General features: G+C 42.4%; 5 protein-coding genes and 1 long non-coding RNA gene across 13 annotated transcripts; 3 read left to right on the top strand and 3 right to left on the bottom strand.

Moving 5' to 3' along the window:
- Positions 1-8,073: 8,073 nt before the first annotated feature.
- Positions 8,074-15,266, bottom strand: LOC109903871 (akirin-2-like). The gene is made up of 5 exons (XM_020500866.2): positions 13,305-15,266; positions 9,233-9,367; positions 8,946-9,095; positions 8,786-8,857; positions 8,074-8,642 (listed from the first exon to the last, which is right to left on the bottom strand). Exons 1-5 carry the CDS (start codon positions 13,471-13,473, stop codon positions 8,632-8,634), a joined length of 537 nt encoding a protein of 178 aa, XP_020356455.1. The 5' UTR covers positions 13,474-15,266; the 3' UTR covers positions 8,074-8,631.
- Positions 15,267-15,356: 90 nt separating this feature from the next.
- On the bottom strand, positions 15,357-18,254 carry LOC109903254 (cannabinoid receptor type 1A-like). Its single transcript, XM_020499898.2, has one exon. It carries the CDS (start codon positions 17,110-17,112, stop codon positions 15,697-15,699), a length of 1,416 nt encoding a protein of 471 aa, XP_020355487.1. The 5' UTR covers positions 17,113-18,254; the 3' UTR covers positions 15,357-15,696.
- A 27,158-nt stretch (positions 18,255-45,412) lies between these two features.
- LOC109903868 (peptidase M20 domain-containing protein 2) lies at positions 45,413-50,472 on the top strand. Its single transcript, XM_020500864.2, has 7 exons — positions 45,413-45,925; positions 46,104-46,252; positions 46,359-46,501; positions 48,196-48,350; positions 48,455-48,581; positions 48,676-48,783; positions 49,029-50,472. The coding sequence occupies exons 1-7, from the start codon at positions 45,491-45,493 to the stop codon at positions 49,205-49,207; spliced, it is 1,296 nt and encodes a 431-aa protein (XP_020356453.1). The 5' UTR covers positions 45,413-45,490; the 3' UTR covers positions 49,208-50,472.
- LOC109903870 (gamma-aminobutyric acid receptor subunit rho-1) lies at positions 49,474-64,580 on the bottom strand. 4 transcript variants are annotated; one of them, XM_020500865.2, is made up of 10 exons: positions 64,176-64,580; positions 57,907-57,960; positions 57,588-57,694; positions 54,112-54,179; positions 53,496-53,719; positions 52,554-52,636; positions 52,298-52,438; positions 51,974-52,126; positions 51,539-51,735; positions 49,474-51,216 (listed from the first exon to the last, which is right to left on the bottom strand). In XM_020500865.2, exons 1-10 carry the CDS (start codon positions 64,289-64,291, stop codon positions 50,899-50,901), a joined length of 1,461 nt encoding a protein of 486 aa, XP_020356454.2. In that variant the 5' UTR covers positions 64,292-64,580; the 3' UTR covers positions 49,474-50,898. The 4 variants fall into 4 exon arrangements, with proteins under 4 accessions (XP_020356454.2, XP_031644253.1, XP_031644252.1 ...); XM_031788393.1 differs by having other exon boundaries at positions 49,480-51,216; positions 51,638-51,735; positions 64,176-64,545; XM_031788392.1 differs by having other exon boundaries at positions 50,537-51,216; positions 51,638-51,735; positions 51,928-52,126; positions 64,176-64,545.
- Positions 64,581-71,054: 6,474 nt separating this feature from the next.
- tonsl (tonsoku-like, DNA repair protein) lies at positions 71,055-97,704 on the top strand. 2 transcript variants are annotated; one of them, XM_020500863.2, is made up of 28 exons: positions 71,055-71,433; positions 71,616-71,711; positions 72,738-72,880; positions 73,187-73,370; positions 75,132-75,261; positions 75,681-75,852; positions 76,221-76,335; positions 76,517-76,665; positions 76,927-77,079; positions 77,254-77,379; positions 77,612-77,810; positions 78,003-78,049; positions 78,190-78,279; positions 78,366-78,438; positions 81,985-82,148; positions 82,273-82,396; positions 83,264-83,505; positions 83,695-84,169; positions 84,374-84,558; positions 84,991-85,085; positions 85,565-85,721; positions 88,457-88,535; positions 88,846-89,153; positions 91,146-91,317; positions 91,578-91,753; positions 96,801-96,874; positions 97,024-97,157; positions 97,243-97,704. In XM_020500863.2, exons 1-28 carry the CDS (start codon positions 71,409-71,411, stop codon positions 97,440-97,442), a joined length of 4,287 nt encoding a protein of 1,428 aa, XP_020356452.1. In that variant the 5' UTR covers positions 71,055-71,408; the 3' UTR covers positions 97,443-97,704. The 2 variants fall into 2 exon arrangements, with proteins under 2 accessions (XP_020356452.1, XP_031644255.1); XM_031788395.1 differs by having other exon boundaries at positions 71,063-71,433; positions 72,738-72,827; positions 72,935-73,370.
- Positions 97,705-101,644: 3,940 nt separating this feature from the next.
- LOC109903866 (uncharacterized) lies at positions 101,645-107,565 on the top strand. 4 transcript variants are annotated; one of them, XR_004202791.1, is made up of 4 exons: positions 101,645-101,813; positions 106,679-106,797; positions 107,039-107,164; positions 107,301-107,565. It is a non-coding gene; the product is annotated as an uncharacterized LOC109903866 (long non-coding RNA). The 4 variants fall into 4 exon arrangements; XR_002257088.2 differs by having other exon boundaries at positions 106,679-106,777; positions 106,867-107,164; XR_004202789.1 differs by having other exon boundaries at positions 106,679-107,164.
- Positions 107,566-121,896: the final 14,331 nt, after the last annotated feature.

The raw sequence follows: 121,896 nt of genomic DNA on the forward strand, positions 1-121,896 counted from the left end.
GAGACTGAGTGCTTGTGTGTCAGTGGATGTTGAAGAGGAGGAAGAGCCTAAGCAGCACAGTACCAATGTTAACCAGAAGAGGGTGCACTGCTCCCTTGGCACCCTCTGTGACTGGTACATTACTTTTTTCCCCACCTTTATTTAACCAGGTAGGCCAGTTGAAAACAAGTTCTCATTTACAACTGCGAACTGGCCAAGATCAAGCAAAACAGTGCGACACAAACAACAACACAGAGTTACACATGGAATAAACAAACATACAGTCAATAACACAATAGAAAAGTCTATATACAGTGTGTGCAAATGAGGTAAGATTAGGGAGGTAAGGCAATAAATAGGCCGTAGTGGTGAAGTAATTGCAATTTAGCAATTAAACTCTGGAGTGATAGATGTGCAGAAGATGAATGTGCAAGTAGTGATACTGGGGTGCAAAGTAGCAAAAATAAATAACAGTATGGGGATGAGGTAGTTGGATGGGCTATTTACAGATGAGCTATGTACAGGTGCAATGATCTGTAAGCTGCTCTGACAGCTGATGTTTAAAGTTACTGAGGGAGATTTGAGTCTCCAGCTTCAGTGATTTTTGCAGTTCGTTCCAGTTATTGGCAGCGGAGAACTGGAAGGGAAGGCGGGCAATGGAGGAATTGGCTTTTGGGGGTGACCAGTGAAATATACCTTCTGGAGCACACGCTACGGGTGGGTGCTGCTATGGTGACCAGTGAGCTGAGATAAGGCGGTGCTTTACCTAGCAAAAACGTATAAATGACCTGGAGCCAGTGGGTTTGGCAATGAATATGAAGCGAGGGCCAGCCAACGAGAGCATACAGGTCTCAGTGGTGGGTAGTATATGGGGCTTTGGTGACAAAATGGATTGCCCTGTGATAGACTGCATCCAGTTTGCTGTAAATTACATTGCCGAAGTCCAGGATCAGTAGGATAGTCAGTTTTACGAGGGTATGTTTGGCAGCATGAGTGAAGGATGCTTTGTTGCGAAATAGGAAGCTGATTCTAGATTTAATTTTGGATTGGAGATGCTTAATGTGAGTCTGGAAGGAGAGTTTACAGTCTAACCAGACACCTAGGTATTTGTAGTTGTCCACATATTCTAAGTCAGCCTGGTGAACCAGGCGAGGCAGTCATTTGAGAAACCAAGGCTGTTGTGTGTCTGCCGATAAGAATGTGGTGATTGACAGAGTCAAAAGCATCGGCCAGGTCGATGAATACGGCTGCACAGTATTGTCTTTTATCGATGGCGGTTATGATATTATTTAGGACCTTGAGTGTGGCTGAGGTGCACCCATGACCAGCTCGGAAGACAGATTGCGTAGTGGAGAAGGTACAGTGGGATTCAAAATGGTCGGTGATCTGTTTTGTTAACTTGGCTTTCGAAGACCTTCGAAAGGCAGGTTAGGATAGATAGACTGTGACAAAGGTACGAAGCTACTGCACACAATCAAGGACTAATGTAAGGCTTTTATGTAAAACAGTCACATTTGATAAATTTTGACCTTACTGTCTACATTGTGTAAATGCTCATTACAGATCATGAGTCTTATGTGCACAAATAATTAGTTTGGTCCTAATAATTTGTCTGGCACCCCAGGCAAAAAGCGTACTTCTTTTGGCAAAGACATGCAACAGCATCCTCCCATTTTAGTGATCTTCATAGACCTAGAGGCTTTCAACCCTAGAGTGCTGCAAGACTTCATCATCTGCAGGGGGGAGAAAAGCATGATCTAAAGGGAACCTCTGTCTCTGTTAGATTGATTGAATGGGGAAAATGCACTTGTACTTGTGTGAGGGTACTCTAGCATATGTTAAAAATGCCCATGCGTGACATACTATATAATCTCCCCATTCTCTGCGACAGTCGGCACCATTCAACACATGCTACCCCAGTCCATATCCTTTCTGCTGTGCATTGAGCTCTTCCAGTCCCTGACCTGCACCCTGCACCTGACCACTGTCATAGACAAACCAATCAACCTGCACATATCCTCTACTGTATGCTTATTGTTATTGTTGAATGTATGGTTATTTTGACACTTGGTTATTGTTGTCCCTTTGACAATTTTGATTCTCATTTTTATTTTATATTGTAAATATCCAAAATAAGCTTTGGCAATATGTACATTGTTACATCATGCCAATAAAGCAAATTGAATTGAATTGACAAGGTAGTCTGTAGCTACCATGGATCCATCCATTCACTTTGATGTAGTTGTATTGGACACAGTGATCATGCTCCTCTGTGCCCTATTCCTAAACCCAATAGGGTTCTAAAGGTGCAGTTGAATACCAACTAGAGATCAACGCACATTTTCACTCTTGAGCCCCATTGATGACATTATTTTTTTATTTTTGTTTTGTTACACATGTCTTTCTCAAGTTAGAATTCAGACTTTAGTGTGTGTATTGCTTTCCCGTCTGTGTCTCAAGGTGATCCTGACCCCACTGTTTCCTGTTAAGCCCAGTGGCAAGGTGCTGCAGGTGCTGGTCAGAATCTTCCTCCACCACGATTTCTCCGTGCGCAACTTCATCAAAGACCTGCAGGTGAGTACTGACCTCTGATTGTTTGTGTGACTGTTTTAGAACAGTTCAAATGTGTTGAAGTGGAATAACTGACTGACTGAACACACTGTGGACTGCTCTGTATTGTCTTTCAAAGACTAACTTTGAGATGAGGGCTGGATGTATTATTTTGGATTACTCCTGTGAATAGTTACCTTATCTTTTGCATTGCTTGATCTCAGGTTTGTGTGTGTTGACCATGGGGCCCCCTTACCAGTTGGCTCTGCTGGAGCACTTCCACAGCCAGCCTCTGAGCGTGCTGTGCTGTAAGGAGGCGGCGGCCCTGGGCCACGCCACTGAGCTCAGCCACAGGGATGTAGAGAGGATCCAACAGCTGCCATCCTTCACGAGGTGACTGTCTCACACACATATGCACACGCAGGCCCACAAGTCTCCAACACACACACTTCTACCCATATGATGGTTGAGTAACATTATTTAAATGTTGTGTGGTTCGTCTGTTTAAAACTTGTTGTGATGCATGGCACCAACTGTCTCGCCTGTTCCACATAAATCAAATCAAATTTTATTTGTCACATACACATGGTTAGCAGATGTTAATGCGAGTGTAGCGAAATGCTTGTGCTTCTAGTTCCGACAATGCAGTAATAACGAACAAGTAATCTAACTAACAATTCCAAAAAACTACTGTCTTATACACAGTGTAAGGGGATAAAGAATATGTACATAAAGATATATGAATGAGTGATGGTACAGAGCAGCATAGGCAAGATACAGTAGATGATATTGAGTACAGTATAACATATGAGATGAGTATGTAAACAAAGTGGCATAGTTAAAGTGGCTAGTGATACATGTATTACATAAGGATGCAGTCGATGATATAGAGTACAGTATATACGTATGCATATGAGATGAATAATGTAGGGTAAGTAACATTATATAAGGTAGCATTGTTTAAAGTGGCTAGTGATATATTTACATTTCCCATCAATTCCCATTATTAAAGTGGCTGGAGTTGAGTCAGTGTCATTGACAGTGTGTTGGCAGCAGCCACTCAATGTTAGTGGTGGCTGTTTAACAGTCTGATGGCCTTGAAATAGAAGCTGTTTTTCAGTCTCTCGGTCCCAGCTTTGATGCACCTGTACTGAGCTCGCCTTCTGGATGACAGCGGGGTGAACAGGCAGTGGCTCGGGTGGTTGATGTCCTTGATGATCTTTATGGCCTTCCTGTAGAATCGGGTGGTGTAGGTGTCCTGGAGGGCAGGTAGTTTGCCCCCGGTGATGCGTTGTGCAGACCTCACTACCCTCTGGAGAGCCTTACGGTTGAGGGCGGTGCAGTTGCCATACCAGGCGGTGATACAGCGATTGTGCATCTGTAGAAACGTTCACTGTAGAAGTTTGTGAGTGCTTTTGGTGACAAGCCGAATTTCTTCAGCCTCCTGAGGTTGAAGAGGCGCTGCTGCGCCTTCTTCACGATGCTGTCTGTGTGAGTGGACCAATTCAGTTTGTCTGTGATGTGTATGCCGAGCAACTTAAAACTTGCTACCCTCTCCACTACTGTTCCATCGATGTGGATAGGGGGGTGTTCCCTCTGCTGTTTCCTGAAGTCCACAATCATCTCCTTAGTTTTGTTGACGTTGAGTGTGAGGTTATTTTCCTGACACCACACTCCGAGGGCCCTCACCTCCTCCCTGTAGGCCGTCTCGTCGTTGTTGGTAATCAAGCCTACCACTGTTGTGTCGTCCGCAAACTTGATGATTGAGTTGGAGGCGTGCGTGGCCACGCAGTCGTGGGTGAACAGGGAGTACAGGAGAGGGCTCAGAACGCACCCTTGTGGGGCCCCAGTGTTGAGGATCAGCGGGGAGGAGATGTTGTTGCCTACCCTCACCACCTGGGGGCGGCCCGTCAGGAAGTCCAGTACCCAGTTGCACAGGGCGGGGTCAAGACCCAGGGTCTCGAGCTTGATGACGAGCTTGGAGGGTACTATGGTGTTGAATGCCGAGCTGTAGTCGATGAACAGCATTCTCACATAGGTATTCCTCTTGTCCAGATGGGTTAGGGCAGTGTGCAGTGTGGTTGAGATTGCATCGTCTGTGGACCTATTTGGGCGGTAAGCAAATTGGAGTGGGTCTAGGGTGTCAGGTAGGGTGGAGGTGATATGGTCCTTGACTCTAGTCTCTCAAAGCACTTCATGATGACTGATGTGAGTGCTACGGGGCGGTAGTCGTTTAGCTCAGTTACCTTCTTGAAGCATGTGGGAACAGCAGACTGGTATAGGGATTGATTGAATATGTCCTAAACACACCGGCCAGCTGGTCTGCGCATGCTCTGAGGGCGCGGCTGGGGATGCCGTCTGGGCCTGCAGCCTTGCGAGGGTTAACACGTTTAAATGTCTTACTCACCTCGGCTGCAGTGAAGGAGAGACCGCATGTTTTCGTTGCAGGCCGTGTCAGTGGCACTGTATTGTCCTCAAAGCGGGCAAAAAAGTTATTTAGTCTGCCTGGGAGCAAGACATCCTGGTCCGTGACTGGGCTGGATTTCTTCCTGTAGTCCGTGATTGACTGTAGACCCTGCCACATGCCTCTTGTGTCTGAGCCGTTGAATTGAGATTCTACTTTGTCTCTGTACTGGCGCTTAGCTTGTTTGATAGCCTTGCGGAGGGAATAGCTGCACTGTTTGTATTCGGTCATGTTACCAGACACCTTGCCCTGATTAAAAGCAGTGGTTCGCGCTTTCAGTTTCACACGAATGCTGCCATCAATCCACGGTTTCTGGTTAGGGAATGTTTTAATCGTTGCTATGGGAACGACATCTTCAACGCACGTTCTAATGAACTCGCACACCAAATCAGCGTATTCGTCAATGTTGTTATCTGACGCAATACGAAACATCTCCCAGTCCACGTGATGGAAGCAGTCTTGGAGTGTGGAGTCAGCTTGGTCGGACCAGCGTTGGACAGACCTCAGCGTGGGAGCCTCTTGCCTTGATTTTCAGATAAGGGAACTGCACATATCTTGTCTGGAGAAGAATGTGTGGGAGAATGAAGAGCATGTGTCTGCCATGCAGCTGAGGTAATGATTGATTACAAAATCGTTTAACGTCGATATAAAGCACAAACATTGCCTTACGAAACTTATTTCAAAGTTCTATACAAGTTGCCATGTACTCGGTTACCTGCTAAGATAAGAAAGTTCATTTTGTCTGCTCTCCTTTCTTTTGACAACACTCTACGTTTCACCCCAGGATGATAGCCAAAGATGAACTTGTAGCAGCGCTGCAAAAGTGCGCTGAGATCCTAAAACCTGGCAAGAGCAAGAAAATGAGCGCTGCACTGCTCCAACTGGAGGATTTACTTGCCAAAGTTGCCCAGTCGGACAGAAAGTAGCGATGGGGGTTTTGCTTTACCATTTTTATTTGGATCTCTGATGCATTAAAATAGCAGACTTTTTAATTATATTTCTATGGTGGTGAAATGCACTTTTTGATTGCTTCGACCCTATCAGATGTTGCTGGTGCAGCTGGGGAGATCATCTCTTCTCCAAGGAAAGGCCTCCAGAAGAAAACAGACCTGTTCCAACTGCAAAAAGTAACATTTTTTGTAATGGAAAATAAAGACCGATTTTAATACACTTCTAATATGCACAGTAGTGCCCCTACCCGAATCCCAGTATGTGTGCTACTATAGCTCCTCTGCTGTCATGAGACCCCACCTCAACGCCACGCCATCCAGACTGCCCTCAGCAACCCCTACCTTTACTTGAAGGTAAACAACTTACCACTGAGAGGCTTTGTCTCAAAAGTGTCTAGTAAACTCCTTTCCTCATATCCTCTCCCTAATCTGGAAAGACTTGATGGGTGTAAGCAATTTGGTGGACTTACCTTCACCTATTCACAATTATTTCAGTGCAGATGAAGGAAAAGGAAGGAGGTAAGCCAGTCTCTTTAGACAACTGAGTATCAGCCCAAACTTTAAGTGTTAAAGCTACAACAGCAGCTGATACTGATGCTAATGTTGTGTGGTTCAGAATGAAAACCTGCGGACTGAGGACGGGACAATTTCAAATGCTGCTCCTGACATCTGCATTGTGTACAAACTCCATATGGAGTGTGGGAGGCTCATCAACCTGTATCACTGGCAGGAGGTAGGTTTTTATAAAGAATCAAATGAAACACTATTGTTGGTATTCTTTCCTGAACAAGAGCACTTTACATATTGCATTGAGTGAATTTGTATGTATTTGCAGGCTTATGCTACAGTGGTTTCGGCTGCAGAGGGCAAGGATGCTGACTGTGGACTATGGCAAAGTGGATGAACTCAAACGGTATCCTTTAACTGTTGGAAGTTTTAAAATGCTTGCTCGTGATGTATTTTGAATATTGCTTTTCATACCACATGTCCTACTGCAGTCTTTTTCCTTTCCCATAGCCTAGATATACAGTCAGGTCAAATTATTGGCACCCTTGATAAAGTTGAGCAACAAAAGACTGTAGAAAATGAATTCGCACAAATACTGAGTGAGCTATGTTGTATGCAATTTTGAAACATTATTATACTAATACAATTACTCAGAAAAGACAGCCCTCTTGAATTCAAACCACAGGTTGTCAATGGGGTTCAAGTGCGGCGAATGAGATGGCCATTGCAAAACATTGATTTTTGTGGTCAATTAACTATTTCTTTGGACTTCGATGTGCGCTTAGGGTTATTGTCTTGCTGGAAGATTCAGCCTCCTGCCAAAGGCAACCAGGTTTTTTTTTTATTCAGGCTGTTTGAGCTAGTTCCTGGGATTTGTAAAATCCACCAAGCAGAAGTCTGACCATGTGTCATGACTGACCTGGGGAGGCTGCTGATTCACGGTCTCTAAGCTTGTGTTGTATAGTGTGCATGTGTCAATTGTTTTATCATGATTTGCTCCAGTGTATTCTTAAAAGGTGTGGAAAATGCAAACATGTTTACAGTTTACTCCATTAACAAACACACTCAAAGAAGTGTGTATATGCAATATTATAAAACATTTTGTCATCAAGTAGCAGTATCACAAAAATGATAAAAGCAGCCATGTTAACAAGTTTAAGGGGTGCATTCATATGTAATGAACAGATGGGTCTTCATGTAGTGGTTGTAAACAGGTGATGAAACAAGATCATTCTACCACTTGAGGGCTAGATGAAGTGCAACTGGGATGAACATTCAGTCAATACTTACACGGAGGGCCGAGGTGTGTGGGGTTTTGTTTTTTTCCAATTAAGACCTAGACAACCAGGTGAGGGGAATTCCTACTAATTAGTGACCTTAATTCACCGATCAAGTACAAGGGTGGTATAAAATCCTGTAGACACTCGGCCCTCCGTGGAATGAGATTGACAAGTGCCTTTGACTTGGTCACTCCATAGTGGAGGCAGGGAGCTGTGGTAGAACACAAGCGACTGGGTTGACAACCTGATATCATCGGTATATCTACTTGATTATATTATTAGCTATTTACAATTGAAATATCAGTACTTCAGTTAATTAAAGCATTACCCTGTTGTGACGACATGAAACTTAACATTTTATTGTTTGGTTTTTCTACTAAGTACATAGGTTTGAAAGCAAAACAGTCAATGAAATAACATTTTGAAAGCAGAAAAAAATCTAATGAATTGAAGTTAGTCTTTGTAAAGTCCCATACAAAAAGGCTCTGGGGCATTGCAAATTATCTTCTCCAAACCGTACCTTCCACTTGCTAATAGATTGACCAGCAAACCTTTGTCTACATTCCTTTATCATATATACATGTGTAACAAAGGAATAAAACAGTGAATAAAGTCTGGAATGCCAGATGTCTTTATAAAAGTAAGAGAGTGACAACTTATCGATATAGGTACAGCAGGAGAAATGTAGGCCACTGGTAGAGGGGGTCCATATAATTACATTAGGAAGCACCTAGTTGCTTACGTGAGAGAGATTACCACTGACAACGGTTTAGATAAACCTTTGCCCAAAGGAGAAATATGGCACAGTAAGACGTTTCATTAAACCAATCACTTGCAGGGATTTCCAAAGATTTAAACTCTAACTTCCAGCAAGAGAAGGTCGCCTGGCAAAGTCGGTCTCTCAGGAAACATCTGGATAAATGCAGAAAACCAGCCATATTAGCATAATCTTTTAGAGGTTTCCATTCAGGAGTCACAGTTGCCTTCTCACATTCAGCAATGGAATGGTACATGCACTGATAATTACATGTAAAAATGGGCAAAACAATACTCACAGCTTGCAGGTTGCTCTCCAAATCTTCGCATCAACTGGTCATGTGTAAACTTCACAAAAGTGTCATATTGTTCTGTAATAGAAATGTGGGAGAAAAGGGAGGGGTTTACTTTGCCTGTAACTAAAAATCACATGGCGCACTTTCTGAATTGTGTCCACACCTGCCAACTTGGAAGTCATGGTCTCCTCATATTCCTCCCGCACTTTGTCTTCACGCTCATTCAGTAGACGTTCACAAATCATTCCAACCTGTCTAAGAGTAAATAAGGGCTGTTCTTTCTTTGATGGAGAAGAACCTCCAGCAGATGTGCCTGCAGAGGACACAAGTAAAGCAATTCGGTCATTTGCATGTGGGGGGGGGGGGGGGGGGTCTAGTTCCTTTAGTATTGTGGATCTCCTCCACTCACCAGGGTTTAGGCTAATAGTACACTATAAGCTCATAACAAACCTGGCATACTGGATCCACTAAGATGGGGTGGAGACTCTGGCGAGTAGCAACCCTCTGTCTGTTGGTAAACTCCATCTATGTGCTTTCTCTTCTGAATGCGTTTGTACTCCTGCTTGATGTTGTTCAGAATTTGCTCTAGAATAAGATAGAACGTTGGTCAAACAACTTGTCAAATCTAATGGAGGCCTCGCACTGCAGTACAATCCTTATGGCTGACAACATGTTAACAAAGACAGTACAGTATGAAGATATGCAGAAACTGCTTCTCCAATAGAAATCCCTGATCACACTTGTCAGCGATGTCAAGATGATGTTCGCTAGCAAAGCTCATGCGCAGAAATACGTCATCCCGTCACCTTGTTTTAGATCTGCATTCAATAACGACTTTATACCAGTAGATGGTGTAGTATTGGCTTGGGCCTTTGACTTGTGTGAGAATGATAAAGACAGAAGTAAATATGATTTAGGCTAGGCCTATTCCGCTATCTAAATATGCCATGCTGTTGTATTATTTAATCGCCATATAATTGCATAATTTATTTTTATAGCCGCGTGGGGCTACTGTGGTGATCATGTAACCTAATGAATCACACTTTTTCCAGTATTTCGGAGTACGGACTGTAGGCCTTTATTAGGCATTTTGACTATTTTAAAGAATTCCACTCTGTATGTAGGCTTGTTTTAGACATTTGCTTTGCACAACCCCATCACGCAGAGGCTATATCCATGTCAATAAATGAGATGAAACAAAATATTGCTTAAGTCTTGGCTATAACCTGTCCTGAGCGAAATAGCCAAGGGGTCCCAAAGACTGTAGCTTAAACAGATCTGGCAAAAAGAATAGGCTATCAGCCACTGCACGTGCTTCAACTATTTTGTTTAAAAATGATTTAGATGCTATATTTAGAGGCCTGGGAGCTAGGGTCTCTTTTAAAGGGGAGCCCTATAATAAAAACAGGTATAAAACACAAATAGAGTTCTAAAATTATTCCGCAAGACGCCAGTACCCAAAATGATAGGCCTTCAACTTTTAGGCATTGCAATTTAGGCTTTTGTATTTTATTTGGATAGGACTAAATTAAACATTTAATTATTAAAATGATAATACATAGATTTCAATAAATAAATGGATAAGAATGCTCTATTCTTTGGTTTTAGTTCCTATTGCAACAAATTACTGAATGAAGGATGAATTCAATGTTCAAATATGTTGGAATGACGAGTTGCACGCATCATGCATGCTCATCACTTTATTTGGCTAGTAGGCAAATAGGCCTACATTAGGGTGTACCAACTATAGCTGCATGCCTCCAGAAGGGCATCTTCTGAGGCTGAGGGGTGCTTTTCCAAAGTCGCATGGTGCTGCACAAGCTCTTCAACTGGCCAGCAGTATCACGATGGAGGGAATAGCCTATATGGAGACTACTTAAGACCATTGCAACAGAGTTACTGTAAAGTGTGGGAATAAGCTTATGCCAGACTTAGCCTACGTTTAACCTCTCCATTATTCATTTCACAGTCCATATGTTCATGACCTGGTTCATATAAATCATGTCAAATTATTTTACATTCATATTAACCCCTCTTACAGAGTATGCTTTGGCAAGATTGAGTGATATATTATTGTTCTGTATTTCATTATTCCTGGTAGAGACTACTGGTTATGATTGCAGACAGAGCCCAGAGAATGGAATGGTGCAATATTGAATTAGTCATTTTTGATAAGGTGGACATCCTCATCCATGCACGTCACCTCACCCAGAGATATGCCCATGCTTTAGAGATACAACAGTGAAGTTTCCGTACGCTAGGTGTAGGCATAACAGAGCTAGTGCTATCTAGACTTGCGCTGGCAAACAAATCCATTACATTAAGTACCTAATGTGAAGTAAACTTAACTAAAGAGTAATAGAGAATGGACACTTAAACATGCTGGATACCTCTTTCCGGTTTACTTGACTTTAAAAAAAAAAAATATTATGCTGTGTTATGCTTGTTCACGTAGCACTCCTCACAGGCCATTTGTGTGTTTTTTTTTTGTTGGTGATATGAAACTGACAAAACTCAAAAGGTATTATTGTTCGTAAGGATTGCAACAAGATTTGTTCAAGCCTAAAATGTTAGTCCGTAATCATAACATGGTGTTTATATGTTCAGATGACATTTTCCGTTTCACGCATGGCTTTTCTTACGATCCTAACAATTTACATATAGATTTTCTTATGATCTAACAATACCTACGCTCAACCTTTTGGCAGGTCTCTCGCTCCATAGTAGTCTGCTTCGTAATGCGTTCCCGTAAGTATCACGATGTTGCGCCTCTGGGTTTGAAAACACTGATATTTTTTCAAGATACAGTGCATTCGGAAAGTATTCAGACCCCTTGACTTTGCCCATATTTTGTTATGTTACAACCTACACTCTATCACATTTACATAAGTATTCAGACCCTTTACTCAGTACTTTGTTGAAGCACCTTTGGCAGAGATTACAGCCTTGAGTCTTCTTGGGTATGATGCTACAAGCTTGGCACTACTGTATTTAGGGAGTTTCTCCCAAGCTCTGTCAGGTTGGATGTGGAGCATTGCTGCACAGCTATTTTCAGGTCTCTCCAGATATGTTCGATGGGGTCAAGTCCGGGCTTTGGCTGGGCCACTCAAGGGGATTCAGAGACTTGTCCCGAAGCCACTCCTACGTTGTCTTGGCTGTGTGCTTAGGATCGTTGTCCTGTTGGAAGGTGAACCTTCTCTCTAGCCTGAGGTCCTGAGCGCTCTGGAGCAGGTTTTCATTAAGGATCTCTCTGTCCTTTGCTGTGCTCATCTTTGCCTCGATCCTGAATAGTCTTCCTGTCCCTGCCGCAAAAAAATATCCCCACAGCGTAATGCTGCCACCACCATGCTTCACCGTAGGGATGTTGCCAGGTTTCCTCCAGATGTGACGCTTGGCATTTAGGCCAAAACGTTCAATCTTGGTTTCATCAGACCAGAGAATCTTATTTTTAAGGTCAGAGTCCTTTAGCCTTTTGGTAAACTCCAAGCGGGCTGTCATGTGCCTTTTATTGAGGAGTAGCTTCCATCTAGTTACTCTACCATAAAGGCCTGATTGGAGAAGTGCTGCAAAGATGGTTGTTCTTCTGGAAGGTTCTCCTATCTCCACAGAGGAACTCTGGAGCTCTGTCAGAGTGACCATTGGGTTCTTGGTCACCTCCCTGACCAAGGTCCTTCTCCCGCGATTGCTCAGTTTGGCTGGGCGGTCAGCTCTAGGAAGAGTCTTGGTGGTTCCAAAATTCTTCCATTTAAGAATGGAGGCCACTGTGTTCTTGGGGACCTTCAATGCTGCAGACATTTTTTGGTACCCTTCCCCCAGATCTGTGCCTGACACAATCCTGTCTCGGAGATCTACAGACAATTCCTTCGACTTCATAGCTTGGTTTTTGCTCTGACATGCACTGTCATCTGTAGGACCTTATATAGACAGGTGTGTGCCTTTCCAAATCATGTCCAATTAATTGAATTTACCAATCAATTGGTAAATTGATTGTCATTAATGGGGTACTTTGTAGATTGAGAAAAAATATTTAATCAATTTTAGAGTAAGGCTGTAATGTAACAAAATGTGGAAAAAGTCAAGGTGTCGGAATACTTTCTGAATGCACTGTAAACTGCTGCAATAATACAAGTGGCTATTGGCTAACACCTAGAATGATCTTGGAAAAAGAACATGCTACCTTAAAAGGCCCCGTGCCATTAACGTGATTTTCCTGTGTTTTATATTTTCCACACTGAGGTTGAAATAATATTGTGAAAAATGCCCTTCTAGCGTAAGAGCTGTTTTAAAAGACCAATTGAAATTTCAGCTTGTTTTGGTGGAATTGAGTTTTGGCCTGCCAGCAATTTTTCTTTTTGACCATTGTTTTAAATAATCACAGTAAGGTACTTAATTACCCATAAATTATTTGATATTTTGATTAAAAACTGCTGCATTGGACCTTCAACGTGCAGCAAGATTGCCCACTGCCTGGCTTGCTATAGATGTCTGATATGAGTTTGGGTTCATCCGGTATAGTACTTACCAGCTGATAGTCTGGATGACACTTCTCCAAATGGTGACGGCTCCATGCGAAGGTATTTCCGTGGTGATGATGATGGGGACACCGGAATACATCTTCTCCTTTTAGGGGACGTCGGACTCATCAATGGATCAAAATCCATGGTCCTTTTCAGGGTCGCTCCACACGCCATGATTTGAACCTAGGAGGGTCTACAAAGACCGAACGAGGAACGGTGTGGCTAATGCGAAACACAAAAGAAAATGGCTTTCTAACGTTCGTTAGCTAGCTAAGAAAGAGCTTATCCTGATGGCTTTTCAGCTAGCTTTGCAACTTCGACAAGTCCAGGAAGGAGTATTGCTACTGTTAGCTAACTTATCACGCTAGCTAGCTAGCGTTAACCAACCAAATTAAAACAAATTCCCTTCACCTTTCCGGGAAAAGTTACCCCCTCTTATCACTCCGACGCCCGTGTAACGTTGACTTTTGTTTTCAATATCTTATAACGTTATCTGTTTAGATGTCCTTAGCTAGCTAAGTTATACATTCAGACGAAGATATAACTTGCTGCCTAACGTTACCATCTTGAAAGGCAGCGAACGTCAGCTTTTTCTTGTTTTTGACCACCAGAGCCGTCTGTTTCTCGTATTGATGACGTCAAATATTCAATTATGCGCTCATGCCGGGTCGGTTGGGCATGCGCAGATGAGACTGATGATGGCGGTGATTTGGACTGCGGTCCCTGCAATCTGGAATCCATAGGAGGTCCCAACTCTGACATTAGCCGATTGATTATGACATTTAAAATGGTCAAAGAGTGAGATAAGGGTAGGCACGTCTCAAGGATTCCGGATAGCACTAACCTTTTGTAGTGCAGACAAAAGTTGGTCGTTTGTGTGGTTATGGAATTACATAATAAATTACATTTTGCGCTGCTATCCATATACATTAGTTAGTAGCCATATTCATACACATTCTTGTTACTTTAATCTTGAAGATTGGTGTTTTTCCATTAGTCTTTGCCTGTCTCTTTTGCTCTGCAAATGCATGGGCCCGTAATGTGAAATTGCTTGTTTCACTTATAGGTTTTGTGCCTTTTCTGTTAGTTTGACACTTTATATTTATTTGTATCTTGGGTTTAACTTACTTTTTGAGGCAGTACAGTACCTCACAAAACATGGCACGTTATCTCATGTGCCACTGCAACATGGCACATTATCCCATGTGCCACTGCCTACACCTCTTTCTCCTCCAGACTGACAAAAACATATACAACCAAAGCCCGATAAGACTATATCGTGCCTGCCTTATGAGTACTGTGCACACTTGACTTTATTCAGAGGCTTGGAAACTAAACCACATAAAGGTGTTTAATAATTTTGAAATAAATGATTATGATTGTAAATGAAGTATGTGCACATTTTATCCTAGTAGGGACCTCTTAAAAATTCGCATTCCTTTAGTTCTTCACTGATTTAGAGGGCCTCTGCAGATTTTCTTTCATTCGTCATTGTTTTGTCCGTTTTTGGTTGATGATGGAAGCTTTTGGTGTAAGTACAGCTGCAATAAAACACACTGACTATTGTGTTTCAATTGCTGTGATCAGATGAAAACATTCATATACATTGCTTATTACTAAATTAGCTGGTTTGGAATAAGCAACTGCACATAAATACCTTAGATTTTTTCTGTCTCTGTAGTTTCATGAGAGAAGGTCTGTTCTTCACAGTAGCATTGCAGTGCCATCAATCTCATGAGATGCAACAAAAAAAATACATGTGTATTATACTGTATGTGGTTCACAAGCTGCTTTCCTGAATGTTTTTATTTGAAAAATAAATTATGTGTATTCATAGAAAAACACTTAATGCATATGGAGAGATGGAAAGGGGGAAACATATTTAATACTGCACAACATTACATGTCTTTGTGGTTCTTCTTTGGGGGAAATCTGTCTCCGCATAAAATTAAATAATGTGAATCATTGAAAAGATGTACATGGTCTACTCTTGTATTTCATAACATGGTCCTCAATTATGCATTACTCAAAAAATAAGGAAATCAAAACAGTTTCATACAACATGCTTTATGACAAGAACTACAAACCATCACAATGTACTAATTTACAATATAAAGAGCAGCCAATTTCACCTACAAGCACTTTAGAGACAAACCATACAGTCAAAGCATGCCACTAAATACACAACTGTACAGTTTAACAATGATTATCGCCATTATTTCCCAATGAAAATGAATTTCTTCTGAAAGATTGAAATAAAAAGCCACATTCTCTTATCCTATAGCTACATATACTTCAAAGAACTGAATTAGAAGTTGATGTTTAGCAAACTTTCAGTGCAGTGCAAGTTGGGGTAGTGACTACTCTGCATAATTCCTTCAGTCGATTCCTTCACAGTCACATAATGGTAGACGCAGTTGTCTCGGGGGAGACCAAAAGGGTAACTTTGGCCAATTTCACAGTGGTGTTTGCACAGCTAGCCGTGGATTTGTAGGCTGTGGCTGTGCCTTTTACGCTCCTGCTGTGGCAATCGGACTCAGCACTGTTGTCCAGTAGTTGAGAAGTTCCCCTGCATGTCTGGCAGATGTTAAGAAAGGCCCGGCGCAGGTCCTTACTCCTCAGGGCGTAGATGATGGGGTTGACGGTGGAGTTGAGCAGGCAGAGCATGCTGCAGAAGGCAAAAACCGTCTTGATAAAGTTGTTCATCTTCCAGAACAGGTCGTAGACCATGATGGCCAGCACAGGGCCCCAGCAGATGACGAGGACCACAAGAATCAGCACTAAGGTCTTGGCCAGGCGGATGTCCATGCGGGCCTGCTCGGGTCGCATTGTCTGTACCTTGGTGCCATGCGCTGTGTAGACGATGATGCTCTTCTGGGAGTGGCGGCTCATCATGCGCACGGCGTGGTGGTGGGCCTTCCACAGGATGAACATGTAGGCATAGATGATAAACAGCAGCAGCACACTGGTCATCCCTATCCAGAACATCAGGTACTTCACGTCGATGAGTGGGAAAATGTCAGAGCACACTGAGTTCAGTTGCTTACAGTTCCAGCCCAGTAGGGGGAGCACCGCGATGACGATTGAGATAGTCCACATCATGCAGAAGGCGATGACAGCCTTTGTCTTGGTGACAATCCGCTTGTAAGCCATGGGCCTGTGGATGGAGATGTAGCGGTCTATGGCTGTGAGAAAGAGACTGCCCACAGAGGCACTGAAAGAGGCGATGACCCCACCAAGCTTAAAGAGAAACACATTGGGGCTGTCCTTCCGGTGTAGCACATGGAAGTCCAAGAAACTGTACACAAATATGACACTGCCCAGAAGGTCAGCCACAGCCAGGCTTCCTATGAAGTGGTAGGAGGGCCGACAGCGCAGGGTGCTGGAGTGGAGGATCACACACAGTACAATAAGGTTCTCCAGCACTGTGAAGGTTCCCAGGGTGAGTGCCATGATCGCTACTACCAACTGCTGGCTGGGGGTCAGAATCATGAAGCACTCCATGTCCACAGAGTTCTCCCCGCATTGGATAGAATCCCCGCCGTCCACAAAGGTCCCATTGCCAACCAGATCAGAGAAGTTGGTCTGGTAAATGGAGTTGCCATTAAAGATGAGCTCCTCGTCTCTAGCTACTCGAGGGAAGTAGTTTCTAAGTGGGGCAGAGTGAGCCTTCTCTAAATGGAATCCAGTCTTGGCAAAGCCAGACTCTATGGATGGGTCACTGTAGCTCACATCGTTGGAGCCAAGATATTGCAAACCATTAGTTATTGTTCGGAAAGTGGTGTCAGCTATTCCATCCAGAGCAGACTTCATGGCTGTCCAGTTGAAGGTAAATTATGTAACATAAGATGAGTATCTAGAGAAAAAAGTTCCAGACAATTTAGAAATGATCAATACTTTTTATTATTTAGTTTAATTGTGACTCGGGGGATGGCAAACGTGTATGTATTTAACTGTGGGTGATGTGGGTAGGTTGCTGGGTGACATTATTGACATCCCTACTGTATCAGCCAGCTGACTCTCCAGCAGATGTGTCTCAGACAATAGTGAGAGAATTAACAGTCGATGACAAATTAATGAGACCCATATCTAACCTTCTGTGCTGCCCCCAGGATAAAAAAAAACATTGCATTAAGTAGCCTATGTAGGTCAATCTTTCCTTTCAATTAAGGGGTAATTACGTTTCAAAATTATGATTCAATTAATTATGCATCAAGGTAGTTATATTCTCTCAAGACAAGATTGATTTGTTGAATCAATCTATAGAACTGTACATGACTATGTTTTGCTCTCATAGATAAACAGTACATAACCCTTCCATTTGATAATTAATATATCTGTACATTTGGTTAAAAAAATTACAAGAACCTATAGGCCTATTCGACATGTTTGTTTTTCATTAATAAAAAAGTACAGGCTATTGAGAATAATTGTGATAACATTTTCATGCAGATGTTTATAGATAAGCAAACCATTTACTGGTTGTGAATATACAACAATGTGACGATGCCCCTTGTCCCATTCATGAACGAATAAGAAAGACTAACAATAAGTAGGGTTGTAGAGAGGCTGCAGGCAAGTAATTAGACTCACATAAGAATATACACTGTCATAAGGTTATAGCGAAATCAATGAAGTAACACATTTTTGACTATGCATTAATGCAACATTTGATTTTATTAAAACAAAATGTGTTTTTACCTTCACATTCTTTGCACAAATAACTTGCGTCGATCCATATACCAGATTTAATTTATTACCTGAAGACAAGAGAAAGTGTATCCACATATCCACTCTCAGGAATCGTAGCCTATTGATGTCAACAGTTGCTTTTTCAAAGTGTATCAAAAGTAGTTTTTAATTCGAATTTTCGTCATGATGAGCCTCGCATTATTGTTTAGTAAAGCCAAGAGACAGCGATGTGTCTGTCTGAGGAATGGGATTATTATTTATAAGGAAGTGGTCGCTTTGTGCGCTTCTGTGTCACGTGCTCCGAGGTGCCACAACGCCTTGGACCAGTATAGTGCGCTCGCATCGCATCCCAACATCCACGCTCGCTCAATAATGAGACACTCCATCATTTTGATCACCCACCCAACCATTATCGACCAGTGTGGTTGAGGAAAACGAAAGCATGAGTACCATTGTTGTAATTAATGTTAAAACACTAACATTTACTTGGCAAACCACTTTTTATTACTATTGTGTTTAGATTCTCACTTCTACCAACCTAAGAAATTCTGACATCCTCCTTTCTTGGGTAATATGTCTGTATGATGTGTTCTTGTATGTATGCAACCATCACTAATGGTAGAGTGTGCCATTTATTGTGACCGGAAGAAAGGCATGATGTGTTCTATAGCCTGGAAGGAAGAGTGGGTAAATAAAAAATATCCAGCCAAGTGTGATATATTTAACCACATGTAGCAGTGTGTTGAAAAATATATAATATCAGGAGGTGTTAAAATGAGGTTGTGGGTGTGTAGTGGGACAACTGCAGAGAATAGGCTATATGTCTCTGGTAAGTGGGCTATTAGAGTCAGCTGCCCATCATGTGAATTCAGTCTGAGGATTTATTCTTTATTTATTCAGGGAAAAACCAATTGAGACCAGGGTCTCATTCACAAGGGTGCCCTGATCCCAGTAACTAACAATCAAATACAATATGGAAAAAAAACTGCGATCAATACAATGTAAAATAAAAATACAGCACAATCAACATTAAAAAAAAATGGTTACATGTCATCAATCAAAAACTTTAAATTACCTGAGTGGCACCAGAATATTTGGCTGCCTCTGATCTAGTCTCGAAAATCGAACCATAGGCAACAGTGACTAGGGTCTGGTTTCAATAGAAAGCAATAGTAGGCTAATGGCATCTTTTTGTAGGCACAAACTCTGCCACGGCTCGTTGGGAAAAGCCTAAGGGGAAATTCACGTTTTTTTGTTGTTGTATTTTTGTATAAACGCCAAAGATAAGGTATGTGGTAAACATAGGCTTTATACTTTTTCTTTATACGTTTTGTTTCCCTAACCCCAACGAAAATTATCCCTGTAATTCTCCTTTGTTGTTATGACGTGGCAAGCAACCTGGTCTCAATATAAGACGTATAATACTATACCCCCTCGGAGGGCATATGATAAGTTACTTCATCCAATTCGTATGTTATTGTACGACTGTGTAAGATGTATGATACTATACGTCCTATAATTTCTATGATATTGTACTATTCCTTTCATAATGTAACCTAACATTACATCATGGCGCCAGAGAAGATGGCTGAAGTTTTACATGCTCCTAACCAAATGTTTTTTTTGTGTGTTTTTTTTGCGTTGTTTAACTTATATTTGAACTTATTCTGTACATAATGTTGCTGCTACCATCTCTTATGACTGAAAATAACTTCTGGACATCAGAACAGCGATACTCACCACGAACTGGCAGAAGCTTTTTTTTTCTTTAACGAGTCCGACGAGCCCTACGTGAAAGACATACTGCCCGATCCCTGTCATTTGCGTGACGAGAAGACGGAGAAAAAGAGGACAGAGGTCAGGCTGCCTTCTGAGAATTTCGTAGGCGAATAAACCCCCACTGCCTTCCGTTCTACTAGCTAACATGCATTCATTGGAAAATAAAATCAAAGACCTACGAGGAAGATGAAACTACCACCGGGACTTTAAAAACTGCAATATCTTATGCTTCACGGAGTAGTGGCTGAACGACGACATTATCAGCATACAGCTGGCTGGTTATACGCTGTATCGGCAGGATAGAACAGCGGAGTCTGGTAAGACAATGGTGGGCGGACTATGTATATTTGTGAACAACAGCTGGTGTACGATGTCTAAGGAAGTCTCAAGGTTTTGCTCGCCTGAGGTGGTGAATCTCATGATAAGCTGTAGACCCTACTATCTACCAACATAGTTTTCATCTGTATTTTTCGTAGTTGTCAACATACCACCACAGACCGATGCCTGCACTAAGACAACACTCAAAGAGCTGTATTCCGCCATAAGCAAATAGGATAACGCTCATCCAGAGGCGGCGCTCCTAGTGGCCGGGGACATTAATGCAGGGAAACTTAAATCCTTTTTTACCAAATTTCTATCAGCATGTTAAATGTGCAATCGGAGGGAAAAAAACCTCTAGACCACCTTTACTCCACACACAGAGACGCCCTCCATTTGGCAAATCTGACCAGAATTCTATCCTCCGGATTCCTGCTTACAAGCAAAAATCTAAGCAGGAAGCACCAGTGACCCGGTCAATAAAAAAGTGGTCAGATGAAGCAGATGCTAAGGTACAGGACTGTTTTGCTAGCACAGACTGGAATATGCTCCGGGATTCTTCCGATGGCTTTGAGAAGTACACCACATCTGTCATTTTCTTCTTCAATAAGTGCATCGATGACGTCGTCCCCACAGTGACAGTACGTACATACCCCAACCAGAAGCCATGGATTACAGGCAGCACCCGCACTGAGCTAAAGGCTAGAGCTGCCACTTTCAAGGAGCGGGACTCTAACCCGGAAGCCTATAAGAAATTCTGCTATGCCCTCCGACGAACCATCAAACAGGAAAAGTGTCAATACAGGACTAAGCTCGAATCGTACTACCATGACTCCGATGCTCGTCAGATGTGGCAGGGCTTGTGAAATATTACAGACTACAAAGGGAAGCACAGCCGATAGCTGCCCAGTGACACGAGCCTACCAGATGAGCTAAATTACTTCCATGCTCGCTTCGAGGCAAATTAACACTGAAACATGCATGAGAGCACCAGCTGTTCCAGACGACTGTTTGATCACGCTCTCCGCAGCTGATGTAAGACTTTTAAACAGGTCAACATTCACAAGGCCGCAGGGCCAGACTGATTACCAGGACGTGTAATGCGAGCATGCGCTGATCAACTGGCAAGTGTCTTCACTGACATTTTCAACCACTCCCTGTCCGAGTCCGTAATACCAACATGTTTCAAGCAGACCACCATAGTCCCTGTTCCCAAGAACACTAAGGTAATCTGCCTAAATGACTACCGACCCGTAGCACTCACGTCTGTAGCCATGAAGTGATTTGAAAGGCTGGTCATGGATCACATCAACAACCCAGAAACCCTAGACCCTAGACTTATCCCAGAAACCCTAGACTCACTCCAATTTGCATATCGCCCTAACAGATCCACAGATGATGCAATCTCTATTGCACTCCACACTGCCCTTTCCCACCTGGACAAAAGGAACACCTATGTGAGAATGCTATTCATTGTCTACAGCTCAGTGTTCAACACCATAGTACCTTCAAAGCTCAACAATAAACAATAAGGATTCTGGGCCTGAACACCTCCCTCTGCAACTGGAACCTGAACTTCCTGATGGGCCGCCCCCAGGTGGTAGGGGTAGGTAACAACACATCCGCCACCAACAGAATAATATAAATTGCCCTGAGACCACATTGCTTTTGCTTAGGGTTGGGTTTTGAGACTAACTTTGAACAGACAAGTCTATGGGGGTTTATGACGGTGACAGGGTTTGTGAGGCTGGCTATTTTTGCTAGCATTATTTGTGTGGTGTGATTGTGCCTTTTACCACTTTTGTGGCCCATAAATACTATGAAATAATATGTAAAGATTGAAGTAGTCCCTCTCTGTGTTGCACAGCTGCAAAATTACTTCCACCGTGAACTCTGACACCAAACACCCCCTCCACCAAATGAAAAACAACTTTTCAGGATAATAACATGCTATTTTTAGATGCGGCATTTTGGAAAATGTTCGGACACTTTTCATTGTGTATGTGACCTCTACAATATGGCAAAGATTGAATTCAGGACTGTCACAGAAACTGTGTCCAAAAGCAACACTGTATTTAAATGCCAATGAGAATGTATTCATAACACTTTTATCAGGCCCATTAAGTATAATCTGTTCCATGTCTCTGCATTTGTAAGACTGCATTAATTTGTTTCTGCGTGTCTTTTCTGCCTCACAAATGTAGCCTATGAGACATGGACAAAACAGAGTAACATAGCATTGATGAAAATGCTGTCTCTCCCACCATATGAAACAATATGAAAGAAAACATTAGTCTTTCCATCCAGCTCTATTATGGCCATACATTTGAAGTGTCATTACCAAGGAAAAGCACCATCAATGCAAACGGACATGCAGGGACGGACTGGGACAAAAATTTAGCCCTGGCATTTCAGCAACACCAGCCCACATCACCACGCGCCAGGGGTGAAAGTAGATTTAATTTCTTACAGGTACCCCAAGCAGGCACGCAGACTTTTTTTATAACCTAGGTGTTATCAAACAATTACATATAGAACCCAAATAAATGTAATATGATCTCTGTGGGCCTAGTAGCCTATTACCTTTTTAATGTGGCATAAACACAACCAGTCATCCTGTTTTCATCTAATTGTCAAACAATCACCTCCAAAGGCGCTCCTGTAGGCTACCTGCGCATGTTGGTCCACTCAAAATAATTCTAGCATTCAAACAGTGCACTGTGTACCCGCAATTTGATGAATGGAAAGAGACATCCGTTAAAAAATAATTAAACGTGTATTGACATAATGACATTCTGCGGTTGTTGTCTGCCTGCGTCTCGGTCTCGACCACTCATCTCTGCTTGGAATAATATAAGTGTTCTCTTTGAACCACAATGCAATTTGTTAGCATATGCCATTTTTAATTTGGCTGATATGAGGTAATGTTAAATAATAAATAGCCTCAATTGTTCTTGGCATTTTGTGTTAATTATTGTGATAGGTTCACTATTTTGCCGGACCGGACCGGCTTACTTTCATCCCTGTCGCGTTCAAACAGTAATGACACACCCCTTGACTTTTTCCACATTTTGTTGTGCTATAGCCTGAATTAAAAATGGATGACATTTGATTTTTTTTGGTCACTGGCCTACAGACAATACCCCATAATGTCTAAGTGTAATTATGTTTTTCAACATTCTTACAAATGTAATAAAAATGTAAAACTGAAATGTCTTGGGTCAGTACGTATTCAACCTCTTTTGTTACAGAGTGAAAAGAAGGAAGCTTGTACAGAATAAACATTTTCCAAAACATGCATCCTGTTTGCAAAAAGTTTACTGCAAAGAATGTGGCAAAGCAATGAACTTTTTTGTCCTGAATACGAAGTCTCATGTTTGGGACAAATCCAATACAAAACATCACTGGTTACCACTCTCCAGATTGTCAAGCATAGTGGTGGCTGAATCATGTTATGGTTATGCTTGGCAAGGACTAGGGAGTTTTTTTTGTGGAAAAAATAAACGGAATGGAGCTAAGCACAGGCAAAATCCTAGAGGAAAACCAGACACTGGGAGATGAATGCACCTTTCAGCAGGACAGTAACCTAAAACACGAGGCCAAATATACATTGGAGTTGTTTACCAAGAAGACAGTGAATGTTCATGAGTGGCCGAGTTACAGTTTTGACTTGAATCTACTTGAAAATCTATGGCAAGACCTAAAAATGGTTGTCTATCTACCAATGATCAACAACCAATTTCACAGACCTTGAATAATTTATGAATACTTGTATGAATACTTTCTGAAGGCACTGCAATTGTCTTCATAGTCCTCCAAATATGAATGCTTAAGGACTTTTCAAGTCCTTAGGCATTTTTTTGGTCCTCAAGTTTGCCTTTGACGCCCATTCTGTGTATATCATAGCTATCATATTTGTGTCTGGCTCATATTCTTTGTACGGCAATTGGAAACAGGCAGCGCAAACAAAGATGATTGATGATTATTGTCATGAAAACAGCTGTCTTCAGCTAGTAGGCTAATGGTTCCAGTTGCAGGCTGTTTGTGGGAGGCTAGGGGACAAAAGGAGGAAATGAGGCCTATCTCTGCATATACTGTGTGTTGTGGTGATAAGGTCGCCAGGGGACTTTGGGCTTCTATACGCAATATAAAAAGCCCACAGCAGAAAATGTATAATTCATTTTGTGGTCTCACATTACAATAAATCTCTGTGCACACCAAACCGACATGATCTCCATGGGCTAAGAGGTGACAGAGACGGGTACAGTTTGTGAATGGTGATGTGTGGTCCTATGCAGGGTCCACATTGTGAGTTATGTTTCACCTGAGGGTTTTCATCTTCCCAGTCATTTTGGCCAAATGTAAGCAAATGGGTAAACGTCACAAGTTGTTGAAATTAAGGGGTTATACTTAAAAACATGCCATTCAAGACACTACTGGTATCATTCTGCGTCATTCTGCCCTGTAAAAGAAGGTCTTAAACACTTTGGTTATGTGACAATATCACAATGAAATACATGTTTAAGACTTACTTTTATTTCAAGACCTACTTTCTATTTTTAAAAGACCTACTTCCAAGACATTTTCTTCTTCCCTGGAAAGTGCCCTATGTCCTGCCAAGTCATCTCCAGTGACCGCAGTCTGTATGACCAGCGATGACCCTCATACATCACTCATCAGTGGTCGACCTCACATAAGGTGAAAGGCTGTTCCATATGTATACATCCTGGGAAACAAAGGTATCAGCTCTCCTTGACCACAGACTGAACTGAATGACTCTGAAGTAAAGCATGATATGCTTGGAGTCATATCACTCCTGGGATGAATCCATGCCTCCCAGAGGGAACAAACCCCCCTGCGACATGGCACTAGATCTATGCCCTTATCCCTTTTTCCCATACCAGCAGAATAGTACTGTTGCTGTTTAAGATAAGTAGCTAAAGGATAATTGCTTTTCCTACATAGACTATTTCTCTTCTCCCATAGTAATGGAAGATCCACGTGGAGACAGACTGGGATAGGGGAGTACAGTCTTACCTCAGAGAGGTAGAGATGGCATACAGGTGGCTACATGCAAGTAGTGAGAAAGTGATTCCGTTGTTAGTATCTTACTGTACAGCATTTCTGCTCTCTCACATACCCCGCAGAACATCAGATATGTACGCATCCTTGTGTAAATCCCCTCGTGTTTTCATTCGGGTTCTCACTGTACATCTGGGTATAGTATGTGTAACAAGTATGCAACATGTGTGCAGATGTGTGGCAGAAACACAATCTTTCCATCTTCATACAAAAATAATGAAATTAATGCAACTTGACAATGTCATAATGGGTCGTTCTTGAATTGCGGGGGCATTTGCCTCCCTTGCCTTTGCAACTATAAATAACACAATGACAAATTGTTACACATCATACATGTTTTTGTTTATATTGAACTGTCGATAATTGATAACATAATGCCAGTCCTTTAAACGGCAAAACGTTATGTTTATGCATTGTTTAAAGTACTTAGGGTAAAATTGGCTTGTCCCAGTAGTGATGTGACATGCTTTGGGGATTTTGAGATATCTATTATTTTGAATGCCAGAAAGTGAACAAAAGTATTTAATGTATTTTATAAACCAATAAAGTGACTATAGCAAGTCTACACCCCCTTGAACTTTTTTCACATTTTGTTGTGTCAGTGCCTTGGAGTTTCATACATTTAAATAAAGATTGTTTTTCCCCCAATCACACCATACTCCACACTTTAAGGAAGTTTTTTTTTTATTGTGAAAAAAAACGATATATTCAAAGCACAAAGCTTAAATATCATACTTGTATAAGTTGCAATCCCCCTGAGTAAAAACTTGGTGGAAGCACCAATGGCAGCAATTATAGCTGTGAGTCTGTTGGGATAGGTCTCTACCAACTTTGCACACCTAGATTTGACAATATTTGACCATTCTTCTTTACAAAATTGTCAAAGCTCTGTCAAATCCTTTGTGGAGCATTGATGGTCAGCAATCTTCAAGTCATGCCACAAATCTTCAATTGGATTTAGATCGGGGCTCTGACTGGGCTGACAAGGACGTTTATATTTTTATTCGTTAGCCACTCCACTGTAGCTTTGGCTGTGTGCTTCAGGTGGTAGTCATGCTGAAAGGTGAACTTCCGCCCCAGTTTCAGCTTTCTTGCAGAGAGCTGCAGGTTTTCCTCAAGGACTTTTCTGTACATTGCTCCATTCATTTTGGGTGATGTGCCGTGTTGAGTTTGCGCCAAACATAACGCTTTGCAATAAGGCCCCCCCAAAATATGTTTGCATCGTCAGACCACAAACATTTTTGCCACTTGGATACAGAATCTCTTGAATATTTATTTCAAATTGGAATCAAGGTGGGCTATCTTAAGTAATGGCTGCTTGGGGCACTGTTGTTACAAGCACGCTTTGACCAGTCTTGGCAAAAAAAATGACTAAATCTTTCAAAGTTACCATTGGACTGTTGGTAGCTTCTCTGATCCGTCTCCAACATGCTCAGTCATCCAATTTGGAGGGATAGCTTGATCTAGGTATGGTCTTAGTGGTGCCATACACCTTCCACTTCTTAGTCTTGACTGGGCTCTAAGGGATATCCAAGGCCTTTGAAATCTTTTTGTACTCATCCCCTGATCTGTGTCTTTTCACAACTTTGTCGCAGAGATCTTTTGAAAGCTCATTGGTGCTCATGGTTGACTGTTTGCTTTGCATTTCACTACCCAGCAGAGGGAACTTACAGGAACTGCTAAATTCATTCTGAAATCATCTGAATCAATACATTTTAATACAGGTGTTTACTACAGGCCAATTCACTTGGTATGTGATTTTGAAAGTGATTGGTTACACCTGAGCTAATTTAGGATTGCTATTACAAGGGGGTGGACACTTATCCAAGGAAGCTATTTCAGTTTCATTTACTTTTAGATTAAAAAAAAGAAAAGGGCCTTGGTCAGGGAGCTGACTTATTTACTTAAGGTATTTCTGTTTTCGCTTTGTCATTATGGGGTATTGTATGTAGATTGATGAGGGAAATGCTTTACCCATTTTAGAATAAGGCTGTAACATAAAATGTGGAAAAAGTCAAGGGGTCTGAATCATTTTCGAATGCACTGTATGTGTATTAAAGCAGTAAAAAGTGAAGTATTTGGTCCCCCGTATATATAGCACGTAATGACAACATCAAGCTTGTGATTATTTTGTGACGAATAGAAATTAATGGTAAATCATGTATTGTGTCATTTTGGAGTCTTTTTTAAAATTGTGAATATAATATGTTTATAAACACTTTTATATTAATGTGGATGCTACCATGATGTCCCAATACTTTTGGAGCTCACTGTATGACCTTCGGTGGGCCACAAATTAGTGTGAGGCACCCCCCATTGCCTGTGTCAGATAGTGACAGACAGTGACAGACAGTGTGAAAGCCGGCTGTGGGGTGATATTGCTGGCCTGCTTAACGGAGCTGCATGATAACACATATATGCCAAAAATATCCTAAATCCATTTTAGCAGTGTCCATTCCTTGAATCAACCTTATGATGTGTTTTTTCCTAAAGAGAGGTCTCCACATCTCTCTATCTGGGATATTATCCTGTTCTACACTGTGCCGACATCATTGATTTTCCCCATGACTACTTTCGCTCAGTTCAGCTCAGCGACACACTATCTTTAAGTCCCTAAAACACTGGAAGTGTATCACAGGCTACGGGCAAACAGCAGATGACTAAGGAGATATAGGAATGTAAACAGTAGGAGATGTCTGTGTAGCATCGAGGAGAGGGTGCTCCTGACAGGACCTGAGTTCAGAGAGGAGAGGAAGTGTTAGGCATATAGAATGTTCTAGACATTTTGTTAGAATCCCCTCCAGAGAGAAAGCACTTTGAGCATACAGGGCAGTAAGGAGAAAAATGGGCAGTACATTTGTATCTCTCTAGTTTCAGGTTGGAGGGGATACTCTGTGTCAAATGTAAGCAGAGAGGCACATCATACAAAATACTTACAGTACCAGTCAAAAGTTTGGACACAGCTACACATTCATGGGTTTTTCTTTATTTTGACTATTTTCTACATTGTAGAATAATAGTGAAGACATCACAACTGAGCACAACAAGTGCTCAGCATATGTGGGAACTCCTTCAAGACTGTTGGAAAAGCATTCCAGGTGAAGCTTGTTGAGAGAATGCCAATGTGTTTAACACTTTTTTGATTACTACACGATTCCATATGTGTTATTTCGTAGTTTTGATAGCATGCAGTTTATTAGGCTCCAGATTAAATACGTTTTGATGAATTTCACAGGGTGGTGAAAGTACATGATAATTGATGCTCCTTTGAATATCGAGGGTCTTATTCTGGTGACATCATGATCGATGCTTGGCTGCCTTTTGACAAAAAAAAAAAACATCTCGCTCTTTTGTCCATAATCATCTCATCATGTTGGCAAGCCTTCCTGCACTGTCTGCCATGGCGATTTTAGCATGTAAATCTTGGTGGGGCAAACTCACTTAAAAAATATGTTGCATGCCAGCAAAGCCACTACACAACACTAACCAATACATGAATTGCACTATAACAGTGACAAACGGAGCCTACAACCTGTTAGGGCCTTCATAAAGCTGTCCCAAACAGCAGAGTTTTCTTTTCAGCCCCATGGAGTGTTTACCACCGCTACACCTGGCTATCAGCGGAGCCTTGTCTGGCAGTGAAACAGTTAATTTAGCCTGATTTACTGCCCTTTTAAGAAACATAGATGATATGGCTGACTTGCTTAACAAATGCGGTTTCTACTGACAATTGAGATGTACAGACTATGGCATGAGGGAACAATGAGTGGATAAGAGGCAATCCATAATTTTGATTAAGAAATGAATGACCGAGCTAAGACGGACATAATAAATATAACTATTTGTTCAGCACTTTTGAAATGGACAGAGACAGGATTCAGAACATGGTATTCAGTATTCTCAGTAATATTCCTGTATACCAAGTTAGAACCATAGGATACATAAAGGGGGCAGACAATGAAAGCTCTTACAAAATTCAATGATGACATTTCTCTAAAACATGCTATAGGCTACATGTGCACCACCAAATCCGAACAGTAGGCTAAGTTATGAGGGGGAAAGGGACTAAATGATCAGCTTAATACACAACATACACTTAGTATTACTTATCTGCGGTATACAAATCTCCCTGGCATATTACATTATGTATGCAGCATCATGCAAGACATTTTTGGACTCACCGTGTTGTGCTGTGCTCTCTTGAACAGGAAGGTGGTGCATCGGTTCTTATGTGGGAAAATGTTGTTATCAAAGTTTTGGCATTCTCTGGATTTATGGTGCTTTCAAGACAACTGAGAACTCGGGGAAAAAAACAGGTCGAAATATGGCATCAGTGATCTTCAGGTCGGAGCTTTAGAAAGAGGCCCGAACTCCCGACTTGGAATTCAGAGTTGGATGACCGTTCAAAACGTATTTTCCCAGTCGGAACTAGTTTTTTTCAGAGTTCCCAGTTGTCTTGAACTCACTGAAGTCGGAGATTTCCCAGTTCCGAGTTACCAGTTGTTTTTAACGCGGCAGAAGTCATGCTGAATTGACAGCATGGCCAATGTATTCAACTTTTTCTGGCCCATGGTGTTGCATGTGAATGTTTATCCTTTTAAAAAGGAAAATAATTGTACCACACACCCACTCTACTGAATAGCAGGCTAGTGATTGCTTTGCAACGCTTGCAGTTAGTCACTGATTCCAATGGCCGATGTTTATGTCCAATGGCCGATGAGCACCGATACCTTTTTATCTATAATTTCTCTTCATATGACAAGGATTGATAATTAAAAACAGGTTCAGCCCCTGGTTTGACCGTGATTTTGCAGAGTTACTCCACCTCAACAATTGCATTTGGCGAATGGCTCGGCACACGCATACTCAGACTGACTGGCTATTGTTCAGGCAAATGAGAAATAAGTGCACTCAGGCTATCCAGAAGGCCAAAGTTAGTTACTTTCACACTTGCCCATGTCCCTTAATGTTGATGATGTGGTTGTTACTGACAAGAAGCACATGTCTGAGCTCCTTAATCACCACTTCATTAAGTCTGGATTCCTATTTGACTCAGCCATGCCTCCTTGCTCGTCCAACATTTCCTCATATCCCACCCCTTCTAATGCGACTATCCCCAATGCTTCTCCCTCTTTTTCCCCTGCCCAGCTACAAAGTTTGTCCCTGCAGGCAGTCACTGAGTCCGAGGTGCTAAAGGAGCTCCTTAAACTTGACCCCAAAAAACATCTGGGTCAGATGGTTTAGACCCTTTCTTCTTTAAGGTTGCTGCCCCTATCATCGCAAAGCCTAACTCCAACCTTTCTAACCCGTCTCTTCTTTCTGGGGAAGTGTCCATTGCTTGGAAGGCAGCCACAGTTCATCCTTTATTTAAAGGGGGAGATCAAGCTGATCCTAACTGTTATAGGCCTATTTCTATTTAGTCCTGTTTATCAAAAGTGTTGGAAAAACTTGTCAATAATCAACTGACTGGCTTTCTTGATGTCTATAGTATTCTCTCTGTTTTGCAATCTGGTTTCATCTCAGGTTATGGATGTGTTACTGCAACCTTAAAGGTCCTCAATGATGTCACCATTGCCCATTCTTGTGGGCCGGCTAAGGAATATTGGTGTCTCTGAGGGGTCTTTGGTCTGGTTTGCTAACTACCTCTCTCAAAGAGTGCAGTGTATGAAGTCAGGAGATCTGCTGTCTCAGCCACTGTCTGTCACCAAGGGAGTACCCCAAGGCTCAATCCTAGGCCCCACGCTCTTCTCAATTTACATCAACAACATAGCTCAGGCAGTAGGAAGCTCTCTCATCCATTTATATGCAGATTATACAGTCTTATACTCAGCTGGCCCCTCTCCGGATTTTGTGTTAAATGCTCTACAACAAAGCTTTCTTAGTGTCCAACAAGCTTTTTCTACCTTTAACCTTGTTCTGAACACCTCCAAAACAAAGGTCATGTGGTTTGGTAAGAAGAATGCCCCTCTTCCCACAGGTGTTATTTCTACCTCTGAGGGTTTTAGAGCTTGAGGTAGTCACCTCATACAAGTACTTGGGAGTATGGCTAGACGGTGCACTGTCCTTCTCTCAGCACATATCAAAGCTGCAGGCTAAAGTTAAATCTAGACTTGGTTTCCTCCATCGTAATCGTTCCTCTTTCACCCCAGCTGCTAAACTAACCCTAATTCAGATGACCATCCTACGCATGCGAGATTACGGAGACATAATTTATAGATCGGCAGGTAAGGGTGCTCTCGAGCAGCTAGATGTTCTTTACCATTCGGCCATCAGATTTGCCACCAATGCTCCTTATAGGACACATCACTGCACTCTATACTCTTCTGTAAACTGGTCATCTCTGTATACCTGTCGCAAGACCCACTGGTTGATGCTTATTTATAAAGGCCTCACTCCCCCCCTATCTGAGATATCTACTGAAGCCCTCATTCTCCACATACAAGTTCTGCCTGTCACATTCTGTTAAAGGTCCCCAAAGCACACCCATTCCTGGGTCGCTCCTCTTTTCAGTTCGCTGCAGCTAGCGACTGGAACGAGCTGCACAAAACACTCAAACTGGGCAGTTTTATCTCAATTTCTTCATTCAAAGACTCAATCATGGACACTTACTGACAGTTGTGGCTGCTTTGTATGTTGTATTGTTCTCACTACCTTCTTGACCTTGTGCTGTTGACTTTGCCCAGTAATGTTTGTACCATGTTTTTGTGCTGCTACCATGTTGTGTTGCTACCATGTTGTTATCATGTTTTGCTGTTATGTTGTTGTCTTCAGTCTCTCTTTATGTAGTGTTTTGTCTTTCTTGTTGTGATGTGTGTTTTGTCCTATATTTATATTGTATTTATTTAATAATTTTTTAAATCCCAGGCCCCCGTCCCCGCAGGAAGCCTTTTGCCTTTTGGTAGGCCGCCTGACTTGCCTAGTTAAACAAAGGTTAATAAAATCAAATAGAATAAACTTTGAAAAGGATTTGCCAGTAGATTGTCAACTTGATTCATGATGATTACTGCTTGTCTAGCTTGCTAGCTAATACATTGAAAGTATGATGTTGACATGATCAGTCCAATCAAAGCTATATAAAGTGATTTGACATGATTTTATCTTTGGCCAATGACCTTGAGCCTTCTTGGATGTGCACTTCTAATGTAAATCTAAGCCCTAAGGGGCTTGAATTTTCAAGCTGTCCCCATGAGTGACAGAACACTGAGCCAATCACAGCGCAACTAGAGAACATTACCAACCCCTACACTCTGTATTTTCCGCTGGCTGCCCCACCACCACCACAGAAAGCACTGAGCTAGGCTGAAACACCTGCATTGTGGAGCTGCCTTACTCAAGAAAGCAAAAAAGAGACCATGTTTTATGTGGCTTTATTAATTCAAGGATTATTTGTGTTTACATTGTTTGCTAAAAAGTTGGGGCACCAATTGGATGGATTACTAACTAGTTTAATGATTTATAAACCTGTGGAAAGTACTAGCTATGTACAAAGACCATTCGATTTTGGGAGAGAACAGAAGTTTTGAATGAGCAATTAGCAGCTTGGTTTTGAAATCTGTTTTCCAATGTCTAATACTTTCAGTGTTTTGAGCAGTAATCTAAACAGCAGCACAAATACTATATCACAAGCAGTTGAGAGGGAAATGAGATTAGTTGTGAGACAGTTCTAAAATTTTGCCTGGTGTCTGAGGATTGAACGTACACTGGCTGTACCATTTGACCGTTTCTAGGCATAAGCGACATAAGTGGCCATTGTATTGGATTTACCCTAAATAACACAATGTATTCAGGACAAAAAGTAGCAATGTTGATCCATCCTCAGTTTTCTCCTATCACAACCATTAAACTATGTAACTGTTTTAAAGTCGCTATTTGCCTCATGGTGAAATTCCTAAGCAGTTTCTTTCCTCTCCGGCAACTCATTTAGAAAGGACGCCTGTATCTTTTGTAGTGACTGGGTATATTGGTACACCATCCAAAGTGTAATTAATAACTTCACCATGCTCAAAGGGATATAATGCTTTTTTTTTTTACCCATCTACCAATCGGTGCCCTTCTTTACAAGGCATTGGAAAACCTCCCTGGTATTTGTGGTTGAATCTGTGTTTGAAATTCACTGCTTGACTAAGGGACCTTACAGATAAATGTATGTGTGGGGTACAGAGATAAGGTACTCATAAAAAAAATAATGTTAAACACTATTATTGAGTGTCTCTCGAGTGGCAGGGATGTCCTTGTCCCATCGCGCACTCACGACTCCTGTGGCGGGCCGGGCGCAGTGCACGCTGACATAGTCGCCAGGTGCACTGTTTCCTCCCGACACATTGGTGCGGCTGGCTTCTGGGTTAAGTGGGCTTTGTGTCAAGAAGCAGTGCGGCCTGGTTGGGTTGTGTTTCGAAGGACGCACGGCTCGATACCTTCACCTCTCCCGAGTCCGTACGGGAGTTGCAGCGATGAGACAAGACTGTAACTACCAATTGAATACCACAAAATTGGGGTGAAAAGGGGGTAAAAAATATCTCTCTATATTTTTATAACAATTTTTAAAACGCTATTATTGCACCTAGAGTGAGTCACTGCAACTTATGTGACTTGTTAAGCACATTTCTACTCCTGAACTGTTTTATGCTTGCCATAACAAAGGGGTTGAATACTTGTTGGCTCATGACATTTCAGCTTTTCACTTTTAATTAATTTGTCAAAATGTCTCAAAACAATAATTCCACTTTCACATTATGGGGAATGTGTAGGCCAGTGACACAACATCTCAATTTAATCCATCTTTAGTTCAGGCATTAACGCAACCGAATGTAGAAACAGTCAACTGCTATCAACTGCAATTATAAATCCCCATTTGAAATTACATTTAGGGAGATTATGAGGAGGACTAATACAATTTTACCTGCATTGGAGGGCAAATCACCATAGCAACTTCACCAAGACACTTTGACCATATTGTACCAGACACTCTGATACTCATTATGTCACATGTGTAAATCTTCCCAAGAGGCATACAGTATACAGTACAGAGCTATAGCAGTCATTGGCTGAGGTAGTATTTTCATACAGTACCATGGTAGATGTCAAGATGAGGGCAGAGCTTCTCCAGTGAAGGCCAATGCCACATGTATTGTCAAGAGACGAAACTGATCCATCTCCCATTGTCTTCTATCCAGCCCCATCTATCCAGCCCGTCTAAATGAATTACCTTTTAACTACATTGAATCTCTCTCACTCCAACTTGTGTCCATGCCCAAGGTCAAGGGAGTTCATTGTTATGTTTTGATTGATTAATGGCACTGTCAAACAAGGACACAGGAAGATCAGCATATTATACTTTTCATCAAGCCCGAATGTGAAATTGATGTCTCAATATATTATTTAAACGTGGCCTCTGGAGCACATGGCCATTATCAGCCTCCCTTCATTCTGTTTGAGGAAGCAGTGGTTTCAGAATGGGAACATTGATTATGTCATTGATGAATGAGCTTTAAATATATCCCTGATAGACAAGACTTGGTTCCGACTGGCTGGGACAAAGTCAGTGTAATGTCACAGGAGGTAGACATCGGGGATCTCTATCTATAATCATAGGATATTACAGTGTTTTGTCTTCTGCTTTTCATCTGATCTGTGTCATTATTTTCCATCCACTGTCCCTTTCTATTCTTTCAAAGAAGATAAATCCCTCTGTTCATCAACGGAGACTGTTTCATTTTCATCGTTTGATGCTTTAAGGACATTGTTTAATAGAAACGCAATCTTCCCATGTTTAGAATACTGATACAGGATGTTCTAAAGCTAACAAACATCTCTTGAGTATGGGTGCAGACTCTGCAGAGTGATACACCGTTTGGATTCGGTATTGACATCTAATTTGGGATGATGCCATTCCATCAACGATGTCATGCTCCGAAATAGTGTATTAGGAACCAATATTATCTGGTCATGTTGAACAGAACCATTATAGAATGGGAAATAATAGGTTCTTCTGATGAATTTGTGTCTGTACTATCATGGATGTCATTTTCTTGGCAAACATCTCATCTACTAACATGTTTCTGATTGGAAATAGTACTGTTGATTATAGTAGGGGTGAAGTCTGCATTTTGCATCCCTTTAGTCAGAGCATGGAGTGAAGCCATCATTAAGCTTTTTTATTTTTTATTGCTGATTGCAGAAAGTGAAGATACTCTTTATCATTTCCTGTGAAATTATTTTCAGATTTTGTGAATTTATTTTCCATACGGAAAAAAATGAGTCTTTGTAAAGCAACCATGGCAGATATTTAGATTTTCCCAATTTCTCCTCCACCAATAATTCATGAAGAATCCTGTGAGAACACTTGTATTACTGTAGAAAATGTCATGACAGGCCTAATGGAAAAATAACATTTGTCTGCTAACTTTGTCGACTAAATAAAATACGCTAGACAAGATCTTTTTGTGTCGATAAGATTAATTATGTGACAAATGTTACTGGAAATGCATTTATGCACAATATTGATATAATAACCATCGCATCGAAATTAACTTGGGAGTCATGCGATGTTGTGTGGCCCTCCCACTAAAATACCTCGAAAGCAGGGTTGCCAGGTCAAGCAAAATTGATAGTCTAATGACCACTCAAAACCCGCCCAAAAGGCCTGAAAACTAGCCCAAACCCCGGGGGTGTCTTATTGCTATTATAAACTGGTTACCAACGTAATTACAACAGTAAAAAGTAACGTCTTGTCATACCTGTGGTATATGGTCTAATATACCACAGCTTTCAGCCAATCAGCATTCAGGGCTCGAACCAGGTTTATAATTGTAAATAAATCCCCTTTGCGCATGTGCATAACTATAGATAAACCCGACAGGAGAGTTTGAGTGATGAAATTTGGACAGAGGATTTCGAAATCTCTGATCAAGAAAAACTTGAATCAACATAAAAACTAATGTTAGGCTATTTTCTGGCAATTGTGCCAAATATTAAGATTACAAATGACCCATTTCAATAGTCATAGGCTGCATACTCAAATCTAGGTTTTTGATTGTAATTCAAATTTGCCATGGTTTGCTTGGATAAAGGCAAGTATTCTATTGTCCCCGATAGGCCTACATCTAATTTCCGATGGTATACAGTAGCCTAGACAAGATGTAGGCAAGATGTAAACTGAGCGATTTAGCAACTTGCTTATTTCAAATTAATTTATTCAACATGAATAGCGAGGCTATTGAGAGGTAAGTGTTTCCCAATAGCCTGCTGGAATAGGCTACTAAGGATGGGGTCATAATTTGAATCACTGAATTAAATATAAAACATACGTATATGAACACAACAGATTTTTTAAAATTTGTTTTACCTGTAGCCTAATATCCTCTCGCTCACATGACTCAGCAAAGAGCTGTGCTGCTCTCTCAACACCCCCCCCCCCCCCCCCCAGTGTGCAACTAACATGCTGACCAGACCGCACGCGTGCACCATCGCGCGCATGTTGATTTTGTCACCCCCACACCATCAGGACACTCAGGGTGAAATATCAAAACGAACTCTGAACCAATTATATTTATTTGGGGACAGGTCGATAAGCAAATATTTATGGAAATTTAGCTTGCCAATTTGTCCTGGGATATAAATACAGGGTTGTTATTTTACCTGAAATGCACAAGGTCCTCTACTCCAACAATTAATCCACAGATAACACGGTAAACCAAGTTTGTTTCTAGTAATCGCTCCTCCTTCAGGCTTCTTAGGACATGATGGTTGGCAACCAACTTTAAGTTGCATTACCCCGCCGACTGGAGTGTGGATCTGGAGTGTGGTTACGTGCGCAAGCAGTGTGGGTGCAAAGATTGAAAAACGTGTTTACATTTATTTTGCAACAAATACATTTTCACTCGCGACATCATTTTCAAAGTAGCCCAATTTCACAGGAAAGCCGTGAACATGGCAACACTGCAGGAAAGCATGCAATTTATTAGTCTACAGATTAAATACATTATGATGAACTGCAAAGCGTGGTGAAAGTGCAATGTGATGAAATGATGCTACTTTCCAATAAATATTGAGTGTCTTATTCTGGTGACATGATCAATGACTGTCTGCCATTTGACAGTTAAGCAATAAGGCAGAGGGGTTGTGGTATATGGCCAATATACCATTGCTAAGGGCTGTTTTTATGCCCGCATCACGGCTTGCCTGTACTCAGCCATTAGCCGTCATACATTGGCCATATTCCACAACCCGAGGTACTTTATTTAAACTGGTTACCAATGTAATTAGAGCAGTAAAAATAACTTTTGTCATAGCCGTAGTATATCAGACCTTATACCATGGGTATCAGTGTCACGGTCGTCGTAAGGAGGAGACCAAGGCGCAGCGTGATATGCGTACATACTTCTTTAATTAAAGACAGAACACTGAACAAACTAACAAAAACAACAAAACAAACCGTGAACCTAATATGGCTAGTGCAGACAGGCAACTAAACATAGAATAACAACCCACAAAATACCCAAGGAATATGGCTACCTAAATATGGTCCCCAATCAGAGACAACGATAAACAGCTGCCTCTGATTGGTTCTCAATCTAGGCAACCACAGACATAAACACCTAGACTAGCAAAACCCCTAGACATACAAAAACTAAACAAACCACCCTTGTCACACCCTGCCCCAACCAAAATAATAAAGAATACAAATATAACGAGGTCAGGGCGTGACAGTACCTCCCCCCCAAAGGTGCGTACTCTTGGCCGCAAACCTAAACCTATAAGGGAGGGTCTGGGTGGGCATCTAACCTCGGTGGCGGCTCTGGTTCTGGATGCCGCCCCCCTTCTTTACCCTGAGTCCGCTCTTGTAGCACTGACCCTTGGATCATCGCCGGAGGCTCTGGACTGCAGATCCTCGCCGTAGGCCCCGGGCTGGGGACCCTCGCTGCGTGGATCCTCGCCGGATGTTCTGGACTGTGGCCCGTCGCTGGAGACCCCGGACTGTGGCCCGTCGCTGGAGGTTCCGGACTGTGGCCCGTCGCTCTGGACTGGGTGCTGTCGCCGGACGCTCTGGACTGCCAAGGCGACACCGTAGGCCTGGTGCGTGGTGCCGGCATTGGTGGTACCGGGCTGGTGACACGCATCTCAGGGCGAGTGCAGGGAGGAGGAACAGGACGTACTGGACTGTGGAGGCGCACTGGATGTATGGAGTGTAGAGCTGTCACAACCCATCCTGGCTGGATGTTTATTCTCGCCCTGCAAATGCAGGGCACTGGCACAGGACGCACTGGGCTGTGCAGACTCACCGGAGACACAGTACGCAGAGCCAGCGCAGGATATCCTGGCCCAAGGAGGTAGACTGGAGACCAGGAGCGCTGAGGCGGCACCCTCCTTCCTGGCTGGATGCCCATTCTAGCCCGGCCAATGCGAGGAGCTGGAATAGAGTGCACCGGGATAGAATAGCGTACTGGAGACACCGTGCGTTCCACTGCATAACATGATGCCTGACCAGTAACACGCTCCCCACAGTAAGCACATGGAGTTGGCACAGGTCTCTGACCTGACTCATGCAATCTCCTCGTGTGCTTCCCCCAAAACATATCTTGGAGCTGCCTCTCAGGCTTCCGTGCTAGCCGTGTACCCTCATATCGTCGCCGTTCCTCCTGTGCCATCTCCACCTGCTTCCATGGCAGGGTCTTGTCCCCTGCTATAACCTCCTCCCGGGTCCAAGATATCCACTCCTCTTTAGCAAGCTGCTTGGTCCTTTTATGGTAGGTTGTTCTGTCACGGTCATCGTATGGAGGAGACCAAGGCGCAGCGTGATATGCGTACATACTCCTTTAATTAAAGAATTAACACTGAACAAACTAACAACAAACCTAACCGCTAATATGGCTAGTGCATACAGGCAACTAAACATAGAACAACAACCCACAAAGTACCCAAGGAATATGGCTACTTAAATATGGTCCCCAATCAGAGACAACGATAAACAGCTGCCTCTGATTGGTTCTCAATCTAGGCAGCAATAGACATATAAACCCCTAGACGAGAAAATCCCCTAGACATAAAAAAACTCCTAGACAATCCAAAAACTAAACAAACCACCCATGTCACACCTTGACCTAACCGAAATAATAAAGAAAACAAAGATAACTAAGGTCAGGGCGTGACAATCAGCCAATCAGCATTCAGGGCTGGAACCACCCAGTTTATAAATTACAATAATCTGGTCGCCACTAGTTACCACAACCACAAAGTCATAAACCTCTATCTATTTCTGCAACTTCTCATCTTAAAATGTGATTTTAAACCTAACCCTAACCTTAACCCTGGCCTTTACTTAATTTCTAACCTTATGCATAACCATAACCTTAAAATAAGATTTTTTTGCAATACATTTTTACTATTGGCCAATTTGGACTTTGTGGCTGTGGTAACTAGTGGAAACCAATACATTTGTCCATAAAAATCTCATCATGTAGGCTGGCCTGCCTGCACTCTATCTGCAAACTGTTGTCAAGAGCGTATGTGTCAATACCAGAGTGGGCACACTTGCTATATCACACTACATGTTTTTGTTGTGAGAAAACCATTGGAGTTGAAAATGCAATGGAAACCCATTTAATTTGTATGTGCATTATGTCAACATGCACAGCCTTTTACAGTATCTGCAACAAATCAATTTGATGGAAACACATCTCTGGTGTGAAAATGCGCATATTGTTTTTATGTGGATTTGGACATATTTGCATGAAAATCTGTTGCCAATTGGATGAAAACACAGCTACTAATACGAAAAAAGAGTTGAATATGAAATGTAATCACACCCTACTTATTATGTAAATATTATACTGTTGAAGGGCCAAATGTGACCTAATGGGTATGATGCATTGTGCATGAAATCATCCAAAATGTATGTGCATTTTGTGATGTGAATACTGATGTTTGTCTGATCAATACAGTCAAATCCATCAAGTAATTTAATCATGACTCTGGTTCAGTTGCTATTAATAATGAGTAGCTCCTTTTAATTTCCTATTCATGATTTTATGGTATCATTCTTGTATGACTGTGTCCATGAGCAGAAGACAAACCATGTAGAGACAACATTATTCTTCAGTCAGAAAAATAATTGCGTCATCACTAGAGGTTAAAATTGAAGTGATCAAGCACATGACATTCAGTAAATGTAATTAGTTCTGCGGGACATTTCAGTAGTATACATAGTAATAAATCAAAGTCAATTATTTTTTAGGATACTCATACTTTTTCATACTATAGAAACATTACTTAACAACATGTATCACACTAACAGCCAGGGAATGCACAAAGTAAATGCATCAGTAAACACTTGCAATAAATCAAATCACACACTAACAAGTAACCATGTGGACATGGTCTCTAGTGTGTAACAACAATACATATTCAAAATGTGTCAGGTCTTGACACACCCACTTCTATTTTCTATGGACAACTTTCTTTAAAGAGCGAATATTAAGTATGTGCGTTATTCAAGGAGTGTGAATCCAAGGCAGCCGTGGCCAATCACATTAGCTCATGAACACCAAGGACAAGGAAGATGCCCCAGAGTTCCCATAGGAGAGTTACCAATTACTCTAGCTCTCTGGCTGATGCGTTGGAGTGAGTGAGTGTGTGCCTGAATGCGTAAGTGTGGGCATGTATGCAGGTTTGTAACTGTGAAGTTAGAGATCCAACCAAAAATGAAAGAAAGAAATTCGAAATCCCCAGATGGTCATATTTGATTTGTTTCTTTAAACCTTCTTAGATAACATTTTCAACATATAACTTGGACAAAAACAAAACCTAATGTTACCTCTGAGAGATCCTGTTTATGACTCACATCTACTTGTATCCTCCAAGTGGCCGTGACCAGTCCACACTGAAGTAGTGGATATGACCATTTGTGACTGGAGGTGTTCCAGAAAGAGAGAGTTCACCTGAGGACAATGACACTCCTATCTGATCCTCACCCTCCCCCCACACCTCACGCCTACTACGCTAAATCACAGCAGATCCATTTCATGGCAACAGCTTGACTTTTGAGCTACAGTTTCACCTTTTTTAATTGAACCTCTGTGAGGAGGAATACACCAGCGTTCTTAGTATTCAGAGTGAGGCAACGCAGCATTTGTGATATCGATATGTTTTCATACTCGACAGGTGCACCCCAGTCCACAGGGGGCTGGTGAGGGGAGGACGGCTCTTCATAATGGCTGGAATGGAGTGAGTGGAACTGTAATAGCGTGTGTGTAGGTGGCAGGGAAGTCAGTCGCAGGAGAATCAAACTTGGTATAAATGGAGTCGTTTAATAGACTTAACAAAACTCCATAACCAAAATTACAAGATAAATAACAGTGGGTACAAGAACCCGTCGCGCACCAATACATAATACACGAACATACAAACAAACAATCTCCGACAAGGAGATTGGAAACAGAGGGTTAAATACACAACATGTAATTGATGGGATTGGAACCAGACGTGAAGGAAGACAAGACAAAACCAATGAAAAATGAAAAATGGATCAGTGATGGCTAGAAGATCGGCGACGTCGACCGCCGAACACCGCCCGAACAAGGAGAGGGACCGACTTCGGCAGAAGTCGTGACAGGAACAGTATCGAACACATGGAAACCATGTTTTTGATGTGTTTGATACTAATCCATTAGCTCCGTCCCAGCCATTACTATGAACGCATCCTCCTCAATTAAGGTGAGACCAGCCACCTGTGCTCACCAGACCATGTTTTATTTATCCCACTTTTCAAAGACCTATAACCCATCATCTCAACATTGAATGCACCAGAGGAACCATGTCATGATGAATCTACAGTATCTGTGAGGTAAAATGGACTATCTTCCTTAGTGATAAGTCAACTGCTGTAATTCAAAGGTCATGGCAAAGAACATGTTAACTGGTGAACTAAATCAATAATAAAGATATGTGGCATCATTATGATGAAAATAGCAATGGAAGGATGCACAGATACGAGAGAAAGAGAGAAATGAATCACGGACCCAAAATAAAAAGCTAATCTTCAAAATATGAATATATCCAAATATCTTGGTCCTCACCTTACCAAGTGGGAAATATCCAACAAAGATCTTTCCATTGGGGAATGCACTGCGGTCGTAGCTTCTGTAGCTTTCATGTCTCTGTGAATACACATGCAGGGTTCAGCGTTTGAACTTTCAAGCCAGTAGAAGACATTCTAGTCGTAATAAGCTCTCACTGAGAGGAGGTATTGTAGGTCCTCTACCAAAATGTAAAATGTTTGTAAAGCCACGGTTGAACTCTGTGAACGCTCCACCAACACAGACTTTTTTAGAAAATGTGTTTGCCTGCTGGATTGTTGTCGTCTGTATGTATTAGTTTACACTTTGTCGCTTAGTATTGGGGACTATAGGTTTGATACAGATAGACATACAGACCAGTTCCAACCTTAGTTCCAATCTCATTGTTGGTACTATTGTAGCATTGGATGCGTCTGTTTGAGAAATGTCTGATGTCCTAATGTCTAATGATTATTTTTCTCCTCATGACCAGGATGTAGTTGTCTCTGCACTGCACTCAGACGGTATACTACAATGCCATTTTAGCCTCTCAACAGACTTAAGCACAGCATGCGGTCAACCTTCTGTGGACAGAAAAACCATGAGACTGTGCTAACCTTTGATTCTCTAGACCTCTCCACCCACCCTGCTGATAGGCTATTCTGCGGTAGGAGGAACAGCTCACTCGCAACAAAGGCTGACATTATTGAGACTGGCAGCAGCCTTTTCTGTGGTGTCACAAAGGAACTATACGCTCCTCCAGTGGAATATTGGGGAGTAGCTGGGCAGTTGTATGGGCTCTCTGTGTGAATCTTTAGAATCACAATCCACTGACTGACAGAACTGAAGTAGGCAGAAGAATAGGACCCCCGTGCATAATGTATCTAAGGAGAGAAATGCATTACAACATTGTTTTGTATTACAATGCTGGGGAAGAGCTTTTGGAGGGAATATTTGTGTTTTAGCAAGCATTTATATACTGTATTATGTTTTATCTAATAGACACAAAAGTACCTGGACAATATTTTGTAACAGTTTTTGTCATTCGGTCTTCACCAAACCAGGACCATCACTGAGAGAATCCCACCCAACCTCCTCCTAGACCTACAGGAAGAAAAAACAATTGTATCGAAGGTGTCTACAACAGCAGGAGTGCTGTGATTGTGTGTGCAGTGTGACATAAATGACAAGAAGGGCTGTCAAGCAGCATGCGAACAGACACCCTCAAGAGGCCCTGCGGCCTCTCCTCCAATTAACAGAGCTCTTGGCCTGAGGAGCAGTGCATGCTGGGGTGTGCTTTTTTTTCGATAGTGGTATTGAGATCCCATCTTTCCAGAAATAATGACAGAATGACAGTTCACCTCAGTCGACTGAAACCTCATGTTTTAAAACCGTCTGATCAGTACTGTCTGAGTATGTCTCTGAGGACATCACTGGTTATGATGAGAGTCAATGACACACACACACACACACACACACACACACACACACACACAACAGAGGTAGCACACAACACACGCGACGCAGTAAACACAGGTCTTTGTTATCCAATCACTCATTTCATTGCAATGAGGAGCACATTTATTCTGCCTAGAAACACACTATTCCCTAAGGAATTCCTGTTGTTGTGATGCCTGTATGTGCACATTACATCACTCTACTTTGGATTGATGCCAATTCACTGACGGATTGCACTGATCAAGTCATCACGTCAAGGGTTTTACTTGAAATATTGAACATAGGAAATGTCTCTATGTTGCCGCAAGAGAAAACTTTATGGATTTGGCAAGGATTTTATTTGGCCCATCATTCAGATTGGCATTCCTGGCACCTTTATTTCATATGAAGACACGAGTTGAAATGTATTTTACACTATTGAGCTAATATCGTACCGTCTGTTTTAGTAGTGCAATAACATAGATATTATGTTTTATCCACCACTGAGAAACAGAGGGAAAGCTGACGGAAATGGTTTGGCATGGAACAGTCTTGATCCTCCCAGGGTAGATATTAAAGGGGAGGAGGCACTACTAGGTAATCAGGTGGAATTAAACAGCGGTCCACAAACTAAATCAGTGATTAAGAAAATAGGAAAGCAAAATTTCCCTCATGTCAGTTAATTGACAGACAATAGAGAGTGACACCAGTGGTGTGTAAAGTAAACTGAGTGACAGGCCCTGTCAGAGAGGGGTACTGGTGACAGCGTGCTCTGCACTGTCCAACAACATCTCCTCCTGTGGCTGACAAAGACCCCAATTAACCCCCCAACTCCCTACACGGCAGCCCCTCTATACACACGCGCGCATGAAGAGTGCGCACACACGTACACACAGCGCATGCACACAATTGCTCTCTCTAACACACACACACACACACACAGACGCACACACACTTGAGTCCTCTGTCGTAGCGTGACAGCCATATGGCCTTGTCTTTATTCATTTGGCACTAATTGAGCTCGCTCCGCTGGGTCAGACCTTGCTCGCAGTTGTGTAGCCCCATCCCAAGGTACTTCGTTGTTTCCTGCATGAGTGTTTTATTATTCAAGTGACCATGAAAAAAGTATCTTGACATTCGAAAAGGGAGGGGGGAATCATTCATTCCTTCTACGCTTTTATTTCACACTAATATTATCCGTTTGGATGTCATTATTAATTCAAGGTGAGAGACAAATGTTGTATTCAATACAGTGTAGTGTCTTTTTCACAAAATGGATTCTGAAATAATTGCTGCAAAACCCTCATTCTGTCAAATAATAGGATTTTAAGTGCTGTAGGCATTGATATATAATACAGTAATAACAACCACGAAGCGTGTTGCTTGCATCGGCACAAAAATATTACTTTGGGTCCCTCTAGTGTAGTAAGAGTGAAAAACAACCTCTTCATATTAATTGAAATGCAGGAGGTTGATGGACTTCACTCGATTCGCTTCTCGTTTAGCCTATATATGTGAGATTGCAAAAATGACACCATTCAAAACCGTCTCAGCCTTGCATATGACCATCTATAGATTAAGACAAATGCTTTTCAGGCCTACTTAAATTTCAGGCCTAGTTAATTTCAGAATGGTTTAAATTATAGCCCCATAATTAATTATTAAAGCCTTCCTCAGATACCTCACATTGAATAAGTGCACATTCTTACTCCAGACAGTAGATGGCAACCTCTGCCTATCTGAAAATCAGTCTGCCACAGAAAAATAAAAAATATTAACAACTTTTACTGCGCAAGACTATTACGAGTTTGCTGGACTGCAAAAAAAAGATTATGGCACTAGGCTCTCAATCGCGTGAAAATCGAATGCAGTTGAAACACAATATTGGAACCTGCATAGACACAATTCAAGACAAGCTGTTCATTCTAAGCCAAGACATATGGAGGTGTCCAGAGCTTGCATATGGGGAGAAACAGTCACACGACAGGCTCGTTCGTTTTCTCTCTGATGATAACTTATGGGAGGTTGAAAGTCACTACAAACTCCCTACCGCAGTTAGGGCGACATGGGGCCCATTTGGTGGCAAAGACGGCGACAGAGTTTTGAATGTGGGATTCCTATGCGAGTACGACGCGTTGCCAGGTATTGGCCATGCATGTGGACACAACCTTATAGCAGAAGTCGGTGTGGCTGCTGCACTAGGGCTGACGGGTGCATTAGGATTAGTAAGAGAACCAACAGACTGTCTGACTCCTCTCCGTGTAAAGGTACATTTTTCCAGCAGCGAGTGCATATATTGTGGCATTAAAGGTGTGTCCATTTGTCCACTTACTAATTTATTGTGCATGGATAAAATGTCACCATCTGCCATTTGAATAAATTATCGATTGACCTACTGATTGATTACATTGCCTCAGTAAACACAGCCATGTGTCATTGCCATAGGTGACAGTTCTTGGGACCCCAGCAGAAGAGGATGGAGGAGGGAAGGTTGACCTCATCCTGGCTGGGGCATTTGAAGACATGGATGTTGTCTTCATGGCTCACCCCGCTCAGCAGGATGTTGCCTTCCTACCCTGTGTATCCATCACAGAGTGAGATTCTGTTTCTGCCTACTGTATCCGGTTCCAGTTTTACAATATTTTAACTGACCGTTATATGCTTCCATTTTGGGTTCAATCTTGGTTAATCTATTCTCAGTGTGACAGTGAAGTACCATGGGAAGGCGTCTCATGCTGCAGCGTACCCCTGGGAGGGGGTCAATGCCCTGGATGCAGCAGTGCTGGCGTACAACAGCCTGTCAGTTCTGAGGCAGCAGCTGAAGCCAGACTGGAGACTCCATGGTAAGTGATGAATGAGAGAGGCTCCTACTGTCATGTGCCTGCATGCAGAGGCGCCAACTTTCACTGGGGACGGGAGGTGTACAGTTGAAGTCGGAAGTTTACATACACTCAGGTTGGAGTCATTAAAACTCGGTTTTCGACCACTCTACAAATTTCTTGTTAACAAACTATAGTTTTGGCAAGTCGGTTAGGACATCTACTTTGTGCAGTGATTTTTCCAACAATTGTTTTCAGGCAGATTATTTCACTTATAAGTCACTGTATCACAATTCCAGTGGGTCATAAGTTTACATACACTATGTTGACTGTGCCTTTAAACAGTTTGGAAAATTCCAGAAAATGACGTCATGGCTTTAGAGGCTTCTGATAGGCGAATTAACATAATTTGAGTCAATTGGAGGTGTACCTGTGGATGTATTTCATGGCCTACCTTCAAACTCAGTGCCTCTTTGCTTGACATCATGGGAAAATCAACAGAAATCAACCAAGACCTAAATGTAAAAAAAATCAAACATTGTAGTCCTCCATAAGTCTGGTTCATCCTTGGGAGATATTTAGAAACACCTGAAGGTACCACGTTCATCTGTACAAACAATAGTACACAAGTATAAACACCATGGGACCACGCAGCCGTCATACCGCTCAGGAAGGAGACACGTTCTGTCTCCTGGAGATTAACGTACTTCGGTGCAAATCAATCACAGAACAACACCAAAGGACCTTGTGGAGATGCTGGAAGAAACTGGTACAAAAGTATCTATATCCACAGTAAAACGAGTCCTATATCGACATAACCAGAAAGGCCGCTCAGCAAGGAAGAAGCAACATCTCAAGACATCATTCAGGAAGTTAAAGCTTGGTCGCAAATGGGTCTTCCAAATGGTCAATGACCCCAAGCATACTTCCATAGTTGTGGCAAAATGGCTTAAGGACAACAAAGTCAAGGTATTGGAGTGACCATCACAAAGCCCTGACCTCAATCCTATAGAATATTTGTGGGCAGAACTGAAAAATGCATGTGCGATCAAGGAGGGCCTACAAAATCTTACTCAGTTACACCAGCTCTGTCAGGAGGAATGGGCCAAAATTCACCCAACTTATTGTGGGAAGCTTGTTTTGGCTACCCAACACGTTTGACCCAAGTTAAACATTTTAAAGGCAATGCTACCAAATACTAATTGAGTGTATGTAAACTTCTGACCCACTGGGAATGTGATGAAAGAAATAAAAGCTGAAATAAATAATTCTCTCTACTATTATTCTGACATTTCACATTCTTAAAGTAAAGTGGTGATCCTAACCGACCTAAGACAGGGAATTTTTACAACGATTAAATGTCAGGAATTGTGAAAACTGAGTTTAAATGTATTTGGCTAAGGTGTATGTAAACTTCCGACTTCAACTGTATATATATATATATATATGTCCCCCCCCCCACCCCACACTTCTAAAACCAAAGTTGTGCCCCTGCCTGCATGTGTGGGTATAACCATTGAAAGTAAAGTGATATTTTGGTATTCACCTGTTGCGCCTGTGCAGTAATGTATCAAGTCTTTGTGTACTCCATTGATGGCTTCATACTGTAACAGCTGTTGAGCAAACCACCATACCTGGCTGATCCACAGTCTCTGTGTATACCTCTTCCTTATCGGACATAAAGGTTCAATTGGTTTCTTCTTTGTCTTCTTCCACAGGCATCATCAAACATGGTGGAGTGAAACCTAACATCATCCCAGCCTACACCGAGCTGGAGTATTACTTGCGCACTCCACTGGTCACGGACCTGTCTGACCTCAAAGCCAAGGCAGAGGCCTGCTTCAGGTCAGCTGCCATGGCAACTGGTTGTCAAGTAAGCATGCTCAAAATAGCATTTTCTTCCATTGTCCCTTGTTTACCATCAAGGTTGAGGGAAAATATGTTGGTGGTTAAGTCGTGTAAGTATATTTCCAATAGGTGGAGATAACTTATCCAAACCACACATATTCCAACATCCTTCCCAACACCACCCTTGCGCAGCTCTACGAAGAGAATGGTAGATCCTTGGGGATTGAGTTTGTGGAAGTGCAGAACAATTTCTCAGGTAGCGAAAAATGAAATAATAATAATAATTGTAGAGGGAGTAATATTACTGGAGATGAGCACTTGTCTTCATAGTCTTGTCTATGTCTTGGCAGGTTCCACTGACTTTGGCAACGTGTCATTTGTCGTCCCTGGGATACACCCTTTCTTTTACATCGGCACCGATGCACTGAACCACACTGAGGAGTACACCGCAGCTGCAGGTAGGGTCCAGTAATAAAAAGAGATGGGTACTGCTCAACTTGATTTCAGCCTATTTTAAGATCTATAAAATAAACTGTGAATACAGAAAATGGATACAAAATGGACCCTGGTACAGACTGATTTTCTGACCATGATGATATTATTCACATCAGGGGAGGCTGTTGAGGGGAGGATGGCTTATGAGCCATCCTCCCCTCAGCAGCCTCCACTGATTCACATATGCCTACTCCATTGAACGGTCCAGGTGCAGAAAAGGCCCAGTTTTACACACTCCGGACGGCCAAGGCCCTGGCCATGACAGCTGTGGATGTGCTGTGCTGCCCTGAGCTGTTTCACAAGATGAGGGTGGAATTCTCTGAGGCCAAACTGAAGCAGGAGCAAGGACCGAAAGACAAGGACACTACTGGCTCCACACATTCATGAAAAAAACAAACATTGATGACCTCGTGATTAACAGGAAGTATTGATTCAAACTACATCTAGTCAGAGGCTGCTCTGCAATCAGTGCCAAGTTGCTCATGATTTTCGAAGAATGGTAATCATTGTTATCAATGAAGCAATTCTAATACACCATAAAGCAAAGTTTCTAATGAGACGCTGCAGTATTGCAATTACTGTAATATGTCAATTTCCATGTCTTTAGGCTAGTTCAAAACATGTTCCTCCATTTCAGATGCAATGACTTCCTCTTTCTCAGAAAACATCACATTTATTAAATATGTTTAACAATGATCACAACATAGCTTTTACATAGGTGTGTTGAGTGATTATGCTCATATTGATTATAAAAAAATAAGGGGTATTTGGAGACACAATCTCCTAGTAAGACAATAATATATCCATCCTGTAGCTATATATGAGGTTATCTACGAGGTTATTTAATCAAACGGATTCAAAGGGGAATGAACTCTAAAACCCGAAACAACTAATACAGTGAATCTCACATAATAATATACACGAAGAGACATTAACTTCAAAAGTCTCAAAATAGTGTAAAAGAAAACAGCCTAAAGTGATTTGTACATTTTGGCTTCAAATAACCTAACCGGTTTGTTTGTTATGTATTCGTGTCACATGTAGTTGTGCTATTGCTGTGAAAATTAGCACAAAGGTCAAATGGTTGCTTATTACCAACAAACTAGTGTTTAAGATCAGAAGCAACGATACATAACATCCAAATAGTGTGTTCATATTTTAGAACTGCAAATATGAAAATTTAAAGATATCACCTGAAATTCAGGCTTTAGAGTTTAAAAGGATAGCACTCTCCGGGGCACTGTCTAGTCATAGTCATGCTAAGTCACTAATATATACACGTCATGTCAAGGCCCTTCACCCAGTGGGCAAGCATTCAGATCTAAAACCTATCAATGTTGTTTTTCAGTTGCTTAGTTGTCTATTGGTCACAATCAATATGACACAATCCCAAAAAGTTTGAATTAATCGTGACCATAATAAAAAAAAACCATCTCAATGTCAAATATATAATCAACGTTCTATGGAAAATAATTCACAACATGTGTAAACAACATTGTATTTCAAAATTTGACACTCCCAAAACATTGCAATCAAAAATAGTTTTTCAACCCCGATGCACCAGTTATCAATATTAATTAGTCTGATGTTTGAGAAACCATATTGTAACTGAACATTTTCAGTGGATGTTTAAATAAAAATACTGCACCCAATTTTGTAATGCTTGACCCGGTGGCTCAGTGGAAATGACCATAAACCCTTATAATTGTTTTCTTGAATACACATGGAAAGAGTACATATTTAAATAAGTCCATTTAAGAGGCTCGGTCAAGAAGGCAATGTTCCTTGCATTTTATGAGCCATATCTCAATCTCTTTCGCTGTCTTGAAAAACAGACAAAAACATGTTCTCTCTGTGGCCACTATCCCTGTTAATAGAGTCACAGTGGAGTCCTGGGTCATATTCATTAGGGCACACTCTAAAATTCGACAAGTTCATGTAGTCCCACTCCCTCCCTGTTTGAGTCAGTTCTCTGCCCATTTAGTGCTTAATAAATATGACCATGTTGTGCTCTAACTGCAGCATGTGAGTGTGATAGGTTAGAAGGGTCCTTCCCCATTTGTGGCACAGGCCAGGCGTTAGGAGTAGATAGACCAGTAGATGATGTTGAACAGGGCGTAGGAACCAGGGAATAGGACCCGTGAGTACTTGTCTATGGCGTGGGTGTCTATCCAAATGTTCACATAGCCTGGCCTCTTTACCTGGCCCGTGAGCTGGGGATCCCCCAGAACCACCTGGGCCAACATCCTCTCCTGCCTGCCGCCGTTCTCTGGCATCCCATAGTTCCCTGCGGTGCCATAGTTCGCTGTGCGGTTGACGTCCATGGTGGTGTAGCCGGAGATCTGGGGGTCGCACGTCATGTCGTCCGGGTTGCCAATGCCACAGGTACAGGGCAACTGCAAGTAGGTGGAGGTAAAAGGTGAATTAACGGACAAGACTTAAACTACAAAACCGAAGTATTTGAAGTGGCTTTATAGACACTTAATATGTAACTTATTTTGCATAGGGCTTCTAAAGAAGGTTGTTTTGTGGCAAGAAAAGTTTTCGGGGACTCTGAAATTCTTCCTCCTGGGGCTACTTATGCAGTTTAAGCTCCATATGCCACAACATTTGGCATATGGAGCAATATGAGCAATGCACCAGATGTTGCCCCTAAAAATAAATGTATACAGAAAAGCAGAAAAACATTTAATGTTAATGAAATTAAACAAAATGTACCCTTTCTCTTAGCTTCCTCTCTTTCCGTTCCTGCACGGTCGAGAGGTAGTTGACCGCTGCATACTCTATGACCGAGAGGAAGACAAACACAAAACTGACCCACAGGTAGATGTCTACTGCTTTGATGTAGGACACTCTGGGCATGGAGGCGTTGACTCCAGTGATGATGGTGGACATGGTGAGCACCGTGGTGATACCTGGACAGAGTCGAAACAGAGGGTTCAGCAACCTAGGTGATTTGACACCGATCTCCATTGAAATAGCTTTTTAGTTTACAGGTCATTTTAAGCCTCATTGGGGGCCACCATTGAGACCAAACATCACAATCAAACACATGAGCATCAAGACTGTACTACATCTCAAATAGAAAACTGAAATATCCATTAAACCTAGAGCTAGAAACTTTCTTGTCCTTCTGGCAAGGGCCTTTCCTACCCAAGGGGACCCTAGCGGGGACAGCCCTGCGGTCGATCCAGAAGGAGACCCAGGACAGCATGACCATGAGGGTGGCAGGGAAGTAGGTCTGGAGCAGGAAGAAGAAGACGTGGCGTCGTAGAGTGAAGTGGATGTACAGACGGTTGTACCAGCCTGGGAAGGAAAAAAGAACACAGTTGATATTCTACGCAGATCCTGTCCCTTTCATTTGTTTCCATTCCCACAGAGGTCTGAAACTCACGACCCGCTGGCTAAATGCGGCCCGCATGGCAGTTTAATGTGGCCCATATGGTTGTCTTAGTAAATATGTGACTTCAGGGTTACCTGTACTGCTATAAAAGGCCAGCTTTGTAGTGGTGTGGAACTTCTGGATGAGGAACTGAGATAAAGATATCCTCTCGTCCGTGTTCAGTGACTCGTTGCCTTTCTTCCAGTACAGCATGAGGTCATCGTCCGTGTACGCGTCTGATGAGAGAACGTTAAAACCCCCCCAATGAATACCTCACATGATTGTGATAAAACTGGATCAAATGTCATCAGAGATGTGTAGGTAAATGGTGAAGTTGAGAGATGCACTCACAGCTCTCTATCTCCAGCGAGCAGGTCTGTGTGTCCAGAGGGAAGCGACTCAGGTCCATGTTGCACATGGCCGTGACTGTGATTCTGTTAGAACAAAAGTGACACCATAGCCTGACTTATGTCAATTTAACGTCTAGTTTTGATTTACATTTGGTTGAGTTTTCAACTAACGTGAATTCAATCCAAAAATGTCACCATGTCATTGGGTGAAAAAAAGACGACAAAATGCTCCTACGTTGATTTACTATTTGCAAAGCCAATCAGTTTTCCACATTGATTCAACGTCATGACATTATTTTTTGGGGGGATGACATTATGTGGAAACAGTGTTGAGTCAACCAGTTTTTTGCCCTGTGGGATGTCACTGAAGGACTAATGTATAACACGGGTTACGTGAGTTCTCTATTTGGCTGGGGAAGGGAAAGTGTTTAGCAATCCATTTCAGTGTTGTCCATCTGTCTCATAAAATGGAAAAATTATGTCACGCACTGTATATCTTTCAATGTACATCATTTATTCAATGGACAAAATATGTGTTATGATAACTCATTCAAGTGTTCCAGGTTGTCCAATTCAACAACCCAGGAAGGTTGCTCGCACCTGATCAAACCTTTCCCGTGTGGTAACATTACATGCTTACTAAGTAGCATGTTCACTAACTTTGTTTAGCAGTCCAACAAATCGGCCTTCTTCATATACCTTGATAAATCAGTTTGAACATGAGCTCAGCGCTAAATCCAATACCCTTGAGGGTAAGTCATCAAACGAGGGTCGTGTTCAGCTAGCATGAAAACGTTCGGAAACGGGGGTACTATCGGAACCTGTCCAATAAGAAACGCTTGTTTTTAGTGTTCCGTTACAAAACGTTCTCTATGGTGTGCCCTAATGGACACGGACACGGCCCAGTTCTCATCATTCTAATACAGGAGAGCTGAGCAGCTACCTTAGACTGTAGAGCACGTTTCCGTCAGGGTGCACCCTCAGCATGACGTTGTCCGTGGTTGTGTCGTGGATGAAGGACCTCTTGGAGTGGACGAAGAACATGTCAGGAACCCAGATCTTCTTGGCCAGCCTGCTGTCGAAGGTCATGCTCTGGTTATTGGTGCTGGGGAAGGACAGGCGCTCGTCCTTCCAGTAGTGCCTCAGGTACAGGGTCATGGTGAAGTCCTGAAACAACACAACAGGGGCATGTTATGGCGGTAGTGGTGCCCTCTGTTGGGGGACAATGACACCTATCGATGAAGCTGCTTTTTTGGATTGAATGTAGGTACAGCATGTGTTGGAGGATTCCACATATGAGATATCTGATTTGAGTGAGCTTCATTTTTTGTGCTTACGTAATATTCATGAAAGGCTTCTCTGGTTGAAACATTTTCTAGATAGTGGAATACTTTTGCAATAGTATAGGGCAAAGATTTAGCTTGGTCAAGCAGACTCACTGCTGTGCTCACGTTTCCTTTCGCTTCGAGTGAAACAGAATGTGAGCTATGAGGCTTGTTACACCAGGCTAGGAACGATTACTCTTCACGGTGTAATAAAGAGATTCAAATCCCACTCACCATATCCACTTCAGAGATTGTGTCCAGACTTTCAACCTGAACATCTACCCCAACTGGAATAGGGGGTCCTGTAATTAAAGACAATTATATTAATAGAAAGAGAGAGTAGATTTTCAGATAGAATTTACTATATTTGACCTCTTTTCAAAATCAAAGAAATGTAATTAGAAGAGCACTTCTGTTTTTCCTTCATTCATTCATGCATTGCTGTAATGGATACTCATTGATTCTACCACAGAGAACATCATGTGTCAGGTAAACCACCCCGTTCACGAAAATGGTTCACTCCTACAGACAGTGAGTCACATGGCCGTGGCTTGCTATATAAAGCAGGCAGACAGGCATCGAGGCATTCAGTTACTGTTCGATTGAACGTTAGAATGGGCAAAACGAGTGACCTAAGCGACTTTGAGCGCAGGTTCCAGTATCTCAGAAACGGACGGCCTCCTGAGCTTTTCAAGCATGACAGTGTCTAGAGTTTACCGAGAATGGTGCGACAAACAAAACATCCACTCAGTGGCAGTCTTGTGGGCGAAAACAGCTCGTTGATGAGAGGTCGAAGGAGAATGGTAAGAATCGTGCAAGCTAACAGGCGGTCCACAAACAGGCAAATAATGGCGCAGTACAACAGTGGTATGCAGAACAGCAGAACAGGGTCTGCCTCAAAACTAGATGGGTATACCTAATACACTGGCCACTGAGTGTATTGTGACTAGGCTTGTGTGGAGTATATAGTAGTTTTATTCAAATACAGTGTAGGCCTATTAATAGGCTGGATTTGCTTGTGCCATGACTGGCTATTTGTTTAACCTATTTTAGCCTTTACTCGTCATCATCCGCCATTGTACAGGAATACAATTAGGTCACAATGGATCAATTTGTTGCAGCGTCAAACATCTGGAAGCTATTGAGATTTTTTCTCTCTCTTCCAGAAAGATTTGGAGCTGAGACATTTTGTGGGCCAATTGTGCGCCGTCCCATGGGTCTCCCGGTCGCAGCCGGCTGCGACAGAGCCTGAATCTCAAGTAGCACTGCTAGCACTGCGATGCAGTGCCTTAGACCACTGCGCCACTTGGGAGGCCTAATAGTAGACATTTTAAAGGAGGATCATTCATAGTGTGATATTTTTATCACTCAGATTACTCTTACAGTCTGTTATTGTTTATTTTTATATATTCATAATACACATAAAACTATATATTTGTCCATTGTTCTGGTCAAAAATATGACATTAATTTTCAGCAACCTACGTTGCTTGATCCATGGGCTTGTGTGAAACACATTTTGTCATTTGGCCTAGATCATTGATGTATCTCTGACCTGAGATACACCCGCCCTCGAGGTATTATGGATTCCAAACATGTAAATAACAAAAAAAAAAACATGTTACTTTAACATGAGAACCCATTAAGCCTCTCACTAATACAATAGATCCCACATGCAGGGCCTTTAATCCCACAACAGCAAATTCCTGTACATTGACCATGAAACCACAAACACTCTGTCAACATCCCTGTTAAAAGAAAGAGTACTAGCATGCCAATGTACAGCTTGTCATGTTGCTGATGTCATAAGGGCTTTTGGAGGCCTGAGCTGATAAGACCATTGGATAGATTGGACGACCCCGTTCAAGGGAAAAAATTATGCTCTAAGCAACAATAAAAAAACAACTACAAACAACTAAAAGGAGTGAATAAACTATTTGTACATTGCCCTCAAAGTAATTTGTGCATCACTGTTGATGCACAGTACGTACATTGATGAAGTGCACCTTCAAATTTTATGTGGAGCATGTTTTTCACATACAGTTGAAGTTGGAGGTTTACATACACTCAGGTTGGAGTCATTAAAACTCGTTTTTCAAACCACTCCACAAATTTCTTGTTAACAAACTATAGTTTTGGCAAGTCGGTTAGGACATCTACTTTGTCCATGAAACAAGTAATTTTTCCAACAATTGTTTACAGACAGATTATTTCACTTATAATTCACTGTATCACAATTCCAGTGGGTCAGAAGTTTACATACACTAAGTTGACTGTGCCTTTAACAGCTTGGAAAATTCCAGAAAATTATGTCATGGCTTTAGAAGCTTCTGATAGGCCAATTGACATAATTTGAGTATATTGGAGGTGTACCTGTGGATGTTTCTCAAGGCCTACCTTCAAACTCAGTGCCTCTTTGCTTGATGTCATGGGAACATCAAAGAAATCAGCCAAGACCTCAGAAAAACAATTGTAGACCTCCACAAGTCTGGTTCATCATTGGGAGCAATTTCAAATGCCTGAAGGTACCACGTTTATCTGTACAAACAATAGTACGCAAGTATAAACACCACGGGACCACGCAGCTGTCATACTGCTCAGGAAGGAGACGCATTCTGTCTCCTAGAGAGGAATGTACTTAGGTGCGAAAAGTGCAAATCAATCCCAGAACAACAGCAAAGGATTTTGTGAAGATGCTGTAGGAAATGGGTACAAAAGTGTCTGTATCCACAGTAAAACGAGTCCTATATCGACATAACCTGAAAGGCCGCTCAGCAAGGAAGAAGCCACTGCTCCAAAACTGCCATAAAAAAAGCCAGACTACGGTTTGCAACTGCACATGGGGACAAAGATCGTACTTTTTGGAGAAATGTCCTCTGGTCTGATGAATCAAAATAGAACTGTCTGGCCATAATGACCATCGTTAAGTTTGGAGGAAAAAGGGGGAGGCTTGCAAGCCGAAGAACACCATCCCAACCGTGAAGCACGGGGGTGGCAGCATCATGTTGTGGGGGTGCTTTGCTGCAAGAGGGACTGGTGCACTTCACAAAATAGATGGCATCATGAGGAAAGGAAAATTATGTGGATATATTGAAGCAACATCCGTCAGGAAGTTAAAGCTTGGTCGCAAATGGGTCTTACAAATGGACAATGACCCCAAGCATACTTCCAAAGTTGTGGCAAAATGGCTTAAGAACAACAAAGTCAAGGTATTGGAGTGGCCATCACAAAGCCCTGACCTCAATCCTATAGAACATTTATGCGAGCAAGGAGGCCTACAAGCCTGACTCAGTTACACCCGGTCTGTCAGGAGGAATGGGCCAAAATTCACCCATCTTATTGTGGGAAGCTTGTGGAAGACTACCTGAAATGTTTGACCCAAGTTAATCAATTTAAAGGCAATGCTACCAAATACTAATTGAGTGTATTTAAACTTCTGACCCACTGGGAATGTGATGAAAGAAATAAAAGCTGAAATAAATCATTCTCTCTACTATTATTCTGACATTTCACATTCTTAAAATAAAGTGGTGATCCTAACTGGCCTAAGACAGGGAATTTTTTACTCTGATTAAATATCAGGAATTGTGAAGAACTGAGTTTAAATGTGTTTGGCTAAAGTGTATGTAAACTTCCGACTTCAACTGTACTAAACCTGATGATTTCACTAGGTAGAAATATACAAATTATATGACTCCTGTAAAGTCTTACCTCCAAATGCTGGTCTCATGGTAAAATCATGGTCATCTATTCTTAGGAGCTGCTCAGATTTTGTCATGGGAGATTTTGTCATGTCTGAACTTCGCTTTAGGATTGGTCTGTAGAGAGGAAAATGTGTTATTTTATAGGGTTAGGCTATGAGATGATCTCTTTTTTCAATGGGCAAAGACATGTTTTACACTGTCAAGTAGGGTATCAAATTACAATATCAGCTTTACTGTATTTACAATATCAATAGTATTGATAACACCTTTCATGTTATGCTATGAGTTTCAGATCAGCGTTTTGTACAATGACAATGAACTCTAACCTTTCAGAGTTGCTATGAGTTTCTCCATCCATTCTTGATGTTTGTCTCCTGGATCTGTTGATGGAAAAATCACAAGATGTTTGTTGTTTTTAGGAAATAAATAGTGGCATTCACCTGGGCATAATGAAAATATCACAAAATGATTGCAAACAACTTCTGGTCAAAATGTCAAGACGAATTCCAGTATAGGTGGTAGAAACAGACAAAGTGACAAAGGAGCATAGAAGTGTAGTAACCTTGTAATGACCTATCATCTTGCTGAAGACCATTGTATGACAGTATTGTGAGGCTGAATTACAGAGGAAGTTTGGTGCAGCAACAACAATAAATAAATCATTCAAAGCAAAAAAATACAAAGGCTTAGCCTACAGTGAGCTACGAACGTATTGAGAGTGACACATTTTGTGTTGTTTTGCCTCTGTACTCCAGCACTTTGGATTTGAAATCATACACTGACTATGAGGTTAAAGTGCAGACTGTCAGTTTTAATTTGAGGGCATTGTCATCCATATCGGGTGAACCGTTTAGAAGTTGTCCATACAGTAGTAACGCCCACGCAATGATTACATCAACCTTGTGACTACAAATTATGGTAGCATCCATATTAATGTTGAAGTGTTTAGAAACATATTGTATTCTTATTTACAATAAAAGTGACTCCAAAATAACACAATACATTATTAGCCATTCATTTCTATTGGACAAAAAATATTCTGAAACACAACCAAAACAAACAGAAAATGCATTCCAAATTTTTTTTGTAGAGCCACAAGATTGATGCAGTCATTGCGTGCTAGGAATATGGAACCAAATACTAAACATCTGACTACTTTAATACCTATAAGTGAATTTGTCCCAATACTTTTGGTCCCCTAAAATGGGGGGACTACAGGAAGGACAAAAAGGGCTGTCATTTCTAAACGGTTTACCTGATATTGATGAAAATACCCTCAAATTAAAGCTGACCGTATTTAACCTCATAGTCATTGTATCCTTCCAAATCCAACGTGCTGGAGTACAGAGCCAAAACAAACAGAAATGTCACTGTCCCAATACTTTTCTAGCTCACTTTATATCATGTTTTCTTTTACAGCTAAGCAAAAATGTCTCTTTTACTCTCAACTTGGCTCAAGGAGATAGATCAGGCTGATTCATTGCCATTTTTATCCCAAAAGATATGAAGGGCATGAAGGCATTCAGAGAAACACTCTATTTCAAGAGAACACACTCATCTCTTGACAACGTTCAAAGAGATCCTACATCTGAATGAATTGTCTCTTTGATTGCATTATCCCAGTCAGGGCATAAACATTTGAAACAGAATACAAAAATAGATTTCCCCCTAAAACCCTAAACTGGATTAATGGGTAGCCTAGAGGCATGAGTGCATGTGTTGACATGCCCCACAGGCGTGCATGGAGAGAGAACAGCCGACAGCATTATTATCTACCGTGACAATCAGAGAGAGAGAGCTACTGGGTGCTAACTGCTGTGGGCTGATGGGTAATGGATGCTATTCCTCTCTGTACGCCCCAGCAGCTAATCCGCTTGACAGAATCCCCTCCACAAACCAGAGACTAGAACAGTCTGTCAGTGTGTGTGTATGCATGTGTGTGTACGACTGAATGTGTGTGTGTCTGTGAGTGTGTGTGTGTCTGTCTGTCTGTCTGTCTGCAGAACACTGCCTTTGGGCTTCCTATAGTTCTGCTGCTGCTATACAGCTGCCTGCCTTTTCTGGACAGACGGAGTCAACAACATGATCATTAATCGACTCCTGTTAAGTGCACATAAGAAGTACAAACTCAGTTAAAAGTGCATCGCAGTTCACAGATCCCAATTGAAAATTGCTCTGTCCAGAAATAGGTTTGCTCAAGTTTTGTGATTGGATCCACAGCAAGCCAACACGCCATTGCATTTCTCAGAATCGGATTGTACTATTGATTATTGTTGTTATTTGGTGCCATTCAAGATGACAGGGGATGTTTTTCATGACTTTTGGAGAAACACCTTCAGGGTGAGAAGTCAGCGTTAGTTAGTATATCATCAGTGTCTGTTAAACTTAGCTAAGCTGGTCTGATAGTGTTTTTGTTGTACTCTGTTCGCTTGTTTTTATAGAGAGAAAATAACACGTTCAAGTCTAAGCCATATACAGTATGTACAGTTTATAGGTCTGGTTCAAGTTATGTGGCACTAACATTTGGTAACACCCACACCAATCCGCTAGGTTTCAATTGCAAAAATGTGTGGCATCTATGACCATACAATTAATAATTTCCAGTCTACATGAGAGAGAAATTGGTGATCTACAACAATATTTGAAGTCATTTCCAAACGCTATTTATCAACTGGGTGGTTCAAGCCATGAATGCTGATTGGCTGACAGCCGTGGTCTATAAGTATACCACAGGTATGATAAAACATGTATTTTTACTGATCTAATTACATTGGTAACCAGTTTATATTAGCAATAAAGCACCTCGAGGGTTTGTTGTATATGTGGTATACCTTAGCCATGGTATATTGGCCATATACCACACCCCCTCGGGCCTTATTGCCTACATTATCTGTACATTTTCAGAAATGCTGGTAAATGAGCTTTTATTGTTTAAATAAATGAAAGCGATTGGTGTGTTTTTTCACAATCTAATCATGGCATGGGGTTGTTTAATGACAGACATGTATTTATTTAATATGTATCACTTGATGGTTTCATTTCAAGAAGAGAAATAATCATTTTTCTTTTGCAATATCCCTTGCAAAAGTATTCATACCCCTTGGATTTCTTCACATTTTATTATGTTACAAAGTGGGATAAACATGTATTTGTCATTTTTTGTCAACAATGTACTCAAAATACTTTGTAATGTCAAAGTGGAGGAAAAAAAAAAAAAAGGATTAATAACAATGTGATTAATAAAATATAGTAATTGCATAGGTTTTCAGCCACTTCAGGCAAGCCTAAATTAGTTCAGGAATAAAATGTGGCTTAACAAATCACATAATAAGTTACATGTAATCACTCTGTATGAAATAATGGGGGTTGACATAATTTTTTAAATAACTAACCCTTCCTTGGTCCCCCATACAGTACATACAGCATCTGTAAGGTCCCTCAAAGTATTGAATTTTAAGCACCGATTCAACTGCAAATCCAGTTGGCTTTTCGAAAGCCTCATAAAGAAGGTTAGTGATTTGTAGATGGGTAACTACAACAAATCAGACATTAAATGTATCTTTAACAAGCATAGTCAAGTTAATAATGATGTATTAACCACCCAGACACACCAAAGATACAGTCGTCCTTGTGAACTGAGCTGTAGGACAGGAATGAACCTGCTCAGGGATGTTACCATGAGGCCATTGGTCATTTTAAAACAGTTTCAGTGTTGAATGGCTGTGATGGGAGAAAACTGAGAATGGCTCAACAACATACAGTAGTAGTGATTCCACAATAATTACTTATATAACAGAGTGAAAAGAAGAATACAAATATAGAGAATAAAAATATTCCAAAACATACGTAACAAGGCACTAAAGTAATACTGCAACGACAAAAAACACGGCAAAGGAAAACACTGTTTGGCCTTAAATGCTAAGCTTTACATTTGAGGCAAATCCAACAGAAAACATCACTGAGTAACTGCCTCCTTCATTTCAAGCATGGTGGTGGCTGCATCATGATATCGGTATGCACGACATCGGAAAATACTGGGGAGTTTTTCAGGATAAAAAGAAACGGGATGGAGCTAAGCAAAGGGAAAATCCGAGAGGAAACCCTGCTTCAGTCTGTTTTAGACCAGACACTGGGAGAGGAATTCACCTTTCAGCAGGACAATAACCTACAACAAAAGGCCAAATCTACACTGGAGTTACTTACCAAGAAGACAATGAGTGTTCCTGAGTGGCCAAGTTACTGTTTTGACTTAAATATGCTTGAACATTTTTGGCAAGACTTGAAAATGGCTGTCTAGCCATGATCCCCAACATCTTGACAGAGCAGGCCTTGAAGAATTCTGAAAACAACGATGGGCTAATATTGCACAATCCAGGTGTGTAAAGCTCTTAGAGACGTACCCAAGAAGACTCACAGCTGTAATCGCTGCCAAAGGTGTTTCTAATATGTAACATGTTTAATCCACCAGAAAAGACAGAACAAATATTACAACAAATCTTATGGTTAAACTCAAATATACAAAAAAATAATATTGGGGGGGGGGGACTCAGGGAGCTGAATACTTATGCAACGACTATATTTTAGTTACTTAATTTCTCTTCATCTTTAATTATGATCTTATTTTCACCTTCCACTTTGACATTACAGAGTATTTTGTGTAGATTGTTGACAAACTAATGACAATGACATTCATTTGAATACCAAATTGAATGAAAAATCTGAGAACAGTGATATTTTTACACACACATAAAGGTACCTATGAGCAAACATTTCTGATGAAAAAAAATAATAATGTGAAGAATTGGTAGATATAACATTTTGGAAATAAACTCTTCATTTGAATGTCTTTGAAATAAAGAACTTTACATTTTCCCTGAAACATATAATTGTGATTCAATATCTTAACACAATGTTTTTTCCTTTAAATTTAAAACATGGTTGTCCTGTAAAAGTATGCGTTGCCTAATGCCTATTGATAGACTATATCTCTTGTGAGAGGTCCGACTCCACAACAGGGATCATCAACTAATTCAGCCGCGGGATGATTTTTTCTTCTTGAGCGGATGGTGCTGGAACACAATTACATATCATTTGTAGGCAGCAAATTGACCGCAAGAAGCCCAAAAAGATATAACAAAAATTATAATATAATAATATAATAATTATATAATTAACAAAAATTATAATTGAAAACTTTTCTTACATCTATTTGTACACAATCACATATTAAAATCTCTAATATGTGTGGGGTTACATTGGAACAGATTTCCATAATTAAAATCACTTGGAGCTGATTTACTGGTGTTTTTTACAGTCTTTTATGTACAACAATTAAAACATGTAAATCCAAAAACTTGGGGTGCCAAATAAAATCACCCACGGGACGCCAGTTGGGGAACCCTGCTCTATAATAAACCATTGATATATAGTTATAAACCATCTGTAAGATTGGTCTAATGGTGAACAGATTTCTAGTTGCTGTTTTCAGATCAGACCTAAAAATAGCTCAAAGGGTCATGATCACATGAGAGTGATACTGTCTAAAGGAGACATGGTTTGTGGGATTATGATATGAAAGGGCCTTTGGAATACATTAAGTGGGTATAAATCACTCAAAGCTGATAAAGGCACCCTGCACTTTGGATAGGAAAAATCCTTATCATCTTTACCAGAGATTAACGGGTGCACTTGTCATTGTACTGTAGGTTTCAGCTACCACGTTTAAGGAATATTTCATCGTTTGCATGCTGTGGTATTTGTCAGGGTATTTGCAGCTAGCAATTAATCCATCAGTCCCGCATAATTAGTTATGTTTGTTGTTAAGTGTATGCATTTCATACAAAGTATTCATTGAGCCTAGCCTGGTCCCAGATCTGTTTGTGCTGTCTTGCCACCAGCTATGGTCATTGACATTGCCAAAAATAGGTGACTAAACACCACAATACAGCACAAACAGATCTATGACTAGGCTAGGTTGAGCTAGGGCTCCATAAACATGTATCATAAGCTGATCAGAATTACATACATTATATCTGCCAATAGTGCCACAGCCAGCACACCATGGAGCAACAGCCACAACATCCACCAATAGAACATAAATAGATACTGGAATATAGGTGCCCTCTCTTAATCCCCTTTCTGAATCAATCTGAATTCACCTGGTGGGGTGAGGAAACAGGTGAGGAAAACAGAACAGGTGACACATTATTGTCACCAAGTGGAACATCACCCAGGCACTCAGCACCAATCAAATATGGGTCAGTTGGTAGAGCATGGCGCTTGCAATGCAAGGATTGTGGCTTCGATTTCTGGGACCATTCATAAGTAAAAATGTGTGCACGCATGACTATACATCGCTTTGGATGAAAGCGTCTGCTAAATGGCTTATTATTAATACTATTACATTAAATGAAATCACTTTAAAAAACAATACAGATTCATCTATACATAAAATACATTTTAAAATGGCATGAAATGTATAATTTGATTCCCATTTTAGATCTGGGCATGGGTTAAAATGTGAATCAAATTATACATTTCATGCCATTTTCAAATGTATTTTATGTATAGATGCCAGGATGTAAGGTGCATTTACCTGCTTTGTTTGTAGGTCTCTAGCTTTTGGCCTCTTTGATGAGCTGATCTCCCAGCAACCCCCATGAGGCAGACGCAGAACAGCACAAGAACAGTATCCACTTGCATGGTGCACATACCACCGTGGACACCTCAAATTCCAGTCAAATTCCACACCCCACTAGGTCTAAAACCTCTCTGCGTGGGTCCTGGGACATTGTCTTCAGCAAAACAGCTTCGGGCTGGGTAAGAAGCAGCAGCTCTGGCCTGACCAACAAAACATCCCACGGTACTTAATCTCCACAGTGGAGAAAAGCAATTTTGACTAAACCTATAAATCCTTGAGCGTCAGATTGCACAGATTAGATCCCTCCAGTGGCGGATGTGGCTCACTCGCTCTGCTCTGCTGCTCTACTCTACTCTGCTCTGTACCGCCCAGACCAATTCTCATAATGATGCGGCATGCTCGTTGGGGAGGTCAATGGTGGGAGATATTGCAGCTACAGGATCTGGATCGCACAGTCAGACACAGAGTCTTTGATGTGGAAGGCTGTTAAATCCCGTAGCTGTGTATTTATAAGCGCTATTCAAAGTGTCTCCCGAGGCTATTTTGCTAAGACATCTTCGAAGGCTGCAAGTGTATGCTGCTAAAATATGGCTTCAGTTTTGCTAACATAGTTATGTGGGATTAGTCTACATACACGCTCTAAAGAGATTGGTGTCTATTGGATGAGCCTAACCTATTTAAACAAATAGTTCATTAATATATAAATTAAACATATTCATCAATGAAGAGTATATCAGTATAGGCTGTCATTCATTATTTTAGGAACTCTGTTTCTGAGTAGTTATTTTGATAATCCACATAAACTCCTCCTCCGTCCTCTCACTGTCAACCGTGTTTATTTTCAGCAAACTTAACATGTGTAAATATTTGTGTGAACATAACAAGATTCAACCACTGAGACATAAACTGAACAAGTTCCACAGACATGTGACTAACAGAAATTGAATAATGTGTCCCTGAACAAAGGGGGGGGGGGGTCAAAATCAAAAGTAACAGTCCGTATCTGATGTGGCCACCAGCTGCATTAAGTACTGCAGTGCATCTCCTCATGGACTGCACCAGATTTGTCCGTTCTTGCTGTGAGATGTTACCCCACTCTTCCACCAAGGCACCTGCAAGTTCCCGGACATTTCTGGGGGGGAATGGCCCTAGCCCTCACCCTCCGATCCAACAGGTCCCAATGGGATTGAGATCCGGGCTCTTCACTGGCCATGGCAGAACACTGACATTCCTGTCTTGCAGAAAATCACGCACAGAACGAGCAGTATGGCTGGTGGCATTGTCATGCTGGAGTGTCATGTCAGGATGAGCCTGCAAGAAGGGTACCACATGAGGGAGGAGGATGTCTTCCCTGTAACGCACAGCATTGAGATTGCCTGCAATGACAACAAGCTCAGTCCGATGATGCTGTGACACACCGCCCCATACTATGACGGACCCTCCACCTCCAAATCGATCCCGCTACAGAGTACAGGCCTCGGTGTAACGCTCATTCCTTTGACGATAAATGCGAATCCGACCATCACCCCTGGTGAGACAAAACCGCGACTCGTCAGTGAAGAGCACTTTTTGCCAGTCCTGTCTGGTCTAGCAATGGTGCGTTTGTGCCCGTAGGCAACGTTGCCGGTGATGTCTGGTGAGGACCTGCCTTACAACAGGCCTACAAGGCCTCAGTCCAGCCTCTCTCAGCCTATTGCGGACAGTCTGAGCACTGATGGAGGGATTGTGAGTTCTTGGTGTACCTCGGGCAGTTGTTGTTGCCATCCTGTACCTGTCCCGCAGGTGTGATGTTCGGATGTACCAATCCTATGCAGGTGTTGTGCATGTGGTCTGCCACTGCGAGGACGATCAGATGTCCGTCCTGTCTCCCTGTAGCGCTGTCTTAGGCGTCTTACAGTACGGACATTACAATTTATTGCCCTGGCCACATCTGCAGTCCTCATGCCTCCTTGCAGCATGCCTAAGGCAAGTTCACACAGATGAGCAGGGACCCTGGGCATCTTTCTTTTGGTGTTTCTCAGAGTCATACGAGAGAGGGTGAACAAAGGTTTCTCCTCGGGGGAAGTGTGTTTAGTCCAGTGTCGTTCACCCTGATGATAAATGACATATTTAAGGAGGTGGGAAAGGGAGTGGTTGTGGCCTTGTATGCCGATGATGGGGCTGTATGGAAGAGAGGTGGGAATGTGAAATATGTGATGAGGAAGATGCAAGCTGTGATGAGGAAGATGCAAGCTGTGGGAGTTGTGGAAGATTGGTCTCTTACATTGGGGTTTATGGTGTATTCTAGGAGGAAGGTTTAATATGTTAGGCTGCAAATATATGGTCAGGATATAAGTAGGGTGTCTGAGTTTAAGTATTTAGGTATGTCGTTTAATGAGGGGCTTACGTGGAAGAGACATGTTGAGCATATTGCAATTAAGTGTAGGAAGGTGCTGAACCTGATGAGGGCAGTGGCAGGATATGATTGGGAGTCAGATAGACATACACTGGTGTCATCACACCATTCTCAGTGGGTCCAAAGTTTACATACACTCAATTAGTATTTGGTAGCATTGCCTTTAAAGTTGTTTAACTTGGGTCAAACGTTTCGGGTAGCCTTCCACAAGCTTCCCACAATAAGTCACGTGAATTTTGGCCCATTCCTCCTGACAGAGCTGGTGTAACTGAGTCAGGTTCATAGGCCTCCTTGCTCGCACACGCTTTTTCAGTTCTGCCCACAAATTGTCTATAGGATTGAGGCCAGGGCTTTGTGATGGCCACTCCAATACCTTGACTTTGTTGTCCTTAAGCCATTTTGCCACAACTTTGGAAGTATGCTTGGGGTCATTGTCCATTTGGAAGACCCATTTGCGACCAAGCGTTAACTTCCTGACTGATGTCTTGAGATGTTGCTTCAATATATCCACAGAATTTCCCCTCCCTCATGATGCCATCTATTTTGTGAAGTGCACCAGTCCTTCCTGCAGCAAAGCACCACCACAACATGATGCTGCCACCCCCATGCTTCACGGTTAGGATGGTGTTCTTCGGCTTGCAAGCCTCCCCTTTTTCCTCCAAACATAATGATGGTCATTATGGCCAAACAGTTCTATCTTTGATTCATCAGACCAGAAGACATGTCTCCAAAAAGTACAATCTTTGTCCACATGTGCAGTTGTCGTGGTAATTTCCTGTAATTTCCCCTCCTGTCTCAGCCTCCAGTATTTATGCTGCAGTAGTTTATGTGTCGGGGGGCTAGGGTCAGTTTGTTATATCTGGAGTACTTCTCCTGTCCTATTCGGTGTCCTGTGTGAATTTAAGTGTGCTCTCTCTAATTCTCTCTTTCTCTCTTTCTTTCTTTCTTTCTCTCTCTCGGAGGACCTGAGCCCTAGGACCATGCCTCAGGACTACCTGACATGATGACTCCTTGCTGTCCCCAGTCCACCTGGCCGTGCTGCTGCTCCAGTTTCAACTGTTCTGCCTTATTATTATTGGACCATGCTGGTTATTTATGAACATTTGAACATCTTGGCCATGTTCTGTTATAATCTCCACCCGGCACAGCCAGAAGAGGACTGGCCACCCCACATAGCCTGGTTCCTCTCTAGGTTTCTTCCTAGGTTTTGGCCTTTCTAGGGAGTTTTTCCTAGCCACCGTGCTTCTACACCTGCATTGCTTGATGTTTGGGGTTTTAGGCTGGGTTTCTGTACAGCACTTTGAGATATCAGCTGATGTACGAAGGGCTATATAAATAAATTTGATTTGATTTGATTTAATTATATGAGCTTCACCATAGCCCTTTTTGACTCTCAGATCAATTCAGTGTCTATAAATGAATTCTCTGAGAGTGTCAACATAATGGCAATCTTAGGTCAGAGGTTCACCTAAGAGGTTCACTGTCTTTTAAGGGCAACCTCAGAGGGGACATACAATGGTTCCAGACACTGCCATACTCCTCCCCCAATGGGAAAATTAGGGAGTGACTGGTGTACAGACATTGTGGAGCCCTTCACATGGTTTAACAGATCCCCTCACATATGAAGACAATCCTGATCTCTCCCCTCTCTGGGCCCCAAGTGACTAAGCCCGAGCTAAGAAGGGATAACTGCAACTGCCAACAGTATTATCCAAAAGAATATTATCCAAACAAATATCTCACATAAGCATTATTATGTAAATAAAACATCTTATTTATCAATGTTACCTAACTAATTATGATTCTGCTACGTCAAGTTGCAAACCGTAGTCCGGCTTTTTTATGGCGGTTTTGGAGCAGTGGCTTCTTCCTTGCTGAGGGGCCTTTCAGGCTATGTCGATGTAGGACTTGTTTTACTGTGGATATAGATACTTTGTACCTGCTTCCTCCAGCATCTTCACAAGGTCCTTTGTGTGTTGTTCTGGTATTGATTTGCACTTTTTGCACCAAAGTACGTTCATCTCTAGGAGACAGAATCTGTCTCCTTCCTGAGCGGTATGACGGCTGCGTGATCCCATGGTGTTTATACTTGCGTACTACAGATGAACGTGGTACCTTCAGGCACTTGGAAATTGCTCCCAAGGATGAACCAGACTTGTGGAGGTTTTTTTCTGATTTCTTGACTGATATCTTTAGATTTTCCCATGATGTCAAGCAAAGAGGCACTGAGTTTGAAGGTAGGCCTTGAAATACATCCACAGGTGCACCTCCTATTGACTCAAATTGTGTCAATTAGTGGTAGGCTTGATTACCAACAACGACGAGACGGCCTACAGGGAGGAGGTGAGGGCCCTCGGAGTGTGGTGTCAGGAAAACAACCTCACACCCAATGTCAACAAAACAAAGGAGATGATCGTGGACTTCAGGAAACAGCAGAGGGAGCACCCCCCTATCCACATCGACGGGACAGTAGTGGAGAAGGTGGAAAGTTTTAAGTTCCTCGGCGTACACATCCGGGACAAACCTAAATGGTCCACCCACAGAGACAGCCTGGTGAAGAAGGTGCAACAGCGCCTCTTCAACCTCAGGAGGCTGAAGAAATTTGGCTTGTCACCAAAAACGCTCACAAACTTTTACAGGTGCACAATCGAGAGCATCCTGTTCGGCTGTATCACCTCCTGGTACGGCAACTGGTCCTCCCACAACCGCAAGACTCTCCAGAGGGTAGTGAGGTCTGCACAAAGCATCACCGGGGGCAAACTACCTGCCCTCCAAGACACCTACACCACTCGATATCACAGGAAGGCCAAAAAGATAATAAAGGACAACAACCACCCGAGCCACTGCCTGTTCACTCCGCTATCATTCAGAAGGCGAGGTCAGTACAGGTGCATCAAAGCTGGGACCGAGAGACTGAAAAACAGCTTCTATCTCAAGGCCAAATCTCTAGCCACTTTAATAATAAAAAATGTATGTAATAAATGTATCACTAGTCACTTTAAACAATGCGACTTTATATAATGTTTACATACCCTACATTACTCACCTCATATGTATATACTGTACTCTATACCATCTACTGCATCTTGCCTATGCCGTTCGGCCATCACTCATCCATATATTTACATGTACATATTCTTATTCATTCCTTACATTTGTGTGTATAAGATAGTTGTTGTGAAATTGTAAGATTACTTGTTAGATATTACTGCATGGTCAGAACTAGAAGCACAAGCATTTCGCTACACTCGCATTAACATCTGCTAACTACGTGTATGTGACCAATAACATTTGATTTGATTTGAATTAGCCTATCAGAAGCTTCTAAAGCCATGACATCATTTTCTGGAATTTTCCAAGCTGTTTAAAGGCACAGTCAACTTAGTGTATGTAAACTTCTGACCCACTGGAATTGTGATGCAGTGAAAAATAAGTGAAATAATCTGTCTGTAAACAATTGTTGTTTGTAAACAATTGTGGTTGAAAAACTAGTTTTAATGACTCCAACCTAAGTGTATGTAAACTTCCGACTTCAACTGTATACAGATGGTTCAGAGGATCCAGTCAGTGGTACAGTAGAGTGGGGGGCAGGGGTGAATATCCCAGAGTTCAATGTTAGAGTATGTAAGCAGTTAACTGATTATGTGTCAGTGTATGCGGACAAGTTGATGGCCATGATTCTAGGTATGAGATGTGGGTGGAGGAGGTGAATGTGATGTGATGTGGGTGGAGGAGGTGAAGACGGGCAGGTCGGATAGGATATGATGGTGCTGTTAATGGGATTTGAGAGAATGGGAGTGGTGGTAATCTTTCGCTGGGCCAATGTGGGTGTGGAGGATAATGAGAAAGACAATGCTGTGGCTAAGAGTGCTGTGAATAGAGAGGGAGTAGATATTAAGGTCCCGCTGGGCTGCAGGGAAGTCAAGTTCTTGATCTGGGCAAATGGGCTCGATCTTTGGCAAAGGGAGTAGGATGCTAGAAATAAGGGTAGGCAATTTTATCCTCTGCACCGGTCAGTAAAGGAAGAGGTGGGGAGTATGGGATGTAGGAGAGAGGAAGTTGTGTGGAGTAGACTATGGTTTGTGCTCACAGGTTTGAATGCCACGTTATGGATGATAGGGAGACATGAAACAAGTCTACGATTATTAGTGTTTAGTGGAGGAAACGGTGCAAGTGTGTTGATATTTTGTGAACTGTATGACGTAGATAGGGTGAGATTGGGTGAAAGAGTTAGAGAGGCTGGACGGGTTTGGGTGGTGTAGTGCAGGGAGGGAAGTGGTGTCTAGGGCTCTGTTTCACTTTCTTAGAGGAACAGGAATAATGAAGAGAATTTAATGTCGGTAGGCCGTGACTGGCCTCACACTCCATTACAGTAGGTGGCGGTGTATGCACCTTAAACGTTGGATGTGATCTGCCAACCCAATCCCGAAGAAGAATAAACATTGGCGGGACTTTATGGAAAGGTATTGAGACGTCAACAAATGATTTTAGCTACAAAAACAGATACACGTTAATAATCGGATTATATAGGAACTATGGATCATGATCAAGAAAAATGTGAGTGTAGAAAGTCGTATAATGAGGTAGTCAGTAAAGTCTAACAGCAGACAGAACAATAAAAACGGTAGCTGATGTTAGTGTCTTCAAAATCACTCCTAGTTAGCCAGCTAATTTAGCTAGCAAGCCAGCCGTGTAACGTTAGTACCTTACTCTGTCAATGATAGCTAGCTAGCTTGCAGATCTTCGTTTTATTTTGTCAGTTCTGCCTAACGTACGCTTTCAAACGGGACAAGATGTACACTGCCCGGGAGGTAAAACGTAAGTTGCTCACCTTTACTCCGATCATGTAATGATGAGTACTCTAGCTAGCTAGTTGCCAGAAGCTACGCGAGACTATTGTTGACCAAACATACTCTCATACCAAGGCATTCAGGCAATTGTCCTTTGTGTGTGTGTGTGTGTATATTACACACAATGCATTTTCATATTTTTACCCACAGAACTACAGAAAGCGAAGAGTAAAGCTCAGAGCAATAATAATCTGAGCGAAGAGGCCAGTCTGTGCAATCAACTGGGAGAGGTGCTGTCACGAAATGGTAATGTGGTCATCTTTGTACTGTATTGCATAGAGAAAGTGTCAATTTAGTCATATCTGTTCTTTATGAAACTCGGACATAAAAAGACCATGAGTTTTGGTGTTTTCACAAATCCATAGAATAGTCCTTTTGTAGGAAGGATTGTTGACATATGTGTGTATTAAAATGATTTCTCAGTTATGCTTTTAGGAAAGTTGCCATATTTATGACATTTTGTCCTTTTACCAGGCCTACTTTAAGACTCCATAGGGTTTAATCTTTAGGTGGTACGAAGCAAATATTGGTTTCATATGAAGATGTACCGCATGCTCTGTAATATGATAGTATTTTGACTTCAATAACCTTTTTATATTAATATTGACAAATATAAACATGAATATTGAAAATAGAACATTTTAGATTTTAATGTTTGTATATATTATTGAATATAATATACTCTAAGGGAATATCAAAGTTCCAGATTGGGGTCTCTGCTACTTTTAGAGTTATGATCCAATTTGTCAGCATTACCAACAGAGTGAATGTGAAAATGGAGTGAAAATGGCCACCCTCTGTTGGTGATCCCACTCTGCAACTTTGATATGCAATAGAGTATTATGTTCAACAATATATTGAAACATTTGCCAAATCTAAGATTTGGGATTTCAATATTCATGTTTATATGAATGAATGAATGTTTATTTGATTCAAATCAAAAAACTACTCCTATTACAGAGCAAGCGTTAAGCTTCATATGACCCCAATTTTTGTTTTGTAACATCTACAGATGAAACATTGAGTCTTAAAGAAGGCCCGGGTAAGGCCAAAATATCATACATTTAGCAATTTTGATTAATTATTTCTCAATCATATTTGACATTTGTATCTAAAAGCATATGTCAACAATCCTTCCTCCAAAGGACTATTCTATGCATTACATTTAATGATTTTTTTTGTTGTTGTCAGGGTTTCATGAGGAATCATTTAATCATCATATTTTTATCTTGATTCATCTCTACTATTCTGCACATTTCTGTTTCCTATCAGGCGATTACGGAGCTGCCATTGAGGAACATCGGCAGGAATTGCAAATTTCCACGGCAATGCATGACGTCATTGGACGTGCAGTGGCCAATCGTAAGATTGGGGAGTGTTATGCGGAGATGGGGAACTTTGAGGCGGCTTTGAAGGTCAGTGAACAGCTCAAGCTTTACTCTCTGATCCTCTACCTGCTTTTGTTTCAGATGGGCACATTACTTGGGATGCCAACTGTCTGCAGGACTGGAACTTCAGATTGGGCTTGTGCTACACATTTTGGATACTTTTTTGTGACTAACTATGCAGCCTGAAAGGCACAACAAGAACAGGCGAAATGTTTAATACAATCAGATTCTGTACTAACCAACAGTTTATTACAAGAGTATCCCCACCATTTTACTTGTTGCCAATCGTACACAAGCAGAGTATATTAATTAAGAGTGTGTGTTTGGATTCAGCACCAGCGGTGTCATCTTGATCTGGCTCGCTCCGTCAATGATCATGCAGAGGAACAAAGGGCACTGGCCACCATTGGAAGAACCTTCCTCTTCCGCTACGAGTCTGACCAATCGAGGGACAGCTTGAAGCAGGCGGAAGATGCCTTTAGGAAGAGCATGGCTATTGTGGACAAAGAACTGGAAGGTGTGTACACGTTTTACTATACTTGTGAGTACCACAAGAACAGCAAACCAACAAAAATTAGGAGAATTGGGGACATTTTGCCGGTCCTCACTTGTAAAAAGTTTTTAAAAAAAAATTATATTATTTGTAGAAGAATATTGAAGACATCAAAATGATAAAATAACACATGGAATCATGTAGTCACCAAGTGTTAAACAAATCAAAATATATTTGAGATTCTTCGAAGTAGCCGCTCTTTTCCTTGATGACAGCTTTGCACGCTCTTGGCATTCTCTCAACCAGCTTCATGAGTAATACTTTTCCAACAGTCTTGAAGGAGTTCCCACATATGCTGAGCACTTGTTGGCTCCTTTTCCTTCACTCTGCGGTCCAAATCATCTCAAATGGGTTGAGGTCGGGTGATTGTGGAGGCCAGGTCATCTGATGCAGCACTCCATCACTTTCCTTCTTGGTCAAATAGCCATCACACAGCCTAGAGGTGTGTTTTGGGTCATTGTCCTTTTGAAAAACAAATGCTAGTCCCACTAGGCGCAAACCAGATGGGATCGAGTATTTCTGCAGACTGCTGTGGTAGCCATGCTGGTTAAGTGTGTCTTGAATTCTGAATAAATCACACACGGTCACCAGCAAAGCACCATTACACCACCACCTCCATGCTTCACAGTGGGAACCACACATGTGGAGATCATTCGTTCACCTACTCTGCGTCTCACAAAGACACGGCGGTTTGAACCAAAAATCTCAAATTTGGACACATCAGACCAAAGGACATATTTCCACCGGTCTAATGTCCATTGCTTGTGTTTCTTGGCCCAAGCAAGTCTCTTTTTGTTATTGGTGTCCTTTTAGTAGTAGTTTCTTTGCAGCAATTCGACCATGAAGGCCTGATTCACGCAGTCTCCTCTGAACAGTTGATGTTGAGATGTGTCTGTTATTTGAACTCGGTGAAGCATTTATTTGGGCTGGAATCAGAGGCTGGTAACTCTAATGAACATATCCTCTGCAGCAGAGGTAACTCTGGGTCTTACTTTCCTTTGGCGGTCCTCATCAGAGTCAGTTTCATCATAATGCTTGATGTTCGTAAAGTAATGATGGACTATTGTTTCTCTTTGCTTATTTGAGCTGTTCTTGCCATAATATGGACTTGGTCTTTTACCAAATAGGGCTATCTTCTGTATACCACCCCTACCTTGTCACAACACAACTGATTGGCTCATACACATTAAGAAGGAAATAAATTAACTTTTAACAAGGCACACCTGTTAATTGAAATGTATTCCAGGTTATTACCTCATCATTATGGTTGAGAGAATGCCAAGAGTGTGCAAAGCTGTCATCAAGGCAAATGGTGGCTACTTTGAAGAATCTCAAATCTCAAATATATTTGTATTTGTTTAACACTTTATTGGTTGCTACATGATTCCATATGTGTTATTTCATAGTTTTGATGTCTTCACTATTATTCTACAATGTAGAAAATAGTAAAAATAAAGAAAGAAAGAAAAACTCTTGAATGAGTAGGCTTGTCCAAACTTGACTGGTACTGTGTGTTTGTGGGATGGCTTTTATATATGAATCCAAGTGAGGCAAATACATGTGTGAACAGAAAAGTCACATTTTTGGGCATATTTGGGGCCCAGAGTTTTTCTTTAACACTTGATCTGATCAGGATAAACACCTGGGCCTATTCATGAGGTAAGCTAAAGGGTTTTCCGTCTTTCTCTTCCTCCTGTACAACGCTTCATCTCCTCTCCCCCTCAGGATCCGTGGCTGCTCTGGAGCTGAGTGAGATGAGGGCTCGCTTGTACCTCAACCTTGGGCTGGTGTGTGACCACCTGGGGGAGCCCAAGCAATGCAGTGAATACATCCGCCTCAGCGTCTACATTGCAGAGTAAGAGCTCACCTCAACCTGGGCCCGTATCCACGGCCTTTCACATCATAATTGATAAGATTATATGAACAGGTGGGATTCTGATCCTAGATCAGCATTCCTACCGCTTTGTGGATGCGGGCCCTGGTCTGCCAATGGTAACAGTTAGCACACCATGACACCAACGTGTGCTGTTCAATGGCATCGGCTAGACTACAGTTACACCGGCAATGCCACAAATTTAATAGCACAAATTTAATAGCTGACCGAACATGAAGTACAGCGCAATACAATGCCACACTCTGTAAAAATACACCTAATACACTTTGAACTAGGACCTAGAGTAAGGTTCAAGCCATGGCATCCTTGTACAGTAGATAATACCTTTTCTAATATCTTACCATTAAGTGAGTTGGTGTCCCTCTGCCTTGTTTGTATAGGAAGAACCAGCTCCTGGAGGATTTGTACCGTGCCAACTTAAACCTGGGCAACATCTACTTCCGCAACGGGCACCACTCCAATGCCCTGCGCAGTCTCGAGCAGGCCAAGGAGTGTGCCCGCAAGATCAAAGACAAGTTCAGCGAGAGTGAGTGCTTCCACTCCATCGGCAAGGTAAGGAGTGGAAATTCTCATGGCATTCTATTTTTCATTTTAAATTAACACACTAATTCGGTCAGTTATAAAGTATTACAGTTTTATGTTATAACTGACTTCCCATTAACAGTATAAGCTAGTGTGTGTGTTTGCATTTGGCTGTGCATTCGAGCATGTGACAGGGTTCGAACCTGGGTCTCCACCTGCCCAATTAAAGCCTGGGTATTGACTCGCAATGCAACTCTTCAGATCTTGAGCAGGGTTTCTCAAGTGATCACGAGAGGGTGGTCACTCAATCACCTCTGTTACATGTGTCTCTATGTACGTTGTGTGTGTGTGTGTGTGTGTGTGTGTGTGTGTGTGTGTGTGTGTGTGTGTGTGTGTAGGTGCAGCTGTCCCTGGGGGACTTTGTGGCGGCCAGGCGTTCCCTGAAGAAGGCCTTCTCTCTAGGCTCCCAGCAGGATGTGGACAGGGAGGCTGTGAAGAAGGCCTTCAAACAAGGTGAGAGAGGCTTGTTTGTTTCTCTTAAAACCACAGAGCTGGAGAGAGTGGAGCTGGGCCACATGTGTCAACCTGGACTGGGCTTTCTGTGTCTGGGGGAAAATGTCATTTTCATAGATTCAATGTTTTTTCTTACTCTTGCAGCAACTTTGAACTCTCTCTGTGTGTGTGGTTGCCGTAGCGATTCGGGGCAGTCAGCTGGAGGAAACAGCAGGGGAGCTGGGTGACGAGGGGCGTTCCCAGGAGGCTGTGGGACTGGCGGAGCAGCTGGGGGACCTCTATTGTAAAGTGGGATGCTACCGCAAAGCCCTGGACGCCTACCGTACGCAGGTGAAAACATCACACACACTTAGCCCCACACAGTCACCACTTCCGGTGTCCATTTTCACTTCCTGTTTATTAAAGTTTAACTATTGAAATCACTTGCCTGGATGAGTACACGTCCATCCCAACGTTCCCTATCCCCACTTCCCGCCCCATCTATACCTGTCAGTCTTGTGTGTCGTGAGCTGCATGAACAATCCATGTATTTATTGTCTAACCTTGACCTATCCAATGACATGACACTTGTCTGTCGCCGCTGTTCGGTAGCTATCCAGTGCAGAGGCGTTGGGGAAGCCTGCTCGGGAGCTGGCTGTCATTCATGTGTCCCTGGCGGCCACCTACACAGACATCAGGCAGCATGACAAGGCTGTGGAACATTACAGACAGGAGCTGGCCCTCAGACAGGGCAACCCCAAAGAGGTATGACCTGCCTGGGTGTGCCTGGGACTCAGGCCTGGGGCTGGACAGAATGGGGGCTGGATTTCTTAGTCTGGGCTTGTCATATAGAAAAGTTTCCTTTGGTGCATACTATCTTAGCATTGGCTGTGCTTCTTTTAATCCATGCTCGTGTCATTTTGTGTGTGTGGGTGCCAGGAGTGTAACACGTGGCTGAATATCGCAGCAGCCCAGGAGGAGAATGGGAGGCCCGTGGAGGATGTGGACTGTAGCTACGACACTGCCCTGCGCTGTGCACAGAGGGCTGGCCAACCCAAACTACAGGTACTGTAGGTTGCGGTGGCCCACTCTGACTGGGCTCACTGTAGAAATATGCTCATCGTTTTTTTTTTCTCTCGGTTAAATGAAAAGCACTCGGCCTGTATGGATCAAATATTTTATTCTGCGGACAGCAGAAAGCTCAAGTTATTTACACGTTTTTCTTTTCTGTCTTCATTTAATTTATTTCTATCTTTCTTGGTCTCTTTCTCCTTCCTTCTGTCGCTCTCTTCACCAGAGGCGAGTGCTGAAGACGTGGCTGGCTGCCCAGAGCCGCGGGGGCTCGTCGCAGACTGATGACACGCAGGCCAGGCTAGAGGAGCTGTGTGCCACCGAGGGCTGGAGTCCTGAGGGGGGGAGCGAGGGAGAGGAGGACGAAGAGGAGATGGAGAACAGTGAACCCATGGAGGACAGCGATATCCAGCTGTCAGACTCTGGTGAGTGAGACTACAGTCTCCACCGCGATGTTTGTCCCTTTTCTTTTCTTTTTTTACCTCAGTTTGAGCCATCCAGTCATTTAGTTTAGCATACAGGATGTTGCTGAATAAAGCAATGAAAATTGACACGGCTTTGGCAGATTATTTTAGTCTGGCTAATTGTCTGTGTGTCTTTCTCTTGTCTCTCCGTAGAGGACGATGACAAGATGGTCTGTAGCGGCAGGAGAAAGCCGGCTCGGGTAAGTGCCAGATTTGTCAATGATGGCTTTGTTTTTGATTTGCCTGGGATATAAAATTTAAAAAATAGCTTTTGTAAAAGCAGTCTGCATTCAAATTACTGAAAGAAGCAGAGACTCATGTCTGTCTGCCTGGATTTCAGTGGAACAAGAGGAATGAGAAAGGGGAGACGTCTCTCCACAGAGCCTGTATAGATGGGAACCTGAAGCAGGTCCAGTACCTGGTGGAGCAGGTGAGTGGAACTGGGTTTATACTCCTACTACTTTGTGGCCATGGTACTGTCTGTGGTAGTATTCAGCCAGTATGTCTGTGTCTCAGGGTCATCCTGTCAACCCCAGGGACTACTGTGGCTGGACTCCTCTCCACGAGGCCAGCAACCACGGACACACAGGTAACAGTTAAAAGTATGCAGAAATGAATAGGGCCTGATTATTTTGTATTTTTTTAAATAATAAATTTAGCACGTTTTTTGAAATTTTATTTTTACATTTTAATAAAAAATAAATCCACTGAGTAAATCTAACATCCCGATTCTCTAGCTGCAACACACAGACATGTAAGGGGTTTTGTCAACGGACATGGAGATTAATACATCATTATTCGACGTAGCTGCCCCCTGTTTGTTGTGATGCTGAGTTTGCCGACTGTCAGCTGTACGTAAACACATGGCCAAATCCCTTTTCGACCCCGTGTGTTGTGGGAAGGTAAACACGGATTGTTTCAAGCTAACGTTAGCGAACATAAGATGGACATTCAGTGGGCTCTAAAGTGCCAGCAGTTCACTCGCATTTGCTAGTGAAAGAAATGAAATGCAAATACAAAAATTAACTGGTCACGTTTGTGCGAGTGTGATATACGTTTAATTCTGCATCGTAACATTACGAGGATCACACAACCTGATAGACTGTAACTGTAATTATGATCCACGTCACAAAAAGCATTACAAAAGTATAATCAAAATAAATATAAACATCTTGGCATTAAATAGAGTCGGGAGTTTAGAAGACGGCGCGATGAAGAATGAATGAGTATTTACTATAGATGGAGGCAATGCTTCTAATGTGCCTTTGCACTAGATTTGAGATTTTAATCCATTTCAAAGATCTGAAATGATCTATGTGTTGCAAAGAAATCCAATAGGCACCTTTTACATAGGCTGAAACAGCAGACTCTTCTAGCGAACAGCGGTCAGATTCCCTTTGTGGTAGCCTACTGAACAGCGGTCAGATTCCCTTTGTGGTAGCCTACTTAACAGCGGTCAGATTCCCTTTGTGGTAGCCTACTGAACAGCGGTCAGATTCCCTTTGTGGTAGTCTACTGAACAGCCTTCAGATTCCCTTTGCAGTAGCCTACTGAACAGCTGCCAGATTCCCTTTGCGGTAGCCTACTGAACAGGGGCCAGATTCCCTTTGTGGTAGCCTACTGAACAGCCTTCAGATTTCCTTTGCAGTAGCCTACTGAACAGCTGCCAGATTCCCTTTGCGGTAGCCTACTGAACAGCCTTCAGATTCCCTTTGTGGTAGACTACTGAACAGCGGTCAGATTCCCTTTGTGGTAGCCTACTGAACAGCCTTCAGATTCCCTTTGCGGTAGCCTACTGAACAGCGGTCAGATTCCCTTTGTGGTAGACTACTGAACAGCGGTCAGATTCCCTTTGCGGTAGCCTACTGAACAGCCTTCAGATTCCCTTTGCGGTAGACTACTGAACAGCTGCCAGATTCCCTTTGCGGTAGCCTACTGAACAGGGGCCAGATTCCCTTTGCGGTAGCCTACTGAACAGCCTTCAGATTCCCTTTGCGGTAGACTACTGAACAGCTGCCAGATTCCCTTTGCGGTAGCCTACTGAACAGGGGCCAGATTCCCTTTGCGGTAGCCTACTGAACAGGGGCCAGATTCCCTTTGCGGTAGCCTACTGAACAGGGGCCAGATTCCCTTTGCGGTAGCCTACTAAACAGGGGCCAGATTCCCTTTGCGGTAGCCTACTAAACAGCTGCCAGATTCCCTTTGCGGTAGCCTACTGAATAGCGGCCAGATATTCCTTTTGCGGTAGTCTACTGAACAGGGGCCAGATTCCCTTTGCGGTAGCCTACTGAACAGCTGCCAGATACCCTTTTGCGGTAGCCTACTGAACAGGGGCCAGATTCCCTTTGCGGTAGCCTACTGAACAGCTGCCAGATACCCTTTGCGGTAGCCTACTGAACAGGGGCCAGATTCCCTTTGCGGTAGCCTACTGAACAGCGGCCAGATTGCCTTTGTGGTAGCCTACTGAACAGCGGCCAGATTCCCTTTGCGGTAGTTTACTGAACAGCGGCCAGATTGCCTTTGTGGTAGCCTACTGAACAGCTGCCAGATTCCCTTTGCGGTAGTTTACTGAACAGCGGCCAGATTTTCCTTTTGCGGTAGCCTACTGAACAGGGGCCAGATTCCCTTTGCGGTAGCCTACTGAACAGCTGCCAGATTCCCTTTGCGGTAGCCTATGAACAGCGGCCAGATTTTCCTTTTGCGGTAGCCTACTGAACAGCGGCCAGATTCCCTTTGTGGTAGCCTACTGAACAGTGGCCAGATTGCCTTTGTGGTAGCCTACTGAACAGCGGCCAGATTCCCTTTGCGGTAGCCTACTTAAGCTTTGTGTAGCCAGTTTGCGGTCTGTGTCGATGTGATCATTTGTTTTTATGTTTTCAAAATGATTTTGCTCTTAATGTTGATTAGGAACCGTGTCTAAAAAGCCAAGGACTTGTGAGCTGGCCCTAGTGATTGGTCCTGTTTTGAGAGGTGACAAGCGTTCCTCTACTATAGAGACTAAACTTGGGGGGCTAAGGCAAGCTGGATCTGAAGACCTATGCAGATGTCAGAAATATATTTTCTTCTGCAGTAGACTACATGAAATGTCCATTTGGAGATGTGCTCCTCCAGCATGCAGTAGTCGTTGACATTGCCAACAAGCAGACAACCAAGTTCTCATCCCTCAACTTTTTCATGGCATGCTTTCCCTGCGTTATTCCCGAGGGGAGCCTCTGTTGATCTGGTGGAAGATGAGTTTAGACTCTATCAGGCAACAACCTTTTGAGCGGAGTCTGGTCAACATGCGCACGGATCAGGCCTGGATTGAAATCGGCACAATGAGAAGGGGGGGGGGGGGGGGGGGGGTCTAGTCCCACCTTTCCGCTGTGATGCTGGGGATATTGGTCATATTCCACAGCGATTCAGACTGCGAACGAATACTCAGTCTCGTTTCCAAGAACAAAACCCGGTACAGAGCCTCCCTCAGTACAGACATGCTGAGTGCCCTCGTTACCAAGTAGGTTTCAACGATTGCCAGAGGAACTGTTTGCCACAGAGAAGTCTACCCTGATGCTCTGCTGCGTAAGGCTAAATCTGCTAGCTTCCAGGCAAATCTATCTCCAGATGATTTGTTCTCACCCACTGTTTCCTATCATAGCTTTTTAGTTTTTATTATGGGTAACATGCTTATTTGATACTGCTTCAAACATTTGTTCTTATCATATCAGAGTTTAATTTTTTTTTTTTTTTTTATCGTGGATAAGACGTTTGTACATTTTGTACCTAAATAAATAACTTTTATTATTTGTTTCATCTTTTTATTTTTTTACTCCCAAGAATAAAGGCCCTTTGTGTGTTCTTTCTAATTACATCTTGTTAGTGACTATTACCATATGTGTAAATGGAATGCTGTCAAGAAAGTACTCCAACCTTTTATAAACTTAATTTGGTACAATTCTATAATTGCGATCAGACTCACAAACAGAGCGCACACGAGCGTTGCGGGGGGAGAGAACCCAAATTCGGTGCGTGAGTTGAAACCCCAATTTGCCGCGCGCGTCTGGTACTCTAAAAAGCTGGACAGGGTGGGCAGGTCTGGACTTAATCAGCATTTTAACCCTCATCTGCTTCTCTCTCCCTCTGTTCTCTCTCTCAGACGTGGTGGCTCTGTTGCTAGAAAGGGGGGCTGACATTAACGACCCAGGGGGGTCACTGTGTGAGGGCGTCACCCCCCTGCACGACGCTCTCAACTGTGGACACTTCCAAGCGGCCAGATTACTGGTGGAGAGGGGGGCCTCAGTCACTGTCCGCAATGCCAAGGTCAGGACAAGATGTGTGTGTGTGTGTGTTTTGGATGACTGTGCACATGTTTCTTTGGGGTGGGGGGTGCATGCACCTGTGAGTGTTTGTGCAAGTGGCTCATGTATGTCTGTGTCCCCCTCAGGGTGAGACACCCCTGGACAGCCTGCGTCTGTGGCAGAGGATGTACAGAAGAGAGCTGGACCAGGAGGCCAGACATGAGCTGTCCAGCACAGAGGAGCTGCTGAGGAGGGCCCTAGCAGGGTTAGGTGAGGCCTACATACTTCCTCTGGTGGGTGTAGGCCTATGCAATACAAGAAGGCTAGAACAGTGTAGAGTGGTTTATATAATGAAACTGTGTGGTTATGAGGCCTTTATGTTTGGGTTATGGTCAATTCCATTGAAATTCCAGTCAATTCAGAGAGTAAACCAAATTCAAAATGTTCCTCAGTGAAAAGCGTTAAAGAGAATTGGAATTTCAGTGTACTTCCTGAATTGACTAGAATTAAAATGAAATTGACCCCAACCCTGTTGTCACGGTTAGTTGTGTTGTGTGTAAATATACTCCGTACATATGAATTTCCAAAAACAAAACCTGGTACAGAGCCTCCCTCAGTACAGACATGCTGAGTGCCCTCGTTACCAAGTAGGTTTCAACGATTGCCAGAGGAACTGTTTGCCACAGATAAGTCTACCCTGATGCTCTGCTGCGTAAGGCTAAATCTGCTAGCTTCCAGGCAAATCTGTCTCCAGGAAATTTGTTCTCACCCACTGTTTCCTATCATAGCTTTTTAGTTTTTATTATGGGTAACATGCTTATTTGATACTGATGCTCTGCTTCAAACATTTGTTCTTATCATATCAAGAGTTTTTAAAATATTTTTATATTGTGGATAATACGTTTGTACATTTCGTATATTCAATGTGTCACAGTTAGTTTGTGTTGTGTGTAAAAATACTCTGTACATATGAAGTCATCATCTTACACACACACACACACACTGTTTGTGAGGCCTAAAATCTGCTTAATTAATGTCCAGAAAATATGCCGTCTCCCACAACATACATTCCTGTTGCTGTAAGGACGTCAACTATTCCACTGTGCACTTAACTTTTCTACACTCTCTGTACCACAGTCCCCACTGCTCCCGCGCCCCCCAAGCCATTTGATGCTCTGCAGGACAGTCAGCTGTTTGATGCTGAGAACTCAGAGCCTCTGATCCACACCGGAGGGCACCATTCGTCCACCAACAGCCAGCCCAGAACCAGGAGCCCCAAGGAGAGCACAGTACCACCTATCCCCAAACCAAGGCACTCCAACGGCACAGCGGGGCCCCAACAACGACACAGAGGGACAGAGGCCTCCATCCTCTTTGGGGTACTAGTTGATTTACAACATAGGAAATTAGATGCCTGTCATAGGTTTGAAACCAATTCTCAATGACCCAGTACTTTACGATTGTCATAGAATGTCAGTCAAGATCAGCGTTCATAAAGTTAGCTGTTGTGAAGCAGATTTGCAAGTGAGACACTGTTCCTATTGACAAACAATCTCCGTCTTTCTCAGGATGACAGCAGCTCCTCCGACCACAGTGACTTGGATGGCGCGGTTAGCCCTCTGCGCCCTGTCCGACCACGCCGACGTTTCCGAGCAGCCCCAGCTCCACAGGAAGTTCCCCCCAGCCAGGAAACAAGCTCTTCTGTTCCTGAAGCGAGAGAGTCTGCGGTACCCTCTGTCTTTGGCAGGGAGGAGTACCACAGTGCCATTCGCAGCCTAGGCAGTGCCAAGACCCGCCTTCTCTCCCAGAGCCTGCCACAGTTCAGCAGCACACCGGCGGTGTCGTCCAATAGCAGGCCAGCGCTTGTTCCTGAGGAGGAATATCTGATAGATGATTGGCTGGAGAATGACATGGGCAATGTTCACCCAAAGAAGAAGAGGAGAGTGGGGGAGGAGCAGAATGGAAGGCGGGACTTGAATATGATGTCATCAGGGGCCAGGAGTCAGAACTGTCGTTCAACCACGACTGAAATGGCTAGCAGAGGTGTGTAGCAGCTGCGCTGATTACACACACACACACACACACACACACACGCAGCCCCATAACTGTACTTCAATGTAGAAATCATATGGAAGCTAACAGAGGAGCACAAGCATATCCATGTTACTATCTATGAACTATAAGGGGCAGTATTAGCCAGTGGAATCACAACCTGTTTTTGTTTTTTTTCTCTCTCTCGTCCTGCAGTGTCGACCTCCTCCAGTAGGGGTCTCCCTCTGCGCGGCATGCCGCGGCAGGTGAAGATGACTCAGCTCTCAGGCATGGTAATGCTGGGCCGCCGAGAGGTCAGCAGGCCACAGAGTCCCACCGTAACTGACGACGACGACCCTCAAGCTTCCACGCCGCCTCAGACCCGCTACAGCACTCAGCAGGTCAGAGAGATCAAGTGAAATCCGACCTGGGTTCAAATACTATTTCAAATCTTTCAAATAGCTTGAGCGTTTGATTTAGTCTGCCAGGTGGTGGGTTTGCCCCTTTTGGACCTTTTCTATTGGTTCAATTTTAACAAGCAAGCTCCATCAAGCACAGCGCGAGAGACAGAGTCAAGTCACATCATTACTGTAGTAGGATTCTGTTTTGGACTGTCGGGGATGGCAGTAGGGAGATGAAGGTCCTAAAGAGGTGAACGGACTTGCAAAGATATGTTGCAGACTCAGTTCATGGGTAGTTCATGGTTTGTAACGTAGAAATATATTTTACTAGACTGGTTCACCCATCACGGATCATTGACTTGAATGGAGATTTTGTTCTAGTAGTTCTATTTTTATCGTTTCTAAAATTGTATTTCTCTGCCTCAACCTCAGGTCCCAAACCAGACAGTCGCTGCGCCAATGCTTGCACCAATCAGAATGCGGGTCAGGGTTCAAGCGAACGTGTTTCTGATACCAGTACCACATAGGTTGGTGTATTTGTCTTCCTGCATGTATGTGTGAAAGAGAGTGAATGTCTAAAGTGGTACATTTAAATTGAAATGTTTGTCATTTAGCAGACGCTCTTATCCAGAGTGACTTACAGTAGCAATTGGGGTTAAGTGCCTTGCTCAAGGGCACTGGCAGATTTTTCACCTACTCGGCTCAGTGGTTCGAATCTGTGACCTTTCGTTACTTGCCCAACAATCTTAACCGCTAGGCTACCTGCCGCACTTGGGGGACCCTTTTGGCCTTGCTTGAGATTCAGCTTCTATACTAAAATCAAATCAAACTTTATTTGTCACATTCGCCGAATACAACAAGTGTAGACTTTACCGTGAAATGCTTACTTACAAGCCCTTAACCAACAGTGCAGTTCAAGAAGAAGAAAATATTTTGTAACTGGGGGGGGGGGGGGGGGGGTTTGTGCGTGCTCATAACAGTGTGTGTGTGTCACTGTGTATTCCAGCGAGGCAGACTCATGCACGGTGTCGTGGCTGTGTGAACAGGCGGCCCAGCGCTACTACCAGGCCTGTGGCCTCCTGCCACGCCTTTCGCTGCAGAAAGAGGGCGCTCTGCTCTCTCCCCAAGACCTGCTACTGGCTGTTCTCCACACCAATGAAGAGGTGAGGCCAAACACTTACGATAGTGTGGAAATACACATAAAACACTGGAGGTTGGAATAATTGTGTGAGAATGATAATGCACTTTTAGTGTATAAGAGCTGATTGAAAAGACCGCCTGAAATGTCAGCCTGTTTTGGTAGGATGGAGTAAATTAATTAATAGACCAATAGGAAAGAGTTCCAAACTTCTCAAATCAAATTATATTCGTCACCTGCGCTGAATACAACAGGTGTAGTAGACCTTACAGTGAAATGCTTACTTACAAGCCCTTAACCGACAATGCAGTTTTAAGAAAATGCAAGGCAATGCAAATAGTCTGGATAGCCATTTGATTAGCTGTTCAGGAGTCTTATGGCTTGGGGGTAGAAGCTGTTTAGAAGCCTCTTGGACCGAGACTTGGCGCTCCGGTCCTGCTTGCCGTGCGGTAGCAGAGAGAACAGTCTTGACTAAGGTGGCTGGAGTCATTGACAATTTTTAGGGCCTTCCTCTGACACAGCCTGGTATAGAGTTCCTGGATGGCAGGAAGCTTGGCCCTGGTGATGTACTGGGCCGTACACACTACCCTCTGTGGTGCTTTGCGGTCAGAGGCAGAGAAGTCGCCATACCAGGCAGTGATTCAACCCGTCAGGATGCTCTCGGTGGTGCAGCTGTAGAACCTTTTGAGGATCTGAGGACCCATGCCAAATCTTTTCAGTCTCCTGAGGAGGAATAGATTTTGTCATGCCCTCTTCATGACTGCCTTGGTGTGCTTGGACATGTTAGTTTGTTGGTTATGTGGATGCCAAGGAACTTGAAGCTCTCAACCTGCTTCACTACAGCCCTTCGATGAGAATGGGGGCGTGCTCGGTCCTCCTTATCCTGTAGTCCTCAATCATCTCCTTTATCTTGATCACGTTGAGGGAGAGGTTGTTGTCCTAGCACCACACGACCAGATCGCTGACCTCGTCCCTATAGGCTGTCTCATCGTTGTCGGTGATCAGGCCTACCACTGTTGTCATCGGCAAACTTAATGATGGTGTTGGAGTTGTGCCTGGCCACGCAGTCATGAGTGAACAAGGAGTACAGGAGGGGACTGCGCCCTCACCCCTGAGGGGCCCCCGTGTTGAGGATCAGCGTGGCAGATGTGTTGTTACCTACCCTTAACACCTGGGGGCGGCCAGTCAGGATGTCCAAAATCCAGTTGCAGAGGGAGGTGTTTAGTCCCAGGGTCCATAACTTAGTGATGAGCTTGGAGGGCACTGGTGTTGAACGCTGAGCTGTAGTCAATGAACAGCATTCTCACATAGGTGTTCCTTTTGTCCAAGTGGGAAAGGGCAGTGTGGAGTGCAATAGAGAGTGCATCATCTGGGTATCTGTTGGTGCGGTATGCACATTGGAGTGGGTCTAGGGTTTCTGGGATAATGGTGTTGATGTGAGCCATGAACAGCCTTTCAAAGCATTTCATGGCTACAGAAGTGAGTACAACAGGTCGGTAGTCATTTAGGCAGGTTACCTTAGTGTTCTTGGTGGTCTGCTTGAGACATGTTGGTATTACGGACTCAGTCAGGGAGAGGTTGAAAATGTCAGTGAAGACACTTGCCAGTTTGTCAGTGCATGCTCGGAGTACACGTCCTGGTAATCCCTCTGGGTCTGCAGCCTTGTGAATGTTGACCTGTTTAAAGCTCTTACTCATATCGGCTGCGGAGAGCGTGATCACACAGTCGTCCGGAACAGCTGATGCTCTCATGCATATTTGAGTGTTATTTGAATCGAAGCGAGCATAGAAGTAATTTAGATTGTCTGGGAGGCTCGTGTCACAGTGCAGCTCTCGGCTGTGCTTCCCTTTGTAGTCTGTAATCGTTTGCAAGCCCTGCCACATCCGACTAGCGTCGGAGCCGGTGTAGTAGGACTCAATCTTAGTCCTGTATTGACACTTTGCTTAATTGATGGTTCGTCGGCGGGCATAGTGGGATTTCTTATAGGCTTCCGGGTTAGAGTCTCGCTCCTTGAAAGCGGCAGCTCTACCCTTTAGCTCATTCCGAATATTGCCTGTAATCCATGGCTTCTGGTTGGGGTATGTACGTACACTTACTGTGGGGACGATGTCCTCGATGCACTTATTGATGAAGCCAGTGACTGTCGTGGTGTACTCCTCAATGCCATCGGAAGAATCCCGGAACATATTCCAGTCTGTACTAGCGAAACCGTCCTGTAGTTTAGCATCTGCTTCATCTGACCACTTTTTTTTATAGACCGAGTCACTGGTGCTTCTCTGCCAATAACAGTTAATTTTCCCCTGCCCACTCCGACATTCCTAGCAACATTTTTGTTGCTAAGAATCTATTTTTGTACCCTTTGACCAATTTTTATTGTAAACAGTCACACGGAGGTACCTAATTGTTACCCAGAAATGATATGATATTGAGATAATAACTGCTGCATTGGACCTTTTTAACCACTGACACAGGATCAGATCTTATTTAATCCCTCAGTCTAATGGTTAACATTTAAGAGTGAGGATAGGGTAATCTGATCCTAGATCTGTCGGTAGAAGAAACTACTACCTTGAAATATGCAAAAGTCAAACTGTGATGGCAAATTCTGTTACTTGTGTTGATCATCTGGAACAGTGCTGCCTCAGTTTTAAATGGTGTGAAGGATTGCAATATTAGAAACACAAATGTGTAATCTTTACAGTTGTTTATGTAGTGAACATATCTAAATAAGGACAAGGCTGATGATTATGTCCACTGCAGGTCCTGGCTGAGGTGTGTTCGTGGGACCTCCCCCCTCTTCCTGAGCGCTACAAGAAGGCCTGTCGCAGCCTGGCAGTGGGTGAGTATGTGAACAACTGATACCTCTCTGGTTAATTTCCTGCCGCAGAAATGTGCGAGTAAGGGAAGGAAAGGGGGAACCTAGTCCGTTGCGCAATTTAATGCATTCAACCTAAATGTGTCTTCCGCATTTAACCCAACTCCTCTGAATCAGAGAGGTGCGCGGGGCTCCCTTAATCGACACCCAGTTCATCGGTGAATAACAGAATTCACAGTTTTGAGCGTGTATCCTAAATTACTGGTATTTGAATACCTGAAGTGCATTGTTAATCCATGCCATGTGTTTCTGTGTGTGTGTGTGTTGTCTCTAGAGGAGAACAAGCGTGTGGCTCGTCTGTGTGAGGTGCAGGACGGCTGTCCCTCTGTGTCAGTGTGTGGCCTCAGCCTGCCCCCCTCCTCCCTCTCCCCTCTCCTCCGTGCCCTCAAACTGCAGGCCAGCCTCACCCAGCTACAGCTGTCTGGCAACCGTCTACACGATGACCTCTTCCCTGAGTTGGTCGCCGCTGCTGTCACCATGCCCCGGCTCCGCCATCTGGATGTGTCCTCCAATCACATCACAGGGGAAGGGCTTAAGAAGGCGGCGAACGCCTTGGAAGGGCAGACTCAACCTGCTTTCCCGGTAACTACAATGAACAAAAATATAAATGCAACAATTAAAAAATATATATTTTAAAGTGAGTTACAGTTCATATAAGGAAATCAGTCAATTGTAATAAATTCATTAGGCCCCAATCTATGGATTTCACATGACTGGGAATACAAATATACATCTGTTGCTCACAGACACCTTTTAAAAAAAGGTAGGGGTGTGGATCAGAAAACCAGTCCGTTTCTGGTGTGACCATTTGCCTCATGCAGCGTGACACGTATAGAGGCTGTTGATTGTAACCTGAGGAATGTTGTCCCACTCCTCTTCAATGGCTGTGCGAAGTTGCTGGATATTGGCGGGAACTGGAAAACGCTGTTGTACACGTCGATCTAGAGCATCCCAAACATGCTCAATGGGTGACATGTCTGGTGCGTATGCAGGCCATAGAAGAACTGGGACTTTTTCAGCTTCCATGAATTGTGTACAGATCCTTGCGATGTGGGGCCGTGCATTATCATGCTGAAACGAGGTGATGGTGGAGGATGAATGGCACGACAATGGGCCTCAGGATGTCGTCACGGTATCTCTGTGCATTCAAATTGCCATCGATAAAATGCAGTTGTGTTCGTTGTCCGTAGCTTATGCCTGCCCATACCATAACCCCACCGCCACCATGGGGCACACAACGTTGACATCAGCAAACCGCTCACCCACACAACGTCATACGGGATTCGGGATTCATCCGTGAAGAGCACACTTCTTCAGCGTGCCAGTGACCATTGAAGGTCAGCATTTGCCCACTGAAGTCGGTCAATAACCCCGCAGATGAGCTTCCCTGAGACGGTTTCTGACAGTTTGTGCAGACATTCTTCGGTTGTGCAAACCCACAGTTTCATCAGCTGTCTAGGTGGCTGATCTCAGACGATCCTGGTTTGGTAAGAAGCCGGATGTGGAGGTCCTGGCCTAGCATGTCCACACGTGGTCTGTGTTTGTGAGGCCGGATTAATGGACTGCCAAATTCTCTAAAGCAAAGTTTTATGCAGCTTATGGTAGAGAAATTAACATTAAATTCTCTGGCAATAGCTCTGGTGGACATTCCTGCAGTCAACATGCAAATTGCACGCTCCCTCAATATTGTGTTGACAAAACAGCACATTTTAGTGGCCTTTTATTTTCCCCAGCACAAGGTGCACCTGTGTAATGATCGTGCTGTTTAATCTGCTTCTTTATATGCCACCTGTCTAGTGGATGGATTATCTTGGAAATTGACAAATGCTCACTAACAGGGATGTGAACACATTTGTGAACTAAATAGAGAAAAGCTTTTTGTGAATATGGAGAATGTCTGGGATCATTTATTTCAGCTCATGAAACATGGGACCAACACTTCACATGTTGCGTTTATATTTTTGTTCAATATAAATAGGATTGATTTTGTATTTACTTAGTTCGTTTGTATTTACTTAGTGTAATTTGTAAGAATAGTTTCTTATATTCTAGTGAAATACTCTCAGCTGGAAAGCAAGTGAAGCTATGAATGTTTAGAAGTCCTTTTTTGTTATCCTTGAATGTTTTAGCATCCTAGAATGTTGTTTCAGAAACATATGCACCCCTATGGGACTGACGAATAATACTCACCTGTAAGACTCTCGCTGTGCTGTGCCCTTTATATGGACGTGTAGGGGCCCAGGATTCTGTACCCTATCTTCAGTGATTGTTTACAGTACACCGGTCTGTCATTTTATATTGTTCTATTCTGCACAGAGGTCATGTTATTTAAGAATAGTATATGACTGACCAAAAGCTTGAATCAATAATGTGGTATGTATGTGTTCACTATTGTTGCTCACCTATAGGTTCAGCAATGTGTAGATTATTCATATCTAAACTATAAGAACAGGACGACTATGTAAAGGATGGCGTAGTGCGGCTACATCACGGCCACCTTGCTACATATGGATGGATGTGTTGATGGCGAGCTAAACAAAATGGTCGTCTCTTCCCTCCCATCTCTCTCTCTAGTGTCTGGAGGAATTGGACCTGAGTGTGAACCCGCTGGGTGATGGTCTGTCCCAGGCCCTGTCCTGCCTGCTGTCAGCGTGCCCCCTACTGGCCAGCCTCTCCCTGCAGGCCTGCAACCTCACAGCCCGCTGCCTACAGCAACACCGTCTCCTACTGGCCAGAGCCCTGGCAGGTAAACAGGCTCATTAATATACCCGTTTCACACTGATATTCTAAATATTAGCATTAGCCACTCCAGAGTCCCGGGACCACCCATAGATAAAATGTATGCATGCATGACTGTAAGTCGCTTTGGATAAATGTTATTATTATTATTATTAAATATAATGTATATAAATGGTGAAGGAGACAACTCCAAATGGACACATTGCCATCTGTTTGAGGTAGTTTGAAATGTTCCAGAAGAATCAGTATCATCTCATCATCCTACAGGTACAGGGCACCTGAAGTCTGTGAATCTATCCTACAATGCTCTGGGCTCTACAGGCTTTGAGCTGGTCCTGAAGACTCTGCCTCTCCACTGTCTCACACACCTCCATCTGTCTGCCATCCGCTGTGGACCCGCTGATCACCCTGCTTTAGAACACCTGACGTCAGTCCTGTCCCAGGTACACAGCACATGCAAACACACAAATGCGAGCACACACACACACAAATTCAAAAACTGCATCATTAGAATACTTGACATTAATTAAGCATCGTTTGGCAAAAGAACTGCACAAACTATCATATTCTCTAAGTAGCCTTAAGTGGGTGTAAATTTGTTTGTGAAGGTACACGAAAAGAAACTGCTGTGTAAATTGGTAAATGATAAAAATGCTATGATTGGATATTGGCCAAACAATTGGTTAGGTTGCTGGTAACTCTTGTTTCTCTCTAACCAGTAAACCCATACAGGTTACTGCCAAAATAAAGGAAACACTTGAGTAAATTATGGATATAAAGTATATATAATGCAGGTGCTTCCACACAGGTGTGGTTCCTGAGTTAATTAGTATAAAAATGCCCAGCACTACCGTGTCCCATCTTGGCCTGGATCAGGGCAAGGTTCTTGGCAGTCTGGTGAAGGACACTTCCAAGCAAGGGCTTTGGGATGGAGATGTAATATGGCAGTCGTGCCAAAATATCTCATCAGCCACCTGGTGGAAGGGACTTTGTGGATCTGAGGCTCTTTCCCCTGTTGCCTCGATCATCCTACAAATCCCACCACCAACAGCCACCTCAAAGTGCAAATGGTCCTTGTTTGGACCAATACAAGGGTTGAAAAATTGGTGGCCATTCGGGAAAATTTGAGGCTTTTTGAGCCTGACAACGAGCCATCCGCAACAAGGTTGGTAAGTGACAGTGAAGATGAGGCCTAAGAGTCTGTTCAAGAGGTGGACATTGAGGAGGTCCAGGGAGAAGACATGGAAACCTGGGAGGAAGATAACCAAAGCTTTAGTTTCTAGACTTATCGTTTTACAGATGTATGTTGAAAATGTTTTTGGGAGATGCGATGGATCATTCAATAGTCCCTATCTTTTGTTGTTCAGTGAAATCATCCCATGTGAAGAGTGAACTCATTTAATTAAAGTTAAATTCGTAACTAAATTGTTTTTTTCTATTGGAAGGATTTAATCGTTTGCAATTATGTCTACTTATGATAAGATAAAAGGTTTCTGTCTCCATATGATATGGTAAATATATCCAATGCAAAAAAATATCTACATTTAAATGGTATTAATATGAATTTTCATATATTCCCATTAATTCCCATGTATTCCTGTTAATTCCCACAGAAACTTTCCACCTCTGAATGTTCCCCATAATGTGCAACCCTATACAGGATTATGAGATCTTATACATTTTCTTCTATGAGATCTCATCAGCTAACATCACTTTTTGTGGATTTTGTAAAAAGCTAACATCTGTGCTAACATGTAAAAAAATTAACTCTGGTTGCATGCTGTTGACGTCTAGCTAACAGACTTGGCTTACTTATTAGACGGACCCAAAGTCTCCTCAGGACAACATCGTTCGAGAAACGATATAATTAGCACCTTCCCGCTGAAGAGATATGGTTTGCAGCCTGGAGCAAAACAATATACCATCCTTGTATTTTTGTTTGAGCTGGTAAGTAGAAAGCTAACTAAACCAACTAGCTTTTTGGTGTCATGTAGCGTAGACTAGTTTGCGTGGTCGCTGTAGTGATGTGAAAATGTTGCGACTAATGTTGTAGTTCCATTTCTCTGACAGTTAGTGACTCGTTAGCAACTTACTTATTTTGAGCACATAAAGGCTCCTAGAACAAAGCGTATAAGATATCCTTAGCCTGTGTTAACCTCAGACCTTATTTTTGGCATATCTCCCTTATACCCCGTTTATTTTCCCCATTCATTTCCCCTTTAGGAATGCCCAACGGAACGAGAGGTAGAAAATGCTAACTAATTTCCGCTTTTTTTAGGACGACAAGCTGGCGAGTTCTATAGAACACTTATGGAAGATTCTGGAGTGGAGCCTGAAAAAAATGTTCATCTCAAACATGAAACACCTAATGATGGTATTTCTCATGGAAGAAGGGTGTCACATCCCTCTAATATACTTCCAGGCTCTTGTAGAATCTATGCCACGGTGCATTGAGGCTGTTCTGGCCGGCTCGTAGTGGCGCAACTCCATTTGTTGGTGTTTCCTTTATTTTGGCAGTTACCTGTACCACAGGTCTGAGGCAGGCGGAGCTGAGAGCGTGTGGAAATAACATTTCACAGGTTGAAAAGGAAGCATGTCATTCACACTTATCTGCTGCACAACGTTGCCGTTTTCTATTCAGGCCAAGAGACGTGCTGATATGTTAAGGAAGACACAATGGTTGTATCTTAAAGTGTACCGGTATATAGCATTTGACTTAAAGGGGAGCTCTGGCAAGACTGTCTTCAATAGAGGAACAAATGTGATGGTCCCTCTGTTAAGTAGGATTCATGTCGACTAATGTTTCAAGCTGGAGGCCAAGCTGAGAACTCAACATTGATATATTGGGTGACAGTACTAACTGCCTAAGCAGACCTGGGTTCAAATACTATTTTACATTTCTCAATTACTTTCACATACTGTACATTTTGAAGTAAGTATTCAGATATTGTTTATTTGAAAAGACAAATAGTTGAATATTTAAGCAATAAGGCCCAAGGAGGTGTGGTATATGGCCAATATACCACGGCTAAGGGCTGTTAGTGCCTGGACACAGACCGTAGCCGTGGTATATTGGCCATATATTGCATTTGGAAAGTATTCAGACCCCTTGACTTTTTCCACATTTTGTTACAGCCTTATTCTAAAATAGATTAAATGGACATTCCTCAACAATCTACATGAAATAACCCATAATGGCAAAGCAATAACATATTTTTAGACATTTGCACATTTATTAAAAAGAACACATTTATTTACATAAGTATTCAGACCCTTTGCTTTGAGACTTGAAATTGAGGTCAGGTGCATCCTGTTTAAATTGATCATCCTTGAGATGTTTCTACAACTTGATTGGAGTCCACCTGTGGTAAATTCTATTGATTGGACACGATTTGGAAATGCACACACTTGTCAATATAAAGTCCCACAGTTGACTGTATGTCAGAGCAAAAACCAAGCCATGAGGTTGAAGGAATAGTCTGTAGAGCTCTGAGACAAGATTTATGTCAAGGCACAGATCTGTGGAAGGGTGCCAAAACATTTCTGCAGCATTCAAGTTCCCCAAGAACACAGTGGCCTCCATCATTCTTAAATGGAAGAAGCCACTCCTCAGTAAAAGGCGCACGACAGCAAACTTTGAGTTAGCCCAAAGGCACCTAAAGGACTCTCAGACCATGAGAAACAAGATGCTCTGGTTGGATGAAACCAGATTGAACTCTTTGGCCTGAATGCCAAGCGTCACGTCTGGAGAACCTGGCACCATCCCTACAGTGAAGCATGGTGGTGGTGGATGTTTTTCAGCGGCAGGGACTGGAAGACTAGTCAGGATAGAAGGAAAGATGAACGGAGCAAATTATAGAGATCCTTGATGAAAACCTGCTCCAGAGCGCACAGGACCTCAGACTGTGGTGAAGGTTCACCTTCCAACAGGACAACGACCCTAAACATACGGCCAAGACCACGCTGGAGTGGCTTCGGGACAAGTCTCTGAATGTCTTTGAGTTGCCCAGCCAGTACCCGGACTTGAACCCGATCAAACATTTCTGGAGAGACCTGAAAATAGCAGTGCAGAGACGCTCCCCTTCCAACCTGACAGAGCTTGAGAGGATCTGCAGAGAAGAATGGGAGAACTTCCCAAATACAGGTGTGGCAAGCTTGTAATGTCATACCCAAGAAGACTCGAGGCTGTAATCCCTGCCAAAGGTGCTTCAACAAAGTATTGAGTAAAGGGTCTGAATAGTTTAAAGTTTTTTGATTTTTAATAAATGTGCAAAATTTCTAAAAAACAGTTTTTGCTTTGTCATAGGGTATTGGGTGTAGATTGATGAGGAAATAAACGATTTAATCAATTTTAGAATATGGCTGTAACAAAATGTGAAAAAAGGCAAGGGATCTGAATACTTTCCGAATGTACTGTATATCACTCCCCCCTGAGGTGTGTTATTGCTATTATAAAAGTAAATAACAGTTTTGTCATACCTGTGGTATACCATGGCTGTCAGCCAATCAGCATTCAGGGCTCAAACCACCCAGTTTATAATGAGCCCTGCATGTCTGATAGCTGTGGAATATGAGACCGTATACTACGGGTATGACAAAACACTTATTTTTACTGCTCTAATTCCATTGGTAAACAGTTTATAATGGCAATAAGGCACCTCTGGGGTTTGTGATATATGGCCAATATACCACTGCTAAGGATTGTGTCCAAGCGTTGGGCCTTCCTCTGACAGCATTGCCGTGGTATATTATCCATATACCACACCCCCTCAGGCCTTTATTGCTTAATTATTTCCATACAATTGCGCGGTATAATTCAATGACTATGAAGTTCATTCTTACATGTTCTATTTTTGAGCTGCTTTTGAAGGCAAAAGTTGAATTGAAGACATTGACATTGTTTAATTCGATTTTCATAATAGCAAGCCCAGGATGATGGTTTGGTTACCAAGGCAACTACTGCAACTATCTAGCCAGTAAACTTGCTAGCTACTTCAGTGGATGTTGTCACATTTTCTACTGGCAAATTAATACATTTCTTGCGGCAAATATGTTAAATTATAGCTATGGTATGTATAAAAGGGATAATCAACTCAGGGCTCTATGCGTTCTCTGCAAAATAATGCAACTCCGCTAACGTGTCGTGGAACACCTTCCACGTCATGCATTATTTTCCAGAAAACACGTTTTTGGAAATCCACTTGAAGTATTGGCATGTATTTGAAAAAATAATTCACTGACTCAAATACACTCCCATCCATTTAACCACTAGAAGTAGTTGATTCGGGACACATTTATTTGAAAATTCTCACACATAAAATTCATATTTAAATAAATGATCAAATACACACCCAGGTCTGGTACTAAGACATACTACTAATACAGCGTTATAATTGCCTGGTCAAGGGCACAGGGATTTCAGGGATTTGATTGGTCCCTTGCTGAGTCACGGAGGACATGGTTCTGATTGGTTCTTTGTGTGTTCCACAGGATGACTGCTCCCTGACCCATCTAAGCCTGGGGGGAAATGGACTGACGGACAACAGCGTGGCCACCCTCGCCAGGTGTGTGTGCATTTTGTGTTTTCTCTCTATTCATGTCACCCTTGTCCTTTAGTTGAGCTGCCTGTGCCTTTTCCAAGTGTCTGCCCTGTACAGTACCTCTGGTTTATGTGACTGTCCAGTATTGAGATCCGTATGTTCTGTGTGTCCAGATGTCTGCCTGTCTGTCCCTCCGTGGTGTCTGTGGACCTGTCAGGGAACCCTGCGGTCACCTCAGCAGGACTCTACAGCCTCCTCTCCGCCCTCCGTGACGCCCAGAGACCTTTGACCCATCTCAACCTCCAAGGTACATCAGGCCTATAGTAGTCTATTGGTTCTCAGACTGTATCTGTCTCTATGTCCCTCTAATTTGTTCCATCTCTCCTTCTCAGGTTGTCAGGTAGCCGGCCCCTGGGACAGCTGTAGTTTGGACGGCCTGTCAGAACAGGTCCAGGACCTGCGGCTGTGCTCCCAGAGGCTCAACAAACTGGACCGCGAGGTCCTGCAGCAGACCTGGGGCCAGAGGACTCCCGTGGGCCACTTCCTCTCCAGAGATGCCAAGTGCCTGCTCACTGTTGCCCCCTCACTGTGAGGATGCCTCCTTGAGTTCTCACACCGTTAAAGACTAGTGTCACTTGGATTCCAATACATACACTTGAGATGATTTACACCCTTTGGTCATCGTATTTGTGGCATATTTTGGTGACACAGGCTGCAGAAGGATCTCCGAATGAATGATCTTGTATGCATAATGTAGATATAATTTTCTGTGTTTGTGGGTGCGTTTATATATGTCTATGTATTTGTATGTATTCAATGGAAAACAAAAAATAAAGTGAACATGATTGTCATTATTTTTGGGCTGTTTATTTCCATGGTGCTTTTTCCCATGCAACCTCACAAAATTAGCTGATTTTACGGTCAAACCGTGAAATTATTAAATCCCTCGCTTCTGTCTCCTAGTCTCTTTCCTCAGCCGCTGTCTCCGACACAACTCTCAGGGTGGAGCATCATGAGTCTTGCAAACGGGGCTGTTCCCCGCCTACTTGGTGTGAGCTTCTGAAGACACAGTTGCACACTGTGGTTTCCTACCTTGTTAGTTAACCCACTGACTGGTCTTCTCACTGTTGAATAGTTCCACAGAGGATGGTGTTGGGTGGGCTTCAAGCAGAGGTATGAGGAGCTATAGGAGGTCCGGCTCATTGTAATGTCTAGAATGGAATTAATGGAATGGTATCAAACATGGAAACCACATGTCCTCCTATAGCTCATCTCACCAGCCTCCACTGGCTTCAAGATCATGAGGGAAAAGTGCCTACTCACACCACACACCTCAGTGTTCCACAATATGACTCAGCGATTGGGCCAAGGTGATTATGGTTAGAACTCATTTCTTTACTAGTTATTGTCATTTCCAATTTATAAAAAAATCTGTAAAAGGTTTCTGATGGTGCTACTGCCACCTTGTTAACTGTTTAAGTAGACCCAAACAAGCCATGGATTACAGGCAACATCCGCACGGAGCTAAAGGGTAGAGCTGGTGCTTTCAAGGAGCGGGACTATAACTCGGAAGCCTATAAGAGATCCCCCCCCCCCCTCTGACAAACCATCAAACAGGCAAGCGTAGCCGATATGAGTAAGACCTTTACTTATGAGTAAGACGTGTACTCCGAGCATGCGCTGACCAACTGGCAAGTGTCTTCACTGACATTTTCAACCTCTCCCTGACTGAGTCTGTAATACCAACATGTTTTAAGCAGACCACCATAGTCCCTGTGTCCAAGAGATGATTGTGGACTAAAGGAAAAGGAGGACACAGCACGCCCCCCATTCTCATCGTCGGGGCTGTTAGTGGAACAGGTTGAGAGCTTCAAGTTCCTTGGTGTCCACATCACCAATAAACTATCATGGTCCAAACACACTAAGACAATTGTGAAGATGGCACGACAAAGCCTATTCCCCCTCAGGAGACTGAAAAGATTTGGCATGGGTCCTCAGATCCTCAAAAGGTTCTACAGCTGCACCATCAAAAGCACTGGTTGCATCACTGCCTGGTATGGCAACTGCTCTGCCATCCCAGTACATCACAGGGCTAAGCTTCCTGCCATCCAGGACCTCTATACCAGGAGGTCAGAGGAAGGCCCTAAAAATGGTCAAAGACTTCAGCCACCCTATTCATAGACTGTTCTCTCTGCTACCGAATGGCAAGCAGTACAGGAGGTCCAAGAGGCTTCTTAACAGCTTCTACCCCCAAGCTACAAGACTCCTGAACAGTGAAACAAATGGCTACCCAGACCCCTCTTTTATGCTGCTGCTACTCTGTTTATAATCTATGCATAGTCACTTTAACTCTACCTACATGTACATATTACCTCAATTACCTTAACTAACCAGTGCCCCCGCACATTGACTCTCTACCGGTACCCCCTGGATACAGCCTCGCTTGTTATTTTACTGCTGCTTTTAAATGATTTGTTACTTTTATTTTCTATTTAAAACGTTTTCTTAACACTTCTTTTTATTTATTTTTCTTAACTTCTTAAAGCATTGTTGTTAAGGGCCTGTAAGTAAGCATTTCACTGTAAGGTCTACCTACACCTGTTGTATTCAGGGCATGTGACAAATAAAATTTGATTTGATGTGTAAACTGTCGCTAACTACAGTATTATGGTATAGGACAGTGTTGCAAACGTGCAGCAAGTGTATATCTGTGGTCATGTTCTCTTCCCACAGCTGCTGTGCTAACCTTTAAGTGTAAGGCAAGCCAGAGTTAGACATGTCAGATATGAGAAAACTCTGGTTATGGTGCAAATTCACAAAGTATGACTGACAACCAGGTACGTTTCACAATTAACAATACTTTATTTGGGAAAGGTAGGAAGTGTCTCTTAAAAACAAGGGCGTACTGGGACAAATTCCCCTCTCTCATTTTACAGTTCCGGTGACTGGTGAAACATGGTCCTTTTTTTTGACCAGCTCATGTTTAATAAAAATACAACAGGTAAAAGCACCACTGGAGATACAACTCACCAGATTAACTGTGCCTCTGTTGCCTCCCTGGTGTGCAGTCTGTCTCTGTCTGCCTGTCACTGTCTTTCTGTCTGTGATTCTCCTTGTGCTCCTCTGTTGTCACTCTGTCTGTCACTGTCACTCCTAAGTGTTAATTGCTATTACATATAGAGCCAACATATTAACTGACATTACATCTGTGTGTCTCTCTTCTCCTATATCTACTGTACTCACTTCTGAGCTGTCTCTGCTAAAACTAGTATCCTTTCCCACTGCACTGGTACCAGAAGAACAGGGGACCACACTGCATGTGCTGGGCCCAGCAACTTCCTACTTATGAACACATTTATTAGATATATAATTAATATTACTGAATAAATGCCTAATAGATGACCGTTGGCTTATATAATACCTTATAACAGCCAAACTACATATTTCAGATTAGTGCAGATTAGTGTTCCCCCCTGCCCACTTTAGATAAGTGTTTAAGTATTAGGCTACATATGATTCAATACAATAAAACAGAGCGAGAGAAGGAGAGGGAAAGACTAGCCAATTGCTACATTAAGGAATTGGCAGTCTCTCTCCCCCTCTCTCTGTTTTCTTCTATTGAATTAAATGTACAACCTTCTGTGTTTGTCAAAGAACAATGCCAGGACTAGTTCATGTGGATGCAGATAGATTTCCAGCGTTGTGCTTCATTTGACAGTGTGATAGGCGGGACTTTCCAGCCTCCAGAGTCACTTCTTTACGACAGCTAATAGCCTCACTTGCTGGGTTGAAGAGACTGAGACTCAGAAGTGAATACACATTGATAAAACAATTAAAATAAGAACAATTCTTATTTACAATGACGGCCTACCCCAGCCAAACCTTAACCCGGACGACGCTAGACCAATTGTGCGCCACCCTATGGGACTCTCAATCACGGCCTGTTGTGATACAGCCCAGGATCTGTAGTGATGCCTCTAGCACTGATGCAGTGCCTTAGACCGCTGCGCCAATCGGGAGCCCTGAGTGACAAGAGTGTGTAAAGCTGTCATCAAGGCAAAGGGTGGCTACTTTGAAGAATCTCAAATATAAATACATTTTGATTTAACACTTTTTTACTACATGATTCCATAAGTTTTATTTCATAGTTTTGATGTATTCACTATTATTCTACAATGTAGAAAATAGTAAAAATAAAGAAAAACCCTTGAATGAGTAGGTGTGTCCAAACTTTTAACTGGTACTGTATATATTTAATTCAATTTCATTTGAATTTTTACTTCATCTTTACAATCATTTTTATGATCTTTTGATTGAAACTCTTCAGTTTTTGTTGGAAAGAGAATGGTTAATACTAAAGAGAAAAAAATATCCAATCAGGATTTTCTTTGGTTGTCTCTGAGTAGAAAAATCGAGCTAACTCAGTCAAAAGTGGGACAGAAGGCCCAGATAGCCTAGTTAGGTCATGCTCAGTTCATACTTTCTCAGGGACTTTGATGAGAAGACCTATTCAGTTGATATACTGTTGAGAGATTTATCTGAACACATTTGTTCATCGGGGAGGAGGATGTTGTAACTTTAATGGGTTACAGAGTTAATGTTTACAGTTAATTTATTGAGCTGTAGCTTAAGATATTTTATTTTCAGTTATTTACAAATGTAAGAGTAATTGTATTAGAATTCATGTGATGGAGATTGAGAGAACTATGTACATGTTTCTGTTGTATTGGTTACTATTGGATTACGCTATTGACTGCAAGTACCAGAATGCCTTGCGAAAAGAAGGAATAAAAAACGAGAACACGCCAGTTATGTACAAGTGACAAGATTATCCTGGCTTTCGCTAGCTACTTTCTTTTATTGTTTTGTAGAATCTAAAGTGGTAAAATGTAATGTGAACAAGTGTTATTACTAAAAAGAAGCTTTCATCTCACAACCGAAGTCCCGAGTCATTACTTTGAAGGTAGTTATTCTATAGTTATCAACTTCAAGGTGGATGTTGTTGCTAATAACGAGGTAAAGACAGTTTGAAGTTGGATATTCGACGGATATTCGCGCTTTCAAACCACTTGAGCCACAGACACCAAATAATGGTCATGCTGTTGGAAAAATTGCGCACCAATTTGCACAGGTCTTATTTTCACGATTTGGACATTCATTCACTTTCCAACGCTAATAAACGTGGAAATGTGAGCAGCATTTTGTATTGTTAGTTGAATTAGTTAGGGAGCGTAAACAAAGTACAAACCTTTTTTTACATTAGAATTTCAATAGCTCCTTGGTCATGTGACCTACTTGATTCAAATAAGGTTCAGAATGTCCACTGACTACCCTTCTATATTGCACACCCTTTATAGGTTGTCAATTTTCATCTCACAAGATTTTACATTCATTTTCCAAAATTAAAAATTTCAATAGCTCCTTGGTCATGTGACTTAGTGACTTCAAACAAGGTTCAGAATGTCCACTGACTACCCTCCTATATTGCACACCCTATAGTTTGTCCATTTTCATCTCACATGGTTTTACATTAAAAAAAATCAATGTATAATTTCAATAGCTCCTTGGTCATGTGACCTAAGGACTTCTAACAAGGTTCAGAATGTCCACTCTGTGGGCCTACACATTGCACATCCTTTAGTTTGTCCATTTTCATCTCACAAGATTTTACATTAATATTTCAAAATGTAGAATTTCAATAGCTCCTTGGTCATGTGACCTACTGACCTCAAACAAGGTTCAGAATGTCCACTGACTATACCTTCATATTGCACATTCTGATGTTTGTCTACTTTCATCTCATTAGACTTAAATCTGCAAGCTTTGCAGGCATTCATTTTACATGGGTGTAAAAAAAACATTTTTTTAAGTTAACAAATGTTCCATACTCGTAATAACTATCTTTCACATGGACACTGTAAAGATCCGCAAATGGCTGTATGTGGTATGGATCAAGGACAAGAGAGGTGTTCGAACAGAGGTGCTTAAAGGTAGGCCTCATGAAAAACAATGTTTCATATGCGCTTTTTAATCACAGTAATAGGTAGTGGTTTGTCAGTCAGAGTGAGCTTGATAACGTGAAATAATATTTTTCATAGCATCACTTTCATATACTGTACATTAAGACAAATCCTTCTACGTTGAGTATTAGAACGCAGTTTACATAACCTGATAATGATTTGATATTTCAGTGCATTCAAAACAAGCCACGTGCAGACAACTTACAAAATGCAATAGTGCATTTGAGGGTTAATTTGTCAGATGAAAATAGTTATTTGATGCATGGCCTACTATTTCTAACTGGAAAAATAAATTCCTATGTCTTTTCTGGGTAAAATCCTTTTTCCAAAATTGATTTAGGCACATTTTTGTGAAGAGGTATGAGGGTTGTGATATGGGTTTAAGGGATATGGGTTTAAGGGATTCATTTAAGGGTTCAATACATTCCTATATTGCTTCCCCAGTATCTGCATGAACCATCAGGCCAAGTGTTTTTGGTTGACCCTGATAAGTAGGAATCGGAACATGCTGCATTCAAATTCAGGTCTTAGTTATTCCATTGTACTGGATTTAATACATATTAGCATTTGACATACATTCATAAGTGTAATAAGTTTTTATGACATACTGTGAAAAACTCTTGGCTCCTGGCTCTGTCACTTTCAGACATGCGCAGAGCAGACTGAAAGGGGAAGGGTAGCTCTTGACTTGAACCACAGGTGTTCTCTGTATAGAGAGAGTAATCCAAAAGGCACCGACACACCCCTTGACTTTCAATTGGCACCGTTGACCTGTATGTATTCTCTCCTGATTGGCTCTTTGGTGCACAGTCTGGCAGTCTGACAAAAGTGCCAGAGGTATGAGGAGAGACATCCTCCTTTGGATTTATGTGAGAAAATATGTGGATATGTGAGATCATATGTGGACTCTTTGGATCCTATTCTTGGACAGTTAGAAGACCCAATGCATCAATGCAAAAAAATAATTATTACTAATTACTGTCCATGAGTAACCTCAACCTTGTGGGTCTGTGGGTGTTTGGGCCAATAAAGTGCAAACTCAATTCTACCAGTGACTAGTCTCTCATGCCCCTATGAACGGGGTCACAGGGCAATAGTTTTTAATCTAAACCAGCTCTTTTTTACTGGAGTACTCTAACCCCTAATTGGGGCTCTTTTCTTGACACACAGTAGCAGTTTACCAAATAAGAAGTCAAGAAGATCAAAAAGTAGATTGTTGTAAGGGTGTATTACGTCCTGTGCTGGTCACATTGTCATATCCATTCTGGATTCTGGGTGGTAAAATCATAGCTGAAAAATGCCTCTGTGTGTGTATACATTTTCCCCCAAGACAGAACTGCCAAAGGGGGTGGAGTTGCAATCTACTGCAGAGTTCTGTCATGCTATCCAGGTCTGTGCCCAAACAGTTTGAGCTTCTACTTTTAAAAATCCACCTTTCCAGAAATAAGTATCTCACTGTTGCCGCTTGTTGCAGACCCCCCTCAGCCCCCAGCTGCGCCCTGGACACCATATGTGAATTAATTGCCCCCCATTTATCTTCAGAGTTTGTACTGTTAGGTGACCTAAACTGGGATATGCTTAACACCCCGGCCATCCAACAATCTAAGCTAGATGCCCTCAATCTCACCCAAATTATCATGGAACCTACCAGGTACAACCCCAAATCTGTAAATTTGAGAACCCTCATAGATGTCATCCTGACCAACCTGTCCTCTAAATACACCTCTGCTGTTTTCAAAATACAAAAAAAATACACCTCTGCTGTCTTCCAGGATCTCATTGATCACTGCCTCATTGCCTGCGTCCATAATGGGTCTGCGGTCAAACGACCACCCCTCATCATCGTCAAACGGTCCCTAAAACACTTCAGCGAGCAGGCCCCTATAACCGACCTGTCCCAGGTATCCTGGAAAGATATTGACCTCATTCTGTCAGTAGAGGATGCTTGGTTATTCTTTAAAATTGCTTTCCTCACCATCTTAAATAAGCATACCCCATTCAAAAAAATGTAGAACAAGGAACAGATATAGCCCTTGGTTCACTCCAGACCTGCCTGCCCTTGACCAGCACAAAAACATCCTGTGGCATACTGCATTAGCATCGAATAGCCCCCGCTATTCGATGCTAGGGAAGTTAGGAACTTATCATCAGACTCAACAGCCTTTGTTTCTCAATTGACTGCCTCGCCTGGTTCACCAACTACTTCTCAGATAGAGTTCAGTATGTCAAATCGGAGGGCCTGTTGTCCGGACCTCTGGCAGACTCTATGGGTGTGCCACAGGGTTCAATTCTCGGTTCGACTCTTTTCTCTGTATACATAAATGATGTTGCTCTTGTGGCTGGTGATTCTCTGATCCACTTCTACGCAGACGACAACATTCTGTATACTTCTGGCCCTACTTTGGACACTGTGTTAACTAACCATAAAATTATCCTTCTGTGGCCTCCAACTGCTCTAAAAATGCAAGTAAAACTAAATGCATGCTCTTCAACTGAACGCTGCCCACACATGCCCGCCCACCTAGCATCACTACTCTGGACGGTTCTGACTTAGAATATGTGGACAATTACAAATACCTAGGTGTCTGGTTAGACTGTAGACTCTCCTTCCAGACTCATATTAAAGCATTTCCAATCCAAAATTAAATCTAGAATTGGCTTCCTGTTTTGCAACAAAGCATCCTTCACTCATGTTGCCAAACATACCCTCGTAAAACTGATTATCCTACCGATTCTTGACTTCGGCGATGCCATTTACAAAATAGCCTCCAACATTCTACTCAGCAAATTGGACACAGTCTATCACAGTGCCATCTGTTTCGTCACCAAAGCCCTATATACCACCCACCACTGCAACCTGTATGCTCTCGTTGGCTGTCGCCAAACCCACTGGCTCCAGGTCATCTATAAGTCTTTGCTAAGTAAAGCCCCGCCTTATCTCAGCTCAGTGGTCACCATAGCAGCACCCACCCGTAGCACTCACTCCGGCAGGTATATTTCACTGGTCACCCCCAAAACCAATTCCTCATTTGGCCTTACAGTTCTCTGCTGCCAATGACTGGAACGAATTGCTAATCTTACTTCATTTGCAAACATTGTATATAGACTTTTCTATTGTGTTATTGACTGTGCGTTTGTTTATTCCATGTGTAACTCTGTTTTGTTGTTTGTGTCACACTGCTTTGCATTATCTTGGCCAGGTCGCAGTTGTAAATGAGAACTTGTTCTCAACTTGCTTACCTGGTTGAATAAAGGTGAGAAAAAAAAATAATAATACTGTATGTGGGAATGTCTTATGTCCGTCCTACATGTAGTGTTGGTACATGGAATATTCCTCAACTGCATATATCATAAATTGCTATTGCAAAAGTAGTATTATGTTAGAAGTATTATGTTCAACAACTAACATTTTCAGATATTATTTTGACAAACACACTTTGGTGCTTACAATTCATTCTCTATTGTCATAGACTTGATGGGCACTGTCATCTGTGATCTTTGTGAGGACTTTCTTTAGGCACGTACTGATGAAACTGTCACTTAATATTTTTTTCTTAAAGTCCACAAACGCTCTACATTTATTCACTCTGTGATAGGGTTGGATCCTATATGCTACTTTTATTATTGTCCTGTAAATGGTTCAGTGCCTATAATTTAGGCTGTGTGTGTAGAATGGGGCATAAAGGAAATTACCTCTGCTACTAAATTACTACTAGATTATAGTGATAAGGAAAACAGCATACACATTTGGCTTGTGTATTAATTTGCCTATAACTAATCAGAATTCCATTATGTTTACATAAAAAAGAGAGAACTTCAAAATGAGATCCTGCCATGGAAAAGACGATGGACATGAAGTGGAAAGGAGGGGAAATAACTCACACCATGCAGCAGGACACCTTCAGCTGTGGGGTTTTTGTAATGCAGGTTTGATAGTTATATTTTCAATAATGATTGGTTAGCTGTTATGTGACAATATTTTATTTTTTGGTGTAGATGGCCAAGGAAGTTGCACAGAACTTCCCCAACATCCCCTCCCAAATTGATATGGAACCTTCAAAAACACATGGAGCAAGTGCGAAAATAAATGGCTGAGGATATACTAAAAATGTCTGGTTTGTAATGACATTTAATTCAAAGTAAATGTAAATTCTTTATTGTTATGTAGTTGTGTCGGACAGCCATATGTTCAGTTCATGCCTATGAACATGCCTATGATGAGTTCAACAAAGCCAACAACTGCTTCATGTGTGCCACTGATAAAGAACCTGGATGTGGCCCAAAGACTGCCTGGGTTAGTAACATGTTTATCATCTTTTGACAACAGTGACGGCATGTAAGACAATTTATGATATAACACAATGGGTGGCTAATTCGTCATACTACATTGATATTTGATATTATTTATAACGTGTTACATTTTGTTTTAGATTGGCATGCAAAACATTCAAAGGTGGTTCCATGTGCTGTAACTAGGAATGAAGACAAAATAGTTCAACAGAGCAAACAACACAAACTGGAAGTGCTGTCTTTGTTGTTGAAAATGTATGCTATACCCCATCCACACTGAAGAGGCTCTGACATGTACATCAACCAGAGATAAAGAGAAAGCTAACACTGTGAAATGTTTCATACTTATTTTAAATTGTATGTTGACACGTTGGAAAAGATTAAAGGTCTACAATTTCTTTTTAATTTGTCAATATTCCATTTTTATTCATTGATTTACTGGCCACCAATACTGTGGTTACATGTTCAGTATATGTATTGACCAGCAAACCCACTGCAGCCTACCTCACTAGCTCACTCTCCATCCCTGCTTTGGACAATTAATAGCATGACTCTCGTACTTTGCCCTTTTCCTTTATGGTTGATATTAACGAAGTAAGGAGATATTATCTGTCTCTCCTATGGGAAAACTGGGAAAATAAGTACTTAGAACTACTAATTATTATAGATAAATATTCAAGAAAAGGGTAAACACAACACTGGACTGAACCCCCTAATTGTCAAACTAATATTAATGTACAACAACATATAAGAGATATAACTAGAGGTTATGCCGTATGGGTGTATATCCACTGCACGCTTCTTAGGTGTGTAATTGACATGACCAAGGAGCAATTGAAATTTAAACTGTAAAATGTACGTTAAACTGCGTGATTTTACAGTACACAAACAAGAGTGTAATATAGAAGGGTACATTCTGCACCATGTTTGAAGTCAGTAGGTCACATGACCAAGGAGCTATTGAAATTTTACATTTTGAAAAATGAATGTAAAATCTTGTAATGAAAATGGACAAACTAATGGGTGTGCAATATAGAAGGGTAGTCGGTGGATATTCTGAACCTTGTTTGAAGTCTTTAGGTCACATGACCAAGGATCTATTGAAACTTTACATTTTGAAAATTAATGTAAAATCTTGTGAGATGAAAATTGACTAACTAAAGGGTTTGCAATATAGAAGGGTAATCAGTGGACATTCTGAACCTTGTTTGAAGTCACTAGGTCACATGACCAATGAGTAATTGAAATTCAAAACATTTTAATAATTCATTTAAAATAGTGCAAGATGTAAATCGACAAAAAAAAAGTGTGTGCAATGTGTGTATGCCATCGGGTTAGCTAGAACCCGTTTTGAAAGTTTTAGGAGTAATGGTTAAAGAGATATTGAAATGTTTAAAAAAAAGATTTGTCACTATGTCCACTAACGGCTGTTGGTGGACGTTAGGAAAACTACAGGCGAATATCCGTCGAATATCCAACCTGAAACTGTATTTACCTCTGTGTTGCTAATTTGTTTGCGTCACCGTTATGGTCGCTGGTCTTTCAGCAACCACCAGCCTGTCACCTTTGATGTGGCATGGTTGTTGTTGCTATTGGTGATAGTGTGACAGTGTTAGGGTACCATAGGTTGTGTAAACAGTGTTTTTGTTTTGCTAGTCACATTATTTTATGTGTCACATGTTGCGTCCATGCCGGCTCCTAGCGCAGCTAGGCCTGTTTGATTCATTCATAATGTCATCAAAAAGCATTGCTCTTCCTTCACTAAAACTAGAAAAGTCAGACTATAGAAAATATAATGTCTGGCGTATTAAGGGATTTTTGAGTTTGATACAGAAGGCATGGGGTCCCAACAATCCGCAAACTTTCCATGTGATCTCCTGCGGAAACAATGAAAAAGTCCTCCAGGAGGACCCCATCATGATGCTGCACCCAGTGATCCACCTGTCTTGGGACATTTGACTCCCAAGGACACATTGAATGGGCAACCGTACATGTCTACCAACCATTAGAAAGTGTGGAGTGTACCCAGTCCTGCTGTGGACCGTATTGTTGTAGGCTTGAAGGATAGCTGTTCTTCCCAATGTGCCTGCACTTCTTCGCTCAGTGTGTTTAACAGAGTCAACAGTGTCTGGTTCATCCTCACAAGTATCCCCATACAATTCACACCGCTGTTTGACCACTGTGGACTCAAGTTGTCCCTCGGTTGCTGTGAACACGCTTGAGGTAACCAAAGGTTTTGAAGAGGTGTTTCCATAGCTCTCAAGCTGTGTTGTGGTCCGTCTGGTCCTTTGTGGGCCCAGCCTATGTTTTTTATTTACCTTTATTTAACTAGGCAAGTAAGTTAAGAACAAATTCTTATTTTCAATGACGGCCTAGGAACAGCGGGTTAACTGCCTGTTCAGGGGCAGAACGGGGATTTGAACTTGCAACCTTCCAACCTTGCAACCTTCCGGTTACTAGTCCAACGCTCTAACCACTAGGCTACCCTGCCGCCCCATGTGTACCTCATCAACCATCATCAGTAAGTGGGAACATGCGTCGGCTGGGCGACCCAGGGAGAGGTAAATCAAATGTTATTTGTCGCATGCGCCGAATACAACAGGTGTTGTATGACCATGAAATGCTTACTTACAAGCCCTTAAACCCAAGAAATAGAATTAAGGGCCTCCCGGGTGGCGCAGTGGTCTAGGGCACTGCATCGCAGTGCTAGCTGTGCCACCAGAGACTCTGGGTTCGCGCCCAGGCTCTGTCGCAGCCGACCGGGAGGTCCATGGGGCGACGCACAATTGGCCTTTTTTCCCTCTGGATGTGACATGCTGGTAGAAGATAGGTAAAACTGATTTAAGTTTGCCTACATTAAAGTCCCCGGCAACTAGGAGCGCCGCTTCTGGATGAGCATTTTCTTGTTTGCTTATGGCCTTATACAGCTTGTTGAGTGCGGTCTTCGTGCCAGCATCGGTTTGTGGTGGTAAATAGACACAGCTACTAATAATGTAGATAATAACTCTCTTGGTAGATAGTGTGGTCTACAGCTTATCATGAAGTATTCTACCTCCTTCCTCTGGAAGCCTAGAGAGGACATCAGCATTTATACTGCGGGCTTCTGCATGGTACTTGATGTCAAACTGGTAGTTTGCCAACTGTGCGGCTCAGAGCTGCTCGACTGCCCCGAGGTTAGCTTTATGCAGATGGCCAAGCGGATTATTGTCAGTGTAACCAGTGAAAATGGAGGTAAGGTTTACATTTCTCTGTTACCACTCATTTCAGTCCCAGCAGTTATAGCTTGAAGGAGCTGTGGTTTTGATCGTTTCGATCAGACTCCGGCTGCCGTAAGCGATGACCCTTTCCAGCTCATTCTGCCCTTGAGACAACAGCCCCCAGCCCTCGGAAGCTTGCATCTACTTAGAGCAGGAAGGGGGAGAGAAAAGTCAGCATATACCAAAAGGTTACTTTTCAAGGTATCAAAAGCAGTTTGACACTCTAGAGACCACTGTACTGGGACACTTTTTTTTCGTGAGCTGAACCTCTGGCTGCCCAATAGCTTATTGAGAGGTACGGCAATCATGGAGAACTTGGGGACCAATCATATATAATACCCCACATAGCCCAGGAATGATTTGACCTGACTCACTGTGGTAGGGGTAACCCGTTCCTTTACTGCTTCGACCTTACTAGGGTCCGGTGTGGCCCCCTGGGTGCCCACCACATGCCCAAGGTAAGTGACCTGCCTCTGGAACAGGTGACAGTTCAGGGGTTACATCGTCAAGGTAGATAACCAATGATTCTCCTATCTGGTTCCGCAGACACCTTTGCATCAGGGGCTGGCAGGTAACACAACCCGAACGGCATCTTTTTAAACTCGAACAGCCCAGCGGGGTGGTGAAGGCTACTACTCCCGGTCTCGGGGGTCCACCTCCACTTGCCAGTAGCCACTGGCGAGGTCAAGAGTGGAGTACCAGGCATCCTTTTTTCAGGTTAAGGAATACTCGATCCTGGGATGTGGGTTACTGAGTTGCGCTTTCTGTAATCAGCACAGAAACGCCATGTACCATTCTTCTTCTTGACCAGGACAATAGGTGCAGCCCAAGGGCTAGCACTCTCACGTACTACTCCTCTGTCCAGCATCTGTTTCAAAAGGCTGTGAATTTCCTGGTAGAGTGATGGGGGATTGAACGGAAGCGTTCTCGGCTGGGTGGGGTGGGGATGTGGTGGAGCACTGAATCTGTAGGGCCAAAGTCTTCTTCATAGATGCGTGGGTTGAAATATTGTGTGGCTGAAGGACGAGTGTGTGGTGGGTTGAATGAAGAGAAAACAATGCATTAAAATCCATAAATGTATCATTCTTGTGAAATTCATTATATAGGCTTCCACTGAGAATTTTCATTCAGAATTTTTCTCTGTCGTTAGAACTGTAATCCCTCCAAATACACTGAGTGCACAAAACATTATGAACACCTGCTCTTTCCATGACATAGACTGACCAAGTGAATCCAGGTGAAAGTTATGATCCCTTATTGATGTCACATGTTAATCCACTTCAATCAGTGTAGATGAAGGGGAGGAGACAGGTTAAAGAATGATTTTTAAGCCTCGACACAATTGAGACATGGATTGTGTATGTGTGCATTCAGAGGGTGAATGGGCAAGACAAAATATTTCAGTACCTTTGAACGGGGTATGGTAGTAGGTGCCAGGTGCACCTGTTTGTGTCAAGAACTGCAAAGCTGTTGGGGTTTTCACGCTCAACAGTTTGCCATGTGTATCAGGAATGGTCCACCACCCAAAGGACATCCAGCGCAACTCAATATTAGGAAGGTGTTCCTAATGTTTGGTATCCTCAGTGTACATGCCAATTACCAGAAGCCTAATCTTTGTTAAATATTTGGGGAAGTGCTAAAAGAGGAGGATAGCATTTGTGTGATGATTGTGACAGTCACAAGACGTGACTTCAAAATGGCACGTCAAGGGAACTATAGGCTACTTTTTCCGTTTTTTTTTTTTTTTTTTTTTGGGATTTTATTAGCATCCTCATTAGCTGTTGCAATAGAATCAGCTACTCTTCCTGGGGTCCACAATGGAATAGTAGCCTGAAATTTGGATACTGACTGTAGGTACAGTCCTGGCCAAAAGGTTTGAGAATGACACAAATATTAATTTTCACAAAGTCTGCTGCCTCAGTGTCTTTAGATATTTTTGTCAGATGTTACTATGGAATACTGAAGTATAATTACAAGCATTTCATAAGTGTCAAAGGCTTTTATTGACAATTACATGAAGTTGATGCAAATAGTCAATGTTTGCAGTGTTGACACTTGTTTTTCAAGACCTCTGCAATCTGCTCTGGCATGCTGTCAATGAACTTCTGGGCCACATCCTGACTGATGGCATCCCATTCTTGCATAATCAATGCTTGGAGTTTGTCTGAATTTTGGGGTTTTGTTTGTTGATAAGAGAATTTTGTTCTCCAGGTACATAACCCAATTTAATTATATTACTCAGTCTGCAAACCAGAATTTGTAAGATCCTGTTCGAATGAAATAGACGGAGGCCCAGCTACAATAGATAGTCTAAAAGGTTTATTCACGGGAACGTCCTAAAGTCAGGAATACAAAACAATTCATTTATCAAATCAAATTTATTTATATAGCACTTCGTACATCAGCCGATATCTCAAACTGCTGTGCAGAAACCCAGCCTAAAACCCCAAACAGCAAGCGATACAGGTGTAGAAGCACGGTGGCTAGGAAAAACTCCCTAGAAAGGCCAAAACCTAGGAAGAAACCTAGAGAGGAACCAGGCTATGTGGGTTGGCCAATCCTCTTCTGGCTGTGTCGGGTGGAGATTATAACAGAACATGGCCAAGATGTTCAAATGTTCATAAATGACCAGCATGGTCAAATAATAATAATCACAGGCAGAACAGTTGAAACTGGAGCAGCAGCACGGCCAGGTGGACTGGGGACAGCAAGGAGACATCATGTATTCCTGAGGCATGGTTCTAGGGCTCAGGTCCTCCGAGAGAGAGAAAGAAAGAGAGAATTAGAGAGAGCATACTTAAATTCACACAGGACACCGGATAGGACAGGAGAAGTACTCCAGATATAACAAACTGACACTAGCCCCCCGACACATAAACTACTGCAGCATAAATACTGGAGGCTGAGACAGGAGGGGTCAGGAGACACTGTGGCCCCATCTGATGACACCCCCGGACAGGGCCAAACAGGAAGGATATAACCCCACCCACTTTGGCAAAGCACAGCCCCCACACCACTAGAGGGATATCTTCAACCACAAACTTACCATCCTGAGACAAGGCCGAGTATGACCCACAAAGATCTCCGTCACGGCACAACCCAAGGGGGGGCGCCAACCCAGACAGGAAGATCACATCAGTGACTCAACCCACTCAAGTGACGCACCCCTCCTATGGACGGTATGAAAGAGCCCTAGTAAGCCAGTGACTCAGCCCCTGTAATAGGGTTAGAGGAAGAGAATCCCAGTGGAAAGAGGGGAACCGGCCAGGCAGAGACAGCAAGGGCGGTTCGTTGCTCCAGAGCCTTCAATCATACTCAATCATATGACTCACTGAAGAGATGAGTCTTCAGTAAAGACTTAAAGGTTGAGACCGAGTTTGCGTCTCTCACATGGGTAGGCAGACCATTCCATAAAAATGGAGCTCTATAGGAGAAAGCCCTGCCTCCAGCTGTTTGCTTAGAAATTCTAGGAACAATTAGGAGGCCTGCGTCTACAGCAGTACCAAATCAGAGAGATAGGTAGGAGCAAGCCCATGTAATGCTTTGTAGGTTAGCAGTAAAACCTTTATACTGACTTCTCACGGCCACACATTCCCACAACCATACGCACACACACACACACGTGCATACAAACAGACACACACACACACACACACACATGCATACAAACAGATGCACACACATGTCCTGCTACCCAGCCGCCAGAGATTAGTGACCTTGTCCTTGAGACATACTCCCTGTTCTTCTCCCAAATCTCTAGTCAGGTCGGCACCAAGCTCAGACAGTCTGTGTTTATAATACCATAAAGACATATTGTCTTTACCCTACTTCTGACTAGACTACACATTTATTGATTATGATGTTATGCATTCTAATCACTTCCATAGAATTATATGTTTCAGGGTGGAATATTCTAATCATTCAATTAACCTGATCATTTTCACCTGACAATCCACCCTAAATGACTAAATAATACACACTGATACATCAATTGTATACAATAATAATCCAGACCAATACATTGATAATCATATCCTGCTATATGTTACCCCATCTATTGCAAGCCCAACGGTTTCTCCCCTCTCTGGGTGGGGAGACCTCCTTCCCAGCTATCAGATTCACAGTGGTCATAAGTTATCTGCCACAGTTCCTTGTCTGCTTTGATTCAAACACATTTCCATATGTTTTACAGTGACAGGGTGGAATCCTTTTAATTATTGCCTAAACATTTACTACAAACAAATACACATCTACTTTTAGTAATATTGTCAATGCCACTCAAAATCAATCTCACAAAACCAATACGTGTATTTTCATCAATGACAGTTATAGGCCTACATTAGGTATCCTAACACTTCCTGTTTAGGTTTTTATTACAGTCTTAACCCTCAAAAATAGTCTCATCCAACATTGGCTCCTTGTAGTTAAAAGAAACGGAGCCATCTCCTAGGCCTGTAGGCCCGTATTCGTCATCACACAGGCCGGAGCTCGAAATCGGTTCGTACCTCACCATCTGTTGCGTCATTGACCTCTCCAGAGTCCTGATAAGCAAAACATTCACACAGGGGACCAAACAACACCCGCACAGAACCAAAACATTCATACAGGTGAAGGTTGCCCATAACACAGTGATTATTACATTTTTCCATTTCCCAAACATACTTTCAAACCAATTTGTTAGAGCATTATCTAGCCCAGAGTTCTCTGCCAAATCGTGAGCTAATGTTGTTAAACCAGCCAGGGCCTTGGTCACTGATCCGTCTGGAGCTGTACAACATTCTACTTCCGAATATCACACACCCCACCACCCTTTTCAGCCAGTAACATATCCAATACTATCCTATGTAAATTCTATTGTCAAAAGATCCTGACGGAGCACTCCTTACTCTTCTACCTGGCCCTAGGTCTTTGTGTCGAATAAAGGTGAAAGGCATGCCTAACTGCAGCAGTGTACATATACCGGTCCAATTTGTTGGCAGGTTAGGCCACAGCTTCATACCTCCACATAACCACCAGACATCCTCTCTGGGCCTTTTTACCTTACTAAAATCCTCGGAACTCCTTGTCTTGTCGGTTGTAACATTCTCTGTCCTATGGCATGTTCTATGTTCTTACTTCCCCCTACATCTTACGGATCCTGGATCCGCCCGTGCACGGTTCTCAGCAGTTCCTTGGGACGACCGAGGCAGGTATTGAGATCCGTCTCGAAGGACCAATTGATAAGAGAATTTTGTTCTCCAGGTACATAGCTCAATTTAATTATATTACTCAGCCTGCAAACCAGAATTTGTAAGATCCTGGTCGAATGAAACAGACGGCGGCCCAGCTACAATAGATAGTCAAAAAGGTTTATTCACGGGAACGTCCTAAAGTCAGGAATACAAAACAATTCATTTTATACTGACTTCTCACGCCCACACATTCCCACAGCCATACACACACACACAAACACATGCATACAAACAGACGTACACACACACACACACATGCATACAAACAGACGCACACACATGTCCTGCTACCCAGCCACCAGAGATTAGTGACCTTGTCCTTGAGACATACTCCCTGTTCTTCTCCCAAATCTCTTTTGTGAGAAGACCGATTTTCGGGATGTGTAGAAAGACGCACCTAGAATACTAAATCGACTCTACTGGGTTATTTAGTATTTTAGGGCAACAAAGTAATTACAGAAAAGCAGCATGTCTCTTTAGACAAGTTGACTAACAGTCTACAAACATATAGGAAATTATAAGCAAAAACATAGGTCTACACTCTTAGAAAATGGTGCTATCTAGAACCTAAAAGTGTTCTTTGGCCGTCCCCAAAGGATAACCCTTTGTAGAACCCTTTTGGTTCCAGGTAGAACCCTTTTGGATTCCATGTAGAACCCTTTCCAGAGAGGGTTCTACTTGGAACATAAAAGGGTGACTACCTGGAACCAAAAAGGGTTCTCCTATGCAGACAGCCGAAGTACCCTTTTGAGTGCATCTAAAGAAAATGCTCTGACATCTCTGATTGTACACCGCATTTTCTATATTTTGCGGGTTGATTAATGTTAAGATTGGAATTTCCGGTGGAGACAGTGAGGGGAGGTTTTGTTACGTTATGGTCACATTTAATGGTACCCAATTCTGCCTGTCCTCAATATGTGCACCTAATGTGTTCAACCCCTCCTTTTTTATGGTCTAAAGCTAAAGTTGTAGGATTTCTCAGACTATGTTCTCATCCTGGGAGATGATTTGAACTTACAAGTTGACCACTCTATTAATTCTATCCTGACATCTCTGCAGGAAGGGCTTCATTGAACATTTTTGATGTCTGGCATCTGAGAAACCCAACTACCAAGGACTACACCCTCTATTCCTCTCGCCACCATTAATTTTCTCAAATGTATTATATATATATTTTTAAATGGATTACCCATGCAACTATTAGATTCTCTTGTCAGATCATATGCCTGCCCTGATTTATTTTGAACACCCCTGGACCTTCTGGGATTAACCTTTTACGACTTTAATTTTTGGATGAAAAACGTTCCCGTTTCAAACAAGATATTTTGTCGCGAAAAGATGCTCGACTATGCATATAATTGACAGCTTTGGATAGAAAACGCTCTGACGTTTCCAAAACTGCAAAGATATTGTCTGTTAGTGCAATAGAACTGATGTTACAGGCGAAACCCAGATAAAAATCCAATCAGGAAGTGCCACATTTTTTAAAACCGCCTCATGCCAATGACTCCTTATACGGCTGTGAATGAGCTACGAATGAGCTTACGTTTTCTACGTATTCCCCAAGGTGTCTACAGAATTGTGACGTCTTTTTTCGCATTTCTGTTGAAGAATAGCCGTAAGGGACCACATTTAGCAAGTGGTCACATGATGTCTCCCGCAGAAAATCTTGCGTAATATACTGAGGTAGCCATTTTTCCAATCGCTTCTTATGAGAAACCTCGACGGATATATTATCGAATATATATGTTAAAAACACCTTGAGGATTGATTCTAAACAACGTTTGCCATGTTTCTGTCGATATTATGGAGCTAATTTGGAAAAAAGTTTGGCGTTGTAGTGATAGCATTTTCCGGTCGATTTCTCAGCCAAGCATGATGAACAAACGGGAGCTATTTCACCTACAAAAATAATATTTTGGGAAAAAAGGAACATTTGCTATCTAACTGGGAGTCTCCTGAGTGAAAACATCTGAAGTTCTTCAAAGGTAAATGATTTAATTTGATTGCTTTTCTTATTTTCGTGAAAATGTTGCCTGCTGCCAGCAGAGCCTAGCATAGCATTATGCCATGATAAACCTACACAAATGCTTGTCTAGCGTTGGCTGTAACGCATATTTTGAAAATCTGAGATGACAGTGTGATTAACAAAAGCCTAAGCTGTGTCTCAATATATTTCATTTGTGATTTTCATGAATAGGAACATTTTCTAGGGGTATTTATGTCCGCTGCGTTATGCTAATTCGTTTGAGGCTATGATTACGCTCCCGGATCCGGGATTGCTAGTCGCAATAAGTTTTTAAGAGGTGGCATTTCAATGTTTCTCTCTCACAGAATATCGACTTCTTTAACCAAATTAAGAAAGGCGGTCAAGATTTTTCTGAGGTTCATTCTCAATCAGATGTCAATTCACACTCCTTACAAAGTGTTTCATAAAGGGAGCTTGTACATAATTTTCCTCACATCGGTATAGAGAACCTAACTGTAAGTCATCTTCCCTTGAGAATAAAATATCTCGCCTTGAATCTTTACAAAGATCCAACTATACAGATGACAGACAGAGGGAACTGTCAAATCTGAATGCAAGTCTCTGTCCTCCAAGGCAGAATTTCTCCATTTCTCCAACCTGTCAAAACAACTATGAAAATGCAGGCTGAGCAGACTTTTGACATTGAGACTGAGGCAATCAGACCAATTAGCATCCATTGATATAATAAAAAATGAATATGGTGACTTATGTACCTCTCTAATCAATCAAGCCTTCACTTCCTTCTACTCAAAACTGTATTCATTGGAGGCTTCGAAGGATAACAGCAATTCTTTGGAGCTCCCTACACTCAGAGAATCATGCAATCAAATGTGCAATTCACCCAAGGTGCTTCCATCACCTTGGGTGAATTGAAAGATTATTTAGACTCAATTTCAAAATCAAAATGGCCAGGGCTGGATGGCATACCTCCCAAATTATTCACTGTATTATGGGATACTGTTGGTTCTGTTCTTCTGGACTTAATTCATTATTTACTTGAGGTTGGAACTTTTCACAGATATCAGAAAACTCCACTTATTTCCCTTCTTTTAAAAAGTGTTAAAGATTCTGTGGAATGTTCCAGCTACAGGGCCTTGTCAAATTTGAATTCTGATTTCAAGCTGTATGCAAAGGTTCTATCAAGAAGATTGGACACTTGTATTTCATCCCTGGTAAATTTAGATGAGGCAGGATTCATAAAGGGCGTATGGCTTCGGATAATATCCGAGTTTTATTGATGATGCCCATGCTCAGCAGCAGTCTTGTTCAGTCTTTTCTTTGGATGCAGAGAAGGCCTTTGACGGCGTGGAGTGGGACTATCTATGTCCAGCTTTTTTGGCGTTTTGGCTTCGCACCCTCATTTATCCATGTGGTTCGTACCCTCTACCGTGGTCCCACTGCATGCATCCAAATAGGAAACCTGGTCCGCCTGAGTTGTATTGCATAGGAGTACAAAACAGGGATGCCTATTTGAACTCTCACTAGAACCTCTTCCACAACATGCCTACCACTTTGAAGATGCAAAATATTTTTTATTGTGAAACAAACAAGAAATAAGACAAAAACTGAACATTTGAGCGTTCATAACTATTCACCCCCCCCCCAAAAAAAAGTCTATACTTTGTAGAGCCACCTTTTTGCAGCAATTACAGCTGCAAGTCTCTTGGGGTATGTCTCTATAAGCTTGGCACATCTAGCCACTGGGATTTTTGTCCATTCTTCAAGGCAATACTGCTCCAGCTCCTTCAAGTTGGAAGGGTTCCGCTGGTGTACAGCAATCTTTAAGTCATACCACATATTCTCAGTTGGATTGAGGTCTGGGCTTTGACTAGGCATTCCAAGACATTTAAATGTTTCCCCTTAAACCACTCAAGTGTTGCTTTAGCAGTATGCTTAGCGTCATTTTCCTGCTGGAAGGTGAACCTCCATCCCAGTCTCAAATCTCTGGAAGACTGAAACAGGTTTCCCTCAAGAATTTCTCTGTATTTAGCACCATCCATCGTTCCTTCAATTCTGACCAGTTTCCCAGTCCCTGCCGATGAAAAACATCCCACAGCATGATGCTGCCACCACCATGCTTCACTGTGATGGTATTCTCGGGGTGATGGGAGGTGTTGGGTTTGCGCCAGGCATAGCGTTTTCCTTGATGGTCAAAAAGCTCAATTTTAGTCTCATCTGACCAGAGTACCTTCTTCCATATGTTTGGGTAGTCTCCCACATGCCTTTTGGCGAACACCAAACGTGTTTGCTTATTTTCTTCTTTAAGCAATTGTTCTGGCTGCTCTGCGTATAGCCCAGCTCTGTGGAGTATGTGACTTAAAGGGGTCCTATGGACAGATACTCCAATCTCCGCTGTAGAGCTTTGCAGCTCCTTCAGGGTTATCTTTGGTCTCTTTGTTGCCTCTGATTAATGCCCTCCTTGCCTGGTCCGTGAGTTTTGGTGGGCGGCCCTCTCTTGGCACTTTTGTTGTGGTGCCATATTCTTTCCATTTTTTTATGGTGGATTTAATGGTGGGATGCAAAAAGTTTCTGATATTTGTTTTATAACCCAACCCTGATCTGTACTTCTCCATAACTTTGTCCCTGACCTGTTTGGAGAGCTCCTTGGTCTTCATAGTGTTGCTTGCTTGGTGGTGTCCCTTGCTTAGTGGTGTTGCAGACTCTGGGGCCTTTCAGAACAGGTGTATATATACTGAGATCATGTGACAGATCATGTGACACTTAGATTGCACACAGGTGGACTTTATTTAACTAATTATGTGACTTCTGAAGGTAATTGGTTGCGCCAGATCTTTTTTAGGGGCTTCATAGCAAAGTGGGTGAATACACATGCACCACTTATTTTTTGTATTTTTTTTTAACAAGTTCTTTTTTTTATTTCACTTCACCAATTTGGACCATTTTGTGTAGGTCCATTACATGAAATCCAAATAAAAATCTATTTAAATTACAGGTTGTAATGTAACAAAATAGGAAACATGCCAAGGGGGGTGAATACTTTTGCAAGGCACTGTACATGTGAATTGTGTCTGTTTGTATTGTGTCTATGTATTTGTATGTATTCAATGAAAAATAAAATGATTTTTGGACTACAGTATGTTTATTGCCATGGTGCTTTTTTCCATGCAACCTCCCAAAATTTGCTGACTGACTGAAGTAAAGGTCAAACCCAAACATTTGCCTTTCATTCTGCTATGTCTCCCCTAGTCTCTTCCCACAGCCGATATATCTCCGACAACTCTATGGGTGGAATATCATTAAAACTATTTCCCCCCCTACTAGGTGTGAGCTTCTAAAGACACACAGTTGCACACTGTGGTTTCCTTCGTTCTCAGGGTGTTTTCACACATGTAGTGGAAGACTGAGAGAAGGTGATACTCGCGACTTGCGACTGGCTGGTGTGGCAGCACAGTGTGATGACTTAATCACGATTTATGACATTGTTTGAGTGAAAGACCAATCTGTGGGTTATCATGGGTCAAACACACCTGATCTGTGGCAATCTCGATGAAGAGACATTCTCACGGAAGCCCTAGGGTCACTGACTAAATGAATGATATTCTGTGAGTTCAATTGTCATGTTTGGATTGTTTGAAGAGTTCATGAAGAGCAATGAATGTTGATATGTTTCACTGTACTGTAAGTGCTATGGATGTATTGTTACAGAGAAACTGTGTTATTCTCTACGGCAGATAGTTCAAAGAGGAGCGACACTTATTATACAGTGTTGAGGTGTGTGAATGCGTGTGAAGTTTCATGCCTTTGTTTCAATGTTTAGGTCCATGCAAAGTGATGTTAATTAGATGATAGAAGATATTGGGAGTTGGTGCTCTTGGAAGAATCAAAGCTGGGTTTAAACTTGGATCATGAAGTCATTGGTAAACCGATCTCCTGATGTACGTTTGTATACCATAGTAGGGAATTGTCTATGCTGTTAAGACTTAGGATATTTTGTATTCGAGAGTTTCAAGTTCCTTGGTGTTCACCAACAAACTATCATGGTCCAAACACACCAAGACAGTTGTGAAGAGGGCACGACAAGATCCTCAAAAAGTTCTACAGCTGCACCTTTGAGAGCATCCTGACTAGTTGCATCACCGCCTGGTATGGCAACTACTCGGCATCTGACCGTAAGGCGCAACAGAGGGTAGTGTGTACAGCCCAGGACATGACTGTGGCCAAGCTTCCTGCCATCCAGGAACTATATACCAGGCGGTGT

The sequence above is a fragment of the Oncorhynchus kisutch genome, linkage group LG14 (assembly GCF_002021735.2).
Source record: "Oncorhynchus kisutch isolate 150728-3 linkage group LG14, Okis_V2, whole genome shotgun sequence".
Classification (NCBI taxonomy): Eukaryota; Metazoa; Chordata; class Actinopteri; order Salmoniformes; family Salmonidae; genus Oncorhynchus; species Oncorhynchus kisutch.

Excerpts from the sequence above, each read along its gene's own strand:
- LOC109903870 (XM_031788391.1), bottom strand. The coding sequence starts at position 64,291 with ATGTGCACCATGCAAGTGGATACTGTTCTTGTGCTGTTCTGCGTCTGC. Across the intron at positions 52,127-52,297 it reads GGCCTTTTATAGCAGTACAG|GCTGGTACAACCGTCTGTAC; the intron begins GTAACCCTGAAG and ends TTTCCTTCCCAG. Across the intron at positions 51,217-51,538 it reads AGAGGAAGCTAAGAGAAAGG|TTGCCCTGTACCTGTGGCAT; the intron begins GTACATTTTGTT and ends ACCTACTTGCAG.
- tonsl (XM_020500863.2), top strand. The coding sequence starts at position 71,409 with ATGTACACTGCCCGGGAGGTAAAAC. Across the intron at positions 71,434-71,615 it reads CACTGCCCGGGAGGTAAAAC|AACTACAGAAAGCGAAGAGT; the intron begins GTAAGTTGCTCA and ends TTTTACCCACAG. Across the intron at positions 82,149-82,272 it reads TCACTGTCCGCAATGCCAAG|GGTGAGACACCCCTGGACAG; the intron begins GTCAGGACAAGA and ends TGTCCCCCTCAG.
- LOC109903871 (XM_020500866.2), bottom strand. The coding sequence starts at position 13,473 with ATGGCGTGTGGAGCGACCCTGAAAAGGACCATGGATTTTGATCCATTG. Across the intron at positions 9,368-13,304 it reads GTCATCCAGACTATCAGCTG|AGCAAATTCTGAACAACATC; the intron begins GTAAGTACTATA and ends ATCTTATTCTAG. Across the intron at positions 8,858-8,945 it reads CATGACTTCCAAGTTGGCAG|AACAATATGACACTTTTGTG; the intron begins GTGTGGACACAA and ends TTTCTATTACAG.
- LOC109903254 (XM_020499898.2), bottom strand. The coding sequence starts at position 17,112 with ATGAAGTCTGCTCTGGATGGAATAGCTGACACCACTTTCCGAACAATA.
- LOC109903868 (XM_020500864.2), top strand. The coding sequence starts at position 45,491 with ATGGCACTAGGCTCTCAATCGCGTGAAAATCGAATGCAGTTGAAACAC. Across the intron at positions 45,926-46,103 it reads TGACTCCTCTCCGTGTAAAG|GTGACAGTTCTTGGGACCCC; the intron begins GTACATTTTTCC and ends TCATTGCCATAG. Across the intron at positions 48,351-48,454 it reads CCATGGCAACTGGTTGTCAA|GTGGAGATAACTTATCCAAA; the intron begins GTAAGCATGCTC and ends TATTTCCAATAG.